A 116,285-nucleotide genomic window follows, 5' to 3' on the forward strand; every position below is an offset into this window, starting at 1 on the left:
CATTTAGATGATGAAATGATGGATTATATGAACATGTGAATATATATATATATATATAGGATAAGACATAAAAGTAAGATATAAGTAATGTGACAAGAAATGTGAAATAGTATGAAAAGTGAATATGAGCTACATTATATGTGAAAGTGATTTACGTGTTTATACGTATATGTGATTCAACTTATGTGACATAATCTACGTGCTATGTGAAAATGAACTACGTGTTTATGTGAAAATGTGAAATGTCATAAATGATGATGCCCATGTTATGTGTCATGAGAGCTAGGGTATAGTTGGCATGCTAAGATTCGAGGGTCTACACGGTCCTTCGGGACATATATGTATTCTTTGGAACATGTGTGAGGTCTTTTGAGACACATATTTGATCCTTGGCATATGTATATGATTTTTAAGGAATGATATGTGGTCTTTAGGGACAATCTTATATGGCACTTCAGTGCATTTCTACGCGGCACTACGGTGCAATTCTACGTGGCACTTCAGTGCATTTATACGAGTTGTGGTGACAGTATTAGTGCACAACCTCTATAGACTCATATATCTATAGTTCTCACATGTGTACATGGGCTAATAAGAAAAACAACAAATATATTACATGTGATTTGTATGTTTTTGTGATCTGAATGGTATTATATGATTTATATGATGATATGTGGATTGTATGATTAAATGAGGCAAATGTTGGTTAAAATGCTAGGTATAAGAGGATATGTATTAAGTGATATAAACGATAATAATATTGATAATGAAATAAGGCTAATGATGGAAATGATGAGTGATGAATATATGTGTGTATATGTTTTTATATGTAATGATATATATTGCATATGTGTTATAGGGATTTGTTACATGAATAAGGGTATGAGTGATAGTAGTAATTGTTCATGCATGATTACAAGCTATAGTTATATTTTATGTTCATTGCCTCACTAAGTCATCGACTAAGTGTGTGATTATTTCACACGTAGGTTACCGAAGTGAGAAGATTAAAGAGCAATGTGGAGCAAGACATGTCAGTTCTCCTTATCAAAGGTCAGATCAGAAGAAAGGTGAATAATATGTATTTTAATACATAAAGTTCTAGTTGGAATGTATTCAAAATAATATATTGTATAAGCTCTGAATAGTTCGATAAAGGTTTTGAATAAGTTATATGTAATAATAAATTTTAATTACTCAATATTTTATACAAGTAAAGATTTTTGAAAAGTCAATGTGACACTTCGGACTCGGATTCGGGTCAGATACGGGTTGGGGTGTTACTTCTATTGCCGTTGATGGAGCTCGATTCACCAAATAACAGACGGTATTGACTGCTTCTGCCCAGAATGATTTTTCTAGGCCTGCATCCCTCAACATTGCTCTTGTTCTTTCTAACAAGGTTTTGTCATCCGCTCTGTCACTCCATTTTGTTGAGGAGTGTTTGCCACTGTGAACTGTCTTTTGATACATTCTTTCCTGCAAAAGTTATCAAATTCTTCACTTGTGTATTCTCCTCCATTATCTGTTCTGAAACACTTGATCTTATTTCCAAAATCAAGTTCCACTCGTGCTTTGAAGTTTTTGAAAGTTGAAAACACGTCTGACTTCTTCTTAATAGGGTACACCCAACATCTCCTGGAGTAGTGATCAATAAATGAGACAAAATATTTTGCTCTGCCTAAGGATGTAACTAGTGCTTGCCATACGTCAGAGTGAACCAATTCTAGAACACTTTTGCCTCTAGAATTTGATGTGTTGAATTTCAACCGGTGTTGCTTACTTGTTATGCAATGCTCACACAAAGTAATTGATACCTTTGTTAAGCATGAAAGTAGTTTTTTCTCCACAAGGACTTTCATTCCTTGTTCTGGCATGTGTCCAAGTTTCTGATGCCATAGAATTGTAGAATTTGAACTACATGAGGCAACAAAGGCTTCTGCTTCTAGCAAAGTCTCTCCCTTCAGCATGTACAAGTTTGCAGCTATCTTTTCGCCTTTTAGCACCACAAGCGCTCCACAGAACACATTCATGATTCATTTCCGTGTTTCAATCTTGCTTGCATTATTATCCAACAATCCGTAGGATAATAAATTTTTCTTCAGGCCTTTCACGTGTCGCACATCTCGAACAACTTTAATTGTTCCATCATAAATATTTAATTTGATGGTTCTCACGCCAACGATCTCTAAGGCATGATCATTGCAACTATACATAGATCCTCCTGAAACAGGTTTATAATGATGGAACCATTCTCTTCTCGAGGTCATGTGATATGTTTCTCCCGAATCAATGAGCCATATATCTGCAAATGTTTTTCTGCCTTCCACGGTGGTTGACACTTCACAACATAGAGCGTCTCCATCATCTGAAGTGTTTTGCGGTATTGCCTTGTGGATTGAAGTTTTTATTTAGACTCCAACAATCCTTCTTTAAGTGACCATTCTTTCCACAGTTGTAACACTTTAAATTCTTTTTGCTTATTGACTTCGATCTACCATGTGTGTGACTGCTACTTTGGTCACATTTTGTTGATCTCCCTCTCATCGTTGTCAACTCTTCTGCTTGTTGTAGATTTACTTGTCTGTCTTCCTTGTTCTTGCGCCAATTTTCTTCTTGTAGAACATCAGCTGCAACGTCATCGAAGACTAGACTGGTGACATTACTGTTTGTCAAGTTGATGATGAGTTGATCATACGAATCATGTAGACTTTGAAGTAGAAGTTCAGCCAGTTCTTGTTCTCCTATTGTACATCTTAAGGATGTAAGCTAGGAAAATAAAGTGTTTAGTGTATTTAAGTGCACCGTTAATGAAGTAGATTATGGCATACGGAGAGTGTACAATTTCCTCTTAAGGAAAATTTTATTGTGCAACGATGTGGCCTCGTACAATTTGGTGAGATGATCTCATATCTCCTTAGCTGTCTTCTTTTCCTCGATGCTTGACAATACTTCATCTGCTAATGCTAGATGAAAGTTTTCCATATTATTCTCGTCCATCTTGATCCATTTGTTGTCATCTGTGAAATCTATTGGCCTTTCACTGATAGACTGTTAGACAACCGTCTTTCCTCAGGATAGCTTTCATCTTCAATTTCCACAATGAGAAATTTCTCCTATTGAATTTTTCAATATCAAATTCCGTTGTCATAACTTCTATTACGGATAGCTTCCTCTATTTCACTATCGTGAATAGTTCTCTGGAACCTTCAAAGAATGGGTAATACCTTCTTACTTTCTTATGTTGGAGGATCCACCTTTTGGTGGCAACCACAAAGACAATAAGTAGATATTACACACTCTAATCTGGCTCGGATACCAATTGTTGCGGAAGACGGCTATCGGATAGAGCAAAATCGCAACTGATAATTTGAGAAAATAAAGATAAAGAAGACACAAAATATATGTGGAAAACCTTAAATAATATAGGGTAAAAACCAAGGGCAACGGTAGAAGAATTTCACTATGAGAAAATATGAATTACAACCTCTCTCGATCTACTAAGGAGAAAACAACTCTCAAGAAACTCTCTAAATTCTTTAGTATTGGGAGAAAACTAGAATGATTTGGGATGGTTTTGAAGTTAAATGGGCCAGGATATTTATAGTTGAAGCTTAAGGATTAATCTTATAAATACCCTAAAGTATAATGACTAAATTGTGATTTTACTATTTTTTTCAACCACTTAACTGCAACTTTTGACCATTGTTGTAGTCCCCTAAATTTTTCGGTGCATAGTCAACATTTACTTCCTTCCGATAAAGCTTTTGCGAATTCCTCCGAAGAAGTAAGCCATATAGATGTGGAACTAGAGCTTTCGAAATTTAGATTGCCGATGACTTCTTGGGTGACCGGACCTGTTCGGTGTCCTATGCATCTCATCTTGGAGTTTAACTCGATATGTTGGACCGTCATCATTGATGTCAATGTGGCTGTGTAATTCGAACCTATTATGAACACCAAGAACACCCATAAAAGAACCACGGATCTCGACAAGTTACTTGATAATTTCTCCCCTGCATTTGCATTCAGAACAGATAATCAATTTTCCTTTTTGGGAGAGTAACATGGAAGTTTGAGAATGCTTACAGTGAGCAAAAACGAGGATGGAGAAGGAGAAGCTAAACATCCTTTCGATCTGTCCGTTCGATTGCGGGGTTTGTTCAGCGAAGGAAGGGCGTTCTATCAGCCAAATAACTGAAGCTGTTAAGACATAAACTCCGACAATCGTAAGCCAAAGTCCTCCTGTAAGTGGTTTTAAGAAAATCCACAAGTTTCTGCTATCCTTCGGAGTTTTCTGAATAACCATCCCCACCCCCATGTCCGTGTATGGCAAGGCAAAATTCACATACAAAGATCTGTTTGCTGTAATCGTTATGTCCCCAACAACAGCATCATACTTCTGTTTTGTTTTGTTTATCCAACCTGTAATAAAAAAAGATACCACAAATCAATAAACGCAAGTTTGCATAAACGAACCAGTTAACATTTAAGAACCATACCTGGAGATATACTTCGTAGACAAGATTATCGTAAGCCTCACCAATGTTCGAGTTGTTATATTCGAAGGGTACAAAATCATAGGGCATTGGGTACTTCAAACCGTCCATTGCAGCTCTGAAACATCTATGCAGAAACCAGAGACAATCGTGGCATTAGTCTGAAGATCACGGTCCACTTTCAGCAATTGTGTGAACCCATTCGTTACCGGAACGCCAATCCTTAGGATCTTACTGCTCATTTGCATCGTTCGACCTTTGGGAATGGTTGAAGTCCCACCAGGCCAGATTATCGTTTCGAGGTCGCCATTGGTCGAACTTGAAAACAGATCCCTTCCATGAGTGGAACCGTGTAACTTCATTGTTATGTCACCTGCAGATGTCCAAAAGCCAACTCTTCTTTCCCTTTCACCCATCACAATAACTATTTCAAAAGTGCTCGAGCTTAACTTTCCATGAATAAAGTCGTCAAAATTCTTCATCATCACTTGCATATCAAACTCCTTATTACAGAACTCTTTTAATTCTCTAATTTTATAAGACCTGAAACCAATGAATCCTGGCCTCGATGCAAAGACCGATGAATCGTTCATTTGCAAGTGGTTCATGGTCTTGGAAGTCACGATCCATGCATGCCCTTGGCCGATCATCCCCAACCTTTTCGCTTGTTCGAAAAGTCGAGATGCTAAGACGTGGGATACATGCACGACAAATACCCAAGTTTCCATTGCTTGGAGCCTGTGAAGTTCTTCGATGATACTATCATCTTCAGATGAAGCAGACACTGCGATTTTGTACGCAATCTGAAACTGTCTCTTCAAAGAAATCACTCCAATTGTCATTATGTTCGTAGATGAGGACAACATCTTACCTTTCATGTGATTCTATGAAAGCAGCAATTGCTTTCCCTTCTGCAGATTGAAGTCGTGAAATAGAGATTACTGGGACTTTGGTGTGATCTCCAAATTCAGCCAAATATTTTGCTTCCAATTTAGAATTTTGCGGAAGGAGTATGACCCCCGACTTTGTCATTTTCCAAGAGCTTGAAAGCTGGATTTTAGTAATATACAGTATAAAGGTTAAATTTTGATTCAAATTTTTTAACGTATTAGGTATACATTAAGGGTCTGCTTGGAACGGGAAAAACATTTTACGGAAAATGTTTTCCCCGTTTTCGGGTGTTTGGTTCGCTGCAAACTCAAGGTCAATGTAAAATGTTTTCCAGTCAATGGAAAACTAAGGCTTAAACACGGTATTTCAACTTACCGTTTAGAAAAGGGTAAGTTGAAATCCAAATTTCTTGCAGTCCTTGCTCCACACAGAGAACACCATGAATTCTTTCTCCCGTCCTTTGCTCCACACCGACGACTGTTTGGAATCCTTCTCACAGGCGAGGCGGGCGGTCGTATTCTCAGGTATGTCTCGTTTCTTCTTCTCCCTTTTCTTTTTCCTTCCCTAATTTTCCATTTTTTTTTAGTTTACTTCTCTCTCGCCTCTGCATTTTCTGGTACTTCCTCTCTATTACTCTGCTATTGATTCCTACTGCTATCCATTAAATCTGCTTGTATTGGACAATATTACAATTGTGTTTTCTGTCGATTAGCTTTTGATTAATTGCTTCTTGGCTTCTGATCTGAATAATGATTTAAATGCAACATGTTGTCTTTAATGGGTTATTAGATATTTAGGTAATTCGTGGAATTATGTTTGATTGTTTATGCGCTGTATAATCTTATTTATTTTGTACTTGGTTTTGTCGGAAAGTCATGGTTACGGAGGCAAATTTGGGGTTTAGGTAAGGGTTTTGTTTTGACTGTAAAGAATCTGTTTGTGGAATGGGTTAAATTGATTTTCCTTGTTAAAAACTTGACTTTCTTAGTTCTTTTGGATTGAGTTGAATTGATTTTCCTTGTTAAAAACTTGATTCCATTTCTTTCTCTTGGTTCTATGTCATTTTATGTTCCAATTTGATCAGATCCAAACGCAATGTTTCATGAATCTATGGTAAAGAATGTGTTAAGGTCGACTTCTGTCGGCTTTGTGCTAGTCCTTTGCTTCCCTACATGAATGTAACCAAGTTAAATTATTTCCTTGTAATATGACAGTATTAACAGGAGTTGTCTCACTTGTCAGGCTCTTAACACCTCCAGGTACTCCCCTTTTTCCTTCCTTGGAGATGGACTCACAAAAGACTGTAGTGAGTCAGATTGGCACTCCTAACACTCGTTCGACTGCCTTGAAATCCAGAGTAACTAATTTTTTCCTTAACGCTATAATATGGATTGCACACATTTTGAGAAGTTTGGATTATTCTAGTACATGATACAACAATTTATCTGGAAATTTGAAGTTACTTGATTTCCTTTTTTATCTTGTTCTAAATAAAACTTAGCCATGTCTTAACTCTTAGCCCTGTTCTAAATAACTGAAAGGCGCATTTTTGTACCTACATCAATAGTTCACAAGGAACCATCAAGGATAAATGCCTGATATATTGGTAGTTCAGAGCTTAGCATCAATAATGGCAATTGTTTATACGGGAGTGAAGTAGAAGATGATGTCGGCTGTGAGAAAGTTGGTCGATCCCCACCAATGTTCATGCCAGATGATAGTGCGTTCAACCATGAGATATGACCATACGTTTTAAGTTCTCCAAGATTTTAACATTTGGTGGAGAGAAATTTATTTCCAGGAATAACCGAGTATCAAAATCATTGTTCTACTATGAATGTAAAGCTAATTAGATTTGTTTACTGTTCAGCTTATAAAATTAATTTGTATTATTACGGTTGGCAATTATTGTTGTTTTAATGTGATAAACCCTTTAATTATATATTTTGACACTATTATTATTACAATGTTATGTATTATTGTTGTTTTTAATTTGGTATAGTAATTAAACAATTCTTAGGATTTATAAACTTTTATAATATATTTTTAATCAATTATTAATATTATCTAAAATACATATTTTTATAAAATATAATTATATATAAAAAAACAACCTTTAAAAATAATAAATAATAAAACATATCCAATATGTACACCTTCTTTATTAAAAACAGATTCTGAAAACTGTTTTCAGAAAAATTAACCAAACAATATAAAATATTTTACAATGTACTATCCAAACACTGAAAAATATTTTCTGAAAAATGATTTACATTTCTGTAAAACATTTTCCAGATTTCATTTTCCGAAAAATGTTTTCAATGAAACAAATAGACCCTAAATTACAAAGTAGGTCAACGGACAAAAGTTCAACCAATCAGATTTCAATATTAGATATTAGGGTAAACTACCCATTAGTCATCAAATTATTATGATTTTTCTATTTCCATTATCAAACCTTTTTGTTTTTGAAAATCATCACTAATGTTATGTGTTTTTGGTCATCAGTCATTAAGTTTCCGCTAAAACTTAACGAAGATGGTGGTGTGACAAGCGTAATAATAATTTTAATCCTTAAAACTTATACATTCTATCAATTTGATCATAATTTAAAATATATCAATAAATTTAACTCTCAATATTTAAAAATCCTTTCAATTTGATCCTTCTCATATTTCTCTATATTCTCTAAACTCATATTTAGATAGAAACCATCACTAACCACCATGTTGACCACTGTTAATAGTTATCACTAACGATCGTTAAATCCAAAAAATTTCAAATCACCTTCTATTACCTTTTGAATGTGAATTCGACCTCCGTTTTATTGGATAATACTCTAAACTTCATAAATTTAACTTAGAACTCATCAATTTCTTATTCTTTGATATTAAAATACAACTTTAAGATGGACGTGAAATCTCAATTGTGGCTCCTCATTGGTACATCGAAGACTTCCACCTAGGGATGGGCATGAGACATGAACCCGACAGATTCCACCCGATCAGGTCGGATTTTTTTAAAAAAAAATCGGGTTCGGGTCGGGTTCGGGTTTAGGGTAAAAATATCCGACTCGAAAGAATATATAATTTTACTTTAAATATTTAGGAATAATTACAATAATACCCCTCTCTCTATATATTTTTTCCAATTAAGTCATTGTTTTTATTGAATAATTTTTTTTTTATTTCGGGTCGGGTCGGATTTTTAAGTTATATATCGGGTCAGGTTCGGGTCGGGTGAACATTTATTTTGGTCGGGTCGGGTGGACCAAAATCCCGACCTATGTCCATCCCTACTTCCGCCATTAGAAATTGTGAAATGACTCTAAACCCTCTAAACTTGGGGTATGCCGACAGTGAAGTCCACTCTAGGCTCAGGTTGCACCACCCGGGGTGTGACCCATTCAAAAATCATGTCATTATTACGTTTAGTTTTTAATAATAGATAATCAAAATAGAAAATAGCATTAGTGATGATTTTGTAAAAAAAACAAGTTTAGTTACCGAAGTTTAATAGCTTGGCGACCGAGAGAGTAGTTTACCCTAATCTTAACAGGGATACGTATACTTAGATAATGTGGAGCAACAGCCTGCCCTTGATCTTTGCCGGGAAATTTCGTCTGCAATAATTAGTCTAACTTGGTAAAAGGGACTACTAACGCCAACCATTTGAAGATGGAATATTTATATACACAATAAATACAATATATAGTTGAGAGAAAAAATCGATATAAATCCAATAATTAGAATATGAGATTTCAACTTGAAGATGTAAACTCTCAAATTTTGGAAGATATTAATAAAAAAAAATTATTTTTATTTATCCAATAATCTTGAAAGATGTAAAATAAAAAATAATCCTATTACATATAAGTGGAACCTTAATTAGGGGCGGATGTATACGGCTATTTAGGGAGAAATCATACACATATTATTTTAGAAAAAATATATATTAGATATAAGTGGATTCTAACCTTAATCCGGGATGGATATATGAGGCTCTCTAAGGAGCAATTGACACCCATTATTTTGGAAAAAAAATCGTTAAATTTAGTTTAATTTGTTAATAGAAATAAAAAAATTGCAAACTCAAATTTATTTAGAATAGAGTATTTAAATTTTAAACTCTTATTTTTAATTTCTAAATCTGTCACTAACCTTAATAATAATAATAATAATAGTTTTATAAATAATAATAAAAAATTAATTTGACTAAATCATTCATATATGTAAGCCTTACGAGTTGACTTGACAAAATCCAAGTATAAACATTTTAAAATCACTGAGCATATCATTGACTAACTAAAAGTGAGATGGTTGGAGGCAAAGAGAGGTTAAATACCAGCGGATAAAACATGGAAAGGGTCCCCTTTGGAGTCTCTGGTGTGGAGAAGTATCCTCATTTGAGTTGAGCTACGTAACCCGGAAATCGCCATCGAAATGCAGCTGTGGATGATCTTCCCCTCCCTCGATCCCATATCGACGATTAACCCGACATCAACCGCCTGTCTAATAACACCATCTTCGCCACTTAGTTCACCCAGGAGACTAAAGTAGATAGCAAATAAGAGCAACACTTGGTTCTCCATCTTCATGATTCAATATCTGTTGCTTTTGTACTTGGTACGTTCACTGATTTGATTTCAACATGTAATGCAATATATATATACATAACATGTTATATATATATATATAGGCAATGTAAAAGTAAAAGGTTGACTTTGTAAATCTGACCAACCGCCTACGGATTGCTTCATCTTTGTCTTACGTGCGTAAGAGTGGAACTTTTACGAAGGGCTTAATCTCCCTTACCACGATGTTTCGTTTATTGTCTTCCTATCTAGAACCAATGACTTGCCCATCAAGTAAACAACAAACTCGTCTCCCCTTTCTGTCCCTCTTTATACTTCACCCATTTGTGAATCTAGAAATATTTTTTAGAATGACTACGTATGTATTAATAACAAAAACCTTTGTATGAAGTAAATATAAATAAAATTTTAAAATGAACATAAAAAAAATAAATAATTAACATAAAAATTTAAATTTAAAATAAATACGTACCTATCCTAAAAAGACACGTACATCCGCCACTACTTCACTCGGATTTGACTTTCATCTTGTACATTTTTTTAGGGGGATTAAACCAACAAATCTTTTTGGATTCATGCATACATAACATATCAAAGTATTAAAGAGATAAATTGCTATTTATAATTAAAGTTCAATTTAGTTCTAATTAATTATTTTAATCCCAATTTAGTGGGATATAAAATCTAAAAACGTTGTTTAAATTTGAGAAGATTCTAAATTGTCTATTTTTTTTTATTTTTTTATTAATTAATATAATTTCTCCGCATTTTTATTTTTATTTTGGCTTGATTAACGGGAAGGTTTCATTTATCCTTGAATCAAGTGTTTGCAAGTGCCGAGAGACCTTCCTCTTTTGGTTTAGAAAGTAGTTAGTGATAACTTAAGATTTGTTCCCAACGGTAGGTCCAAAGTACATAGATTTACATTAAGAAATCACTCGAAGTTTTTTTTTTTTTTTGAAGTGAAATCACTCGAAGTTAAACGCATAGATACGATCTACTTAACGAAGTACGGAAGGTCGAGGACATAGAGAAGGAAGTAAGCCCAAATGACACCCGATATTCCTCCAAAGAAGAATCCTCCGGTGAACTTAGCCCATCCCTCCGCCGTTTGCAACTGGTCCGGCTCCTTCTTCCTCCCAGTCAGGGTTAGGCTCGGGGCTGTCGAAGGATCTCCTTCGTTGAACGATGCAACGCCATACATCGTCAAGCAAATGCTGAGGATTACGACCAGGCCGGCAGCTGCCAATGACCCGGCTTGACCTGCAACAGCTGTGTTCCTTAGAGGACCCGCTTTAACAAACGGACCCACTAGGAGGAAGCCGTGGGCTAGACCCACCTCCACGCCTCTCAGAAGTGGGTTCACTGCCGTCCTGTATGCCGGAAGGTTTGAGAGGTACCAAGCGATCAAAGGGCTTGATGTGATCGGAGTTTCAAGACTTCCGATGAAAGGGTCACCGTTGATGGGTTGAATCACTTGATACGTTGGCTGCAAAATGGAAGGAAAATATATGGTTTAAAAAATGTAATAGGTTGTAACTAAAAAAATTATAAGTATTTTTAGGCAAAAATTAAAATTATTATATTTTTTTATAATAAAATATATAAATTGTATAACTATTATATTACAACATAAAAAATTATTATTAAAAATTTCATATAATATTTTTAATTATAATCGAAATTATTATTAATTATATAAATTTTAAATTAAAACTTATACTAATATAATATTTTAATTGAAATTATTATTAATTATTAAATTTTTAAAATAAATAAGATGCAGAATATAACTATGGAAGTCTTACCGAGTGATGGGGAGCTTTTACTTACTTTATCAGATTGAATAGCTTTGACAGTGAAGCGGGTCTTGGCGGGTGAGGCTCTGAATGGAGCTCCGGAAATAACCTTGGGGACTGCAAGTGCTCTCGTAACAGATGACGTAAAGCTGCTCCTCAGCTGACTCGCCATCGGAGAACAAATGGTAGCCATATAGGTTCAGTTTGGTTAATCAAATTTTGAAGAAAAAAAAACAGAGGGACTTAAGAAGAAAAAGTTGAAATATGTAGAGACAGGCGGTAAGAGAAGATGGGGGGCAAAGAGTATCAATATCTGCTAAATTTGTGGCCAAGGAAGAAGATGTGTTTACTTTGCATGTTTTTTATTGGTGGAGAGAATGTCAGAATCTTATCTCTTATCCATCCATCTATAGCACCCCCAAATATTGCTTTCATGTCACATAATCCAAGCATCTTGATGTTTTATATAACGTTAGTGTTACAATTATATATTTCAAATTATGTTTAATTAATTGAATTCATCAATGATTAAAAAAATGTTATTCGCTCTAAGATTTTAAATTTGAATAATTATATTTACACGATGTTTGTTGTTAATATTAAGAAAAATAATAAACATATACTATTTTTAGTATTACGCCAGACTATTAAAAACTATTATGATATAATTTGTTTTAAAAAAATAATATATATATATATATATATATATATAAAGTAATAAAATGAGAGTGTCATTCAAATATGTTAAATTATCGTATAAAACTATACTTCAGAGTCAGATATTGATTAAAAATAAAAAATTAATTTGATATAAATATAAATACTAAAAATTTGAAAGTTTGATATAAATGAATTAACTTTCAAGTCTTATATGCTCGCAACCCTTTTATAATCTCTCTTTTGAATAAATCATGTGTATTCGATCTATTAATCGATTAATCCAAATCGGGTACTGCAGAGGAGAGAGCGACTCTCCCAACCCATTTTACTTCATTTGCAAACGTCATGATTTGAACCGCTAGACCAGCTGGTTGTTGGTCTTATAATATCTTTTTAGTGTAATAAATTCTCCTCTTTTATCAATTAGTTTTAATATAAACTTTAATGTCATACTTCGTTTCTTTTTATTTTGTGATAGTTTATGTTTATCGTTATCATTGTATACTATAATAATTAGTTTATCATGCAACAGTTTTGAGATATAAAACCAATGAACATCTTTGCTCTTAATTTGGAGACGATGCTAACTAACCTTGGATGCAAAAGTTCATGCTCGTAGCTAATGTATTTATTTGGACAGATTTCTTTGGTTATTAATTTTACCATTTGTTTTAAACTTTCCATATCCATCCTTAATAAACATGTCTTCACTCCTCGGTACTCAATCTGATATTACTGCTTATAACACAAATTTAAAGAGAACTACTTAAACATTTCAGTGGCAAAACAGAAAATGCCCTAAAGAATTCAGGGGACATACATATAAAACAGACTGCATATATTAGAGGATTAAAATATCTTCGTCTACACCAGATTAAAATTAAAAACTTTTTTTTTCATTTTTTTTGTTCTTTTTAAAATACTAAATCCATTCATACACTGCACCGGAAAGGTTAAGGCTAACAGCTAAAGTGAGAGGATTGTAGTTACCCTTTTGACATGTGCGGAAATTAGTGAAGATACGGAGCCTGATACTGGTACCCATTTCCGAAGTAGTTCACATGGTTGGGGGAGAAGTTGTAGGTGGCAGAACCAAGAGGAGAGTGGCTGGGTTGTCAGCAGGTACAGGGTAAACATAGGGTCTGTCATACACGTACTGCACGTGCCTATCAGTAACTCTAGGATAGAATGTTTTGCCAACAGCTACGTTAGTGACTCGGGCACCATTGGCACGAGGCCTCTTGGGTTGAGGCTTAGCAGCTTCAGTTGCCCTCTCCTTGTCTTCCTTGGCCTTCTCTAACGGGAGAACCCGCTTCTGAAGTGGATCAAAGGGTATTGCTCCTCAAGATTATGCTCCTCAATGCACTTGATCACCGCCTTGAGAGTGGTCAACTCTCTCAATAACTTCAGTCTGATAATGCAGAAGACAGTATTTCATTCATTTACAAAAATGCAGCAGAAAAAGAATTGAAAAGAAAAGGCTCAAGAACATCAATATTGGCAAAGTATACTCTTATATTCACGTAGCAAGAACAAACCGACACATGCAAATAGATTTAAGCAAAATAGAGTCATTTTGCAGAAGTCGGTTGAAGTAGGAACTAACTAGCCAAACCATACTTAATGGTCAGGCAAGACTCAAGGATGTTAGAATGGCTAACTGGCCAGAAAGCTGATCCAATCTGCTTCAGACGAGGTCTTGTTGGCAGAAACAAAAATAACTGTTTCCTCTCAAACACTCAGTTAATGGTCAACCAAAATATATTCAGCCAATATTAGGCAAACCAATCACCTAGAAGAAGTGGAATAAAGAACATACCTGAGCAGTGAGAGAGGCATTTCCAGGCTTGACTTGTGAAGAAGCTTTTTTTGCCTCCTTCAAGTAGGATTTCAGCAAAGGTACAGGTGAAAACTGCTCTGTGAGCTCAAATGCAAAAGCCAGGTTAACTGCATCAATATGTCTTCCACTATTCACCAGAACTTCAATTATACCTGACATTTTCCCAGATAAGCCAAGGGATCGACAGAGATCAGCTGCTTGTCGACTACGAGAGACCATAGGTATCAGCCTCGAAAGTTGTTCTTCATTGAAGTCAGAAGCAATACCAAAAGTAGAAGTTGCAGAAAAGCATGAGCTTCCAATGAGTTACCACTGCTAGCATCCATGTCAAGAGAATCCAACTTTGGTTTCCATTCCTCGGCAATTAATTTTGCTTTGTCCTTAATATCCTCTGAGATTAGAGCAGAAATGGAAACCATGCCCAGATTAGATAGCAAGAAGCTATGACATTCCATCAACATGATACAGGTTCGTCTAAGTCCTAGTAGATTTGAATCTTTTTTTCCATCTACATGTGGCACTTCTGACAGGTAAAATCCTTCCAAAGATTCCAGGACCAAGCGGGTTGGGCTTGCTGAAGCTTTCAACGCCCAAGGAATTTCCTCCTTCAGGGCAGCAAGGTTCTTACGGTTATCTGAAATAAACTTCAGCAGTCCTTCAGAGTCCATCTCTTCACATAGTTTTAGTAATTGGGGATAAGATCTCACCTTGAAATTTCCATTTTCAAAAGAACTTTTGACATCCTCCGAGATATTTTTAGTAGCTACCGAATCAGGTGGTTTCTCCACAGATGAGAGTTCAACACTGTCTAAATTACAGTTAATATCAGCAGGCTGCTGAGATGATGATTTCATGTGCTTCTCTAGAGCATTAGTAATGGCAAAAACATAAGCATCTCTCTTTTCTTGTAGCGTCACCAATGTAGCTTGTTCGTTGGCTACTACACCAGCTTCACGCTTCTGCAACATTTCACGAGCTTTCCTTGTTTTTTTCTCAAACTCCTTCTCTTGGTCTTCCAACTCATGGAAGCGTCTCTTCAAGGACTTCTCAAGACCACTGAAATGTTCCTCAAGTTCTTTCCATCTTAGATTAAGTGTTAAAGCTCGCTGACTTTCAAGTTCAGCAAATGCTTTCTGAAGCTGTCGTATCTTAGAAGCTGTTGAGTCTATGAGTATCACAACTGACTGTGTATCTTCCATGGAATAAAAACTGAAAGAGGACATCAGTAGGGATCAGATCCCCTAGTGTGGTACAAGAGAAAAGATGTATAATCAAACCGATTTTCTAAAGAACACAATCCTTCTTCAAACCAAAAGGAAAAGATGAACAGAAAATATAAAATAAGAAACTGAATTACATGGAAGATAAAGTTCAGCACAACTATTAACACAATCTCTTTCAGAGATGTCAAATTTGCCTGTGTACACAATAACAAGTTACTAATCAAATACAGCAATACCAACAGATGAAATTGAAGTAAAAACTAAAAAGCAACAAAGTTGAGGCCTTACATAGTTATATCCATAAAAACGGTAAAATACCACAACTTGAACGCATGTATATCAAGAAAATGTCAAAAGCTATAATTATAATCCAGTTTAAAAACCATATATAGATAGCATAGCAGTCAACGAAAAGATGTCACCAAGCATCTGTCCAAGAAAATACTCGTATACAACATCGCATATTTTTCTGTCTAGAATCAGAAAACAAGTCATGAATACATATTCTTCTAAGTTAACTATGAACTAACCCCACTAAATGACTAAAATGACTGATGATTGCACCAAGCGCACCAGCAGCCATCGAACTAGCTGTTGCATTTGAAGTAAGATGAATATTCACAACAAGAATATTTACCAACAATTCAACAACAATAATTGGTGGAAATTGAAAATCAATAAGATAACTTCAGAAGACATGGTGAAACACTAATTCGCTGCAGGAATTAACCAAATAAAAACACAAAATTTGGAAGTTCAAAACGAAGGATCTTGAAAGCATAAAAAGAAAAAAAAAACTAAAGGAATTTGAAGAGAAAAAAAATAAGAAAAAGAGAGTCGATCCGGAGAGAAGAGTGAAAAGGAAAGGTCAGGACAGGTAAAGAGATGTAGAAAAGAAATTACCTGACTGATTCCAAGCGAATGAAGTTACAGAGTGACCTAATTTGATGGAAATTGGAATTATCAGTCCATTTCTGAAGTGGATGTGTGGCTGCTAATCTTCAATCCCTAGAGAGGAATGCCAAGGTATATTAGGTGCTGCTGTTAGCCTGTTAGTTCGTGCAACTTCATATCATTTCCTTTTTCTTTTTAAAAGGAGCAGTCTGAATTGTGTCTGCATTTCGAAGTAAGCTGTAAAGTAAATGGGTGTCAGTGAAAATGAGGCGTGCTCTTGAAGTTGTGCCACGTTTGATTCAGACAACGATATTCACCCTTGTTTCTTACACCTAATTTAACTGCATCTTGTCGGAATATATTCAACGTGCTCCGCTTGGCCCAATAAAAATTACTCTCATTAATTTCATCACATGTTCTCAAGCTATACCCTAATTTTAAATTGATCCTTATATTTTTTAATATTCTAATTTCATCCATTAACTATGACTCTCATTCTAAATTAGTCCTTAAACTTTTAAATATTCTAATTGACCCTTTTCTAAATTAATCCTAAAACTTTTGAATTTTCTAATTTCATCCCCAAATTCATCCACATATTTAATTAGTTTCAACCATAGTTTAACCTAAATTTTATTTCTTTCAAACATATAATAGTATATTTTGGATAACAATTTTATTAACAAGGGATGTGATTTGTATATACATATAGTTCGGAATGAAATTGGAATGTTAAAAAAGTTTGAGGACTAATTTAGAATGAAGGTCATAGTTCGAGGATGAACTTGAAATGTTCAAAAGTTTAAGGACTAATTTAGAATGATAGTCATAATTTAAGGATGCAATTGGAACATTTAAAAGTTTAGGGAGCAATTTAAAATAATGGTCATACTTTGAGGAGATATGAATGCAATTAACTCTTTTAATTATAACGGAGTTTAAATTTTAAAATAGGGTAAACTATAGTAACGGTCACTAAAGTTTAGGTAGGTTTCTTCTTTTATCACTTTTAGTTTCAAAATGTTATACAAAGATCATTATTAGTATCGATTTTGACAAGACAGTCACTCATTCGTTAACCTCTGTTACCCATATCTTACGAAAAGCTAATTTGGCATGCTTGGACAGTTAAGATGGCACCATTTGACCATGCTTGACTGACCCTTTGATTCAAACAAAAATTTTAACCTTCGAAAAATCCTTAATTTGATAACGACACCGTTCTACTTTTATGGCATACAATATGTATCGGCTCAAATTCAAATCGACAACTGCATTCAATACAGCGGAGATGCTGATGAAAATATCAGATATTTCCAAACGACGATGATGAGTAGACCTGGTAATGATGTTACTGTAAAAGAAACATTACCCATGTTCCGAATTTCCCTATGTAGATAACTATGGAAAACGATGGTGGAAGAAGCATATATATTAGGACTCCCTTTTAACCTTTTTAATTTTACTGAACCATGTAAATTAGTTCATTAGTTTCATACTAATATAAATAAATCCTTCCGCCCTAATATAAATAAAGTACTTCGAAAATGAGCTTCAATCGAACAAAGATCGAATCGTTCACTTTTATTCCGGTTTAGAAGAAACTAAAGATACTATAAGTGCAAGGAGGTAACAATCAGTCAACAACAACATCGCTCAAGAATCAAGATGTCATAAATAAAGGTATTCTCCACTCATTGTTTCAACCTCAAACATATATATCTAATAAAAACAAAAAATCAAATGCATTCAAAGTACAAACCATAAAAAGTCCTGAATTCCACAACAAATACAGCCATCAACCTGCCATAAAGAATAGAGGACGATATTTACTAGTTTGGGGTCATTAATGAATCAAAAAAGTGAATTGAAGAAAAAGATTCCAAACGAACCAAAAAATGTATATACTCTACCCCGTCCAACCAGCAAAATGAATTAAACTAACTTGGGAACCAAAAAATGTATATTCTTCCCAGTCTATAAGCTAAAGAGTAAGTTTTTCACTTTTTCATTATTCCTACCAATTTGGAGAGTCCATACAAGATAAAACCTTTTCGTTTTTAGTATACAAGGAAGCTTGTTGAGTTGTGAGCTACACAGACAGAGTACATAATCGCCTATACTATGAAAACTGTGAAGTATCAACATGATAGGGGTCAATCAACAAGTGGATGTACATATGTATATAATCGCCGAATGCCATACAAATTTTTAAGTATAAACACAATAGAGGTCGATGCAATAAATGGAAGTACATTATGTATATAATACCCGAAGACCCAAAAAATTTACGCATAAACACACGATCGATTAAGATTTAAGACAAGTTTAACATTCTTGCATCTAATCTTATATCAAGTAATTAGAAATTTCCTTTACAGTGAGCTTCTCTAGAACAAATGATTAGTATTTCAAAGGCGAACAAGCAAAATCATGAAATTCTACAGCATTTTTGCTAAATTTTCTGTTCTTTATATTCCAAATGCATACCAAAAATGTAACATTTAAAAACTTAAATCATGCAAAATTAATATTCTGAAGCGAAACATCAAATTTGACTAGTTAATCGATTATAAAATTAAAATCCATAGAATGTAAAGTTTCTATTTAAAATATAAAATTAGAAGTACCTGAGGTGGATTTGGATTCTTCGTAGGGACCGAATTCCAGATTCGAAACCCTAGTTTCTAAAGCATCAAATTTCTGCTTCATCTGCAAAATTTTCAAAACAAACAAATAAACTAAAAACCAAATAATACTAAATCAATTAAAGAAAGCTTTTGGAGAGAATCCAAATTTCAGAGACCGAAAAAAAGTGCTAGTACATCAGATTTAAGGGCGTAACGGTCGGTCCATAGGTCTCTATAGATGAATTGAGAGATTGAAGCCGCTGTGACCGAAAACCCCAATGTGAACCATAGCAACCGACTTCGAATCATTTTTCCTTGTTTCTTCTTGACCCAGAGAAAACAGCCAGAATCGCGTATCGAGAGGAAGAAGATTGAAATTTCCAAATAAGAGAGAGAGAGAGAGTGAGAGAGGAAGAAGATGAAGGTTTCGTTTTCTTAACTTGTTTTTGGGCTCAATTTTAGCCCAAATTTGGTTCTTGGTAATTTGGTTCTTAACTTTCACAAATTTTAAATTGTTATATATTATAAATATTTTCTATTTATAATTTATATCGTAAAATAATTATTTTGATAAATATTGAAGATTAATTTTGATATTATGTAAAAATTATTCAAATATCAACAGAAGTGATCAATTGATAAAATTCATATCAGAGAATTCAATAATAAGACAAATAAACAGGAAATTACATGACAATTTGTGAAATAAACCATTATTAATATCTTTGAGAACTAAAATATCAGCACTTGGACTGACTGTGGTGGTGACCGGACCCAAATTTAATCTTGCAGCAGAAGCAATTAACAGAGGATTTGTCTTTCCTCATAAAATAATAAACTATGCCCAACACCAGAATAGCTATTGATATTCCCACCACGATCCAAATAAAAGTCGTCCTAGAACTGTCGCCGCCTCCGCCTCCACCACTGCTACCCCCACCGTTCTTAGCAAACCATGAGTTTGGATCGCCTCCGTCGGGATATGGAGTCGACATAATCAATTGTGAAGGATAAAAATATTGCAGAAAGAAAAGGAAGAAAAGGGGAATAGAGTGCTTATTCCGATGGCAGTCAATGGTGGTGGTTTTATAAGGGACACCATCGCCAGCAATGGACGCGTTAGTTGGATTATTGCAGTAAGACAAAGTATTAAAAATTGACTAATTGAGATTTGTTAATAATATCGGTGGTTGAGTGAGTAATTAAAATTCATTAAGAAACGACTTCAAGGAAAGCGAGGTTGATACGTCATTGCCAAAATGACATGAGAATATTAATTTAGAATTTAAGGCATAACTAATTTAAATTAATGTCTTAGTTATAAGGTTGGAAATTTGGTAAAGAAAAATGGGTAGTTGGTAGTCGTAAATTTTGAAACATCACACCAAGAGAAAGAGACGAGAGTAGAAGGTGGAGAAAAAGACTCGTTTGGAATTTCTTCGGGTGATTCCGAAAAGGCCAAAACTAAATTCCATATTTTATATACTTAAATTCCCATTTATTTCTATATTATTATACTGTTATTTGAAAAAAAATAATCTTCATCGATGACATTTTAATTATGAAGAAATATTAATCTAAACATTGATCTTTTAACTTTTTTAATTAAATATTTAATTATTTAAATGATATAATCAAATCATCTCTCTTTTAGAGAAGTTAACGTGATAATTAAAAATAATCATATATTTACTATTCATTACTTAAATATTCTATTTAATTTAGTTTAATTGTTTTTTTTTTCTGAACTATATTAAATATGATATGGTGACATGTGTCATTAAGTAGTTAAATGACTTGACTTTAGTTTAATCTTCTAATTCTATTAAAAATATTAATTTTCTAATTGAATTGATATAAATTCTTTTTAAACTGCCATCCATTAAAATACAAGAATAAAAAATTGATATTATCCCTAAAAATCTTTCATTTTTTATTTATCTTCACATCAAATATGGGCTAAATCTACAAGATAATGTGCTGGAATTATTTATTTCACGAGATAACGTTCTCCCAAGATTAATAGCTGAAGTATGGCGAATTGTACAGTGTTGGCCGTAGGTCGCCATGCCTTCCGGGCGACCTACGACATGGCTGCTTCCGACGAGGGAATGAGCATGGGACATGCACAACCCAACCCATAGGTCGCCATGCACTCCCAGCGACCAAGGAGGTTGCCATGCACGCCTGGCGATCAAACTTTTAACCCTCTGCACGCTCTGCATGTCATAGCTGGGAGATTCCCGACGACCAAGCTTTAACTCTCTGCTCCCTCATGCATGCGTTGCATCCATAGAGCGCGACGTGAAGAAATATCACATGGCCATGCAAGGAGACAAGGTCGTCGGGCGTGCATGGCGACCTCCTTGGCCGCTCGGAGTGCATGGCGACCTAGGAGGTCGCTGGGAGTGAATGGCGACCTATGGGTTGGGTTGTGCATGGGACGTCTGAAGCTGTCACGTCGTAGGTCGCCCGGAAGGCATGGCGACCTACGGCCAACACTGTGCAATTCGCCCTACTTCAGCAATTAATTTTGGGAGAACGTTATCACGTGAAAAAAATAATTCCAACACATTATCTCGTAGATTTAACCTCAAAATATGTTTTTAGTAAAGACGATTATTTTATAGAATATTGTTTATTGTTTTCTCTCAAATTATAATATAAGTTAAAACTTAATTTTGGCATATAATTTTATGCAATTTTAAAATTAAATGCATTTATCTTTATTTCTAATGATATATTCTAATGACATACAATTTATTTATTATGCATAAAATTATACATAATACATTAAAAATATTTAAATATTAAACTTATTCAAACAACACCAATAATAATATTCATAATGAATTATTTGTATTCATTTATTTATTAAGTACAGAGGTATTAATTTTTAATATAAATATTGAAATTCAAAATCTCTAGTATAATGAACATTATTATCACTCAACCAATTAATGAATCTCTATGATTCGTATTTGTTCGTTATGCATATAAAATAGTTCGAGTGTGGGATGTTAAGCTTGATTAAATAAATAACTTGACATATACAGTGGTTGTAGGAACTCTTGAAGTTGCAGAAAATTTCCAGATTCATACTTAACATTGAGTGGTCGTCTTCATAAATCCAAGAATGAAAGCCTAAATCCTTAACCAAGTATGGTCCCCTCCATGACATTATAAATCCATGCTATCAAGATGAATGTTTAAGTACCTTCACCGTCTCAACCACAGCTGAAAAGTCCAGGTCTCCCAGTCCCATGCTTCTAGCCTTCTTGAAAGCCTACACCATGTAAAAAATATAAGATAACAACACAACATATTTAGCACGGCAAAGCACAAGAAAGAATGAACGAACGGAGACCTCATTGGCAGCGGCAGCTACCGGCATTTGTAGTGCATTTTCATCCCCAAGGGCAAGAGCCAACCTCATGTCTTTCTGCTGATGTTTCAAAGGAAATGCAGGGGAGTAGTTGTTCTGGAGGATGGCCGGTCCTTTTCCTTTGAACATCGGATTAGCAATGGCACCCAAGTCCTGCCAGAAAGTAGGTTAGTCAAACTCCAAGTTGCCACAATTTGACAGAATATTGATCAGTTGCAATCTTACCAGCACATCAAGAAGGTCATGTGGGTTCAGTCCGCTTCGATCGGCCAGTATGAGTCCCTCCGAAAATGCATTCATCATACTGCAGAGGAAAAAGAACTATGATGAATGCATTCATCGTTGCAAAAGTTGTTCTCCCTTTTCCTTTTAAAGGTTTACCAACCATGCAAAACTGACAATTCCAACATATTCATCAAAGTTACTCGGACTTGAGTGTAACTTTGAAGGGTCACATCCCCAAACTCTACGTTCGAATATGCATAGGACATCGAGAAGAACCACCATTACCTGCCCATGATCATGTTGACAACAAGTTTCATTTTGGCTCCATTTCCAACTTGTCCCAAGAAGAAAGACTTCTTTCCCAAGATATCAAAAGCTGGAACTGCTGCATCATACAATGCCTACATACCCGTGTGAAGATAAATTTGCATGCTATAGGTATATTAGCAATAATGATGAAGAAAATGGATGTTCTTCAACTCTTTATCTCCCGTACTTCTTTCACTATAGATACGAAAGAACAGTTAATAACTAGAACATTTAACCTTAAAATGTTAGTCGATAGAAGCTCTAGCTGGATGTTGCAAGGAAAAGGATGAGTTTTATCACACAATGAATATAAATGAATATGTAAGGGTATATGTCCCACATGGATATGTTCAATTTTTTCGAAGTTTTTCCATGTATTTTGAGAGTTTATATAGATAGAGCCATATCCATCATCCATGTCCGAATATGTTCTGAATATGAGTGTCAGATAAGGATACTTCAAGAAAAATGAACAGCTGGAGAAACAGACTACAAAATTCACACAGGTGTCTGTTTCCAGAAAATGAGGTTGATTGCTTGATTCTAGAACACAAAATGAGAAAAAGGAAAACTTATACAACACTCATATTCAAATACCCGTGTCAGAATATGTGTCAAACACGGATACAAAAATTTACTTCACCAATTTACCTTCTCTCCGGCAGCAAGAATCACCAGTTGACCAGTTTCTGCAGGCTGTTTGCTACCAGAAACAGGGGCTTCAAGGAATTGGCCACCCTTTGATGTGATCGCCTATGGATATCCCACAGAAGCGAGAAATGAGTAGGTTCATTAATTAAAAGGTAAATCAGTAAATATGAGAATATCAAAGAGTAAATCATATGTGTTTCATTATAATCCTCCAGCAAGGAGCTTTAAAAACATTGTTTTCTAAAATCTCTTTGGACTTCTATCATGAAAGCAAAACAGTAACATAATAACATGGCACCATTTCAATAATAAACAAATCTCTTTGCATGCAGCATGCAACAAAATGAACTTTTTGGGGGTAAAAACACAGTTTTAAACTTAGAACTTGAAGAATAGAATACTTATGTTACTCGGACTTGTAGTGTCGAGTTTTTCTATGTATTGAATGATCTTTCGAAGGCCATATCTCTGTACTCATGTCCGAATATTCGTGAAACACAGGTGTCAAACATACAGACACAAAAAAGATTGAATGAACAAGGCATTGTTTGACTGTCATAGCCATATCTCAACAGAAGATAAATTTACTTTCTTTGCAACATCAACAAAACACCAAGAATCAAGACTATCAAGTACAAAAGAGTATATATAATAACCTCACTAATTTTGCAAGAAGTCTCTGGATCGACTGTTGACATGTCAATGTAACCTTTGCCGCTGCAAATTTGCTCAAGAACTCCATCTTTATCAGAGAAAACCTAAGCAATCACCAAAATACATATTTTGTTGTTACGACAGTTTATTGAGACTCAAAATGTACGAACATGCCTACACCAAAATTTGTATGTACCGAAAGAGCTGCAGCAGGATCAGACAGCATGGCAATGGTGATCTTACACTTCTTAACCACTTCTGCCGGGGTTTGTCCAACTGAGGCACCATGAGCCACCAGTTCATCACACTGCAATTGCCACAAATTTTGACAGTGAAAAGAAAGCACAACCAACCATTTTAAAGTTTTGATTTTTTTTAAGTCAGATTTAATCAATCTCCTTGATAATTCTTTAATTAGATACAGAAAGAATATTTCAAGACAATACATAAAACTAAAAACAAACACCAACCCATCAATCAGATCTCAAAAATGAAAACAATTTGCAACTGATTGATAATAATATTTCCAAAAATAAGTAAGCTCCGGGAAAAGAAGAATTGGTTGAGTGTAATGGAAAGTACCTTAGAAAGAGTTCTGTTCCAAACAGTGACTTTGAATCCATTCTTCAGCAAATTCATCGACATGGCCTTTCCCATTATTCCCAGTCCCAAAAACCCAACCTCCATCTTCTTCTTCTTCTTCTTTCGTTCACTTATGAACTTTTTTTCTCTCTTTACAAGTTCATCTAGCACATCTTACCAGACTCCATTTATAAATAGAAAAAAATTTCCTATTGTAATTTAATAGGTTATTGAAATATGCCAAACTTGGTTATCAAGCTCTACAATGTTTAGCAAGTAAAGTAGTCGTGTAGGTTGTGAATATCTTTAATTGTGGTTAATGGACGGATAATTGCGTTCCACGTAAGCCACAAAAGCAGGGGTGATCGTGCTCCACTATTCTCGGAATCCTCGGAGGACATGTTACTCTGTGGTATGTGATCGAGATAAACTGGAGTCGTGAACCAATCATCGTTTACCACGTAGTTGGTGATGCAAAAATGATTATACGCAAAAAAAAAAAACAAGGGTTCAGACTGTCATTGATAACTATAACCGTTGGATGCAAAAATGGCCCACCCTTCAATGCCTTTTCCAGGCTTCTCTTGAGGTCTTCAGAGCTTTGAATCTGTTTTAGTTAATAGTAAATGGGTTTAAACGAAAATTTAATTCTTTTTATTTCGACTTAAATACATCATTTCCTCCTAAATTATATCATTTTTATCGAGTTGACTTTAAAATATATTTAGAGATGTTTTACTCTTTAGAGTATAAATCATTGTCTCATTTATCCTAAATTATTAACTTCGTCAAAAATACTTAGATAAATTACATATTTAGTCACTCTATTATTTATGCAGGTCTGTTTGAGTTATCTAATTTTTTCTTCAAAATAATCACTAGACTTAAGTCTTTGTTACGTTTTGATCACCCAATTTGATTCAATTTATTTTTAAAATTTTTAATTTATAAGAATTCATTTATATTATATTTTTTACTCGACACATAAATTTATTTTTCAATAATAAGTAATATTATACAGTGAGTAATAAATAATATATTAAGTTATATATAATGCAAATAATATGTAACTTAAATAATAAATTGACAACAACAAAAACAAAAAGTTGAAACCAAACCAAAATTTAAGCAAAAAAACAGCTATTAAAATTGCATCCAAAGTCCAAAGAAATCCATCCCAAACAAGCTGGAATGGAGACTTTTGCAAGTGCTTTTCCCATTGCAAGATCTAGGTTTTTAAACAACTAAAATAAAAGAGAAAATATTTTAAAAAAAGAAACAACTAAACCAATAAAAATAAAAATACCTCCAAAAGAATAAATTTTTTAAAAAAGCTTAAAGACGTCGATCGATTGCGATGTAGACAATGCAAGCGATAGTGAAGGTCGAGGAAATATGAAGAATGTCGAGAAAGAAATAAGAGTAAAAAGATGAATTTGATTTTGTTTGGTTTCATAAAAACACTTGAAAAATATGTAAATTTTAAAATTTTAAAATATAATTAATATATTTTTATTTCAAAATCAAATCTCATAACTTTTAAAAAAATTGATTTTTTCTATTTTATACTCGTAATTTTTTATAGTGTTGTTGATGATATATGTGAGAACGGCAAAAAAAAATAGTTTAGGTGCATGAGATTAGAAGGTTGCTACCCCGATCCCTGTCGAGTAAGTTTACTAAAGCACAACATTTTTTTTACCGAAAGTGGCACGACTAACCATTTTTTTGATGTGATTTTTTTTATCATTTCGCCAAAAGTTGCTAAATTTGGTGAATGATTAGTGTTTCTTCGTACGTTGTGTAACTCTCGTTTATGATATTTTAAATAATTAATTAATATTTTATTTAATAGAAATTAATTACATACAACTTAATATGTTGTTTATTATTTATCTTATAATATTATTTATATTAAATTTATGTGTCGAGTAAAAAATATAATATAAATGAATTCTTATACATTAAAATTTTAAAAAGTAAATTGAATCAAATTGGGTGACCAAACGTAACAAAAATTTAAGTTTAGTAATGATTTTGGAGGAAAATAAGTTGGGTAACTCAAACAGAACCACATCAATATGGAGTGACTAAATATGTAATATACATGCGTGTTTTCTGACGGAGTTAACTGTTTGGGGCAAATGAGGTAAAGATTTATACTTTAGGAGGCAAAACGTCTCAAAAAAATACTTTAATAAGGGGTAACTCGATAAAAACGGTATAGTTTAGGGGGTAATGGTGTGTTTAAGCCTTTTCTTTTTATGGTATTTTACAGGAGGTGAATGAATATCGGCAGGTTAAGGATATTACAGAAAATCTCGTTTTCTTCTGGAGTTTAGCTCTAATTTTCATTTTTTTCTCATTGAGTGCAATTTCTATGGTGATAAAATGTCTATAACCAGAGATTATTTAGCTCCCATTGACATTTCAATCATGGTTATAGCTGGTACAAATGGATTGCAGTTTGATGCTGTCATGAAATCTTGAAGCTAATTATTCTTGGTGGTACTGGTTATGATTCCCAGTTTAGTACTTTCATGTATAGCTGTGATTGTCCATGATGATTGTGTTGCATTTGATTTCAATTTGTGGACGACTGCCAAAATGTTTATTGATGCCTAAATATTCCCGTTTTGTCACATGAATGTTCATTGCTTTCTTGTGTTGTTGGGGAGCTAAGATGATTGTTGCCGGCGGAACCGAGTTTCCAAACGCTGTTTCGGCTTTGAAGAAGGTTCACAATCGCTTCTATAGCATTCAAACAGGCTATCTGCTTCTGCAAGTGTTTTTGAGATAGCACGAGTGGAGTCTTTCTGATATTTGGTGTTTCAGGCCGTGCCTGTAGTTGATGATAATGTAGTAAGGGTTCTTGCCAGACTACAAGCTATTTCTTCGAATTCGAAAGACAAACTTACTGTCAAGAACTTCTGGTGAGCTTTTATTAGCGTCTGCAACACATCTTGTTTCAATTCTTTTACAATTACTCTGTGTCTGGGAGTAAGGATGGTGAAATTGTTCTCTCTTGTTACTGGAAACTAGCAGCTCAACTTGTCGGTCCTTCGCGACCAGGGGATTTCAGCCAGTCTCTGATGGAACTAGGTGCAACTTTATGCACCCCATTGAACCCAAACTGCACTTCATGTCCTGTTTCAAGCCAATGTCGAGCATTACGTAATTTCCGAAATGATGAGTCAGCTATGGTGACAGATTATCCCATGAAGGTTGTAAAGGCCAAACAAAGAAACGATTTTTTCTACTGTTTGTGTCGTGGAGCTATCTGCAAGCCAAGATGGATCACAACAAAGCAAACCCGACAGCAGACTCCTTCTCGTCAAGCGGCCATATGAGGGTTTACTTGCTGGTCTTGGGGAGTTCCCTTGTGTTACATTGGATGAAGAAGCTGAGTTATCCATGAAGAGAAAAGTAATTGATCAACTATTGAAGAAGTCATTTAGACTTGAATGCAGGTATGTTCCATGGTTAAAAAATTTAAACACAACGGATCATCCAGCAATTCCATCCGATTGAGAAAAAAAGGCCAAAGTGTTCATGAACCAAGCCATACACGGATTCAAACATTGAACCGTTTCACCATGGAAGATATGGACAACCTTTGTTCATATGATAATATTATCTTCTATGTTTTATTATTGTGATTATTATTAAATGTTATGCATTTTGCTAGATAATTTGATAAATTACCTATTTCGGTAAAGCAAAAAAATTGTTTTCCCAGAGTGAGCTAAAAATAGTTAACTGGTATAATTACAACGGAAAACTCAATTTAAGGAAGTAGATCTAACGGGAACAGACCTCTTTGTCACAGTCATTGTAGCTCAAATTTCCTTTTCGTTTTGTTCATCTTATTACATTCCTTAGCTACATATATAAAGCCAAACCTGCGTTTGGTTCTCTACAAAATATTTGCAAATATATATTTAACCATTAAGAGAAATAAAGAAACAAAAAAGGAAGGAGTTTCTGCTTTGTTCTCACCCGGCGTTTTCTGTGGCGCCAAAAGGATTCAAGATCCGATCTTTTTCAATTTGAACCAAACTTCAAATTTCCCAGATCTTTCTCAGGTTCTTCCTTCAACATTCTCTTCTTATTTTTTAAGCCTTTTTCTTAAATGGGTTTCTGGATTTAGATCGAATCTGCAAATCTCAATCTGTTTTTATGATTTTGTACCATTATGGAAGAAAAAAAGAGTTTTTATTTATGTTGTCTTGCATTTTGGTATTGGATTTGAAGTTGGTGCAATGCAGTTCTTTTGTACATATGCATCTGGGTTTTCTTCTTCTGGATTTTTGTTATTTGTTTGAAACTGAATGATGAAAATCTTTTTTTTTTTGTAGATTCCTTTTGATATTGAATGTTTCAGTTTAGGTAGCTGAGATTAAAGCCATAATCTTCAAGATCTGCCATTATCATGGCTTTCTCACAAAGGAAGATGCCTGGATTCTTTTGGAATTTTCTAGTAGTGATTCTGTTTGCTCATTCTTGTCGTGGGTTTTACCTGCCTGGGAGTTACATGCACACGTATTCGACTAAGGATGCTATATATGCCAAAGTTAATTCCTTGACTTCCATTGAAACCGAGCTTCCTTTTAGTTATTACTCTCTCCCTTACTGTAAACCTATGGGCGGTATAAAGAAAAGCGCCGAGAATATTGGTGAACTTCTCATGGGAGATCAGATTGATAACTCCCCTTATCGGTTTCGAATGAATGTGAACGAGTCTCTCTACCTCTGCACTACCAGCCCCTTGAACGAGCATGAAGTTAAGCTTTTGAAACGAAGGACTCGTGATTTGTATCAAGTGAATATGATTCTAGACAATTTGCCGGTGATGAGGATTGCGAAACAAAACGGGGTTAACATTCAGTGGACTGGGTTCCCAATCGGGTACTCTCCTCCGAATAGCAACGATGATTACATCATCAATCATCTCAAGTTCAAAGTCTTGGTTCATGAGTATGAGGGGAGTGGTGTTCAGATAATTGGAACTGGGGAAGGAGGGATGGGTTTGATTTCTGAAGCTGATAACACAAAAGTTTCTGGTTTTGAGATAGTTGGTTTCGAGGTGGTGCCGTGCAGTGTTAAATATGATCCGGAAGTCATGACTAAACTCCACATGTATGACAATATCTCCTCCGTGAATTGTCCCATGGAGTTGGACAAGTTGCAGATAATACGAGAACAAGAGAGGATCACTTTTACTTATGAGGTTGAATTTGTGAAGAGCAATATTAGATGGCCGTCTCGTTGGGATGCTTATTTGAGGATGGAAGGTTCCCGTGTGCACTGGTTCTCGATTCTAAATTCTCTGATGGTGATCACTTTCCTAGCTGGTATTGTGTTTGTCATTTTCTTGAGGACTGTGAGGAGGGATTTGACAAGGTACGAGGAACTGGACAAAGAAGCTCAAGCACAAATGAACGAGGAGCTTTCCGGATGGAAGCTTGTTGTAGGCGATGTTTTCAGAGAACCAAATCATTCGAAGCTTCTGTGCGTGATGATTGGTGACGGAGTTCAGATTACAGGAATGGCCCTCGTCACTATAGTTTTTGCAGCTTTGGGGTTCATGTCGCCGGCTTCACGAGGAATGCTACTAACCGGGATGATCGTTCTCTATCTTTTCTTGGGTATTGCTGCAGGGTATGTTGCTGTTCGCCTCTGGAGAACCCTCAAGGGAACGACAGCAGGATGGAAGTCGCTCTCCTGGTCAGTCGCATGCTTCTTCTCCGGAATCGTCTTTGTTATCCTTACAGCATTGAATTTCATTCTATGGGGCAACAAAAGTACCAGTGCAATTCCCATTTCCCTGTATTTTGTACTATTGTCCCTCTGGTTCTGCATCTCCGTGCCTCTCACTCTCGTAGGAGGATACTTAGGTACTAGAGCTGAAGATATTCAATACCCTGTACGAACAAACCAGATTCCTCGTGAGATTCCTGCACGCAAATATCCGTCATGGCTTCTCGTTCTGGGTGCCGGGACCCTTCCGTTCGGAACCTTGTTCATTGAACTCTTCTTCATCCTTTCTAGCATCTGGCTTGGCAGGTTTTATTACGTGTTTGGCTTCTTGCTTATAGTCCTCCTTCTACTGATCATCGTTTGTGCCGAAGTATCATTGGTTCTTACGTACATGCATCTCTGCGTCGAGGACTGGCGATGGTGGTGGAACGCTTTCTTTGCCTCCGGTTCAGTTGCCCTCTACGTGTTCCTGTACTCCATCAACTACCTGGTATTTGACCTACAGAGTTTGAGTGGTCCGGTATCGGCCATTCTTTATCTCGGTTACTCCATGATCATGGTGGTTGCAGTCATGTTGTCTACAGGTACCATTGGCTTCATAACATCATTCTATTTCGTTCATTATCTTTTCTCGTCCGTCAAGATTGATTGATTAAAACATCCATTCGCTTCATCTTTGGAAAGCTTTTGGCATGTATAAGAGGATCACTTCTTCGTTCATAATCTTAATGAGATCGAAAGCTTCATTCTCTTTAGGGTTGGATGCTATTTTGTCCTTTTAAGTTGTATTTAGAATAAAATTAAGAAAATATGTTGAGAAACAGTTGGGCATTTGTTCAAACAAGACATTTGATTTTTTTTTATATAATTTATACTATTTTTATTCTGAATATTTTAATTTATATTTTTTTACTTCAAAATTAAATAAACTCTTTAATTTTATTAAAAAAATTAAGCCTTTCAATTTTTGGTTGTAATAACAGTAGTCAATTTTATAAAATTGATGAATTCATTCTTACCCACTGTCGTAGCTCACAGGAAAGGAACTTCTTCAATTTGTTTGGACTTATCAGTTGTTTAGATACTTGCTTTTTGGGGGTGCAATTAGGTACTCAATTTTTATTTTTTTTACGAAATTAAGCATTTAATATATTTTAAATTATAACTTTTAAATCTGTATTATTCATTTAACTAAATGGCATCAAAATTATAACTATAAATCAATGAATTGAACATGTGTAATTAAAAAATATTAAATACTTAATTGTGCAAAATAGATTAGGTACCTAATCATACCATTAAAGAAAATTTAGATATCTAATTGTATTTTGAAATTGGGTTTGATATAGTAACAAAACTCAACATTATTTGTTGGAGTCTACTTAAAATGTTTTAATTTATGAAGGTCAACAATAAATTATGTACCTTTGAAGGATTAAGAGACAATTTACCCTTGTTTCAACTTCAAAACTTTTTTTAAAAATATTAATATTTATCATGAAACTTGGCCTCATTAGTGTCCGTCTGATTTTAGAAAATATTTTTTGTTTTTGTTTTATGTTTTTATTTTTAGAAAATAATTTTTATTTTCATTTTTTTTGAAAATTGATGACCATATCTAGTTAATATAAATGAAAAATTAAATTCAAAAATAAAAATAGTGAAAATATATTTGATATCTAATTTTTTAAAAATATAGATGAACAAATAATTATTGAATAATTAAATTAAAATATAACTATTAAAAATTTTATTATATAAATTTAACATGTAAATTATGTAAATATAAAACAATAAAGTTGATAAGGAATTACATAATACAAAAATTATTTTAGTTTATAATAAAATATAATATTAGTCCATATTGGGCATCAATAAAATTTAAAAATTACACAAAAACAAATTGTTACAAGCAAGAGTACACAAAAGTATCATTAAAATTATATGTATTGGTATTTGAAGGCCTCAAACTTTGGGGGACTAGTATAGTCATTGAACTTTTTTGCACTCAATGTGATCCTTAAATTGAGAAAAAAAAAATCAATATAATCCTTTGACCAACAGAATCAAACATTGACTGTCATGACGCTTACATGGTGATCTACAATATTGATCTGACAATATAAGATGAACGGCGATATGATAGACGAACTTAATTATTTTTTTAGCAAATTTCGATGGCCTAATTGATTTTTTAGAAAGTTTGAGAACTTGTTTAATTTAAAAAAAACAATTATTTAAATTAAAAATATATAAAATATAAAAATTATTAAGATATTCAATACATTAAATATAAAAATATTACAAAATTAAATTATTAAAAAATCAATATAAGAATCACATTGAAAAGTTATAAAATGTTCCAACTATAGGGTGTTATTTTTTCGTCACTCGACCATTAAAAGTTACAAAATGGTCAGTTGACTATTCATTAGGTACCAAACTCGTCTTTTTCATTAAAAAAATTAAAGGCAATCTAAGTTGGATGTTAATCTATTGACTAAGATATGGTAAAACATGATCTCATAATCTCAAACGACTATAATATCTCAATCAGTACGTTAACGTCAAACTCATATGATTGTTAATTTTTTAACAAAAAAATGACGAGTTTGGAACGTAAATAATAGTCAGGTGACAATTTTGTAACTTTTAATAGTCGAAGAACTCAACAAAGTAGTATCTTATAATTAGGGACCATTTGTATACTTTACCAAAATTTTTAATCAAATAATAAATAAATGTGAATTGACAAAGAATATATATACATGTAATTAGTCTTGTATTTACTTTTTAAAAATTATATATAATTTTTGGTATTGAACTTTACATTTATGTGTAATGTGAAATATAAAAAAGTCAGTTTGGCTTATAAAATATATGCTGTTTTTTATTTTTAATAAAATTAAAATTAAAATATTTAATTTTATTAAAAATAAAGAACATTTAAAAAAACATGTTTGATTGTAAAATTAAAAAATAGTTTCTAAAAAAATGAAAAATATAAAAACATAAAAAAATATGTTTTCGATATTTTCATTAAAGTTATTTGGATAAAGTACACAAATAGTTCTCGACTATATGATGTTGGTTTGTTGAATTTCCTAGTTATTAAAAATTATAAAATGATCCCTTAATTATAGTGCATTACTTTGTTGAGTCTGTCGACTATTAAAAGTTACAAAATTATCACCTGACTATTCCTTATGTTCCAAACTAATCTTTTTTCTATTAAAAAATTAACGGTCGTCTGAGTTAGACGTTAACATGCTAATTGAGATATAATAGTCGTTTGAGATTATGAGATCATGTTTTATCATATATCAGTTAGCAAATTAACGTCCAACTCAGACTGCCATCAAATTTTCAACAAAAATGACGTTGAAACATATGAATAATCAGGTGACTATTTTATAACTTTAATAATCAAGAGTCTCAATAAAAAAAACTTTATAGTCAAAAAATTATTTTGTAATTTTAATAATCGAGAGAAGTTGTGTCCTATAACCACGATAATATATGAGTACTTTACCTGTAGGGGGTGTTTGGTTCAAGGATTGTGGGAATCCCACATTCCCATGTTTGGTTGGCCGGGAATCTCATTCCCGATAATATTTTATTACCAATAGTAGATTTTTTGGGGTATATTACCGGGAATGTCATTACCTCCCTTCCCTTAGGTATTATAACATTACCGACGTTTTGGATTAAAATGTCCTTAAATTATTATTTTTTTTCAAAAATATCATTTTTTTATCATTGAATAATAAAAACTCTACGAAGGTTAAATTACAAATTTATCATTAAATTATTTTAGATTTACAAAAAAAAGTCTATAATTAAAATTTTATATAAAGTTCAGGGGTTAAAAAAATTTACTCTTTCATTAAACATTTTTTATATTTTTAATTTTATAAAAAATATTATATAAATATTATGAATTTAATTTTTTAAAGAAAATATATAAATATTTTATAATTTATAATATTATACAAATATATAATAAGGACAATTTGATCAAATATACATTCTAATAATATTTTATTCCTTTAACCAAACACGGTAATCTTACATTCCTGCTAAATCAACCAAACATAAAATATAACATTCTCAGTAATCCTATTCCCGGGTAATCTTTTATTCCCACTAATAATCTTACATTTCGTGAATCAAACGCAATATTAAATTAAATATACAACTAGCCTTTAAAATCCATTCCAAAGTTTAAATACCCATTTTCATTGACACGTCACTGCTACAATCTTTCCGAAGAAGCTGTTTCTCTCCCCTGTGATTTGATTCGATGCTCCTCCAATGCCAGACCCAAAGCCCTCTCTTGTCTCTTGCATTCTGACCATGAAATCAAACAAGGTAATTCTTTAAACCCTAAACTTAGCCAATTTCTTACTACTCGAGCCATGGCTCGGTTTGTGTTATCTCCTCTCTGCTCCTACATCACTCTTATATATTTGATTTTCTATTTTCTTGTTACTCTCTCTCTCTCTCTCTCTCTCTCTCTCTCTATATATATATATAGATAACCATAGTGATAACCACAAATTTCGTAGAACGACCTTTGGTTGTTTCTCGAGGAAATTGAAAATTCGTGGAAAATATTAGAACTTCCTATGAGATTGAATCCGATTTTACCTATCGTCAAAGTGTAAGATGCGAAACATGGTTTATCTCGATTAATGTCAATCTAATATGACTTTTTTATGCTAATTCGTTATAATCAACTTTTGGCATAGGAGGAAGCTAATGGAGAACACCGTGTAGATGGAAAGAATCATGGAGCATCTGGGGGTGCTGGTTCCAGTCAAATAAATGATAATCATAATAATAGTAATGGTGATGCTGATGTTGATGATATGTGTAATGGAAATGTTAATGGTGATGTCCATGCAGATATCGATGACACAGCGGATAGTGATGAGGAGGAGATGGTGGATAGATGTGCAAGAGGTAACAATGCCGGAGACTGCATTGTTGTTGATTGGTTAGAAGGAGAGTATTGTTTTGAATGCAATAGCACAAGTGGCCAGATTTTGGTCTGCCGCGAAAGTGGCTGCCCAGTTGCTTTCCATGAGGCGTGCTTGACCTGGACACCCAAATTTGATGAAATGAGTAAATTCTACTGCCCTTATTGTTTGTACAAGCAAGAAGTGGCCAGGCTCAAAGAATTGAGACAGAAAGTTATGTTGGCAGAGAAGGAATCATCCAACTTTATATGTTTAAGAAGGGATGGTGGAAATGAAGAGGGGGAAGGTGAAATGGTGAGCTTTAAAAGAGCAAGTGCATCAACAATGGCAAGGGAAGTGAGTTTTGGTGGTGATTTTGGAAATGGGCTAAATAATAATGGTAAAGAGACCATATATCATAATCAGGATGCAACACAGGGTTTATCAACAATGACACAGAAAGTGAGTTCTGGTGATTGTGGAAATGGGTTAAATGACGATGATAAAGTGACCACTCCTCATAATCAAGATGAAATACAGGGTGTTGAGTTGATAAGCAAAGAAAAATCTTATGAGGGAAACATCTCTACAACTCATGGGTCTGACAAAGTTGGGAATGGAGAAAGGATGCACGAGGATATAGAAAATCCCAATAGTGAAGATAATGAAACTGATGAGGGAGAGCCAGTGCTCCCAAATGCAGTAGGAACTACCTTCCACAGGTGTCAAAAGGATGACAAACAAACAGCTAACAAGGCATCATCATTTCAACCAAGTTCCAGTGCAAATAATATGGATTTGAACCATGAGGGAAACAATGAAACAGCAAAAACCTCTGCAAAGTGGCAAAAATCAACCAAGCGGTCGTAAGTTTATTAATGTTTTTCATTTTGTTGAAGGAAGGTAGCATTCATAAAAAAAGCCCATCTTGGGCATGGGATGAATCATGGTTTAGGGTCTTGGTTTTTGGTTAACTACTAGGCTCTAAAATTACCTTATCTTTTCATCTAAATTGCAGCTTGATGCCCTGTACTGAAAAGCGTAGGAGACTACACTGGACAGCTGAAGAGGAAGATATGCTGAAGGTTTGAAATTATGGATGGTTTCATCCTTTTTTCTATTTATGCATTTGCTAACATGTATTAACTTTGGATAGGTTCAACTTGATTTTTGCTACTTACCTGTTTCCTTTATTCTTCTTTACGTTTGAAACATAACTTTCATCGGTTAACAGTTAACTAGCATTCCTGTTTTCGTTTCTGTACATGTGTATGTTATATATTTTTCTACAAGTCCGAGCATCCTTTGCTATCTTACTAGAAGGATGTCAATCCTCAATTCATTATCCTTATAAAGTTCCCATTAAATTAAGAATGTTTAAGTTGTCAGCTTCCAACACACATAAGCTCATGTATAGTTTTCTTAGTAACGATTATACTAAGAAAATGGTTTCTACTCCCCATGCACTATTCTTTATGTCTCTTGCTTTCACTGGTATATGCCCAGGAAAGGTGGCCTCGACTCTTGGTTCTTTTGCTAGTTTGAACATTGCGGTAGTGTTTAGGCATGCATGTTTCTCAACTACACTGATTGGATTGATTATTTTGCTGGAATTGAAGTATTAATATTCTCGACTGCAGGAGTTAATGCAGGAATATTCAACTAAAGCAAACAAAAACATCCCCTGGAGGAAAATTTTGGAACATGGTCGATCTGTTTTCCACTCAACTCGTCTCCCGGTTGACCTTAAGGATAAATGGAAGAATATTGTGTCTAAAGAGATCTCTAAAAGGTAACGAGGGTCCTGATTAAAACTGGAAGTGTAAGGTAATGGTTTTTTGTCGTTAATGTTCAACTGCCATGCTGGAATTCTCTCATACAAGTTAGGGGGCTCAATGCCCTTTTTGTTGTAAATATGTCTTACAAAGTAGGTAAGGCGTTCAATGTGTTCCTGTTATTAATATGACCAGTTTAAGTTGGTGTTGTGCAATATATCTGGGTGTGTTTAAATTATTCTACAAACTAGATAATGGGGTTTCTTTTTTGCCTTGGCGTATGTTCAGATTGGTATCTTTTTTTTCTTTTTGTTGTGGTGGGTTATTATTTTTATACGAGTGATTATTTCAACTAAACCTCATTTTGATGTGAAACCAAATCTCCAAGAAAAAGTCCAGTCAGCAAAGCTTCAAGTGGAGTTATTAAAAAAAAGACCCATTGGATATGTACATGGTTCATGTCAAAAATGTCTCCATTTATTATTGAAGTGACTTTTTCAATTTAATGCTTTTTATTCATAATCTTGGAACTTGAAGTCGTAATTTTATTTTAGAGATTTAATATTTTATCTTAGTAGACGAATTGATAAATGATTAGTTTTACACGTTTTAAATAAATTAATCATTTACACGATAAGTAACATATAATTCATTTATATTTTTACTTTTTATTAAAAAAAACAATTAAATATGTGTTATGGGATGCATGGAAAAGACTAGGTTGAAAATAGAAATGAATGGGAAGAAGCATTGATCGTGGCTAGACTTTTTGACCTGTCAAAACGCTGAATGTAAGAGCGACTATTTCAAGTTCACATGAAGTAGAGGAAAAAGTAAGATTGTGGTGCTTCCTATAAATGGATGAAAAACAGAACATCATATCATAGGAGGCAAAGACAATGACGAGGAGGAGGAGCAGCGGCTGCGCCACATTTGATTTCTTATTACTTTGTCTTACGTTTTGGTGCCTATATCTATCACCCGCATATGCAACAATCCCTCAGTTTACATGGTTCAATTCTCTTCTTCTTCTATTCTTTTTTCTATAATTGTATCCCTTTTAATTCTTCTTAAATTGTTAAACTTCTAGTTAGGTTCTTTCATTAAATTAATATTATTCGTTTATGCGTTCAATATCAATTCAGATACACATATTAACCATATTTTAAAAGCATAGATGTATCACACATATAATTTAGATATGATTGCATTTATGATAAAAAATTTAATATTAAATTTAAATTATTTTATATAAATACATTTAAAATTTAATCAATTTATTTTAATATGTTCTAGATTATATTTGAGTTAGACTAAAGTCTTTCTTCACTAATTTAAATTCAGGCTTTCAAAAAAGAATAACACTTCATTTTTCATTGAGATTGATTTCATATAATATTAATACTTTATAATTTTAATTAAAATGATTGTATGAATGATAATTAAAATAATTTTAAAATTTGAATTATATGATTAACTTTTTTTAGTAATTTTATTTCATATTCCCCCCGTACTGCAGAAAATCTACAACATCGAAGTAGGGTCCGTCGAGGTCCGCTGAAGAATGATCCGCGAGCCAATCCCTCTCCGCAACAAAACAGACCGCCGCATCAAAGGGGTCCGCCTCCAAAACCGAACTAAGCCACCGCGACCACCAGAAAATAACCGAAATTTGAATATGAGATAGTGAAAGCTACTTTCGGCATCAAAAGAAAATATGCAGTTTACAAGTGTTTGTCATTAGCTACTAATTTATATGTTTAATGTAGCAATAAACCAAATATTTGCATTTGAGTTTCTGTTCTTTGAAAAATAAATAAAATCTAAGAGGGATTGTAATTCTTTCACTAATACTATCAGATTAAATATTTTATATAATATTTACTTTTTTAATCAATTATTATCATGTTATTTCAAATTTCAAATTTCAAATCCGTTTAAATAAACGGACGGGACTTATTAGAAAAGTATCATGGGACATTAATTTTTATTAATTTAAAAAATAAAATAACTCCATTTTTTAAAATATCAATATTTATTAAAATATAGATTTTTTTTCAAACAGCATAAATGAATTTTCTAAAAATCTCATTTTTTTTCTAATTTGGAGTTTTCTTTTGCATTGTCTTCCTTTCTTTTCGAATTATATATACTAGAATGGAAACCCCAGCTACTTATGGGAATTTTATTTTTAAAAAATCATTTAATTAATTAATAACACAAATTATGTTTAAATTAAATTTTATTAAATGGTATTAATATTTTATCTTTAAAATGTATTAATATTGTGTGTTAAAATGATATTACTCAACCAACTAATTGATCTCAATCTAATAATATTTTTTATATTAAAGTATTTTTTTTAAGAAAAGGAAAACCCTATGGCCTATATATATTATAAATTAAGACCTCATTTTAATAAATTATATGGAGCTCTTAAATTTTTGCTCACTCATATTTTCTTAGGTCATGAGTTTTATATTTGTTAGGAACATTTCCCTCTTTTTTTTAGAGTCCTCTTTTCACTTTTCCTCTATATAGGATTAGAATTAGATTTAAGATTTAGAAAAATTCTACAACGTTCGTCGAGCGTGGATAAGCACCGATAACAATGATCACTATTAAATTAATTTATAAAATGTTAAATTATAAAGTACTAAACATATAATTATAAATTAGATTAAAATCTAAATATAATTTAATTAAAATAAAATATTTAAAAGACATTAGTTTTTAGGGTAAACTATATCATTGACCACCTAACTATTTACCCCTTTTACTTTAACCATTGATTTTTCAATTTTGTCAATTGGGTCACCTAACTATTTAAATCTTGTCAATCAAGTCACTTGCCATTAAATATTAACGGAGAAGATGATGCGACGGTTAATAAAATTTGTATAATTGCACATTTAGTCTTCATTACTTACACATTCTATTAATTTGGTTCTAACTTTTATTTAAGTCAATAAATTTAATCCTCAATCCGATGGTGACATGTGTCACTGTGTGATTGAATTTTTTAAATAATTTTTATTTAATAATTTTTCTATAAAATAAAATGAATCAATAAATATTGTCGGTGGGGTTTGAACCCAAGATGTGAGTAGAAGAAGCAAACACCCCCAATCACTGGGTTACACCATTCAAATGACAAACTTATCATGGCATAATAAAGACAATTAAAAGAAGGGAAAATGACCAAATAAGAACTTCAACATGGAATAATTGAATAATATGATAATATGATTTATATACACAAATATTATAATTGATTAATATGTGAATGTATTTTATTCATAATTTTAAATCATTCTAATAAAAAATAAAAATAATTTTTAACATATTATAATTGAAATATAACGAAGAGCTTCGTTGACTTAGAATTTTCCTGATAGTCGAGGGCTTATCGTAGTAAGCATTTTAACTTATGCATTGACTTGTTTATATCCCGGTTAGATTAAGAATTTTATATTTTATTATTTATTCATTATGTATTTTAAGAAATTTTTAGGGAAAACTTGATTTTATTGAATTAGTCTATTTTAATATAGAGTTATTAAATAATATTAGAATTTAATCAATGTTATAATATTTTAAAATATAAGATATGATACATTCAAATTCAATAAAATTAGAATAAGAAGACAAATTATTAATTTAAAATATGTAAAATGATACATTTCAATTCTAACATATTAAATTCACTTTTATTTTAATTTTTGCATTAAATGTGATTTAAAATATAAATAAAACATATTCATTTATTAATCAATTATAATATTTGCTTATATATATATATATATATATATATATATTATATTATATTTTCATACTATTCATTTCTTTCTTGTTTGAGTTCATTTATCACCATTAACTATATTATAAATTATATAGATTATTTTTTGTACACTAAACAAATTTAGTAGTCCAACCTAGTGGTTACGATGCTCAGTTTTAACGGTAGGTAGCTTGATTGACAATATTTAAATAGTTGGGTAACCCAATTGACAAAGTTAAAAAAATCGGTGGTTAAAGTAATAGGGGTAAATAGTTAGGATGTCAATGGTATAGTTTACCCTAAAAACTAGTGTTTTATAAATATTGTATTTTTAATTAAATTACATCTAAATTTTTAACTAATTTATAATTATACATTTAGTCATTTATAATTGAGAAAATAACTTCAGTGACCGAAAATGCCTTATAATATATAATTTTAACCAACTTTTTTTGGATTTGTGAAAATAACCAACAAATTCGCAACGCGAACTCCAATTTCGCAACACAGTTTCCAAATTCGCAAAGCGATTCTCCAAATTCGCAACGCTAATTACCAATATAGGTAAACACAACTATTCGCAACTCAGTTTTCAAATTCGCAACGCTAATTACCGATATAGGTAAACACAACTATTCACAACTCAGTTTTCAAATTCGAAACTTAGTTTTCAAATTCGTAACGCGATTCTCCAAATTCGCAACGCGAAATTCATTTTTGCAACGCTAATTACCGATATAGGTAAACACAACTATTTGAAACTCAGTTTTCAAAATCGCAAAACGAATTTCATTTTCGCAACGAGATTTTTTATTAATCAAAATTCTACTTGTGACCACCATATTGAACTAAAAAAATCTTCTAATCATATTGAACTAATTGTGATTAGTTACTCACTTTTAAATTTGACAAAGATCAAATTATTATTTACTCACGATATTTTCTTTAAGAGGTAAAATTTTACATTTCGCAACACGAATTTGTCGAATTCGCAACTCAGTTTTCAAATTGTCGAATTCGGATTTTTTACCGGATTTTTTCCACCGAGTTTACCTATATCAGCAATTTAGTTGCAAAATTGGCTAATTCGTGTTGCGAATTTGAAAACTGAGTTGCGAATAGTTGTGTTTACTTATATCGGTAATTCGCGTTGCGAATTTGAAAACTGAGTGGCGAATAGTTGTGTTTACCTATATTGATAATTAGCGTTACGAATTTCGAGAATCGCGTTGCGAATTTGGAGAATCGCGTTGCGAATTTGGAGAATCGCGTTGCGAATTTGGAAACTGTGTTGCGAAATTGGAGTTCGTGTTGCGAATTTGTTGGTTATTTTCGCAAATCCAAAAAATGTTGGTTAAAATCGTATATTATAAGACATTTTCGGTCACTGAAGTTATTTTCTCTTTATAATTTAACATTTTATAAATTAATTTAATGACGCTCGTTAATTATCTTTAACGGTACTCATCAGCGCACGTCTAGCGTGGGCATCATCCTAAGATTTAATATATATATATATATATATATATATATATATTCAAATATCAAATTGAGGTAAAAAATTTAAATACTGATTTAAAAATATTAATTTCAAATGTTAATTTATATAATAAATCTTTTATATGCATACATTGAATGTTCAAAAATATTGTTAAATACAAAACAATGCATCAAAACCAAATGACGCAAAAATGCTGCTACAAACAAAATATTTTTAAATACAAAACAATGCATCAAAATAACGTCCAAATTAAGCAGCAGCTCGCCTCACCCTTGAAACACCTGCAGCCGCAGCCGCAGCTGTATATACATTCGTTTTGAGAGACTCAACCCACAAAAATTTAGGTAACTTAGAGCTACTAAGCATATTTCACATCATATCCATTGAAGTTCATTTTGTTCTTTCTACAACATTGGATGATCTTCGTATGGTCTACCAGACAACTATACTATTATTTTGAAGAAACTTTGCAAATGGATAATGTGCTTGTTCATTTTCAGTATATCTATCCTAATACTAACCACATCTATTAATTTTCACAATTTTGATCTGCTTATTGTACTGTTTCTTTACTTCAGCCTTGAAAATCTTGAAAGTTTTTGATGTTTCGCTCTTGTGATGAAGCATGTAGAGATACATATATCCTAAGAAATCGTCTATAAAAGTGATGTAGTATTTATGACCTTGTTTATCCATATCTATCAATAAATATCAGAGTGGATGATTTCTAATATGTTCAAACTCCTTTTATTTCTCTTCTTTTAACTTATTAGTTTAGTTACTCTTGATGCAATCTATACAAGTATCGAAATTATAAAAGTCTAACGTAACGAGAACCTCATCATTTACTAATCTCTTTATTCTTTCAATAGCATATGTGTCTCAGTCTCCAGTGTTACAAGGTAGAAAAATCTTCATTTATATCATAGCATTTGGTACAAATATGAATGTGTCTAACAATATAAGTGACATTATTTCATAACTTTAAAGAGTAATAACCATCAAATAAAATCTCATTTCCAACAAGTTCAGACTTATAAAACAAACTAAATGTGTTGTTTGAAAAATTAAAACAATACTCCAAGGGTACAAGTATTGAAATAGAAATTAAATTTTTAGAAAAACTGAGTATCAAGATCAATCCATCATGTGTTATAATTATCGTCAATCATATTTGACTCGAAATAAATAAGTGAGATTAATTTACTTTTATTCTCAAGTTAACTCTTAAATTTGACATAGTCCTTTTTTCAGGTGTCCATTCTTTTTACAAAAGGAACACTTCGGCTCTTTCTTAATGTCAGTTTGGGATTACATTTTAACCTTTCCTTTTTGTTTGGCTTAGACTGATCTCTTTCATTGAGTAATTATCAATGCATTCTCACCTATCTTCAATATGACTGTAGCTTATTCCTAATTCAAAAGTTCATCAGTAGACCACTTATCTCTATTTGTGTTATAAAAGATCTTAAATGACTTATATTGAGGTAGAAATGTTCAATATAAAGTACACTAGGAAAAATTCAGACATCTCAACTTCGAGTGTTATCAGTCAAACTGTTAAATCTTGTATCTTATTAATGTGATCGCGTACATCTTTCACGATAATGAGCCTCATCGATGTGAACCTCATGATTAGGATGTTAACTTACGACTTTTGAGAAGTTTTGAATTGTTTTTTTAATAGACACTTATAGTTCTTGTATATTATCATAGTGCTCAATTGAACCACAAACATAAACAGAAACCTTACTCTTAATGAACATGATATTAAGGCGATTAGATCGCTCCCATTATTATAGAGAGCAAGATCAACTTGAGTGATAGTTTGGAGATGTGATATTACTGTCTTTAAATATATCAAACTATGATAAAAACATTGTCGAACACTTTAAAATAATTATATGAAAAACTAAAATAGTTAAAAGATCTTCTAAACACTCATAAACTTCTAAATTGAATAAAATTCTCTCTTTATATGTGAAATTATTTTGAATGATTTTGGTATTTAAAAACTATGTGCATGATAGATATTTATACTGCTTTTTTCCCATAAAACCACCGAAATCATAGAACATGGGGTAGGGCAAATGTGGAAGTTACTCCCACTTATCACCGAAACCATCGGAATCTAGATTGTTAGGCATTAGGATTAATTAAGTTTATTTAATAGTAATTGATACTAGATTATTTGAATATTATATTAAACTACCTATCCAGTAAGTCCAAGTCGTAATAGAAAACATTGCACTTTTTCAAAATATTTTATTATTTAATTTCTCTCTCTTTGCACTTTTTATCAGCTCATGCCATCGCATTTCCCATATGCACCTACCGATTTCTATCTCTTCACTTCCATAAACAAAACTCTCAGAAGAAAGAAAAAAAATATGGAGAAGCTCATTTTTTTTACTCTCAATAAATTTTCCTGTTCAGTAGTCAAGGTTGTCCTCTCCTTTTGTTTCTTCTTCTTTCCTGCGGTAAATTTCTTGTTCTCCTGTTATTTTACTTATTAATTTGATTTTCCTTTCCGGGTTTGTTTTGTTTTGTTTTTTTCTTTGACTCTTGGTTTGTTTGTGTGACCTCTGTTTTTTTTGTTTGATTATGGAGTTGAGTTATTTGGCTTAAATTTGTAGATATTTTTCTTTGATTTATGATAAATTTTGTACCATTTTTGGATATTTTGATTCCTTTATTAACATTTTTTAAAAAATAGAATCGATGTTGCTTAGAATTATATTATTGGAGTGGTTAATCCCCTTTTCTTGTTCTTTCTACTAAAAGGAAAAAGAGTTTTTCCCCTTTTTTTATTTTATAATTTTGACTGTTTTAAATTCACCCTAAAGTTGGATGAACTACTTTTTAGTTTTCATCCTAAACTCATGATGATGTGAACTCTTTCATCATTATTGAATTTGATTCTGTGTACATCATTATATCATCGAGTTTGAAGTAAACTAAGCTACCCCATATTGGCAGTTGTTCCAATTTTCTTAATGTTTAGCTTGAAAATGAACTTAATTCTCTTGTAAGTTGTAACATTAATCTCTTTCCCCCCTTCTATACGACAGCTATTGAAGTGCAAGTAGTGGAGAAGGGGATCATCTGTGAAGCTGCTTGTCTTAGTTTGATATATTGTTTGCATATAAGATTGTGAATCGGGGAGAAAAGTTTTAGCTTCTTTTCAGCAGTAGTGCGATTGGAAACATGAGTTATGCTTGTGATTTCTGCGGAGATCAAAGGCCAGTAGTATATTGCCGGTCTGATGCTGCCTGCTTATGTTTGTCCTGTGATAGAAATGTCCATTCTGCTAATGCACTGTCCAAACGCCATTCTAGAATATTGTTATGTGAAAGATGCAATTCGCAACCTGCTTTTGTTAGATGCGCAGAGGAAATGGTTTCACTCTGTCAGAACTGCGATTGGATGGGACACGGCACCTTTACCTTGAACTCAACACATGAGAGACAAGCGATTAATTGTTACTCTGGTTGCCCATCATCCGCTGAACTTTCTTCCATTTGGCCATTTTTTCAGCAATCTCCTTCAGCAGGTCAATCTACCTGTGGACAAGAATTAGGTCTAATGAGCATCGATGAGAACATGGAGAGTACTTCCTGGGACCCTACAGAGAACAACATTAGCCAGGATAATACTGGCGTGGCAGTAGTTAATGAAACCTGCAGTACAGATAGGGGAAGTGGCTTGGGTGGGACTTCTTCAATCCCTGAACTCAAATCTGCACGACGTCTGAATCAGACATCTGGATCAAAAGATGCATCATCGTCCAAGGTAAATGGTGAATTTGGAATATATATCATTAAAAAATCTGGACAAACTGTTCTTGAGGTACATTCAGGCCTATGTTACATTAAAAAATCTAGACAAATTACATTTGCAAATGTACTCGTCCGTATTCCCATGACGTTTGATGCTATAAAACACTTTTTTTTATAAGAATGCTATAAAACACTTTAACAGTAAGAGTTCAGGGATAACTGTTCGTTATGGCCAGAAAACGAGCTTTAAGTTAAAGTAGCAAGTAACAACTTTCTTTTCAGATTAGTTCCTTCTGCAGAAGATCTATATGCCAATTTTTGTCCCTTGTTTTTCGTGATTGCTTTTTATGGTGGAAACTGAAGGCACTTCCAAAATATCTTTCTAGTTTCTACTTGAACTTACTTGAGGTTTTGCCTAAAAGTAAAAGATGATTATATTTCAGTAAACCGCCAGTATACCATAATCTTGTATTTATTGGTCTCTTTAGATATTTCCATTTCTTGACCCAAAACAACTAACTTTAAGGTTAATATTCAATAGCGAAGTATTCAGTTAGGCCTTGAATGTACTTCTCAAAAAAAATGTTAGGCCTGTCCTTAATTATAATGTAGAGGTACTTTATTACTTTATTTTTATTTTTGCCATGGTTTCAAAAATTTTGAACCCAATCTCTCCTATTTTGCTTACATTTTTTGCTTTCTGGATTATATATTTATTTTCAATTGAGAGAGAAAAGGGGCGTGTGAAGGTGGTAGACATGATAAAGGGGATGGTTGAGATTATTGATGATAGATATTAAAATTTCAATTTGATCATATATGAAGAGTTATTAGAATAACCTACCGTTATTAGTAATTCTAAAGAGCTTTAGCATTTCGTGCTTAAAGTTCACTTATTGAGATTCCTGCAGGATTCCTTTAATTATTAGCAGAGATAATATGTTCCTTTTTGGAACCTTTGCTAATTTTTTACTTTATTAATCTGCAGTCATGTTGCCCTCCCACAAAGTATCCTGGACTTTCTGAGGATGATCTCTACGATGACTTCAACATGGGCGAAGTTGATCTGAATCTTGAAAGGTATGAAGAACTCTTTGGGATGACTCTCAATCATTCGGAACAACTTCTCGAGAATGGTGGAATTGCTAGCTTATTTGGGACAAAGGACATGCCTGCTGCTGATTCAAACTGTCAGGCGGCGGCGGCTGGTGCTAAGGTTCTCTCATCTCTTTTGGTCTTGCTGTGTGGCATCTGTATTATATTTTTTCTGATGATAGTATAGCCATTCTTCTAAATGCTATTCTTTTTCTGATGTTTTTAAATAGTATTCCTATTTATGCATTATCAGTTTTTGTTGGTTGCTAATACTGTTAATAATCTTGATTTACATTCGTGATTAATGTACCAAAATAAAGTTTACTGTCCTTTCCTTCCATGTGTTGGGTCTTCATTCTGTATGATGAGCAGCAAATGTTCTTATGGTTGGTCCTGAATATTCTTGTCCAGGGCTCATCTGTTGGACTGGTCAGTGCTATCCAGCCAGCATGCAGCAACGCGGCGTCTGGTGATTCCATGATGAGTAATAAAACTGATTCAATTCTGTATTTTACCGCAAGGCATGCCCATCCAACATTTTCTGGCCAAACCGGAGAGAGCACTGCAGGAGATTACCAAGATTGTGGGGCTTCCACTATGCTTCCCATGGGAGATCCTCCTTGGTGTCCTCCATGTGCTGAGAGTTTCAACCCATCAGCAACTAGAAGTGATGCTGTCTTGCGTTACAAGGAAAAGAAAAAGACGCGAATGTAAATATATGCAAATAACCTCTATAGTTGCATAATTCCATCATTCAAAGGAATGTATGTTTAACTTCATACTTACTGCATGATAGGTTTGTGAAGCGAGTGAGATATGAGTCTCGCAAAGCAAGGGCTGATGTGAGAAAGCGTGTGAAGGGACGGTTTGTAAAAACTGGCGATGCCTATGATTATGATCCATTGAGCCCAACAAGAAGCTTTTGAGAGTACAATCTTTTAACCATGCTTACCCCCCAAAAAATGATGTTAGTTGGAAAGAAGTGGTTATATTCTTACCCCAAAATGTTGAAATTGATGCTCGTACTTTCATTTTGAACTATTGACAGGCTCCAGGTTTGTTTCACCAGAAGTTGGATGCTAAAAATGCCATGAATAAACTACCAAGGCCTGGTTCTCAGCTACGTTAGAATATTGATGGATGCTGGGCATCATTCGGCAAGAATCAGCTCGGATCATGTTTTCTCCTGCAGGTTCTACCTGCCATATTACGTTGGAGCAATTTCACCTGCTCAAGTTCATATTATAGTATGGAAAAGAGAATACTGTGTTTATTATGTTGTCAATTATATAACTTCACCTGCTCAAGTCAAAAGAATGGAGCTGTAATTTTGTTCCTTTTTTTCTTTTCTTTTTTGTCTATTGACATATGTATGTATGTGCAGTGGAGAGAGTTTTTTTGGCTGGCAGTGAACAGTTGTTAGGTGAGACCAGAGGCACACAGTTGTAATATTCTCTCTCTTGTGGTTGACGTGTACAGCACAGGATTAATCATACATGCACTTGTGATGAGATTGTGTGTACCTTTATACTAATCGAAAAAGAGATTTACACGTTATATATTCTATGTTTCATCTCTGTGGAGTTGCAGTTAGACACATTTGGCAGTGCATTAGAAAATGACGAGGCAGTGTTTGTCTTGTGAACGGTGAAGTTAAGATATGCTTAGGGATGGACCGAGAAGTTGTTTCCTATAAAAATTTTAAATTATTATATATTGTAAATATTTTATTTATATTTTTTATTAATAATTTATTTTCGATCTATGGAATTTAATAAGTTTATTTTCTCTTAAAATTTTAAAAGTTAATCTCTTTTAACGTAAAATTTTGTATTCGTCCCCTCTATATACCTAATGCCAAAGGTGGTTGTCTCATTTTGATTGAGGGCTCCATCAAAGCTTTTCAATTTGATTGAGTTATGGATGTAATCCCCAGACTGATGCGGATAACTCGATTCGATTTAGGTTGTCACATTAGGGTCATCGGAGCGACTCACTGTAAAAATAGCAGAAAATTTAAAACTTTTTATCAAAACATGTAAACTTATAAAATCATGTCACTATTTAAAAATAAAACAGATTTCCAGACTCGTATATAAAACAAAATACAATTACATGCCCCCTAATCACATGTACCATTCTCTGAAATCAACGCCGGAAGAACTCCCATACTGATGACGATAGTTGCACTGGTACAATTCTTTTAACCTGCAATGTTGAGTAATATAGTGAGCTTCGGAAAGCTCAGTAATACAGAACTACCAGATGATGCTGATGAACGTGCAGATACAGATAAATATTTATATATCCTTATTGTTTCCGAAAATTTACAGACTTTTATGCTGAGCAGAGATCCTACTGATATTTCAAGTGGTAACGGACAATGAGCTTTCAGTTCAGAGAAATATTTCGGATAACTGAGTTCAGGAGATCAGAATAGGTTATCTAGTGTATTCCCAAAAACCATGTAACTTTTCAGATCTTTTTAAAACATATATATATATATACCCCCATCCATCACGTACAAAATGTGTAGGTTCCCCAGAACCATACAACCCCGTCACATCTAGTAAGGCCCTAAGCACACAGCCGATGAGCCGACAAGTAAGGCCCTGAGCACAAAGCCGAGGAGCCTCCAAGTATTCTTCCTCCAATAATACCCCCAAATAAAACATGTTCCGTCCCTAAACGGATATATCAAAAATCAAAGCATAATTCATATAAAATATCACATCAAAATTTAGGTCAAGTATTAGATTAGAATCCAAGTCAAGTATCAGATCAGAATACACGTCAGATATCATATCAGAATTAATGTCAAGTATCAGATCAGAATTCAAGTCGAAAATCATATAAAATATTCATGTGAGTAGGGAACACACCAGAATTTACAGATATTATTCAAAGATATTGGATAATCTTAACAGGTAGAGGAACACAGATCTTCAGTATACCGATAGAATATCGGAATTCAGAATCAATATTGGAAGAGTTCAATAACTGACGAAATCATCAGTTATTCAGAATATGACTTGAGCCGGTAAGGAAGAAATGAAGATTCAGGACATTTACAGTATATGTCGATTAATCGGATTTTCTAACAACTCCAGATGAATAGTTCCCAGAACTAATGCTTGTCAACTGGTCAATTCATTATCCTTTCAGGGTATTTACTTTTTAATACCAAAAATTCTTATCCATAGATCATCTTCGGAATCATCGCTGAATAGATCTTAAAGAAACTAACAGATATACCAATGCTCTTAATTTCGTTTCCACACTTCCACGATATCATGAAATGTTGTCGTGCTTGATTTTGTAGTTCATGACCCATAAGAACATTACATCATGTATGTTCATTAACGTTTTCAGACTCATCCAAATCACTAATTTAATCCATAGTCATTGAGGTTACTTATTTCACTTAGCAGTCAAGTCTATTTCAGATACTTCGGGGTTTTTCAAGGTAATTAAGACGTTTATGAATTTCGGATACATATTGTACTTCCGTTCAATTCAATTTGATCTTCGTGGTTGATTTATCTAACAAATATCAAATTCTTACTGTTGAATGCGATCTAGAGTTGAGCTGAATACTTCCAAAATTATCATCGAGCCAAACTTGAGAATACAAACACGCATTCAAGCGACATCTATGTCGTTCAGGTACTGATATAACACTGGCATTAGTTGCTTGGCTTAATATGTGATCTGTAACTTTTAAGAGCAATACCACATCCATGTTTATTTGGATTCCTTAATTAATCCAAGACATTTCCTTAGTATAGGCCATAAGGGTATTTTGGTTATTTTGGTGTTCAGATTATTCCAATCATTACAGAGCTCAAGGATATCTAATCATTCCTGAGCTTGGTGATATTCTTGAGTCATTTCCATTACAGGGGTATTTTGATCATTGTACAGATTTAGTGTAATTTAATCATTTCCTTCCGTCTGATCTTACTATTAAATTCAATCTTATCATTTATTTCAGTCATTTCGAATAATTCTGACAACAGAACAGCCCCGACAAATTGTTCTGCAGGTATTTACTCATAACTCAGATATTTCCGGGTCAAGTGCCTTCTCAGATTTTACAAACGGTATATCATGAAATTTTTCTGCACTAAATCAGGATCTTAATAATCAAATCCGTACTTAATCGAGTTAAGTATGAATCCTCTAACTATTTTCTCATTCAGGGTTAACTCAGACTATTCTACCTCTTAAGGGTATTTTTGTAATTTCTTAACCAGATAATTTCGATATTAGCTCTTAACGAAAATAATTATAATTTAGAGATCCTATGATTAATTATTTTCCCGAACATTCTCTGATCTTGAAATTATTCCTTAACAAACTTCTAGTATCTTGCACAAACCCTTTTTAACGATAAAACCCAGTTATCCAAATTTTCTAAACAAAACTATCATTTCTTATGCACATATGTAATTATATAAGATCAATATGTCCTTTCAGAGTTATTAACCAACTTCCAGGGATAATTTTTGACATCCTACAACATAAGGGTATTTTCGTAATTTTACCCTACCGAAGTATTCTCATAATTTCTCATTCAAGTACCTTTAACATTTAACATTTGATGATATAAAATATAAGTTACAAATCCAGGGTTGATTTCTTTATCACCAATCACAAACTTGTAAATTTAATTCTAACAATTCCTTAATCTCTTATAATAGTCATCTGAGCCATATTCAGTTACCTACTTGCTACCGTATTCGTATAAAATGTAGATCTTCATTAATTACACATATGAGACCAAACATTTCCATTCATGCATTTACCAATACCAACATGTTCTATAAAGCATAAGAGGTAGTAAAGTATTACCTCGATTTCCGTGCAATATTGATCGACCATAAAATTCCATTCGAACGCCCTCAATCTTGAAATAATCTTCCAATATTTCCTCGGATTCATACCAACAGAAATTACATAAAAAACGGAGCTTAATTATGAAAAACAGATCGAATCGGATGATAAATAAGTGAAAAACAGCTTACCGGGTTAGAATTTGGCGAAACGGACTTCGGATCCTGATTCAAGACTTCGAAAGCATAAAATATGACTTTTCAAAAATTTGGAATTTTCGGTCAAAATCAAAGTCAACGGGTTTAACTGACAATTTTGAGGCCTTCGGGTCCGAATTTCGAAAACGGACTGCGGAATTGGATTTGGATCGTTGAAAAATGTCAGGATAGGTATACTCGGTCAAAGTCAAAGGTCGTTTAATGCCCGGTCAAAGTTTTGGTCAACAATGGTCAACGGGTCAGGTCGGGTCAACGTGTCGGGTAAATGGGTCGGGTCACATCGGGTTATAATCGGTCAAACAGGTCAAAACAGGAGCAAAACTAGTCAAACCAGTCATTTTTTTCCTTCTCCACGCGCAGTGACGGCGCATGGGGCCCCTTTCCGGCTGCCTAAAAATCACGAAAAAATTCTTAAAAATTATTTTGAGCGATTCCGAGATACTTACAAAGCTCGGTTCACAATTTTGAACGACAGAGAGCTCGATTTCAACAAATCAAAAACTTTGACCGCTTCATCTCCTCACACGCCACCGTCGACGGAGACCAATGATGACATCGGTAGACTCGGAACGATGCAAGGAACACGATGGTGCGGGAGGTGTCGTAAACAGATCATCGGATCGTCGTGAATCGATGAAAAACCAACTAAAATCGGGTTATTACCGATGATACTTCCGACTAAAATTAATGACAAACGGTTATGATTCATGACGAAAGGTTTAAGGGGTTTTGTTCCTCGCTCGACAATGAACACGATGGTGGTTTCGGCTCGTCGATCGGAGGTCGGATGGAGAATAGATCGGAGTTGAAAGTTGTTGATCGGGAAAGGAATTTTGAGTGTATTTCTGCAGAAATACACGGGGAAATGGGGGTTTCTATTAACTCCTAAAGAAAAATAGTAAAATCATGAGTTTAGCCACTGAATTTCCTGTACTTCTTAAAACGATATGCCAACTTTGAAATTTTATAATTTAATCCACTGTTTCTTTCAAAATACAAATTAAATCCACCACTTTATAATTTCTTAAATTTAACCCCGAAATTGGGGTGTTGCAATTCTCCCCTCCTTAAAAGAATTTCGTCCTCGAAATTCATTCATGTCACATAATTGTAGAAATAAAACTTCCATCATTTCTTTCATATCTTTCATGTAGCTCTTATAGAAATACATATCCTCCACTAATCCTTAACCAGTTGAGTATACATTCTTAGTAGAACTCTCTCTCATTTAATAAAAGAATTTGAACGAAAATTCACTTGAGTAATTAATTCAGTATTGGTCATGAGAATAGGCTCATAGAGCAGTAGCATATCTCAAATTCATTTTCGGAGTCGAGTCAGAAATATTTTTTCCCCAGATAAATAACTCTCATATGGCTCGTGAGGTACTTCACAACATTTAGATAGATGTTATTGGTATTCCTTTTTGTACAAGTATAGCCTTAACGGATAGAAACTTCGGTTTACTCGTTACAGATAGGGACTCAGCCCTAAAGTTTCGGCTCAGAGAGGTACGATTGTAGTCTAGGGTCATGTATTGATCAGACATATTTTGACATTCGACAAGCCAGTCTAACTTGAAAATTTTGATTCAAACCATAGCTCTGATACCACTAAATGTAACCCCCAGACCGATACGGATAACCCGATCCGATCTGGGTTGTCACATTAGGGCCACCAGAGCGACCCACTGTAAAAATAGAGGAAAATTTAAAACTTTTTATCAGAACATGTAAACTTATAAAATTATTTGTCACTATTTAAAAATAAAACAGATTTTCAGACTCGTATATAAAATAAAATACAATTACATGCCCCCTAATCACATGTATCATTCTCTGAAATTAACGCCGGAATAACTCCCATACTGATGACGATAGTTGCACTGGTACAATTCTTTTAACCTGCCATGTTGAGTAATAGAGTGAGCTTCGGAAAGCTCAGTAATACAGAACTACCAGATGATGCTGATGAACATGCAGATATAGATAAATATTTATATATCCTTATTGTTTCCGAATATTTACAGACTTTTATGCTGAGCAGAGATCCTACTGATATTTCAGGTGGTAACAGACAATGAGCTTTCAGTTCAGAGAAATATTTCGGATGACTGAGTTCAGGAGATCAGAATAGGTTATCTAGTGTGTTCCCAAAAACCATGTAACTTTTCAGATCTTTTTAAAACATATATATATATATATATATATATATATATATACCCCCATCCGCCACGTACAAAATGTGTAGGTTCCCCAGAACCATACAACCCCGTCACGTCTAGTAAGGCCCTGAGCACACAGCCGATGAGCCGACAAGTAAGGCCCTGAGCACAAAGCCGAGGAGCCTCCAGGTATTCATCCTTCAATAATACCCCCAAATAAAACATGTTCGTCCGTAAACGGATATATCAAAAATCAAAGCATAATTCATGTCAAATATCATATCAAAATTTAGGTCAAGTATTAGATTAGAATCCAAGTCAAGTATCATATCAGAATACATGTCAGATATCATATCAAAATCCATGTCAAGTATCAGATCAGAATTCAAGTCGAAAATCATATAAAATATTCATGTGAGTAGGGAACACACCAGAATTTACATATATTATTCAAAGATATTGGATAATCTTAACAGGTAGAGGAACACATATCTTCAGTATACCGATAGAACATCGGAATTCAGAATCACTATTGGAAGAGTTCAATAACTAACGAAATCATCAGTTATTCAGAATATGACTTGAGCCGGTAAGGAAGAAATGAAGATTCAGGATATTTACAGTCTATGTCGATTAATCGGATTTTCTAACAACTCCAGATGAATAGTTCCCAGAACTAATGCTTGTCAACTAATCAATTCATTATCCTTTTAGGGTATTTACTTTTTAATACAAAAAAATTCTTATTCATAGATCATTTTCGGAATCATCGCTGAATAGATCTTAAAGAAACTAACAGATATACCAATGTTCTTAATTTTATTTCCACGCTTCCACGATATCATGAAATGCTGTCGTGCTTGATTTGTAGTTCATGACCCATAAGAATATTACATCATGTATGTTCATTAACGTTTTCAGACTCATCCAAATCACTTATTTAATCCATAGTCATTGAGGTTACTTATTTCACTTAGCAGTCAAGTCCATTTCAGATACTTCGGGGTTTTTTTAAGGTAATTCAGACGTTTCTGAATTTCGGATACATATTGTACTTCCGTTCAATTCAATTTGGTCTTCGTGGTTGATTTGTCTAACAAATATCAAATTCTTACTGTTGAATGCGGTCTAGAGTTTAGCTGAGCTGAATACTTCTAAAATTATCATCGAGCAAAACTTGATAATACAAACACGCATTCAAGTGACATCTATGTCGTTCAGGTACTGATATAACACTAGCATTAGTTGCTCGGCTTAATATGTGATCTGTAACTTTTAAGAGCAGTACCACATCCATGTTTATTTGGATTCCTTAATTAATCCAAGACATTTCCTTAGTATAGGCTATAAGGGTATTTTGGTCATTTTGGTGTTCAGTTTATTCCAATCATTACAGAGCTCAAGGATATCTAATCATTCCTGAGCTTGGTAATATTATTGAGTCATTTCCATTACAAGGGTATTTTGATAATTATACAGATTCAGTGTAATTTAATCACTTCCTTCCGTCCGATCTTACTATTAAATTCAATCTTATCATTTATTTCAGTCCTTTCGAACAATTCTGACAACAGAACAACCCCGACAAATTGTTCTGTAGGTATTTACTCATAACTCGGATATTTCCGAGTCAAGTGCCTTCTCAGATTTTACAAACGGAATATCAGGAAATTTTCTTGCACTAAATCAGGATCTTAATAATCAAATCCATACTTAATTGAGTTAAGTATGAATCCTCTAAGTATTTTCTCATTCAGGGTTAACTCATAATATTTTACCTCTTAAGGGCATTTTCGTAATTTCTTAACCAGATAATTTCGATATTAGCTTTTAACGAAAATAATTATAATTTAGAGATCCTATGATTAATTGCTTTCCCGAACATTCTCTGATCTTGAAATTATTCTTTAACAAACTTCTAATATATTGCACAAACCCTTTTTAGTGATAAAAACCAGTTATCCAAATTTTCTAAACAAAACTATCATTTCTTATGCATATCTGTAATTATATCAGATCAATATGTCCTTTCAGAGTTATTAACCAACTTCCAGGGATAATTTTTGACATCTTACAACATAAGGGTATTTTCGTAATTTTACCCTACCAAAATATTCTCATAATTTCTCATCCAAGTACCTTTAACATTTAACCTTTGATGATATAAAATATAAGTTATAAATCCAGGGTTGATTTCTTTATCACTAATCACAAACTTGTAAATTTAATTCTAACAATTCCTCAATCTCTTATAATAATCATCTGAGCCATATTCAGTTACCTATTTGCTACTGTATTCGTATAAAATGTAGATCTTCATTAATTGCACATATGAGACCAAACATTTCCATTCATGCATTTACCAATACAAACATGTTCTATAAAGCATAAAGGGGTAGTAAAGTATTACCTCGATTTTCGTGCAATACTGATCGACCATAAAATTCCATTCGAACGCCCTCGATCTTGAAATCATCTTCCAATATTTCCTTGGATTCATACAAACAGAAATTACATAAAAAAACGGAGCTTAATTATGAAAAACGGATCGAATTGGATGATAAATCAGTGAAAAACAGCTTATCGGGTTAGAATTTGGCAAAACGGACTTCGTATTCTGATTCAAGACTTCGAAAGCATAAAATATGACTTTTCAAAAATTTGGAATTTTCGGTCAAAATCAAAGTCAACGGGTTTGACTGGTAATTTCGAGGCATTCGGGTCCGAATTTCAAAAAACGGATTGCGGAATCGGATTTGGAACATCGAAAAATGTCAGGATAGGTATACTCGGTCAAAGTCAAAGGTCGTTTAATGCCCGGTCAAAGTTTTGGTCAACAGTGGTCAATGCCGGTCAACGGTCAACGGGTCGGGTCGGGTTATAATCGGTTAAACCGGTCAAAATAGGAGCAAAGCCTATCAAACCGGTCATTTTTTTCTTCCCCACGCGCAGTGGAGGTGCGTGGGGGCACGTGGGGCCCCTTCCGGCTGCCTAAAAATCACGGAAAAATTCTTAAAAATTATTTTGAGCGATTCCGAGATACTTACAAAGCTCGGTTCACAATTTTGAACGGCGGAGAGCTCGATTTCAACAAATCGAAAACTTTGACCGCTTCACCTCCTCACGCGCTACCGTTGACGGAGACCAAGGATGACACCGGCAGACTCGGAACGATGCAAGGAACACGATGGTGCGGGAGGTGTCGTAAACGGATCATCGGATCGTCGTGAATCGATGAAAAACCAACTGAAATTGGGTTATTACCGACGATACTTCCGACTAAAATTAACGACGAACGGCGACGATTCATGACGAAAGGTTTGAGGGGTTTTCTTCCTCGCTCGACAACGAACATGATAGTGGTTTCAGCTCGTCAATCGGAGGTCGGACGGCGAATAGATTAGAGTTGAAAGTTGTTGATCGGGAAAGAAATTATGAGTGTATTTTTAAAGAAATACACTGGGAAATGAGGTTTATATTAACTCCTAAAGAAAAATAGTGAGTTTATTCACTGAATTTCTTACACTTCTTAAAATGGTCTGTCAACTTTGAAATTTTACAATTTAATTCATTATTTCTTTTAAAATACCTATTAAATCTACCACTTTATAATTTCTTAAATTTAACCCTTAAATTGGGGTGTTACAGTTATGGCATTTGTCTAAAACAGGACGAAGTTGGGATGTTGATTGCTTTGAAAGATGGAACCTGTTGGAAAGTGAAGCTGCTAACTTTGAAAGATATTCTTTATACATCAAAACAATTTTAACTCTCAAATCAAACTAAATAATATATTTACATAAGCCAACTCACTTTCAACAATGTATTTGTATTTTCTGCTTCACAAGTTAAGATTTGATTTGCTTGAATTTGTTTGTTTTTTCTATTAAAGGATTCAATTTTTTAAGTTCAGTCGTTCCATTAAAGGTATATTCGTACTAATATATATCATATAAAAAATTAAATTTATAATAATATAATGTAAATATTAAAATATGTGTTAAAGTGTTCGTATGTAAAAGAATAATTTTTTATATAATTATATATTTTAGCATTATTTTATTTATTTATTAATGTATTCTTTTTAAAAAAAATAATTTGACATACATTAGATTTTATTTTATTATACTAATTACACGGGTAAAAGAAAATAATTTATATAAATATATATTCATAAAATTTAATTTATTGAATGTTTTTTATTAGTAATAATAATTAATTTATTGAATAAATAAAAATATAATTTTTTTACAATCTCGAAAAAGAAAAGCTTACAAATTCTAAATTAAAGAATTATATTAACCAACCATTTCTACAAAAATTGTCAAAAAGCACAAACTAATTGCAATAAAAAAAGGATCACGTGAGGAAAAATTTAGAAATTCAACCAAAATTTAAAAAAATAAACAAATATCATTTTTTATAACGAAGATAAACACCATTAACACTAACATAAAAATAAAATAATGATGATTCATAGATAAAATGACTTTATCACAATATAGATGTGATGTAGTTTCTTATAAAAAAAATGACGTGATTGAGATAGTTATGAACACATATTAATACGAGAGAACCAACTTTAAGGTTAACAACAAATATAGATCAACAAGATAACTAAATAAACAAAAGACAACAATGAATTAAGCCCTAAAAAAGAATTGTTATAAAAGAAAACAAAAACTATATACTATATTCATAAGAAAATAAAAAATATATAAATAAAATAATAAAACTCAAATATATAAATACAAAAACTAGAAAGCTAAAAAAGAAAAAAATTAGATAAATATGACATAATATTAAATGATATAATGGGAATAGTAGTTTGAGTTAAAGACGGACAATGTCGCCTTTTAGAGCAAACAATGTAAAAAAAAAAAACTCTTAATTAAAAGAAATCCTAATTCAATGAATAATTATAAATGAAGTAATGAAAGACTTGTAAGTAAATTCATCTATTATACGTTATATTAACAAATATTAATTCTTAGTTATAATAAAATGAAAAATTCTCATAAAAATAATTATCTTTTAATATATTTTTAATTAAATTAATATAAATTTAACTTATAATTTTAAAATAATATAAATTATTAATATTAGAATGGATGGGACAAAAAATTATGTACAAATGGACAAGCCAGTTGTTAAATATATATTTTGGGAATTGTTGAACATACATGTCTAGATCTACAACAGCTCGGAACCGAATCTAATTTACTAATTTAAAAATGGAGCTTTGTAGGCTTAAAGGCACCAAATGACTAAACTGAAGTAAAAGACAGATTGACGATATAAAGTAACCACCATAAATATGCCGCAAAACCCGGAATCCTAACCACAGTTAAGCTGTGGGTGTTTGCTATATAAGCCGAAAAAGGATCCCTCATCAGCCATTGCCAAAAAACTTAAATTTTTCTATTATGTTAAGAACCCAGTTTTCTTTTCTCTATGCTTCATCCATACCATTGAAAGAAAAGTTAAAGTTTAGCTCTTGGGACATTTACTGATCATTTTTGTGCAAGTTTCTTTGTGTAATGAAGCCAGTGATGGATAGTAATTTAACTTTGTGGGTTTCTTTTTGTATTGTGGATGAATATGCTAGATCTTGGTAGTGGAAGAAAAGCTTAACCCATCTTCCTTATCAATGTTTGTACTAATTATTTATTCTTAAGTCATTTAAAAAATATGGAACCTCAGGACCATCCTGGTTCTTTTTGCAGGTTACCTGGGTCATCACTTGTTGTTTGAAGGTGCCCCCCCTCTCTGCTTTTAGGGTAATTTCCAAAATCATTTGTAGTGATCTTCCACCTCTTTTAAGTTTGGTTCTTGTATCTTCATTTGAGTTGTGGAATCAATGATTTAATGATTTTCCTTTTTGGTTTGAATAATTTGATGACTTTTGCATTGATTGCCATCTTTGTATGGTGTTCTAATGTTTGTTTATATGTTTTCCAGGTCATATATGTTAACAAAAGAGCGCCATCATTTCCATCCCTTCTTGATTAGTTCCTTGGCTATTGATTAACCTTGAATAACTCGAATTGCACGTCTCCTTTTCTATTTTGCATAAAAAAAATTCTAGCTTGATACAAAAAATGGGTCTCTCAAGTCTCCCAACTCCATCAGAAGGAGTGCTATGTATACTCTTGGTGAACACAGCTTTATCCATATCTATAGTTAAAGGCATAATCCGTTCGATCCTTCACATTGTCGGTATCCATCTCTCGTCGTCATCCTCCTCCTCAGATTCTGCTGAAAATCTGTCGGAACCTTTTGAGTTCCACCTCAATACTCCTGATAGTTACATTGAGGAGTTTCGGAGTAAGACCCCGGCGATACAGTTTGATGCTGTGTATAGCTGCAAGCGGCCACAGCATGACTGTTTGGTTTGCCTGACTCAGTTCGAGCCGAAATCGGAGATCAACCACTTGTCTTGTGGCCATCTCTTTCACAAGGCGTGCTTGGAAAAGTGGTTGAATTATTGGAATGTTACATGCCCTAAATGCAGGAATCCTCTGCTGCCTGAAGGTGAGGCTTCCTGCTTTTGGTGAGAAGGATATTACTAGACATGCAGAGTTAAGGTAACATCTGTGTACAGCATGTTTAGTATACATGCAGTATATAAATTACTGCTATCATCGTAGGTTTCGAGTTAAGCAAGTGTTAATTGTTACTCGCGAGTTTACCTTGATGTGGTGATATGAAGTGTTGCTGAATCGATGCCCTATATTGTCAGGGTTTCTGATGTTACATGCAGTCTCTATAGTTCATGGAGATTTTGTTCTCTTTATTACAGCCTTGTTCATGGAGATTGAGAAGGTTATCCAACGTCATGTCTGCAACAATAACAGCCATACAAATACTGCACGCTTCTCTGCTTGTACTACAAAATATGAACTCTGATTTTGTCTCTATATTATCAAAACATCTGTTCCCAACTCTCATGAGCACCACCTGCGGGTTTGGCATTAACTCGATTTTAATTTTCATGACAGACATTTGAAGCAGATTCATGTCGAGTAACATCAAGGTGGTGTCGAGTTTTTGACCTGAGTTTTTACAAAGCTGCATCCATAAACCACACCAGAGAGGTTAACTTGAAGACATCACCATCGAAATGAATGTTTCCATGTGGCCCCTGTTCTTTGATGATCATTCATGTATTTTCTTGACATTTTCTTATGACCTAAAAGCCCTTACAATGGACTAAATCTACTTATTAAGGCAAAACAGTAGTACCCGGATCAATAAAAATGCAAGAATCAGTAAAAATATTAACGCTCCGGATCAGGGTTCATAGATCATCAAACTCAAAATGCAGCGAGTGATTAGTGAACTTGCCTTTTTGAAGATGAAGCTAAATCAGAAGAGAAAATCAATGAAAATTTACAATTATTATGGCTAATAATATTATATCAGAATAAAATTAATTGGTACAAAGCATAATTAGACAAAAAATTATATTGTTTTGATCAATTATGTTAGGTTCAAATGCACTTACACACCTACTAATTTCTGATTTAAAGGCCCAAGATTTCTGCATTGTATACAAAAAATTAACATGATACATGAAGTTGTAGCATTGTATTGTAGTATTCTCATTGCACACAAACCACCGAAGAGTAAGTTCATCCATAAGGAAAGAATGATAACATAGTTAAAAAAAAGCTAAAAATAAGGATTTACAACTACTAATTACTTTTACAGGATAATAAGTTAACTGACGTTGATTCAAGGTTCAAGGGCATGGCTAAAATGAAGTAGCAAATCTTACAAATTTACCGACAAAGCATCTTGCTTCAATAAATAACATGCCATCTGGAATTCCTTATGGATTTGTTCTGAAACTGCGGCCCTCGTTTGACTGTGAGTCTGCCTTAGAGGGGATATTGTATCCCTGGAGAAGATCGCGGATCTTGGAATAGGCCAACATCTGTGAAGGATCGCCTCCAATACTGCTCTGTGATGCACGTGAGCTCTCCTGCAGCTTTATCTTTTCAAACAAATACTTCTTCTCAGCCTCTGCCTCGCTCAAGCGAAGTTTGAGGTAACTGCTAGTATACTCTTCTTCTGATTTATCAGACTTGGCAAGTGCAATACTCTGAAGCCTCTCAGCCTCTTGTTTTGCTTCATTGGCCTTGAGCTGGAACATATCAGCCTCTGCGTGTTTAAGCCTTACAATTTTCTCCAGCTCTTCTATCTGCAACTTCTTTTTCTCCCTCTCCAGCTTCAGTTCTGCCACTTCTTTGGCTTTGTCCTTGAGCTCCCGCTCACAAGCATCAAGGGCCATGCGAGCTTTCTTGAACATCCTCAACTTCTCATCAGCCACCATTTCCATCTTCCTTATGGCCTCTTGCACTACATCCGCAATTTGATTGCATGCCTCTTGGGGTGCTACCAACCCACCACCTTCCCCATTTTCCAGGCTTGTTGAAGATTCCATATCAAGCTCTATAGAGAGGTATAACAATGAATTTTTAGAGGAAAAAAATTTGACAAGGGCAAGCAGAATTTCAGCAAGAATAGCACATATCAAATTTGCAGAACACTTACATGGACCAGAAAATTAATTGAAACCAAGTCGACAGAAAGCCAGATGGAAAAAAACACAGCATGCACTGTATAGAAACCATTATAAATCATTCATTTCAAATAACTTTCACAATCTAGTTCTAGCTGCCATCAGGCTCTGATCAAATCCTAGTTAGGACTGGTTTCTTTTGTTTTGGACCTTAAATCATGCTCACCATTGGCAATGCAGGGTTACCATACGGTTGATGAAGAAATGATTATGGCAACTAAGCGGGGCTTCCCTACTTTTGGAATTAAGTGTGAAAAATAATTCTCATGTTCATTAAATTCCATTGAAAGAAAAAAATGCATAACTGAGCATAGAACTTTCATTCCCACACATTTTTCACCGATAACTTGCAAGATAAAATAATTAGCACATGTTTTACCTTGGAAAAATATTAATATTGATCTGCAAGCTGTCGACCCTGCTAGTCCACCTCTCATTTTTTCTATAAGATCCTCACACTTTGAAAAGAGTTTCTTCCCTCTGGGGTCATCACTTCCACGAAAAATCCTACAAACAAAATCAAGTTCTCTCATGAGAGCCTCCCTATCCCAGGCTGGAGCACAATGTTGGAAGACATCTTTAACCCAACCCAACAGCTCAGATGTTCCATTGCAAGCTCGGCAGCGGAAAACCATTTCAGTAGGATCAGCTCCACTCTTAGCATAAGGACCCATACAAATTTGACCATCACGAATGGCACAATCTGTATGAGTCCAATGGGAACAAAAATCGCAACCAATCCAGCGGCAGGTATTTACTTCAAAATCAAACTTGTTACAGATAACACACATACAAAGATTGCAAAATCCATTCCTGTTGGCACATATTTCACAGGCGCAATCATCTGCGGGTAGCTGGTTTTGGCATGCAATATTTCTGCATCTTTTGTACACAAAAACCTCAATGAGAGAGGTTTGGGATAGACTGATGTTTGGATGCAAGAATGCCTGAATTCCCATATTTATTGCAACAAGGATCTCAAGTTGTGCCCGGTGTGCTCTAATCAATGTTTTTGCTGTTAAATCAGATCTGCTTTGAACAAACTTCTGAAGAATCAAAAATTCCTCTCGCCTTTCTGAACCACCATTACCTTCTAGAATAGTCTTGAGTTGATTCTTTAGCTCATCTAGAAACACATCAGGTAGGTGATGCATCTTTTCAGAGATAACATCGACTCTTTCTCTTGCAATGTCTCGAAGAGTTATCTTATCAGCACTAGAAACATGGAGAGTAACAGACTGCTTGGTGCCATCATTTTCAGTTTTCACATTTACCATCTTCTTTGCTGTGGCAGCATCAGCAGTAAGAGTCTCTCGAGAGGTAGCACTCTCAGTAGGAGACTCGTGGATATTATCTGAGTTAAATCTGGGCTCTTGGGCATTAGGAAATAGGTGAGGATCTGAGGAGACCAAGGACAATGAAGTCTGTAAGCTCCCTGGTTGTTGTTGTTGACGTGGGGGCAACACCCTCGACATATGCTGGTGGTTAATATTAGAACCAGATGATGTTCCCATCAATGAAGTCCCAGTTTCTCTGCAAATAAAAGCAACTCTAATGCATCATCACTCATGATCCAGCACAACTAAACTTGAGCTTCTTTATAAAATAAAAAAAATGTTCCTCGTTGATTTTTGCTATTTTCCTTTTTACCCCTTCAAGAGTTGCTTTAAAAATAAAACAAACAAGTCAAAACAAATAAACAATGTCTTATTTGTTCAAAATGAAGACTTGATTAACAATTTAAAAAGTGATTCTATTCCAAAAGAATTGCTCCATGTAAAACTAAGATCATACATTTCAGCAGAAAAGACCACATAAAAACATTTCTCTGTACTATGGGTAAGGGATTCTCTGGTGTCAATCAATATCGATATCCAAGCACTGCCTTTACAAACCTACCCAAAATTTGTTCCTTCAAACAAAAATCTTCTGATCTCGTACCATCAATCATACTATACAGATGGTCAAAACCCTAATCTGAGTCAACCCCCAGCTAGAAAACAACAATTCGAAATTCAATCAACAAAGAAAGCCTTAAATTATTGAGAAGCCTGAAAGTACGACCACCAACCATCTTATTTCGTGAATCAAACAAGGAAGAGAAATCAAAACTAGAAACTCGTGAAAGAAAACCCTGTAACTTAAAAGAGTGCAAATGAAGAAAAGATAATACCTTTAACAGAGACCGGAGGAAAGGTCCGACCGGAAAAGAGCGGAGGAGAGATCAGATTGACCAAAGTCAAGAGTGCTGCTGGAGGAAATGGTGGGGAATTTGTATTTATGTACTTCTTTGATTCAAAGGGTTATATGATTGCTTCCTTATCTTGTAACGCTGCTCACGTTGAATCCTGGATGCCTACTTTCAACGAACGACAAAGTCAAATTAAAAATAAAATAAGTGTAAACTACCTCATATACAATTGAACTTTAAGTCTAGTATTGTTTATACCATTAAATTTTTAATTTTTAAAGTTATAATATTAAACTTTGGTTTTACCTTTAATTGTGTCATTGGGCGTTAAATTTGAATAGTAAGATGACATAGATGGATCTTTTCAACACTATGATGTTAATAAAATGACATCGTTTTGAAAATAATTATTTTTTTCGTTTTAAGCACTGAATTTTATGAGTGTATCAATTTTGTCATTAAATTTTTAATTGATTTTATTTTTTGAAATTGTATCGTCGTCAACAGTCAATCAATCCCGTCACCAATCATATTTTGTGACAAGGTCAGTACCAAAAGGTTTGTATTTCACTCATCTTTCTTCTCTTAACATTAATTTTTCACGAAGTTCACTCAAAATCAACAACAAAAAAGCTATTTAAAATTTCGACGTGCTAGTATCTAATATCTTCTGATGATCATCTGATGAATCTAGTTTTGAAGTATGTTGTTTGTCTTCTCAATATGATACTTCTCGCTATTCGAATTTTCGATCAAATACCCAAAATCCCTCAAATCTAAGAAAGTAATTAAACCCCTAAAAAATATAAAATAAGAAGCACACACACTAACATCGATATGATAAGACGAAGCTTCTTAAAGAAACCATATATCTTGAGCCCATCCTAGTGATAAACCACCACACGAACCACGCACATTAACATCGATTCCATGTGGAACATTTTCTTCTCACATTTGCCATTTTAACATCAAATAGTTTTATTTTAAAGATAATCAAAAATTTGGGGACGACTTCCCTCAATTTATTTCTGAAATATTTAATAATCTGCAACTGTTTCAGATCACAGGCATCCCACTTTAAGATTTTCATCAAGCCTAATTGGCTTGTTGAGCAAGGTCTGCTGATGAAATAGTATTGTCGTCATTCAATAGATTGTTTTTATTGTTTTCGATTTCCGTCATAATAAGTAGACTTGAAAAGATAAAAAAATGAAAATATGATAAAACGTGTTACGAGAATAGAGAAAACGTGTTACACGAGTAGAGAATTATAAATTTTTTTTAATAAATTTGATGTTGTGTTTCGTAATTTTCTATGTTCGATTTTAATCTTTAAATTTTGCATTCATCCATAAATGTTATATATGCTCTAAGACATATATTCAAGAAACAAACATTGGCAAACATACAAAAGCGGAGGGGAAGGTCAGCGCTTCCTTCACAAACAAAACCAATACTTGATTCTTTTAATACCACAAAAGTATCCATGGAACAGTGTTATAGTCAGTTCCAATGTACAAAACAATAAGCAGACCAACAAGGCAAACATTAAATATTGCCGGCATCCGATTCTGTGCTTACGTTATCTTTTCATATATGCTTTACGATGCAGCCGCATGAAGCAACTTTACAAGCAGCAAAAACCCACAAAACTATGCTACTAAAGTACAAGAAAGCTCGACATTATAGTACAACCAAACATCATGTAAAAGAGAACATCCCCCATAAAAGAACCTGCAGTTTAATTCCCAGTGATTATATCGATTTCTCTTCTTTGAATATATTTGCACATTTCTGATGGTTTAGCTACTTTGTAAATTATGATTTTGCTGCCAAATTTAACATCCACTCTTGCCTATATACATTTTATACTATGGGGTTTTGAAGATGTACGTACCAGCAATGTATCAGTAAATATATAGTTCTATTACTATTTCATTTCTTAATTACAGACCAAAGGAAACAAAGAGAGTAGGTTAAGGATCGGATTTCGAATCTTAAAATTTACAGTCTTTTTTCCACATCTCGGGGCTACAGATGAAGAGAAGTATCAACGTCACAAGTCTCAAACTTGTTTGATGTGCTTGAAGTTTCATGAGGCCATAAGCTTGTTGATGATGCCGGGATTGCCATTGCTCTGAAATCGGTTCGCCTACCGTGCGAGCTTAGTCCAAGAGAGAGTGATGAATCCTGATGGGGTTGTTGCCTATATGGTAAATTCTCCGCCGCCGACCTGTTAGGCTCGAATCGCATGTCGGATTCGGATAACAGTTTCAGAAGCTCTTTCCCCTCTCTCTTTTCCCTATTCTTCTGCAGCTGTCTAAACCTTTCTTGCAAAAGAGCAATGGAGGAACTAACGACTGTAGGATCACCACCTTGTCTACCCATTACAGGAAATTAGATATGAAAAGAAGGAGAAGAAGAAGAAAGAGAAGCCTTTTTGTTATATGACAAACTGGTTGATGATTAGATGTATTTATGGGGGATGGTCATTTACTGTTAAACACATTAATGTATGGATTTGTTGTTGGGTTTTTCCAAATGGTATTAGGTGAGAATCGGATGTTGTGAAGCCAAATCCAAGAAGATGAGTTAATGAGGAGGTATAGTTCAAAGAGTTTGTTTAATGGAGGAGAAGTGTGAGATATAAGATTCCAAATGAATTTGGGAAGTAGTATTTGGAAGGATGCTTGGTGAGGGAATAAATGGCTAGGTCATGCAGCTATGTTTTTAAAAGAAACCAATTATATTCACTGCCACGTTTCCTTGCATATTGGTGTATTTTTATCATGAGGAAAAAGACAGCATATCAGAAGGAATAATTTTCAGAGGTAGATGTGATAGCAAATACAGCTGCAGTCAGCAGATGGTTCAATCAAACACCTCAGCCCATTATCATTGCTCAGAAGGTGGTCGGTTTTGATGGATCAGCTCTATTTAAATTTCACTTGATTCGAACATTATTAGGTACATCAGCAACCAACTTGCAGCCATCTCACCCCTAAATAACTGCTGTACACATGGCCTTGCTGATATATATATATATATTATCGATACTATTATTCTTATGTACCTTTTGCTTTGCCCCAAAATGGATATGAAGTGAGGCTCTCAGATAGAATCAGGTTTGATGGTAATCTTCATCCAACCTTTTACTTGATATAGTAAGTTAAGAAATGATGAGTGATGCATGATTTTATGTTAGGATATGAACTTATAGGTACATGTTTTAATAAGTAAGCTGGATTGTATTGTGTTGGTTGTATTCGCGGTCAATGTTAACAGTTATAAAATCAACATAAAACAAATATATTATGAAAAAACTTGTATTCTTAAAAGAGTTCTTGAAGGAATAACTATCAGCAACACCTTGATCACACTTAGACTTGAAATGTTCAGTATTTTCCCCCTGCTTTTTGCTCTAAACAATAAGAAAAACTAAATATACGTACATAAAAGCAAATTTTGCATCAGGGTTCCAGCTTCAGGGAAACAACACGAGACTGTCTGTTGCGCTTTGCAACCTTGAGAAAGACTAATGAAAGGCACGAAGGCACCCACCACGGCCTACGAACTTTTTGCTCTCCTTTTAGACAAGCCACTGAAGAATGCAATTTAAATATGTCAATAACCAAGAAGCATAGAAAATTCTAAGAACGAGTCCCTCTTCTTGTTTGAGCAGACAACAAAAGGATAATAGCTAAGAGCTAATGAAGAATGAAAGCAAGAAAAAAAAGGTTTTCTTGGGAAGCAAATGAATATCATTAAACCATTTGAAAGACGTGGCATGATATACAGTATAGTCAACCTCTCTCGTGTAAACAGGCATCAGAAGATCTAAAACAATTCATATGCAAAAGGCACTGCTGCAACATAACTTGGATACCAGAATTTATTTGACGAGAGTGGGTAAAATATTCATGATTCAATGAAATGGCTTGATGCTCATGCAGCAGAGAAAATATCCCATGTTTTAAACTGCAGAAGAATTGAAGGCATGCTAACAGAACTATGTCTCTTACCACATGAACAATTAGAATAATATTGGGGTGGGGGGGACCTTAAAGATTGAAATAACTTCCAAATTTTGAGAGGCAAAATTTACATATACCTTTTATTCGTCTGAGTTCCTTGCATAGCATGATGAAGTCTCCCCACTTCATATGGCATCGCCTTATAAACCGAAGAATCTGTTCAGTTGTAAACATAGACATGCCTTCCAAGTATTCCCCATTAACACCATTTTCTTTGAAAATTTGGCGATAAGTACCAAGATTTATCTCTTCCAACCACATCCCAACATCCTGCCAGAATAAAAGCATCATGGTACAAGAGCATGTTATTCAAAATGTTTCGATGTCAAACATTAAAAAAAGAACATAATACAAAATCTTCCCCAATGTCTCCGAGATTTTTTGGCTAGATAACATCAAAACTTGGAAAGACATTTGCAGCGTATTTTATTTACCTTGTTACTCAAATTTCTATGTTCCTTTTACAGATCAGTTAGTACTCACAATGGTGGGTCAGATAGCACGATCAATTTCAACGATCTAAAATGAATGGTAATGAAGATGAAGAGAAAAGTTGTGTTTTATTGTTTTCTCCATGTTTATCCTCAAAGTTGCACAACAACAATGAATAACCATCTGATGCACCCCACTGGTATTTACTGTCATCTTCTCAAATAAGTCTTCCAGCATCGTAGACTAAAAAAGTGGCAACTCCGAGTTCCCGACCTTACTAAAAAATCTGCAGGCAGGAAAAGAACTTTTCCTCTTCTTTTTTCTTTCTCTCTTTCATTTCTTCTTTACACTCATTTAATTGAAAACTTGTAGAAAACTGAGGGTACTTTATTAGAAATCCCAAAACAACAAATGCCCGGTTAAGAAGAAAATTGTTATACCGATTCTGCAGGCATCAACACCAGAGACAGAATTTACTTGTAATTATGTTGGATAGTCACAGATATATGAAATTTCAGTCATCCACTAAATCAGCCTCGTGTTGACCTACACGAAGAACTTTTTAATGAGAAAGTTCATCATTGCAGACGAAATGATGAGTGAAGAAAGTTAATCAAATGATTAAGAAGCATAACCAATCTCTGACTTTGCATCTTAACCATTAGAACAACAAAATTTCCATTCTTACTCCTTTATATCCTTCATACCAAGAGCCTAGATTTCTATATACCAAAATGACAACAAAGAAACACTTGATCAAAGGCATGATTTTGATTTGATCATGAGGAAAGGGCAATAAAAGCTGATCACCTTCTTAGGCAATCCAATACCCAATAATCAAAACAGGAAACAATTGTGATAACCATAAACCACCCTTCGTTTCTGACATGATACTTTTTAACAATTTGATCAATGTTGAGTGAAGAAATGTCAGTCAAAATTTCCCATTCCAGTATCAGAACAAAACTATCATACCCAAAAGAACTCAAGATCTGAACTTCACAGCAAAAGAGATATAAATAAGACCAAAAAGAAAATTAAGAGAGAGAGAGAGAGAGAAATACCTCAACGGTCCAAATGAAGAAATCGAGTGGCTCAGGCGGGTGTTCTTTGCTCATCTTTTTCTATTATCTCGACCCAGTTTACCTAGTATATTTACCACCAATTTCTCATCAAAATTTACCGCCAATACAAATGAAAATCAAATTAAAACCCAAAAAAAAACGAGGAGAAGAAAAAGTAACTGGAGAAGAACTGGTTTTGAGGTTAGACTGACAGTTGTTGAGATCCCAACTCTCTCTCCTTTTCTTTCTTATTTAATTTTTCTCGGGAAGCAAACACTATACAATTAAAGAATAAAAAGAACAAAAAAAAGTACCTTTGTGTGCGAGAGAGAGAATTTTTAGAGTTGGATTTTCCTTTTTCCTACATTTGAGATTGAAATTATTTGAGAGAGAGAAAGATACATGAAATGTTGTCCTAATAATAATTAGAGATAATTAAAAAGAATCTCAGTCTAATGAATCAAAAAAATGGTGACATTTAATCATTTTCTGACTTATCCTAAATATTTTGATTAAATTTTATGTTTGTTTTTTCAATTATTTATAAATAAAATGTTTTAATTTTAACAAAAGTGAAACAAAATGTTGTGGGCCATTCCATTCCACTCCATCCTAGTCTAGATTAGGAAAGAAGATTATGATGTAATCAGTAGGGCCCACTAACCCCCAAGATAAAAGAGGTGGATGGTGCTGATGACATCCCAAAAGTCAAACACAGATTTATAAGTCAACGGAAACCGATTCGAAAATGTTCGGGTTCCGGATACGGGTGGTCCACGGTTTATTTTGTGAATTTGAATCAAATCATAATGGTGATGCTTAAATAAATTACTAAATATGGTGAAGTTTTAATTTCCAAACATTTTTATATTTGATTTTCGGATATTTTTATTTTTAAAAAATAGAGATTAATATAATTCTTTTAATTAAATAAATAAAATTTTAAAAAAATTAATCGCGAATAAACTTTATTTGAGTGTTGAATCAAATGCGATTGTTATAGTCTATTGATGGATCATTCCAATTATGTTCTTGATTTTGAAGTCGATTGTTTTCATTTGAGTTTAGTACCAGTAAAAATTAAATAATAAAAGGGAAAAAAAGAACTTTAAAAAAGGAGGTCGGAGATGTTGCATATAAGGAAATTGTAACCTTCGCCGATGAAACCGAGAATTTTGATGAAATCGATGATCATCATAATGATATCATATAATAGGATCATGTTGGTAGATTAATAATAGTTCCTGAATCATAATAAGACTCCTTGAATGCATTTGAAACCAAAACTCTTGCTGCCGTAACTAACCATACTCGGTTCCAATTCATCAGCTGGAACGAGCAAGAGAGTGTTCTTTTCTTCCAGGATTGTAAAAACTGTTCCTCTGCAATATTACATCCTCAAAAACCATCAGGAGTTAATGTTTTGCATTGGCCGAAAACAGTAACCATGCCATGTGTGAAATGTTTGTACAGTCGATCTAAATGTTGTGAAAGAATGGTAAATCAAATTCCAGACTAATCAGCTTTGGCTTCTGATGCACCATGAAGAAGTTCATCTGGAGTTGCAGCCGGGTCTAAATCCCAACATCGATCTGGCAAATCACCGGATTCTCCTTCAAGTAACCAAGCTGGAACCTGGTGTGAAAACCGAAACATCTCTTTCCTCGGGATCCATCTAACGGCATCCTTGTCTGTGTTTCTCTGATACACAGTCTTGAAACCAATCAATTTGACGAGGGGAGTAACCCAAACTCCAACTTCTTCATTGTAATCCTCGAGCACCTCAACCATCTCATATTGGTGCCTCACATCGGTAGTAGTTGACCTGTTCCAATCAGGTGACCAATTCCGATAAACAGCCCAAACATCTCCTCTTTTCGGGAATATGCGAATGCAGCCTCCCCTTCCAGCCCTTTGTCCTCTCAGAAGATGAGAGAAAATGTTAACTTGATCTATTATGTCAGAATTCCATGCCCTGAAGTGTCCACAAGATTTAGTAAACCCAGAATCCACCCAATTCACTGACCCGAATTCATTGTCAGTTTTGGAGTTCAGGTAACTGATGAGAATCTTAAATGGTTTTTTGGAGATAACCTGCCGAATCAAACAATACAAACGAGGCATACCATCATCTTCATCATAAAGGGCCCATATTTGCTTTGGTTTGAAGCATTCCTCCGATCTATATTTGTCAAAATCATGGAAGTCGGAGTCAGGGACTGTAATTGAGACTGATGCACCTTTATTTGATGCTGATTGATCAGCAGAAACAGCTAAATTTGTCCTCTTGAGAACCTTCCCAGCTGCTAGTGATTGACCATCTTCATTAGCTCCTGATTTACCTACTGAAGCTGCAGCAGCTGCCTCCGAAGCCAACTTAATATTTTCCAGTTTCCTCCGGATTTCAGTCCTCGCCTTCTCAATTAACAATTTTCGAGCATCAAATGCCGGAGTCAATATGCATCGCCTATTTGGGGGTTCACTGGAGTTGAAAAGCTTTGGATCAGGCTCTTTCCCATATGCATTTGCTAATCCTGCTTCTGGAGATTCTAATCCTTTGTCTTCAAATCCATTTCTATATCCAGAATCAATAATAACCTTCCTCTTCTTTTCAATGTTACCGGGCTTGGATCCTAAAGATTCATTATAACCATTAAAAAAAATTTGCGTTGACTGAGCGGCAAAGCTTTTTGAGGCTTTTCCATTGGCACCAGATTTCACCTTCGACCCTGCTACTCTAGCCTCTCCATTGCTCTGATAAATGGCATCAGTGGAAATGGCTGATACTCCATTATGACTCACAACCCCGGTAGAAGTTCCAGAGAACGAGCTCCATTGAAATGACATGTTAGGAACATACTCATACCCATGCCCAGAATGATAACCTGAAACCCCATTTCCACTGAAAAAAGTAGCATTTGTTGGGACATACATGACCCCATTTCCATGATTCCCATATCCATTACTTGGCACATATGACCAAGGACAATACGGGAAAGAACCGTTCACAGGGGCTGATCCAGTTTCAACAGCAATGAACGTACCACGGCAGTTCTTACATGAAAGTCTCTTGTTCACATATTTCCGAAGATATTCATACTGAACTTTACATGATGTGCATACAGTCCAGAAAGTATCAAGTCTACTTTGTGAGGTAGCATTAACACATGTTACCCCAGAAGCATATGTTGAAGTTTGAACCACTCCCGAAGCCATCTGTTTGTTTCTCTTGATATCATGTGAATTTTTCTTGATTCTATTCGACAGCAAAGTCCAAGCCTCGGATACAAGTTTGAATGCCCCATCAGCTCCCACACATTTATTCTTATCAGGATGGAGTAACACAGCTAACTTTCTGTACTGTTTCTTCACTGCCTCTCTGTCTGCTGAAGGCTTCAACCCAAGAATTGAATAATAATCGGTTTCACCCATACATTTAGCCTCAGAGGCAACATACACTTCGAATGTGGATACCATCTGCGATATACCTTCCAATTCAGGATACAGTGATTTAGCCTTTAAGGCATAGGTCTTAGCACCTTCAAAGTCTCTTTCACAAAATCGCTTCTCAGCGGTCTCTTTCGCTTTAAGGGCTTCCTCTTTGTTGGCGTCCATTCAGAAAATTTAGGCAAACTTCAAAACCAAACTCTCGAAATTAATGTTGTCATATGTCTCCCAACATGCTTAACCTTAAAAAAGACTGAATTGACATATTCAACCATTTCATCTTTTCTGCATATGTTCAACAGGACAACTATTAGATATTTCCCAAAATCAAGCATCGTTTCCCCGAGTAAAACACTAATTCATCAAATCATGAAACTTTCAAACATCCTTAATTAACCCTAAATACTTATCTGTGGATTCAGGGCAACTCTTTCAGCTCTATTTGCATTCGGAGAAACCACATAGAGGCGAGAGAAAGATGAAATTTTAAGCTAAATCTATTAAAATTAACCACATACAAACATTATGGAGCGTTATTGGGTAGTAACTTATCTTAGAACCAAAAACAATGTAAACCTTGGAGGTTAATTTCCTTTCTTTTCCCGTCAATTCCACAATTAAAAGAAACCCATTCGAACCAAAAAAAAAAAAGAGTTAAATTTGCAGAACTCGAAAACCCAGATCACAGTAATTTCAAAGCTAAATGACAAAAAATCAAACGGATCCAAGATCAGCAGGTCAAATAATAACTACTAAATAGTCAAGGATTTCTACAAATTTAAAGTGTTTACAAGTAAACATTTCCACATAAACGATACTTGGGAATAAAAATGAACTCACCTATATTTGAGAAGTGAAGCAAGACACAGATCGCCACGTGCCTTTTACAGCTTGCAAAAATCAAGATTATGAGCTAATTTTTGAATCTCTGTACCGATAAAACGGGAAACAAAAAATCAGAAATCTTTTTTCTATATTTGTGTTGTAGGGGAGCTCACTTAACTAAGCGAAGGGAACAAATGAGGGATTCAAGTAATTGAAATCGGCGGCGAGGAATAGGGATTCCGTCGATCGCCGATTAGTAAAATGGGATGGGATAGAATTAATATTATTATTAATAAAATAAAAATGATAATTTTCATGAAAAGTAAACGATGTTAATAGTATTTAATGGTGTGTGCTATTACAGTCTGTATTTATTATTTATGTTTATTTTTAATATAAAATTATACTTTTTATCAAAGAAAAAAAGACATAACTAATTATTGTAATATTAGCAATAATGGAAATTACTATTTATTTTATCTACATTTTCACACAAAAGTAACGATAATATTTTTTAAAAAAAAGAAAAAGGATGTAATTAAAGTGCTATACTAATTATGATATAGATTATTAGTGGTAATAGGAAATTACAATTTATTTTATATACATTTTCATATGAAAATAAATTATATATTTCATTAAAAGAAATTAATATAATTAAGGTGTGTGGTAATGATGAAATGGTTGGTGTTTGGTAGGTAGAAATTGTACAATTTTGCAATATGAAATAGTTTTCTTTTTTCAGATATATGTTTGTTTATTTAAAGTAATAAATAATTCCATTGCAAGGGGCGAAAGGTAAACTCATTTCTTTTGTAAAGCAAAATAATATTCCTTTGTCTCATACGTAGCTTGCTATCATTTCAATTTTTATTTTTATTTTTTTCATTATGAATAAGGCATAACCGTATAAGTGGAAAAAAAGAGTTATAATTGTCATCGTGTGATAATGTTTGATGGAATTGTGTGATTTAAATTTTATTTCATCTGGTTTAAAGAATTTGTAATGTAATTTTTTTATCAAGATGGAGATTGTACGAACCTATTGAATCCATATAAAACTATACTTCAACAGTTGGACGTTGGTTAAGAGTAGGAAACTCAGTTTGAACAGATTTTTTTAATGTAAATTTCATTCATATTCAAATGTTTATCTTTATAAATGGATATTAAAGATTATACGTGAGTTGATCAACCCCTAAATGGTGTATAGTCGCAATCCTCTTATAATCTATTTTATGATAAGATAACCAGAACAATAAGATGTATCTCAGTTCCAAGACTTGTAATATGTGTCAACATTGTATCTTTAGTGCACAACTCGAGTGATCCAAGCACAGCAATACAACAAAATGTTTTCCTTTGTTCTGTGGTAATTCACTATGTTATTTTTTCTTTCCTTCACAACACATCAGTATTGCATAACAGGGTTAATCCTCATAGATCAATATGCACAACATTTTGTACCTGTAGTAGTTGACCGCTATAGAGAAGACTACCAGATACTTCTCTCTTCAATGCTTAGCCTCTTGAAAAGTCCACGTTGATGATCAATAAACTGCAAATATATGTCCCTTAACTCCTTAGCTTTATTGTATTCCTCTGTCCCATAACAAACAACCTTCAATTCACTGTTAAAACCAGCACCACTTCTGTTGGGTAATTTGTTCTGTAAAGTGTAAAAGCTTGGAAGTGTTAAAAGAAATTGAGATCTAAATGCTGGCAAGATTCGGGTTTAATGGGGCAATCATGACCACCTTTGAACCTATTCTCATTAAATTAGAATTAATTCACTTGCACAGGATTGACCCCAAAAACAATGTCATCTGTATGGGACTTACCGGAGATTCAAGCATCAAAGCCCAGTGAACGTTCATTAATTTTTTTTTCGGTGGCCACCCATGGCCTGCAGGCAGTAAAATGAAAGGATGTTCTCAGAGCAAATCTTAAGGTATGAAATTGTAATGGTACAAAGGCAACACAACCATGCATATGTCATCACTTACCTCCCATTCAAGGATACAATGAAATGATCGGGATTCTGCAAAAAAACAAACAACCGTTCAAGATCTTTCTGGCAATCCAACATGATGATACCATTGGTGTATGGCTCCCACGGCAGACTTGGGAAAATGTACTCGTGCTGCAATCCAACATGATGAATTTATGCTTTGATTATGAGTAATTATATTATACGAAAATTTAATTTAAAGTTAATTTAAGATGAATTTTAATTTTAAATATTATCTTATTTAATTTTAAAAGTTATACAATTTGTAATATTTTTAGCTGGCAAAAATGCCAGAATAATGCATGTGGGGAATATTTTTTCCCCAACTAATGCCCTTTGCCTATTATTTCCCCAAATGGGGTGAAATATACAGTGCTTAATGTGGTTCTTTGGAAAGCTCGGCGTCTTTAGGGTTAATTTTCCATGATTGCTTTCTCGGCGTCTTTAGGGTTATGAAACTATGGGAATGCTCGGCGTCTTCAAGCAATTTGCCTGTGGGATATCTCGGCGTCTTCTGCATGCTACAAGGAATGCCAAGGTGGATCTCTCGGCGTCTTCACCTGTCGTCTGATGGGAATGCTCGTGCATGCATTCTGGGGCTGAACGTCTTCATCTCTGCATGCATGCAGAGTTGATTTAACAGTTGAATATAATAATAGGAGTGCTCGGCGTCTTTAGTTAATAGGGTTACAGGGGCGTTTGATTTCCCGGCGTCTTAAGCTATACATGGAGAATATTTGGTTGCAGGTGGTCGTGATATCTCGGCGTCTTCTTCTTCCGAGATTCGTTCTGCATGCGCCTGTCTTCTTTGTGTCCGAAGCGTGAGATTCGTCTGAAACGTGAGATTCGTCTGAAGCAAGTTGGTTTACTCGAAGTCTTCAATTACTTGTTATAAAAGAGGGGTGGGTATTGTATTTCATTGCATGCAGTTTGTTGTAACTTACAGAAGCAAGTGAGGGATTTTTTTTTTGCATTAGATTCAATTGAAGCTGCTGCTTGAAGTGATATTGGAGATTTTTGTTGGTTCGGTAATTTTTCGAGCTTTGGTTTAACGTCGTTCAAAAACACGTAAGTTCTTTCTCGTTTCCCATGCGAACTCTGTTTTTTTCGTGTTGAAAGAATGCTCATATATGTTAGGAGAATGATACATTTAAATTTTGTTCACGAGACCATAGTAATGTAATTTAGAGTACTAATGATAATTTAAAATTAGAAAATGTAAGTTTGATGATTAGGTATACAGAAAATTTAAGTTTGAGTATTATTGTTAATTTAAATTTTCGTGTAATTTTTAGTTGTATTTTTATATAATAATTATTAGAATTTTTATTTTGATTTAGTGGGAAAAAAATTCCCATTATGTAATCCTGATATTTTTACCGTAATAATAATGTATTTAAGTATTATTTTTATAAAACAATTGTTAACATAATTTATATTTATTATTTATAGTTTTGTAAATAATTAATTTTCATTACATTATTAATGTAATTTATTCTGAATATCTATATTTTTACGTGTAGAGAAATGAGCAACAAATTTTTCACGATTGTCCATTACAATGGACATATGATGGAAAATGAGGTCGGAGTTATTTTTCAGTCTGAAACACCTATAAATATGATGTTTAAAAGGGACATCACATTTGCAGAGATCAAGGAGAGGATAGAAAGAAAAATACGTGCTAAAGTTGATGGTTTGAGGTACAGATTTATGGTATGTCCCAATCCGGTCAGGTATGCTGCAGTACCACTTGAAGAAGACGATGATATTATAACTATGGTTGAATTACATGACTCAACAAATATTCCAATTATTGAGTTATTTGTTGAGTTGTGTAATATATCTAATGTGCCTGGGTCATCAATAAATGCGGTTGAAACTTCATCTCAAATGGGTTTCGAGAGTCATTTCGATAACCCAACATATAGGTCGATGAACAGCTTTGTGGCGATGTTGGAAAGCGCAAATGAAGTTGGTGGAACATCTGGAGCCGCAGAGTATGATGCTGAAAACCGCTGGGAAGAAATACTTGAAGATTCCAGTGAAGATGAAGAAACTGAGGAACCTCTTTTGGCTGAGGATGATGCCATGTTCCATGGTGATGAAGCTGATATCAATATTGATGAATATTCGACATCGTATGAACCTACCCCTCACATGCAGGAGATTGATTATGAAGCAATGAGGGCACCTGAATTCCCGGAGATGCCACATTTAACTTCAGGCTATATTAATTTTATATATACCTCAACTTTGCATTTGATGTCAATCTTAAACCTAAACTCTTTCACGTTGTTGTGCGCCAACCCCGTTCTTTCTATTTTATGCCTCCATCTGTATACCAATCAAAATAAAATTTTGTAATTATTTTTCATTTACAAAATATTTTTTATTTAATTAAAGATAAAATATTTTAAATCAATAAAATTACCTTCCGGCAAGAGGAAAGTCAACTGCAGTTCGGCTAATCGGTGTTAACCATGGAATTCTGTACCACGCCCACGATTGTAATAACATCGTGCATCCGCCGATTTCAGTCGTGTACGCATCATTAACAATTAATGATGCCTTGCACATCTCGCGATACAAGAATGCCAATATTGCTGATCCCCAACTATATTGACGGGTCATAAAGAAGTTCTCCAAAAACGGAAGATATTGTATATGGACAAGATTACTAGATTTATCTGGCATCAAGATTCCGCCGATCAAACGTAATATATATGCTCGAGTTGCATATATAATGTCTCGCTCACTACATTGTGGATCGAGCTTAAACTCATTTGCCAACCAGGATAATCTCAGCCGTGACCCTTTTGCTACATCTTTGTCTGGTACCTTCCCAAGGTAACGCTCACATATTGCAAACATGTCAAGATCTGTATTTCCAACCACTGCCATTCCATTTGTAGGAACCCCTAGTTGTAAAGCCACATCCTCCAAAGTGATCGTACATTCACCACATGGAAGATGAAAAGTATGAGTTTCTGGTCTCCACCTTTCAATTAATGCACTTATCAAACCGGGGATCAACCGAAATTCTCTTACAAAAGCAACATCATAAAAACCCACTGTTTTCAAATTATCAACAATACGTTGATCTGGCATCTCACAGTTGATAAGTCGAGGACGAAGGACTCGTTGTTCGTCATCCTGCAATTTAGTAGTCATTGTAATTAGAATTAATACACCGTTCTCAAATAAAAAAAATAAGTCAATCATATTACCAGTTCTCCCAAATTACTCGAAATGTGTCGACCATCTAGCCTCAAAAGAACATTTTCTTCGGCCATGTTTCAACAAATCTAGACAAAAAAAATTAAATATTACACTCAATTATTACATTGTTTTATTCAAATAATCAATTGCATGTTATCTACTTTAATAAAAAATAAACATCAAATATAAAATGATCCCTAATTACTATTTGCTTCTCAACATTTTCAAACTTTGCAATTTAATCACTAAATTTATAAATTCTTTCAAATTTAACCAATTAAGCATATTAATACTAAATTCAAGCATAGTATACCAACTTTTTATAATTTACTCTAATTTCTTAAATTCCTCAAATTTTGCAAAACGATCCCTAATTACTATTTGGTTCTCAACATTTTCAAAGTTAGCAATTTAATCCATAAATTTTAAATTCTTTCTAATTTAACCAATTAAGCATACTAATACTAAATTCCAGCATAGTATAGCAACTTTTAATAATTTACTCTTATTCCTTAAATTCCTTAAATTTTACAAAATGGTCCCTAAAACTTTACAATGTTCCAAAATGGTCCCAACCTTATTTCAAATTATGTAACAACATATAAATTATTATTTCAGAGTGTAACAACATATAATCACAAAATTAATAAACTTATGAAACTAAAATTATGAGATCAATATGAAACCATAAACCTTTAAAATAAGAATCAAATGAGATATAGGGCTTGAGTTTAAATTACCTCAGGCTATGCTTTGTGATCAATCTCCCTCTCAAGCTCTCACTGCTGATCAATCTCCCTCTCAAGCTCTCACTGCTTCTGTAATTGTGAATTGCCTCAGCCTCAGCCCGAGCATCTCTTATAAACACATTCGTAACTCATCCATATTTATTTGTTAAGAAGACGCCGAGCTATCCAGCTTTCCATGCAAAGACGCCGAGAAATCCTTACCTAAATGTAAAGAAGACGCCGAGAAATCCATCAGTTGCATGCCCCCCACATGCAGACGTGCAGGACCCCCACATGCAGATGTGCAGCCTTGCAGGACCCAGGACCCGTGATTTCTCCTTGCAGAACCCGTGCTCTCTCCTTGCAGAACCCGTGATTCTCACGTCCAGTCCCATGCACAGCACTGAAGACGCCGAGAGTTCCTATGAAGAATCCAACTGAAGACGCCGAGAGATCATGCACAGCTCCCACGCTTCCACATCTGCTGAAGACGCCGGGATATCCAAGTTGAAGACGACGACAGCCTAAAGACGCCGAGCTTTCCAAAGAACCACATTAAGCACTGTATATTTCACCCCATTTGGGGAAATAATAGGCAAAGGGCATTAGTTGGGGAAAAAATATTCCCCACATGCATTATTCTGGCATTTTTGCCATTTTTAGCTACGACCGAAAAATTTACATTGTGATTAATTTATAATTTACAACTGAAAATTATAAAATTTATAATAATATTAGTTAAAAATAATATAAAAATATAATATTTTTAATTTCCACCTAAAATACTATATTATCCAACCTAAAAAATTATACTCTCAATAAAATTTTCCAATTACATCTGATTTATGTTATTTTTTAATTTTATATTAATAAATTGTATTTTAAACTTTCCGATCGTGGGTTACACAAATAGTGCGCACCTCACCCCGTAGGCCGTACGTAAACGTAAACCATTGGTGCTCACCCTCCAACCCTATCCATCACAACCGGAATGAATGCTTCACCAGGTCCGGCCTATGCACCCAACCTGACAATTCCAGATCAAGCAAAACACCCCTTATTTTGTCGTTTAACTCTCCCCTTCACTGCTGCATAATTAATTTATGAGAAAATCGTCTCAGTGACCAAAAATGCCTTATAATATACGATTTTAACCAATTTTTTTTGGATTTGCCAAAATGACCAACAAAATCGCAACGCGAAATAAAAATCGTAACGCGATCGCCAGAATCGCAAATCAGTTTCCAAAATCGCAACGTGATTCTTGACAATCGCAATGCGATTTTCATATTCGCATTGCGATTTTCCATAATCGCAACGCGAATATAAAAATCGCAACGCGAACACATAAATCGCAACGCGTATCCGTAAATCGCAACGTGTATCCGTAAATCGCAACGCGTATCCGTAAATCGCAATGCGTATCTGTATATCGCAACGCGTATCCGTAAATCGCAACGATAATCCGTAAATCGCAACGAGAATCTGTAAATCGCAACGATAATCCGTAAATCGCAACGAGAATCTGTAAATCACAACACTGAAATTTTGGGTATATAACTACGCAACAGCAGCAAATCATAAACTAAATCCCTAAATCGCAACTCATTCCATCTCCATCTATCACTCTCTCCGGCGACATCCGTTCCTATATCCAACGACATCCTTCCCAATCCGGCAACAGGTTTTAGTTTCGCAGCTCGTCTGTTTAGTAAATTAATTTACAACCATGAAATCATCTAATGTTGATCATGTTTGGATAGATTTGTGTTTTGGAGGGTCATGGGATAATGTTCATGGTGTTTTACAATATATGCCTTTACCCATGAATCTTCAACTAAAATTGTCTTTACAAAAGTTAACTTATGAAACTATAATGCTACGTGTTTCAAATAAATTGAATTTAGAGCCCCTAAGTGGATTTAGGCTATCTTATCAGAGAAATGGTAAAGTTTATTTGTTAACCGACAATGAAGATGTTGAACGATTCATTGCTTACATTAGTGTTTCACAAGATGATGTTACATTGTATGTTGTTGAACCTAGAAGTAGTATTGTTGGGTCAGTAGCGGGTAGTAATCAACTAAGTTTTTCTCAAAACCCACAACCCTTCTCTAATCCAAATCCCAATCAACTTTCAGCACCAAATTCCGGTTTTTGTATTGACCAGTTAGACGATGATGAGCCAACAGAAAAAATTGTGAGTACTAGTCAGTATTCGAAATTTGGTCTTGGTCAATATCCGGACTTTGATATTGGTCAATACACGGATTTTGATGATGTTTCAGAAGAAGAAACAGACCTTGCGTGTAATGATTTTGATATTGGTCAATACCCGAATTTTGATGATGAAACAGCCGTTGCCGAAGAATGTATTGTTGATGATAATGAGGAGGAAGTTACGACTGTGAATGAACATGTTGAACATCCATTCTGTAATTCATATAATCCTGAAGAAGAAAAAGAAGAAGAAAAAGTCCCCGAAGAAAAGAAAATGCCACGGGCGTATAACTGGAATATGCCAGAATTACTTCAGATACCGGAAGAAGAGTTGGTAAAGAAAGCAGTTGATTGTTACACAAAAGTTATTCGTATCAAGAAAGATGATTGTTTTGATACAAAGGAAGACTTGAAGATAGCTTTGTATACGAAATGTGTGGAAGATGGCTATCAACTAAAAGTTAACAAATCAAGCAAAGATCGTTTCGAAACAAGGTGTATGATTGACAAAAACTGTACGTGGCGTATGATTGCAAAGAGAATAAAAGATTGCGAAATGTTTCAAGTTAGGACTTTTATTGATAAACATACATGTTCAAGAACCCAAGTTTTTCCTCACCATAGACAGGCAAACAAAAAAGGTGTTGGGTGGTTTTCTGGCTGAGTTAATGTTTTTGAATGGCAGGGTATATCGGGGACATGAAATTATGACTGACATGAATGCTCGGTTCAAGATTAGTATATCATATTCTCAAGCTTGGAGAGCCAAATGTTATGCCTTGGAATTGTTGAGGGGGTCGCCAGAAGCATCGTTTGCCCAACTGCCGGCTTATTGTCACAATTTAAAGCTGAAAAACCCTGGGTCGGTAACTCATATCAAAACAGATAGAGATGGACGCTTTGAGTTGCTGTTTATCGCCATTGGTGCTACGGTTAGTAAATCAATATAATTTTGTTGACTCATTTTTGTTAGTTACATGCATTTCACATTTAAATGATTATATTTCTTGTGTATATTATTTTGTAGATTCGTTCGTTTATTACTTGCATGCGCCCAGTTATTATAGTTGACGGAGCACATTTGAAAGGTCGATACCTTGGTGTAAACTTATTAGCAGTAGCCATGGATGCTAACAATGGGATATTGCCAATAGCTTACGGGGTTGGCAAATCTGAAACCTCTGATTCATGGACATGGTTTATGGGGCATCTTAGGGATTGCATAGGTCCTATTAGCAATCTGACAATCATATCCGATAGGGCAAACTCAATTGACAACGCTGTTAGAAGGTGTTTCCCAGATGCTTTTCATGGACTTTGTGGTGTTCATTTGTATAGAAATCTAAAATCAAGGTCTGCTGGTATAAAAAAGCACAAATGGACATACTGGAAGGCTGTAAAAGCTTATCGGGAAGTGGATTTCAATAAGCATATAAATTGTTTAAGACGTGTTTTACCTCAGTGTGCTCAAACACTAGAAGATGTCGGGTTTGAAAGATGGTCAAGAGTACATCAACTTGGAGCAAGATATGGTTTCATGACGTCTAATAGTGCAGAATCAATCAACGCTCTAAGTCGTCATTCCCGGAAATTACCCATTACTATGTTAATGGAGTTTTTTCGAGCCTCTATTCAACAGTGGTACTACAAGAAAAGAAACCATGCAGGTATTATTTCTTTGAATTCGTAACTTATCATATTTATATATTTTACTAAGTATTGTTTATTTAAATTTACAGGAACATTGGAACATCGTGTTATACCATGGACTTAAAAAAAGATAACGAAACGTGTTGTGAAGTCAACGTCATGGAGAGTTGAACCATGTTCAAACACTTTGTTTCAAGTACTGGATAATAACTTAAATGGGCTAGTCGATCTAAATGCAAAGACGTGTAGTTGTATGAAATGGCAAACATCTGGTTATCCGTGTGGCCATGTTATAAAAGTTGCTCTTCATTTAAACCAAGATGATTCAAGCGCATACGCTATGGATTGCTACACTACAGAAGTTTATCGACAGACTTATGCCGAGATTGTCTACCCTATTCCACATCCTTCTGAGTGGGACATACCAGATGACTTACAAACAGTTTTGCCACCAGCCATGGACAGAAGGCTACCTGGCCGACCAAAAAGTCACGATCGTATACCGTCTAAGGGTGAAGAGAAGAAGAGATCGACATGTAGTCGGTGCAAGGAAAGTGGTCATCCAAGGTTGACATGTGGATCACCAGTGCCATCAAAATCATCTTTTCCTCTACCAAAATATGGATCCTCATCAAAATCCAAAGCTCATATGGTGTCAAGCAAAAGGCAATCATCTTTAAAATCCCAATCACAATTGGCTTCACCTTTTGGGATTGTTAACTTAGGTGATTTTTAAATGCAAACGTTGTATTATGTGGATTTTATATGTGAACTTTTAACATTTTCAGTTGAATTAATGACTCAGGCCAACCATTTTGACTTAACCAACTCTTGTTATTCAGTTGTTATCACTTATTAGGCATGCATTTGACTATCGCAACACGGATATTACAATCGCAACGAGAGAATCGCAATACGAAATGAAAATCCCAACAAGAAAATCGCAATGCGGAAATGAAAATCGCAATGCGAAATGAAAATCGCAATGCGAAATGAAAATCGCAACGAGAGAATCGCAATGCGGAAATGAAAATCGCAATGCGAAATGAAAATCGCAACGAGAGAATCGCAATGCGAAATGAAAATCGCAACGAGAGAATCGCAATGCGGAAATGAAAATCGCAATGCGAAATGAAAATCGCATTGCGATTCTCTCGTTGCGATTTTCATTTCCGCATTGCGATTTTCATTTCGCATTGCGATTCTCTCGTTGCGATTTTCATTTCGCATTGCGATTTTCATTTCAACATAATGCAGATTGAAATCAACAAAATCAACCATTACATTTCAATCAATTAAACAAGCACAAATAAGAATTATGTTCGCATCAATTACACAAATCAACTTTTACAAATCATCTTTTACAAATCAATTAAACAATCAAAAAATAAGCAATAATTCTTATTTCCAATCATCTACTATTGAATCAACTTTTACAAATCAATTAAACAATCAAAAAACAATCAATTAAACTATTGAATCAACTTTTGCAGCCATACATCATTTTCACGCAGTTCTCTTCTGAGATTAACCTGCAGAAACCAAACATTTGCTCAAACAACACTTTCTACACATTTAAAACCTACAAACAGCAAATTATTCTATTCTAGGTACTTAACCAAACATTTTCAAACCAAAAGTCTATAAACTTACCAATTGTTTATGGATATTTTTATAACGCGGATGCAGGTAGGCAGCGTCTCGTATATATCGATTTAGCCATATAATGCCGAAACCACAAGCCTACTGCAGCTCTATCTCTATCGGTGGGAGGTAGATACTTGGTGCTTCCCGTCGTCAAACGCTCCAACGCCAAGCATACGAGAGGACCACAATCTCCTCTGGCTCCTCCCGTTTGTTGTGGCTCGGTCTCGTCTCTAATAACTGTAATATTGAGCTTCTTTGGCTTCTTGTTTCCAGAACGAGTCCAATAATTGATCGCATCCAAGAATTTAGCCAAATGAGAGCTCCATCCCTTAATAATCTCTCTTAAATCAGCCAATGATATGTAATTTATCATGCTGTCATACACTATTGTCTTAAGGGATGGGAGCTGAAGCTCGACGAGAATCCAATGTTTACGTTCCAAAACAGGGATAAACACCTGCAATCATAAGTAATAATTCATTCATTTGCGCACTTATTTCATAAAACCTTTAAACTCAATCTAAAATAAATACTAACCTTATCGACCTCCCACCATGCAGGATAAAGTTTAGCTTGTCCATTGCCCAAATCAAATGATTCATCTCGTGCATTCTTCAAGTGAACGGCGTTAAAAGACGTCGGCATAATTGTATATCGTATATTTTTATTTTTCTTAAGTTTTCTTATTATTAGAAGACGTGTCACCCACGCATCGATATGCTGTTTTACAAAAAAAGACATATATTAGTGACTTACATAAATTAAAAAAAAAAATTAATCAAATTGAAATATAAGAAAAATATAAGACTTATCCCCCATCGAACTAGCCATTGTCTTCGACCCCTAATAATACGCCCCACCAAGACCGATCAAGCAACAAATAGATATCATCGGTGAGCTTGCATATGTCAGTGAAACACCCCTGGCTCCGCTCATGTAGATAAAAATCAACTGCGGTCTTAGCCCAAAGGGTGTTATCCAGAATTGTGTCCGGTAGTTGTTTCCTCTCCTCTTCAGATACCGGTATGGTACTGGCCGGTAACTCATACGAGAGCCAACTTGAATCTATCATGTCCGGCACGTCAGAGGGTTTCTCAAGAAGCCTACATATGACGCCATGTGAATCGGGCTCTTGAATGGTGGGAGTGACCTCTTCAATGATGACAGTGGCCTCTTGAACGGTGGGAGGGGACTCTCGAGGAATGATAGGGGGGGCCTCTTCAACGATAGGAGTGGACTCTTGAGGGATGACAGGCGAGTCGGGCTTCTTCTTGCGGTGTCTTCGCACTATTGGGGTGTACGGAGACTTAATAGCACGTGCACGCTGTCTGATGCGTGAACTCCGTCGTGCAAGCATAACCCGACGTAAAGCATCCACTCTATCGGGCCGCTAAATAATTAAATACAAAAATCAGTAAATAAACAGACATGATATTTAAACAGTGAAAACAAAGACAAATATGTTTCAAACTTGCATTGTATTCACCCAAGTCATTATTCTATCATAGTTCACAAAATGCATCAGATAACAAAGAAAAATATGTTTCAAAAACTAATACCCTAAAGTTAGTATTTGTCTTTGTTTTGTCTATTGGTTGAAGTAATGCAATCCATTCAAGTTTCAATTTGCAGAAGAAGAAATAGTTTACTTTCGCAACACGAAACTTAAAATCGCAACGCGAAATGAGAATCGCAACGAGAAACCAAAATCGCAACGCGAAACCAAAATCACAACGCGAAATGAAAATCGCAACGACAGAATCGCAATGCGAAACCAAAATCGTAACGAGAGAATCGCAACGCGAAATGAAAATCGCAATGCGATTTTGGTTTCGCGTTGCGATTTTGTCGTTGCGATTTTGGTTTCGCGTTGCGATTCTGTCGTTGCGATTTTCATTTCGCGTTGCGATTCTCTCGTTGCGATTTTAAGTTTCGTGTTGCGAAAGTAAACTATTTCTTCTTCTACAAATTGAAACTTGAATGGATTGCATTACTTCAACCAATAGACAAAACAAAGACAAATATTGACTTCAGGGTATTAGTTTAGCAGAATTGGCAGCAACCGAACAAATTTACTTTCAACCAAAAGACAAAACAAAGACAAATACTATTTCACAGTGTTAAAGAATACACAATTTAGCAGAATTGGCAGCAACCGAACAAATTTACTTTCAACCAAAAGACAAAACAAAGACAAATACTATTTCACAGTGTTAAAGAATACACAGTTTAGCAGAATTGGCAGCAACCGAACAAATTTACTTTCAACCAAAAGACAAAACAAAGACAAATACTATTTCACAGTGTTAAAGAATACACAGTTTAGCAGAATTGGCAGCAACCGAATAAATTTACTAAGCAATCTAAGTGAAATGGCTAATCTAAGTGAAATTACGAGTAAATTTATCATTAAGTTAAATATGGAAAATCTTAAACTTACCTCGTTGCGTAGAGTATGAACCTCATTCTGCAACGATACTATCATCTCACGTAGAGGCAACCTCACCACGTAAAGTTGACACCTCCACACGCCATGCACCATCGTTATCGCGTAGAGTACCGATCTCCTCACGCAAGGCATTGACCTCATCACGTAACTCCCTTGACTCATCCCGTGGAGGTGGAGGTGGAGAACAGGGAGATAGGAGTCGTGGCATCTTTGCCGGTCGCCTATCATGAGGTGATGGTGGAGAAGAGGCTCGATGATGTGACGGGATAGGTGATGGCTCTCGTTCTAGATGTGTATAGTCGGGTCGATCGGGTGATGGCTCTAGGTGAGGTGATGGCTCTCGAATTGGAGGAAGTGGATGCTGCTCATCATCCGTGCCATCAAAAAAACTCTGACTAGCTTGCCACCAATCATTGGCAAGCTCTTCCTCCGTGGGTGTCAGTCTTTGTAATGGAATGTTGGCCTCCTAACAATATAAAAACTCAAACAAAGTTAAACGTCTACTATTAATAACTTGTTTATATATTATATGAAAGTATTTGTGTTAACTTACATTATTTATTGTCGCATATGGTATTAAGTCTTCCCAATCCAACAGATTTTTCCTCTTCCAAGAAATAGCCCTGGGAATATCATTTGACGTTTTTATTGCATATGTACGCATGCTGGGGAAAGCCTCGAATATCCAAATCTACAAACAATATAATAACAAAATTAGTAATTGTTAAATAATTAATTATAATTTTAGAAACATTATATAGAAATTCTTACCTTAAAGGCCCAAACAAAGCCTGACAAAGTGTATTTCGACCCATCGCCACGCAAACTTTTGCGGTCATCAAAGGCAGTAGACAACTTAGTCCAGGTAGCTTTCCATATATACGAACCCCATGGAAACAGATTCCATGCATTCAGGTCCTCTACCAATATTATTAGCTCCCGAGGAATAGGTTGTCTGGCCTCTCTGCCTAAAAAGCCGGCATACACAAGTAGTAGAAGGCATACTCGGACAACATCGACGTCATCCATCCGAGTGAAACCAGCTTTCTTATTAAACAATTTCTTCAGGTCGTCGACGTGTAGGTTCGGCTTCTCCATTGACTCATCCGGAAAAACCCGGGATAACCATGATGGGCGGGCGATATGACGAGTGTACCGGCCTATATCATCGTGTCCGAATCGTAGACCAGTGATTAAGCAGAACTCCTTCCGCCCAAAACAAGTATACGCTGGTGGAAAATGAAACCATATCTCTTCCTCACCACGTTGTATACTGTCGGGTAGATTTGATGTCATGGTCTGAAGCCACAAATGGGTCAAATTAGCATCTCCACCCGGATGCTGTACTCTCAGCCATGGCCTGAAGCAGGTTTCCTCAAACAATTGTCTTTGTGCAGGTGAAAGCTTCGAAGCAATTGTAGTGGCTAGGCTGACTTTATTCCTTAATGTCAATGAAGCCGAAAAAAATTTCTACAAAAACAATAAACATACCAAGTTAGATATACCAAAAACTACACTGTGAAGATATACCAAAAACAATAAACATAAAAAGTAGTAGTTTATTCTTGAAACTAAAATTTGCAACACTGTTTTGTCTTTTGGTTGAAATGAAAATCGCAACGAGAGAATGACTGTCGCAACGAGAGAAATGAAAATCGCAACGAGAGAATCGCAACGCGAAATGAAAATCGCAACGAGAGAATCGCAACGCGAAATGAAAATCGCAATGCGATTTTGGTTTCGCGTTGCGATTCTCTCGTTGCGATTTTCATTTCGCGTTGCGATTCTCTCGTTGCGATTTTCATTTTTCTCGTTGCAGATAGTCATTTTCACGTTGCGATTTTCATTTATCTCGTTGCGACTTTTCTGCAAATTGAAACTTGAATGGATTGCATTACTTCAACCAAAAGACAGAACAAAGACAAAGACAAATACTAACTTGAAAATCGCAACGAGAGAATAGCAACACGAAATGAAAATCGCAACGAGAGAATCGTAACGCGAAATGAAATCTAAGTGAAATGGTTAATCTATTATTGAAATGACCAGTAAACTTATCATCAGTTTCAATATGAAAAACCTACAATAATGCAAAAAATTCAAAATAAAAATAATTAAAAAAACTAACCATCGGAGGTTGATTTTCCATTTCTGAATATTGTGAGGGATTTTTGACCGTGAATGGTTGTGAGGGATTTCGCCGGAGATGGGGACGGAAATCTTCGGAGATGGGGACGGATTTCGCCGTAGAGAGTGAGAGATGGAGATGGGACTGAGTTGTGATTTTAGGTTTTAGGTTATGAGTTGCGATTACGGGATTTTGTCTTAATATTCGTTTTTGTAATTTGAAAATAAAATACGCGTAGCGATTATAATGGCGCTTTAAAAATCGCATTGCGATTTACGGATACGCGTTGCGATATACGGATACGCATTGCGATTTACGGATACGCGTTGCGATTTACGGATACACGTTGCGATTTACGGATACGCGTTGCGATTTATGTGTTCGCGTTGCGATTTTCATATTCGCGTTGCGATTATGGAAAATCGCAATGCGAATATGAAAATCGCATTGCGATTGTCAAGAATCGCGTTGCGATTTTAGAAACTGATTTGCGATTTTGGGGATCGCGTTGCGATTTTTATTTCGTGTTGCGATTTTGTTGGTCATTTTGGCAAATCCAAAAAAAATTAATTAAAATCGTATATTATAAGGCATTTTTGATCACAGGCGATTTTCTCTTAATTTATTTGGCAAAACAAAGATAGACAGAATGGGACCCTCCACTATCCCTTCCCAGTGTTAAGAATGCCATTTTTTAAGGAATTAATTAATTAACTGTGTGAAAAATGTATCCAACTTTTTATACATGTGAATTGAGGCGGTTCTGAGCATTTTCTAACCTTGTTGAGGATGGACATCTCAATTTTTATTTATTTTAATGATAATATTTATCTTAAAATTTTATTTATATTTAATCAATTCAAATATTTTATATTATTAATAAATTTGTATCAACTCTCAATACTATTTTTAGATCCGTCACTAAACTTCTATATTTTAAGTTTAATCTTTAAATTCGACATGAAATTAACTTGTGTGACCATGAGAAACTAAACGTATTTCATGCATTTGAAATAATCACAAACGCATAATGTATTGAGTAAATATTGGTCAGTATTTGTTCACGTGGTTAAATGATACTATTTCAGTCAGCTTATCGTGTCACATAAGTCTTATTATTAAATTAATGATTATTAACTGTCAAGTATCAATTTAGCATCAAATAATAATATTAATAATAGTTTCATTACTTTTAAATCTTCACTCAAAAAATAAATTTACTTATACTTTTAATGAATGTTTATGTAGTTTACCCAAAAAAATTAAAATTGTACATAAACTTTAATTAATATATAATATGATACATAAACTTTGATTTTATATAATTATATACGTTAAATTCTTATTATATTATTTTTTACAAGCTCTTAACATTATTTTTAATATCATTTTACTTTTGCATATTATATATAGAAGTAATTATATTTGTCAATCATATGTACCAAAAAAAATATTTGTCAATCATAAAAATAAATAGATATGCTTATTTTTTAAAAGAGAAATGTGCATGGTTGAACTTTAAGATTTATTTTTTTTATATTTTTTATGAAAGTTCATGTAAAACTTTAAGATTTATTTTTTTTTATTTTTTAAAATAACTATAATTTTTTAAAAGGAGAGTTGGCGATTTTTAATGGAAGTAGTTATTTATTTGTCAAAATAAATAATATGTTACAATGTAAATATAGATATTTTTAGATAAGTTTAATTTTTTATAAAAAAATTATATGAAAAAAATGTAAAAGACAAAATAACATTCTAAGGCCATTATTGTTTTATAGGAGTTATTTTACAAATCACATTATCTAAGATAAAATTAAAATAAAATAAATAAAAATATTAAGTTGAAAATGTGAAAAAGTATAAACTATTTATTCAAAAATAAATAATATGTATGATATATGTCTCTTCACAAGCACAAATTGGTCGTACAACAACGACCACGTATATTTATAAGCATATCTTCAATTAATGAATGAATATATATTTAGAAGATCATTTTTAAATATAAATAGTGTGAGATTAAAAAAACATAGCAAAATTTATTACTTTGTATTATCAACTATAATTTTAAAATTAGACCAAATTCGTATCGATATATTAATCAAAAGATAATTTTAAATATTAAAACCTCAATTTTTTAGAAGGAGGTGATTATTTTTCCTCACCAACCGATCAACCAATCAATCATCATATAAGACAAAGACACAATCAATTGAAAACTTATTTATTAAGGTACAACTAATTGAATATACATTTATCTTACGAGATTGAAAAATATTATTTTTAAAATTATTATGTTTATACATAATTTTAAAATAAATAAAAATGTAAGTATTAAAACGAAATAAAATTAATAGTTTGAATACTAGACGTGGAGCATTCCACTCTTATTCCCCAACTTAGCGCATTGTGAAACTAGAGCTTACTGTTTATATAAAATAATGTAGTACAACTTAACAGCGGGGCAGATTTCCTTTAGACAAACTCTGATTTAAAGACAAATCTGCCCCTTTTTTTTAATCTCAACACACAGTAAAGCTTACACAGTAGCCACAACACCTTTCACCAACTTTTATGATTTCAGTGGTACATCTTTTGGAGTTCATCTTTGAACCTTGTCTTGAGCTGTTCCCTCTTAATTTTGAGTGCAGCTGTGACCAACCCTGACTCAGGTGTCCATGCTTCTGCCATCAGATTAATCTTTGCTGGCACTTCGAATTTGTTCAGCTTTACATCCTTTGCCACCTGCACTCTCCCCGGTTAGTAATCAATCACCCAGGATGGATCGAGAGGGTGTTGAAAATAGATCGCACGCTCTAAAATTTTCAAAATTTATTAAATTTTAGTTATATTTATGTATTTTTATTGATTATCTAATTCTACGCTTCTAAAAAATTCGTACCTCTATACCCTTTCTCCTACTACCTCTTCCTATTCATTAAATTGCAAGTATCTGCATCCGAAACGCATAAAGACTGACCTTTGAAAGAGATTTTTGGACCTCAGTAACAGTTTCAGCTTTGTCACACAGTTCTGGGAAATCTTTGTACTCTATACCAGCTTCTTTGGCCCACTTCTCAAGAACCTCCTGTGATGGAACAATCAAAGCCACACAATAGCTGTGAAAGGGGTCTGCATGTACCATCAAATTGTCGACAAAATGGCTCGACAACAGTGCTGCCTCAACCTGCAACCAGCAAAAAATGAGCATCCGGTCCAGTATCCACAGATAAGTAATGGGATCGTTTTATTATCACCTTTCCGAGGGATATATACTCTCCATGTTGAAGTTTAACAATATCCTTTTTCCTGTCAATAATCTCAAGGCATCCATCAGTATGAAATTGTCCAATATCTCCCGTGTAAAACCAGCGCATACCCCTCTCATCAACCTGCAGGTGCAAGCAAACAGTTGTTTGTATTAGTTGATACTTACAGGCTATCAGACCTAGTTGCTTATTACTTGCCCCGTACAGATACAAAGCACGAACTCCACCTTGTAAACTTCTGCAGTTTTCTCAGGATTGTTGAAATAGCCAGAAGTTACACTGTATCCCCCAATAACGATCTCTCCACGAGGCATCGGTTTGTCGGACGTTGTATACCCACCTTCTGCCCAGTTAACAAGCTGAAAAAGCAACCCAATTCTAAAAATTTTGCACTGTGAACCTTGAATAAACACCAGCATGAGCATCAAGTAAAATGTAAAATATCAGACGATAATGAAGTGCTTCCATCTTTTCATTTCATTTCACTAAAAAATACTCCCAAGGATCCAAGTGCATAAACCACAAGCTGAAATGTGCTGGCAGCAATAAACACTTGTATAACCTTTCTTCAGAAAACAAAGAAAGATGTCTGGGAAACTCGATTCGCTTATGTTATTTGGCATACCTTAATGTAACAAGAAGGAACCGGTGGCCCAACTCGGCCCACACTTGTGTCGTCCCACTCGGTAAAAGCAGTTCCAGCACATGTTTCTGTCAAGCCATATCCTTGACATACGGGAGCCCTAGCGAAGAAAATAAGACATGGCAATCGAATTTTACTGAGAAACTGAAGTTCCATGTTCATGATTGATTACATTCACCACTTCATAATAAGAACTTGACATACTCTTAACTGAAAGTAAACTTCTCCAGCCATCTGATTATTCAATGCAAATTATTCTCTGAAACTTAATTAGCTTAACTTGCAAACAAAAAAATGCTACAACTGGAAGGGCAATTCCTCCAAAAATATTGCTACCGAGAGTCACTCTTACTGGCACAGGTTTAAAATGATATGCGGTGAATACAAGCACAGTGAAATAGTTGATATAATGATAGTTGTATGGATATATCTAAGCAACAGAACGAACACTTCCAGATTGTCTCACAACACTGGCTGGAAAGCAGACACTGGTACCCATTAATATTTGGCATCAGCACCAAACAAATGAGAGAAACTAAATTTTCGTCAAACTATATGGGTATCTAAGAAAAGAATAATTACCCCATGCAAATGTTGATGAAGTGTTGGGAATTTCCAGATAAAGGTGCCCCACCAGACAGCATGATTCGGATGCGACCTCCAAGTGCAGAACGTACTTTTTCAAAAACGATAACATCCCAAAACCATTTCTCAAGTCCCCAAGCACCAAACCAGCTTCCTTCTATAGCTTGCAGTCGCCGTTTATAAGCAAAATAAAAAAGTTTCTTTGCTAATCCTCCCATATCGTCAATCTACATAAAATATGATCAATTAGTAAAAGGGCAGTTCATTGTTATACCATATGTGAGACTCAACATGGCACGAGTGCCTGCTCCCCATGTACAAGAGAACAATGAGCAAGGCATATCTAAGGGAAAAGGAAGGGTCTTCACTTAATAAATAGTATAACTATAAACTATGGATCGGCCCTTCAATTTTTAACTTGGCCCTCTTTATAAAATTTGTATACACTTTATTGAATATTTTTACATATGCAATATCAATTATAATATTTGAATTCTATTTTTTTCATAAAAGAAACGTATACATCATTTTTAAATTTAATAGCATTATTATGATCAAATCTGCTATTTCGATATGCAAGTTATATTGTTATTTTGAGCACTACATATATAATATGACACCTAAATACAACTTCTGTCATTGCCCCTACAAGAGAGTCAAACCAGTATGCACCTTTTTCAGAACGCCATCCCGAACACGATCTAAAATAGCAGGAACAGCTGCCATGAGAGTGGGTTTCAATACAGAAGCATCTCCCTTGGTCCCTTTCATGATTTTACTAGAAGCATCTGTTAGTGTCAAAGGTGAACCATAGCCAATTGCACAACCTGCACTCAGCATCACCGACTGGAGAACACAGAACCATAAGAATAATCTTGATGCCATTGGTAGACAAGAAAAACTGGATATGAACCTACCTCAGCTGCCAGTTCCAGAACATGAGCTAAGGGCAAATATGCCAAATATACATCATTTCTTCCCAGTCCTTGGATAATAGTCATAACTGCTGCAGCAAGGGCTACAATGTTCCCATGAGTTATCATGACTCCCTAACTCATTAAAGAGTAAATCATGTTAGCCTGTACAAATAACGACCGGGGCACATGCAGTTACTCAGTTGCATAGGATGATTTATTAGGTGAATGTAATTTCCAAGTCATAATTCAAATAATGGTAATGCAGGCATGTAAATTACATTTTAAAATTTTGAATTTAACTTAGAGCAGAGCTGTGCTCATTTTATTCCTCTTCATTTTCAAGTAAGCCACATAAAGGTATACAAACCCTATATATATTGTCTTTCAGCATGCAATCTATACGGGTAAATCCACTGGTTCTGACCATTCCACCAAGGCCAATCAGCAAATTTGCTAGCATTGTGCGAGATGGATCACTAAGCTTGCACATATGAACAACATGAAAAATAAGGAACTAAATTTAGGCACCGAACCTTTGACAGACCCGTACTGCCACTTGTATACATTATAACTGCTACACCATCCTTGGAGGGTAGACAAGGAGCAACAGGTGCTCTTTCTCCACGTGATTCAATTTCATTAAAAGAAGAAACATTCCAACCACTCGTGCTTCCAAACAAATCAGAAATATTCACATTCTCATCATCTTCGAAGTAAATGATATTTGTAACCGTTTTCAGTCTTGTGCGTATTGCAGCCAACGTTTTTAGCTGCTTGGATTCACAGATCAAGGTTGATACCTGGGTCTGTCATAATTTTAAAACATTGAATGAGGACAACAAGCATTGCAAAAAGAAAGAGAAGTGAGGAAGATGAAAATATTGTAACCATATAATCACATTGTATATTCAATAAACCATTTTTGTGTGAATTCACCTCATTCAGAGAATGGATCAAGGCATCTTCACCTAGTGAAGCATAAACAGTGACAACTGTTACATTCTGCCTAAGGCATCCCTGTAAGTCAAAAAAGAAATATGGCACTGCATCAAAAAATTTAATTGGAAAAAAAGTGTTAAATCAGGGATCATGGCAATACCTGAAAGGCAATTTGCCACTCTGCTCGAGTTTCAGAAAAAATCGCAACATGAGTATCAACATTATGACCAAAATTAACAAGCCCGGATGCAAAATGGCAAGCACGTTTATAAACCTGTCCATAGGTTTGCCATTCATAATCCCCTAGGTGTACCTTCTCGAATTTCCTTTCATCACTGGAAGCAACAAAGTCCTTCTTAATTACTTTTCTTGTTCCCAGACATGGATTTCGTGAGTACTTTTCACAACATTGCTCGAAAAGTGCAGCTATTGTAGTGGCCCCTTCCCAAGGAAACTGAACCAACTCAGGATTTCGAGCATTGCGCACAGTATAACCTGCTTCACCACCCACTTTAACTGGAACTCCTCTTTTTTTCCCCTTTTTCTTGCCCATTAGAATGGAGGAAAACAATACGGGTACGATCACACCAACAACAGCAGCACCGACAACCCCATACGTTCCATATTTTTTTGTAAAAGATGACAAATAATCATTGAAATCTACTTTTTTCCTCAGGGGTTTGGTGAGTGTTGTTGTGTCAGTATTCTTCATTCTGAATGTTTTACTGAAAGCCTATGTAATATTCCCTTACAATAATGAACTAACCTACATACAAAAAAAAGGTTAACAACTTGATCAACATTCAATTACTACTGAATCAAGTTTTGTAAACAGAAGTTCTTCCCAAAATAAAAGGCCTTTCAAAATTTAACTATTCATGACTATATTAAAGGTATAATGGTCTTGACAGTCCCCTATAGACCTGAGTAACTTATTACAGTTTTAAAACCCATTTTTACTTTCTTTATTTTACCTCTTTCTATATAAATTGACCATGGCTAAAAAAAGAATTGAAAGGAGATATATTAGAGAAAATGAAAAGCCATGATGTATAGAAGAATTGAACTTCCTTTAAACTTTTTGCAGTAAGAAATGGGTTAATTTCCCGGTTCCACTATAGCTTCATTCCTGAATGTATTGACTCTCATGCATGAATTGAAACAATAAGAATACAAACTGGTTCACACAACCCAGATACAAAAGAGCAAATCATGATAATTAATGGTGAAGGACAGGGCCTTCCACCCTATGCACCTTAAATATTTTTGTCAAATTTGATTTGGTCCCCTCAAATTTTTTAATTAAGCCTTCAATTATTTTTAAAATCTCTATTAATTTCTCTGATTTTTTTTTTGAAAATCTTTATTACAGCCCTCAAAGTTTTTGAATAGATTTTATTAAGCCCTTACTTTCTTTCAAGATTTTTGAAAATTTCCATTAATATAAACTAAGCAAAACGTAAATAGAATTTGTTTCAATACAGTATATCCTTATTTCATTCCGGTGAATCAAATACACCATGAATATATAGTTGACCCTCTCAAAACTTAATTCCAAGATCAACTGTTGTTCATCAATAAGTCAAATTTCATAAATCCAAAATACACAAGGCCAGTCATAGACTCATAGGAAGAGTCTCGATCGAATTCCTTGATAAAGCCAAAAACCCCAGAAAAAGAAGCAAACCTGCTTTCTGTCTATATAGAAACAGAAGTTTCTAATAGAGAATTAAGATAATGAAACCTTGATCAAACCACAGCTTGTTATTATTGAAGCAAATCAAAACCCAGATTCAGGAATCATCAAAAGAATCAAAGCAAAGGAAAAACCGTCACCTTTACATTCTTTCTAATAGCAAACTTAACCAACCCAAAAAAAAATAACTGTAGAAAATAAAAGTAACCACAAAAGGAGGAGGAGGATGAGCTGATTAAGCTGCTTCAGATTTACCTTCAACGCTGCTTTAGACTAGGAGAGAAGGTGTAAGAAGGCTGATTCAGGTATCGTATAAATGAGAAGCTGGAGTGTATAAATATACTTGAGTATTAAAATAAAGAAAGACAAGGTCCTAAGGATGAAGATAAAGTTAACTTTCCAAAAATGGTACTAAAATATGAAGAAAATGACGGGCTTAAATGCTCCTTGAAGTGGGCACCATCGCACCAGGGCTCCGTTGAAGGGCAGCTTTGGTAGGGAAAAATTAACAAACCTTGGAAGGAAGTACACATCGGGCAGAGTTATTACGATATATGTACAATTTTGCAAGGAATCAAGTGTCGGTTGATAACACGTGGCGTAAGCGGTGACGTCTCTTAATAGCAACGTTGGTTTTTCTCCGATAAATAATAAACGATTATCCTATACCTTTCCTAATCGTTAGAACCTCCCCATACTCTATTTAATTTTAGGGTAGTTTATGTATTTAGTAACTCCATTATTACTTTAGTTTTATTTTGGTCATTTCGACTTAAAGTCGTGTTTAGATTCTATTTTAAAATATGTCGTTAAAAAATAACGGTGATATTAATGTATTAAAATAAGATAAATGTTACATTATCATGAAAAAAATAAAAATTATTACGTGAGTAATTTTATTTATTTTTGATGACGCATAACCAAAATATAACATTAAATATAATTTTAAAAATATAACGTATGGACCTTAAGGAATATCAACAAATTATTTATCATTGAGATCACTAGGGTTCATGCCTATTTATACTCCTCATATTTATGATGCTCGAATTCAATACCTCAAATAAGATCAACAATTCATTTATTATCGAGATCACTGAAGTTCGTGCCCATTTTTTTAGTTGAGTTCAGTGGAAGGAGCCCAATTTACCGAAATTCGGTCTAACCGGTTTGTAGTCCAAAAGCAATTTTGGACAGTTTATTGGTCAAACGGTTTGTAACTGCTTATTGAACTAGTTGCCCAACCAATTTGATCAACCGTTCCGATCCAGTCCAATAACAATGGACTAAACATTAAAAAACCAAAAAGAAAATAAAAAATCTAAAATTTATTATATTCCGTCGATTGATTAAAAATTCTCAATTTACTTTTTTTTAGATTGTAAATTTAATACCTATTAGAAGTAAAAAAAAAAATCTCCCCCAAATAGAAATTATTCATAACAAAGATTATCACACCCTAACACAGTTACAGATTTTATTTTTCATGCAGCACAGTCAACTTATTTGTAAGATTAATAAGTCTTTCGAAGAACTAATGCAGCTACTATGTCCGGAGGTTCCAAAAAAAAATTTCTCGCTGATTTTTTACGAGCTAATAACGTTAAGAGATTTAGCATTTTATGTTTCTCTCAATTAATGGCGGATGCATTAAGCCTCATAGGGGTTAAGTGCATCTCCATTATTTTAAAAATGTAGTTAAATTTAACTTAATGTATTAAGAAAAAAATTATAATTTTTGCATACACATTATTTTTAAGAAAAGAAAATTAAAATTTTGGACCTAATTTTTAAATTTCTGAATCTACCACTGCTTTCAACTTATGTGATGTAAACACACTGCATCTTATTTATCTCTTGTTTTTTAAAAAGGGTAACATACATAAATAGTCTATTGACTACAAGGTGTTGCTTTATTAAGTCTCAAATTATTTGAAGTTATAAAATGATTCTCTGACTATGGAATGTTATTTTGTTGAGTACTCAAACTATTAAAAGTTACAAAATGATCATCTGACTATTCATATGTTCCAAACTTATCATTTCCCGTTAACAAATTTACGGTCATCTGAGCTGGATGTTAACATGTTGTCTGACATGTAAAATAATCTAATCATAAAACTGTTTGAATTGTATTTTATGGATCTACTTTTCGTTTACATTATATCGTCGAACCAGTGCTTGAAATATTATGTTGTCGAGCCAATACTTGAAAACTACGATGGTGTCAGTAGACATCATTAAAATATGATTTTATCATATTTCAATCAACAGGTTAACGTCCAGGTCATACAGATGTTAAATTTTTAAATGAAAGAATATGTTTGGAACATGTGAATATTTGGTTGATCATTTTATAACTTTTAATAATCAATAGATTCAATAAAGCAATGTCATATGACAGGGACCATTTATATACTTTACCCTTTTAAAAAAGAATTGATTTAGTCTTGTTTCCCATAAAGAGCAACTTCGGGCGAGGATTTTGCGTGCTAAATATAGAGCAATTGATTTGGTGCAGCAATCGGTTCTCAGAAATGGTTGCTCTCGGTTATGGAAGGGTGTTAGTATCGTATGGGAAGAGGTTCGAAAAGGCTTGGTTTGGGCATTGGGTGATGGTGCAACAGTTGATTTTTGGGGCGAAACGCGGTTGGAAAATCTAGGACCGTTACGTGCTCTGCGTATCAATCCGGGAGAAGATGAGGAGGAGCCTGCGTTGTTTAATTCAATGGTGGACACCTATGGCAAGTGGAAATGGGAGAAGTTTAGGGACAAGCTGCCTCTCTCACTTCTCATGCATTTGGCGGCTGTGACGCCACCGTTAGCTTTGGGTATTCCAGACACGCCGGGTTGGAGATGTGATAAGCATCGTTTCACAGTGAAGAGTGGTATGGTCAACGGACGGGTGAGTGTCCTCGTGATAACAGGCCTTTGTGGAATGTCATTACTCGTCATCGGGGATTGCCCCGTGTGAAGGCATTACTATGGCTCTTGTGCAAGGGTCGTCTAATAATACGACTACTGCATAGAGAATGGAACTTATCCTTCAGATTTGTGCCTCCAGAGTGTAACAAGGCAGCGGATAGTATGGCTAAATTGGCTTGGAGCTTACCCTTCGAATTCCAGCTGCTCCAGACTCCTCCCTCGGCGGTGATTGAATTTCTAAATGGTGATGGTTTATTGCAACAGACTCGGAATGGTGATAGCTAGGGGTTTTTTCGTAGCTTTCGTATCACACTCTTTTATTCAATAATAATAATAATAATATAACTCGATTTAAACTTTTAAAATTTAAATTTGTTATAAATAATTTAAAATTTAAAAAAAAAATATAATTTTTGGAATCAAATTAAATTTTACTGTTTCTAATAAAATTTTAAATTTAGATAAATTAATTAAAACCGTTTAGTTTTCTTCACATTATCTCCCTAATTTAAAATATGATAATAAATTCAATGTTAGTCATAAAAAGGCTTAATGTTCCTATAAATTACAAATAAAATATATTAACTTTGATGACGTGTTTAATAATAAATGATAAAAAGGGGCACACAATGATTGCTAAATCACTCAAGCATAGACTAATCTTGAACGTGTGTTTAACTAATCATCTCGTATTAGTTTTACAAAGCAAGATTAAGTACCATTAAACAAATAATTCAGTAAATTTTAATATTTTATCTGTTTTAAAACCAGATTTTCAAGCTATAACAAAATAAATATCAAGGCTACAATTTTACAAATGAATAATGTTACAAATATATAAATTTAAATATATTATTATCAACTCTGGAAAAAATCACTTACAACATTATCTATAATTATTTCGCCCAAATCAACTCCCTTCGACTAAATGAAAGAGCTCATCTTATTCATGATTAGGAAATTATACCCACGGACGCTATATGATTATCATATTTATAAGTCTTAGATTATGCTTTTTTTTATTAACACTTGTCCTTTACACACTTAACATATTAACAAGAAGTCAAGTCTTCTCTTTCGAAAGTTTTAATTGGAAAATAAACATTTCAATCATATTTAAACATAAGTGTGGGAGGCCTACGATGATTTAACTATTAGTTTTTCTTCTCAAGACGTTTGTATAAAAGACCTACATTAATCATATTTTTTTAGACACTTAAAATTTCGTCAAATAATCTTACACATCTTCTATTTTCCTATGGATATATCTGTGTAAACTATTATTAACCTTCGTCACTAAATTTTATATCAATAACATTATTAAATCTAGTTACACCAATTCAACATTCAAAAATGAATTTTAGAAATTGTAAAAACCCCCAACCCGTACCCGATCCGGATACGAGTCTGAGGTGTCATATTGACATTTCAAACCATTTACTTACAAAATAACAGAATATTTGAACTTATATTAAGAAAATACGATAATATATTGTTGAATTATGTTCGTTATAACAAATTTAAGGAAAGAAATGTTTTTATAAATAGTATTATACGGTATGAATAATATTGTGAACAGTAATGAACAGTACCATGAACAATACCGAATGCTAAAAATTTTCCATAATGCTACATGGGTATCGATACCCTGCTACAGTGTACCGATACTCTTGCTACAGTAATTTCGTCCACTTGTGTAAAAACTCATAAAATTTAAACTTTCATCACTATACATTTACCATTTACATAAATACGTTTAAAACATTCCAAAACTCGATCAGAGCATATCGTATTCAAATCTTTATTTACATGCCAACCAATATTAGTATTACAAAATACATACTATTCAATTCTTTTCTGATCTGATCTTTGGAAAGGAGAAACTGACTTGTCTTGCTTAATTTTTATCATTTTTCCTCTTCTCGGAACCTACGCGTGAAACAATCACACGCTAAGTCGTTGACTTAGTGAGGCATATAAAACATATAATAAAATCATAGAATATTTCACATAACAGAATGCATACATGCATACATACCATCATTATCTACATCAATATCGTTATCATGATCTCTATCATTATTATTAACCCATTTAAAACATGTTATCGTACACTTAACCTTTGTAACATGTCATCTTGTACTTACCAATTGTAACATGTCATCTTGTACTTACCAATTGTAACATGTCATCTTGTACTTACCAATTGTAACATATCATATAATACATTTAATATAACAAAGCATATACGTCACTTACAGTGTATTTATACTATCTCTTTCAAAAGCTCATATACTAGCCCATTTATACTTTTGATATCTTTTGTATACCCGTGTACATTATTGATAACTCAAGTTATATGAGTACTTTGAAGTTGTAAACACATATGCTATCACTACAGCTCATATAATAATATGTCCATATGTCCCGAAGAACATAGGTAACTTGTCCATATGTCCCAAAGAACATAGGTAATCTATCCATATGTCCCGAAGAACATAGGTAATCTGTAACATATATAATCATGCATTTAACACATAATAACATCTCACATCATGTAAGATGAAAGTCAATTTATTCCTTTTATTTGCCCATGTACACTTGTGAGAACTAAAGATATGTGAGTGCATTGAGGTTGTGCACAATTATGCTGTCACCACAGCTCGTATAAATGTCCCGAAGGACCAGTCCATATGTCCCAAAGAACCTAGGTAATCAGTCCATATGTCCCGAAGAACATAGGTAAACAGTCTATATGTCCCGAAGAACATAGGTAAACAATCCATATGTCCCGAAGAACATAGGTAACCCTTGACTATTGGCATGCCAACTATACCACTAGCTCTCATATCACATAACATGGACATTATCATTTATAACAATTTACATATTCATATAGACACATAGTTTACTTACACGTAGAACATTTTCATATGATTCACATTCACATGTTTCTATTCTTCTGTCACATACCACATGTATGTGTAAACATCTATCTCATTTCATATAACATATATCATATATTCAGGAAATTGTGTAGATCATGTCTCATAGTTTTTATTATTTCACATATACATCACATAGTCACATTACTTATATCATTTCACATGTAGTCACATGGTATGAAATCTCATAGTTCATTGTCATATATTGCATATCACATAGGTTCATCTCACATAACATGTAATCAGATACTTATTATCTCATAGCTCATGTTACATTTTCATATAGTCACATGACTTATCTCACATTGGTCATGTCTCATAGCATATATCATATGTGCATATAATCATATACATCATATCATATCATATAGCTTATGTTTTATTCACTTATGTTTACACAAATCATGTAACATATATAATAACATATAACACATATAAAAATATGCATGTACTCATATACATATAATACTCATCTCAATAACATGATTGTATTCATGGGTTCTTGCAATCGAATATTGGAAATAAACTAATCGCAAGTCTTATTTCCCTAAAACACCATATATACATAATAACATGCACTCACCTTGACACTTTATATATATCCAAATCCACTTATATGATTTATCTCTTTGGATTAATCCTAACTTTGCAGTCATTTCAGAACTTGCTTGTGCTCAATATCTATATAAACATGATTTCCAAGACAATTATTAGAAGCCTAAACCTTACTGTATTCTGTTATTTTTCGTTCAAGGGGGTATCAGTATATATACATAAGGTACCGATACACTATGCCCAAAACAGGCTTTTTCACCCCGAAAAATCATCAACTCTTCACTGAATTTCATCATACAAAGCTCCTTTCATACCACCAAACTTAACTATAACCATCTTAATTAACTTCTATCATTTCAACATCTTATTATCTCCCATATCTCATCCAAATTCTTAAAACCAAAAATCTTACTAAATTTTCCATGTAATACAAACTTTGATTTAACACTTATAACTTCTTATTCATACCTATGACAAGTCAATTTTAGTTTTCAATTCCACTTATCAACTCTTTTCCAGAAATTTATTTAAAAACCCATTCCCTTTAATCTCTTATAACTTCTTTATCTTTTGATTATAAGACAACTTAAGCTTTCTTTAAGCTTAAGTATCACCTAAGGATCATAACTGTAACACCCTCAACTCGTACCCGACCCTGATATGAGTCCAAGGTGTCACATTGACTTTTCAAAATTTGACTATTGACGAAAAATCAAGGAAATTTAAAACTTTCATTAAAATAACATTGTTACTTTACACAAGTTAACCAAAACAAGACAAAACTGATCAGAGCATTTGTAACAGACACTTTTCTTACATGCCAACCATATGCACGACAAAAGACATACTTTATCTGTTACTTCTGATCTGGTCTTCTAGCAGTGATGTTGTTCTTGCAACCCTATTTCCACTCTTCCTGATTCTTGGTACCTACGTGTAAATCACTTACACGCTAAGTTATAGACTTAGTGAGACATATAAATATAACAATAATGCATTCAGTATGAATATGAACATATAATCTATCCATTCAATCTTGTCGTATACAATTCAATGTAAACAATAATAATATGATAACATATAACTATAACACTGTAATTACCTTTTATAACCTTTTATAGGCCCATGTACATTTTTGAGAACTCAAGGTATTCGAGTACATTGAGGTTGTGCACTATGCTGTCACCACAGCTCGTATGAGTCCCACTAGGGGCTATGAAATTTATCCCGAATGACCTATGTACTGTATTTGTCCCGAAGGACCACTCTTTAATAACCATATACATATTCTAGTGGATCAAATCTGTCTCTAAAAGACACTGTAAATGTTCCAAAGGATACATATATGTCCCGAAGGACGACGTAGAACCCTCGACTCTTGGCATGCCAACTATACCTATAGCTCTCATATCGTATACCATGGGCATTATTCTTATGTTTCATGTGTTCGTGTCATTTCTCTTGTGATCACATAGTTCATATCACTTATCATATCACATGTGCATTTGGGTCTTTTCACATATATCATTTATCAAAGCATATGAACATATATACTTTATGCATGTATCATAATAATTATCATGTATGCATATTCATAACTATTGTGCTATAAAAATCAACATATGAATTAGACTTATCACAAGTCTTATTCCATTGTACCATACTTCTAATATGTACTCACCTTAGCCTTGCTTAACTCGATTCTAATCCTTCAATTGTTCCTGTTGAACTATGTTTTGATATAACAATTTAAGATAAAATGTTTTTGGACTTGAATTGAATTTGCAAAATGTTTTTGGATTTGAATTGAATTTATTCAAAGTTTTCAAAAGGTTTCAAAAATAATTCAAAGTCCATTAAATTCGGATTTGAACAAAAATGCTAAAGGGTGTCAAAGTGCATCCATGCATCCATGCATCCCTGCAGTGCATCCATGCATCCCTGCAATGCATCCATGCATCTGCACTAATGCATCGATGCATCATGCAATGTATCCATGCATCCAAACATCGAATGCAATTAGTGCATCGATGCATCTTGCTATGCATCGATGCATCCTTGCCATGCATCGATGCATCATGCCATGCATCCATGCATCAAGGCTGCAACGGCTAGTAATGGCTAGTTTATTTGAATTTAATGAAGGGGTATCGATGCACCTTGATCATCCATCGATGCATCATGTTATGGGCAACCTTTTTGAGTATAAAAATCATCCCCAAACGACTCCAAAACATCCCCAACAACTATATACAACATCAAAACATTCCAAGCTATAAATACAAGTTGATGACACTTGAAGAAGTAAAAGAACAACTATCCAATCAATCAAACACAAGATAAGAGTTTTTCATTCTTATTTCATCATTCTCTTGTAAATATTTTGTTCTTGTGAGCTCAATCTTGTAAACACCTACCTTAGAGAGGTTTTCTTGTTTACATCTTTTATCCTTTTGTAAAGGGGAAAGGTTCTAGATTATCCCGTGTAAAAGCTAGGGAAAGGTTCTAGTTTAGCCCGGAAAAACTAGGGAGTTGTAAGGTTATCTCTTTGTCCTCAAAAGAAAGAACAAATTAGTGAATTTGTTGGAAAATCCTTGGTGAGGAGCTAAGGTAGTGGATGTAGACTTTGGTTGAGAAAGTCGAACAACTCTAAATCGCTGTGCAATTTTCTATCTTTCAATCTCCTTACTCCCTAAACACAAAACCGTTCCGACCCCTCTTTGCAAACCTTTCCGGTTGTCTATTCGAGCGTCCGAAAATCCTAACAATTGGCATCAGAGCCTAACTCGTTAAGAAGGTTTAACCACCTTGAGACGATCCTCGAAGAAGCTCTACCAATTTCTGACGCAACCGACAAAGAAATGACTTTTTCCTCTGGTGCTTATTATCTTGAAGAATATCCTATTATGGATTCACAACCGGTCAACAAGCCACCCTTCTTTCATGGAGCAAATTATGCACATTGAAAGAATAAGATGATGTATTTTATTCAATCCTACAATCTAGGAGCTTGGAACTCAATCATGGACGGTTACTCCTCTCCACCCGGCAAGTACAACGATTGGAGTAGAGAAGAGCAGAAAAATTTCCAGCTTAATTCTAAGGCTATACATATTCTATTATATTCTTTAGGGCCAAATAAATATGGAAGAATATCATCTTGTTCTAGTGCCAAAGAAATTTGGGATAAGCTCCAAGTCACTCATGAAGGAACCAACGAAGTGAGGGAATCAAAGAAAAGTCTTCTCAACCATAGCTACGAGAACTTCAAGATGAAACCCAATGAAGACATCAAAGCTATGACGGATAGATTTTCCATGATTGTCAACGATCTCAAGGGATATGGAGAAGTAATCCCTAATGAGAAGCTTGTGAGGAAGGTGATCTACTCTCTTCCAAAGGAGTGGCAATCAAAGAAGACGACTATTATCGAAGCTAAAAACCTAGAGTCTCTCACCCTCGAAAAGCTAATTGGCTCCCTTCTCACTCATGAGATGATGGTAAAGGAAGATGAAGAAAGGGAAGATAAGAAAGAGGTAGGCATTACCTTCAAATCCACCAATGAAAACTATCAAGAATCAAGTGATGAGGTGGATGAAGAAGATGATGAACAAGAAGAAGAGATGGTCAAGCTCTTGAAGGAACTCAAGAGATTCATGATTTCCAAGGAAGTGAAACATGAATCAACCAAGAAGAAGAGTCCTCCGGTTTGCTTCAACTGTCAAAGAAAAGGGCATGTCAAATATGAATGTCCTCTTCTAAAGAAAAAGGGGAAGAAGGCATTTGTTGAATTGGAGTGATGAAGATGATTCCAATGATGAAGATGAAGTAGTCAACCTATGCCTCATGGCCACTCATGAAGAAGTTGAAGTATCTTCTAACTCAAATGAATTTAATTCATTTACTTTTGATGAGTTACAAGATGCTTATAATAGGTTGTATTTGGGATTTGAGACCATGAATTCCAAATATACGAAATTAATTTCAAAACTAAAAATTAAAGATAATTTGATTTTGAAAGCAAAAGTTGATTTTGAAAATCAAAATGAAATTTTGAAAAATGATTTAGAACTTTCAAAAATCAAAATAAATGATTTAGAAAAGAAAAATTTTGAGTTAGAAGTTAAGCTTGAAGGCTTAACAAAAGAAAAAGAATTAATTTCTAAAAACAACCTATTATGTTTAAATATGGCAAAATGCTCACATTGCCATTTTCATGGTCATTTGGAACATACTTGTCCTTTGAGGAAAGGAAAACGTTTTAAAATTAGACAAGTATGGGTTCCGAAAGGAACAAGGGGCATTGAAACTAACGTTCAAGGATCCAAAGCAATTTGGATACCAAAATCGAAATAAATGTCTCTTGTAGGTGTGTTGGAGCAATGGTGATAAAAATGATGATATTCAAGATGCTCTAGCCACACTTGAAAAAGGAATGGGTAACCTCTAAGCTTAATGCTTTTAATTTTGGTTATATGGTTGCTCATTTGATTTTAAGCATGCATGAGTTTTTATATTGAATGATTATGTTTTGTTTTAATCTCATGTATGTTAAAAAGGTTTTATGATGAACATTTTAAAGTTTTAATGATTTTTCATAATTTTTAGTTCATCATAATGAATTTTGGTCAAAATTGGTTTTAATGCAAATGATATCTCTCTAACAATTGATATCAAATTTTAAAGGCTTTGATTTTATAAATTTTAATTTTTGGCCTAAATTTGAATGTTTATGCATGTGGTCTAAATGAAAATGATATCTCTCTAGCAATTGATATCAAAATTTTCAAAATGCATAACATTTTTGGAAAACTTTATGCAAATGCACTTAATTTTAACAATTGGTATTAATATCAAATTTCAACAATTGGTATTGCATAAAGTATTTAAGACTTGGATATATTGAATTTCATGTGCCTCTAACATGTTTGTTATTCTTTGTAGAAATTCAATATTTTGTTTAAGTGTCAAGAACTTAAAAGCTTAATTTTGTTTGGAATGCTATTATTAAGGGGGTGCTTTAATTTTTCAAATGATTTTTAAATATCAATTTTATCACTTATTCTCCAATGTTATTTTAGAACTTCAAAGATTGAATTATTTTTTATATAACAAAAAGGGGGAGAAGTTTGGTTTGAAAAATTCAATTTCTTAATGAAAAAGGGGGAGCTTAACATTTTCATATATTTTCGAACAATTAGTATCTTTTTCATTAAACATTTTATTAAGGGGGAGTTTTGCCAAAAACAATTTTTCAAATGTTTTGTTATATCAAAAAGGGGGAGATTGTTGAACTATGTTTTGATATAACAATTTAAGGCAAAATGTTTTTGGACTTGAATTGAATTTGCAAAATGTTTTTGGATTTGAATTGAATTTATTCAAAGTTTTCAAAAGGTTTCAAAAATAATTCAAAGTCCATTAAATTCGGATTTGAACAAAAATGCTAAAGGGTGTCAAAGTGCATCCATGCATCCATGCATCCCTGCAGTGCATCCATGCATCCCTGCAATGCATCCATGCATCTGCACTAATGCATCGATGCATCATGCAATGCATTCATGCATCCAAAAATCGAATGCAATTAGTGCATCGATGCATCTTGCTATGCATCGATGCATCCTTGCCATGCATCCATGCATCCTGCCATGCATCCATGCATCAAGGCTGCAACGGCTAGTAACAGCTAGTTTATTTGAATTTAATGAAGGGGTATCGATGCACCTTGATCATGCATCGATGCATCATGTTATGGGCAGCCTTTTTGAGTAGAAAAATCATCCCCAAACGACTCCAAAACATCCCCAACGGCTATATACAACATCAAACACATTCCAAGCTATAAATACAAGCTGAGGACACTTGAAGAAGTAAGAGAACAACTATCCAAGCAATCAAACACAAGAGAAGAGTTTTTCATTCTTATTTCATCATTCTCTTGTAAATATTTTGTTCTTGTGAGCTCAATCTTGTAAACACCTACCTTAGAGACGTTTTCTTGTTTACATCTTTTATCCTTTTGTAAAGGGGAAATGTTCTAGCTTATCCCGTGTAAAAGCTAGGGAAAGGTTCTAGTTTAGCCCGGAAAAACTAGGGAGTTGTAAGGTTATCTCTTTGTCCTCAAAAGAAAGAACAAATTAGTGAATTTGTTGGAAAATCCTTGGTGAGGAGTTAAGGTAGTGGATGTAGACTTTGGTTGAGAAAGTCGAACCACTCTAAATCGCTGTGCAATTTTCTATCTTTCAATCTCCTTACTCCCTAAACACAAAACCGTTCTGACCCCTCTTTGCAAACCTTTCCGGTTGTCTATTCGAGCGTCCGAAAATCCTAACAGTTCCGGAACGAGATCACGTTCTAAATCTATATATTAATACATTGATACATATCAATATACTAATTGATATATTCTAAACTATCATTCCTTAGGCTAATAAGAAAGCTATTTTTATCTTTTAATGAAGGCATGCATTGATGCACTACACCTTGCATCGATGCATCCCTTGACATGTGCATCGATGCACTATCCATGCATCGGTGCATAAATCCTATTCGATGTTTGTATTTTAAGCATGTTCATCGATGCGCTCCTTATGCATCAATGCACTGATTGTATTCGATGTTCATTTATTTGAGAGTGCATCGATGCACATTGAAGATGCATCGATGCACACAACCCATAATTTATATTTTAAGCACGAATTCACTCTCGTTCAGCTTAATTCTTCATCTTTCACCTCCTTTAATATTCCTAACTTTCATATACATACTTAAACTCACTTCTACTCTATAATCACTTCTTTAAACTCAAAATTCTATCTTCCATATGAAATCCAAGAATCATACTAAATTTTCTACTTGTTCTAAATTCAATTCCATCACTTCATATTCCTTAATTAAGTGGATGACAAGTCAAATTTGTCTTCCAATATGAGTAATGAACTCTATTCCAAGATTTCATTCAAGAACTCAAAATCTTTAATCTTTCATATATCTTTCATCTTATTGTTTAAGAACAAATTAAACTTTCCTTAAGCTTAATTATCATCTAGTTATCATAACCCAACCTTTAAATCAACAAATAATCAAGAATTCACAAACTTAACTTTGAGCTTGGAGATACGGGAGGAAGAAGAAGAAGAAGAGAGTTTCCCAGATAACTCTTTCTTTTCCCCCACGTGATTTATTCTTATAAAAGGGGAAAAATATCTTTCTTATCAAATGACCAATTTGCCCTTTAATTCATTCAATAATTACCAGACAACCTTTAACTATATTTCCAATAAGTCATTAAACTATTAAACTATTTTACTTTTATTACTAAATTTCAAAAATTATCATTTTAGTCACTGACTCGGATTTCGGGATGTTACAATAACCCAACCTTTAATTTAACAAATAATCAACTAATTAAGAAACTCACCTTTGCTTGGGGTGCTTAACGTTGGAGAAGAAGAAAGGAAGAAAAAGAAGATGAGAGAATTATGTAGAAACTCATTTCTAAAAAAAATAGATTCCACGTGTGTTTCCCTTATCTTATAAGGGAAATAAAAATCTTTCATGTCGAATGACCATTTTACCCTTTAATTCCTTTAATAATTACTAACAACTTTCAGGAAATATTTTCACATATCTCATTGAACTATTCAACTATTCAACTTTAATCACCAAATTCTAAAATTTTATAATTTGGTCACTAACCCGATATTAAGGATATTACAGAAATTATCAGTTCTTCGTTAGTTAAACGTTACTGTGTTGAGTTAATCTATCGATGAAATAATCAAGAGGGGGTGAATTGGCAATAAAAATTTAGGTGGAAGCTTTTGCAGAAAGTTGAAAAATATTTGCACAGAGATTTAGAGTGGTTCGACTTCTCAACCAAGTCTACGTCCACTATTTTAGCTATCTACACTAAGGATTTTCCAACAAATTCACTAATTTGTTCTTTCTTTTGAGGACAAAAAGTAACCTTACAACTCCCTAGAGAATTATACCCCAAATTCTTGAGAACACTCTCTCCCAAAGAGAAGATTACAAATTCGCAAACTTACAGAAAAACCTAACAAGGTAGATTGTTTGCACAATTCTATAACAAAGAAAGAACGCTCAAGAATGAATACAATTGAGCACAAATGGTGTTCTTGAAAGCAAAATGAATATTGAATGGAAATGGGCTTGAAAATGCTCAAACAATAAGTTTAAGGCTTTCTCTTTGATTCTCTAGCTTCTATTCTTAATTATTATTGATCAATGGCTCATGAGCTTGTTTAAATACAATTTGGATCACTCCTAAATGTTGGGGATCATTAGTGAAGTCAATAGAGCTGTTGAGGTATGTTTCCCATTTAAAAAATCTGTTGGGAGCGTAGATGTATCAATACACTATCAAGGTGTATCGATACACTCAGTGTAAAATTCAAATATTTTGACTGTTATTTGACCTAGTGTATCGGTACACTAATTACATTCAATGTTTCTCGGATCTATGAGTGTATCGGTACATCGACTATGTATCGGTACACTAAATACATTCGATGTATGGGGTGTCAACCTTTCCTTTTGAAAAACCTTGCATTAGCTTAGAAAATTCTTGGCAAAGAGTATCATTAGTAGAACCAAATATTATATCATCAACATAAATTTGAACTACTAATAAATCTTTACCTTTTCGCTTTAAAAATAATGTAGTGTCAACTTTTCCTTTTGAAAAACCTTTTTCTATTAAAAATTTGACAATCTTTCATACCAAGCTCTAAGAGTTTGTTTTAAACCATATAAAGCTTTTGTCAATTTAAAAACATGATTTGGAAAGTTTGAATCTTCAAAACCAGGAGGTTGTTCCACATACACTTATTCTTTTATAAAACCATTTAAAAATGCACTTTTAACATCCATTTGATATAATTATTTTCATTGAAATATGCAAATGCTAATAACATTCTTATTCCTTCCATCATAGCTAAGGGATCGTATGTCTCTTCAAAATCTATTCTTTTTTCTTGAGTATACCCTTGAGCAACAAGTCTAGCCTTGTTCCTCACTATATTACCACTTTCATCAAGCTTATTCCTAAATACTCATTTAGTACCTACAGTAGATTTATTACTAGACCTTTCAACTAATGTCCATACTTTACTTCTCTCAAATTTATTTAACTCTTCTTGCATAGCCATAATCCAATTTTCATCTTCTAATGCTTCTTGGATATTTTTAGGTTCTATGCATGAGATAAATGCAACATAATTACATATATTTCTAAGAGAAGATCGAGTTATTACCCCTTTAGATGGATCACCCATAATTTCACCATCCTTGACATAGTTGTATTCTCTTGGGTAAGAGACTTCCCTTTCTTCAATGGTTGGATTCTCGAGAACATCGTGAGTTTCCTCATCTTTCACTTCTTCCTTTGATGATGGTTCTCCAACGTCATGTGCGTTTACAATACCTACGTCATCATCAACACAATAATCCTTCATCGGAAGGGATTATCATCGAAAACAACATGTATAGACTCTTCTACCACTAATGTTCTTTTATTAAATACTCGATAAGCTTTAAAATTTAAGGAATAACCCAGAAAAATTCCTTCATCACTTTTAGCATCAAATTTGCCAAGGTTGTCTTTACCGTTGTTTAAAACAAAACATTTTCATCCAAAAGGATGAAAATAACTAAAGTTAGGCTTTTTATTTTTGAAAATTTCATATGGAGTTTTCTTCAAAATTGGCCTAATCATTACTCGATTAATAAAATAACAAGCAGTATTTGTGGATTCAGCCCAAAAATATTTTGGCAAATTGTTTTCACAAAGCATGGTTCTAGCCATTTCTTCTAAAGTTTGATTTTTCCTCTCAACAACTCCATTTTGTTGAGGGGTTCTAGGTGCTGAAAAATTATGGCTAATACCATTAGTATTACAAAACTCAGTAAATCCATGATTTTCAAATTCAGTACCATGATCACCCCTAACACCAGAAATGGAGTAACATTTTTCATTTTGGATTACTTTTGAAAATGTGATGAAATTTTCTAATGCTTCATCTTTAGTACTTAATAATAGAACCCAAGTATATCTAAAATAGTCATATACCAAAACAAATGCATATTGTTTTCCACCCAAGCTAGTAGTCCTATTTGGCCCAAAAAGATATATATGGATCAATTGTAATATTCTACTAGTTGATACATCATTAATGGATTTAAAGGAGGTTCTTTTGTGTTTTCTTTTAGCACATGCATCACAGATTTTATCATTATCAAATTTTAGCTTTGGCAATCCTCTAACTATATTTCCTTGAATTTATCTTTGTAAAACGCTCATGCTAGTATGTCCTAGTCTCCTATGCCATAACCAACTATCATGTTCATCATTAGCAACTAGGCACAAGTTAGTCATATTTATAGAATCTAAATGCACCATGTAAATGTTTCCTATTCTATGACCAAAAAGCATAATCCAATTAA

The 116,285-nt window shown here is 34.0% G+C and overlaps 11 protein-coding genes and 3 pseudogenes across 19 annotated transcripts; 5 read left to right on the plus strand and 9 right to left on the minus strand.

Annotated features, from left to right (window-relative positions):
* Positions 1-3,738: 3,738 nt before the first annotated feature.
* LOC120161114 (glutamate receptor 1.2-like) lies at positions 3,739-9,981 on the minus strand. Its single transcript, XM_039171388.1, has 7 exons — positions 9,735-9,981; positions 6,926-6,945; positions 5,371-5,549; positions 4,604-5,312; positions 4,503-4,553; positions 4,090-4,402; positions 3,739-4,016 (listed from the first exon to the last, which is right to left on the minus strand). Exons 1-7 carry the CDS (start codon positions 9,979-9,981, stop codon positions 3,739-3,741), a joined length of 1,797 nt encoding a protein of 598 aa, XP_039027319.1.
* Positions 9,982-10,954: 973 nt separating this feature from the next.
* Positions 10,955-12,048, minus strand: LOC120161339 (photosystem I reaction center subunit XI, chloroplastic-like). Its single transcript, XM_039171615.1, has 2 exons — positions 11,818-12,048; positions 10,955-11,473 (listed from the first exon to the last, which is right to left on the minus strand). Exons 1-2 carry the CDS (start codon positions 11,974-11,976, stop codon positions 10,982-10,984), a joined length of 651 nt encoding a protein of 216 aa, XP_039027546.1. The 5' UTR covers positions 11,977-12,048; the 3' UTR covers positions 10,955-10,981.
* A 1,303-nt stretch (positions 12,049-13,351) lies between these two features.
* Positions 13,352-16,500, minus strand: LOC120161342 (annotated as a pseudogene).
* A 1,794-nt stretch (positions 16,501-18,294) lies between these two features.
* LOC120161025 lies at positions 18,295-19,441 on the minus strand (annotated as a pseudogene).
* Positions 19,442-22,043: 2,602 nt separating this feature from the next.
* Positions 22,044-25,066, minus strand: LOC120160998 (glyoxylate/succinic semialdehyde reductase 1-like). The gene is made up of 8 exons (XM_039171306.1): positions 24,837-25,066; positions 24,451-24,561; positions 24,257-24,358; positions 23,601-23,702; positions 22,926-23,041; positions 22,641-22,719; positions 22,398-22,568; positions 22,044-22,316 (listed from the first exon to the last, which is right to left on the minus strand). Exons 1-8 carry the CDS (start codon positions 24,939-24,941, stop codon positions 22,227-22,229), a joined length of 876 nt encoding a protein of 291 aa, XP_039027237.1. The 5' UTR covers positions 24,942-25,066; the 3' UTR covers positions 22,044-22,226.
* A 272-nt stretch (positions 25,067-25,338) lies between these two features.
* Positions 25,339-28,367, plus strand: LOC120161116 (annotated as a pseudogene).
* A 448-nt stretch (positions 28,368-28,815) lies between these two features.
* On the plus strand, positions 28,816-31,366 carry LOC120161176 (transmembrane 9 superfamily member 12-like). Its single transcript, XM_039171441.1, has 2 exons — positions 28,816-28,921; positions 29,195-31,366. Exon 2 carries the CDS (start codon positions 29,269-29,271, stop codon positions 31,246-31,248), a length of 1,980 nt encoding a protein of 659 aa, XP_039027372.1. The 5' UTR covers positions 28,816-28,921; positions 29,195-29,268; the 3' UTR covers positions 31,249-31,366.
* A 3,504-nt stretch (positions 31,367-34,870) lies between these two features.
* On the plus strand, positions 34,871-37,550 carry LOC120161263 (protein CHROMATIN REMODELING 4-like). The gene is made up of 5 exons (XM_039171529.1): positions 34,871-34,967; positions 35,348-35,919; positions 36,025-36,423; positions 36,576-36,642; positions 37,198-37,550. Exons 1-5 carry the CDS (start codon positions 34,911-34,913, stop codon positions 37,351-37,353), a joined length of 1,251 nt encoding a protein of 416 aa, XP_039027460.1. The 5' UTR covers positions 34,871-34,910; the 3' UTR covers positions 37,354-37,550.
* An 8,153-nt stretch (positions 37,551-45,703) lies between these two features.
* Positions 45,704-48,442, plus strand: LOC120161264 (zinc finger protein CONSTANS-LIKE 9-like). Its single transcript, XM_039171530.1, has 4 exons — positions 45,704-46,406; positions 47,382-47,609; positions 47,900-48,198; positions 48,285-48,442. Exons 1-4 carry the CDS (start codon positions 45,822-45,824, stop codon positions 48,412-48,414), a joined length of 1,242 nt encoding a protein of 413 aa, XP_039027461.1. The 5' UTR covers positions 45,704-45,821; the 3' UTR covers positions 48,415-48,442.
* Positions 48,443-60,314: 11,872 nt separating this feature from the next.
* LOC120161265 (probable E3 ubiquitin-protein ligase XERICO) lies at positions 60,315-61,995 on the plus strand. 7 transcript variants are annotated; one of them, XM_039171534.1, is made up of 4 exons: positions 60,315-60,358; positions 60,433-60,486; positions 60,668-61,240; positions 61,449-61,995. In XM_039171534.1, the coding sequence occupies exons 3-4, from the start codon at positions 60,808-60,810 to the stop codon at positions 61,613-61,615; spliced, it is 600 nt and encodes a 199-aa protein (XP_039027465.1). In that variant the 5' UTR covers positions 60,315-60,358; positions 60,433-60,486; positions 60,668-60,807; the 3' UTR covers positions 61,616-61,995. The 7 variants fall into 7 exon arrangements, with proteins under 7 accessions (XP_039027465.1, XP_039027466.1, XP_039027462.1 ...); XM_039171535.1 differs by lacking the exon at positions 60,315-60,358 and having other exon boundaries at positions 60,400-60,462; positions 61,449-61,592; positions 61,708-61,995; XM_039171531.1 differs by lacking the exon at positions 60,315-60,358 and having other exon boundaries at positions 60,400-60,462.
* Positions 61,996-62,392: 397 nt separating this feature from the next.
* On the minus strand, positions 62,393-65,607 carry LOC120161330 (OBERON-like protein). The gene is made up of 3 exons (XM_039171607.1): positions 65,467-65,607; positions 63,673-64,826; positions 62,393-63,163 (listed from the first exon to the last, which is right to left on the minus strand). The coding sequence occupies exons 2-3, from the start codon at positions 64,805-64,807 to the stop codon at positions 62,541-62,543; spliced, it is 1,758 nt and encodes a 585-aa protein (XP_039027538.1). The 5' UTR covers positions 64,808-64,826; positions 65,467-65,607; the 3' UTR covers positions 62,393-62,540.
* A 3,165-nt stretch (positions 65,608-68,772) lies between these two features.
* Positions 68,773-71,402, minus strand: LOC120161171. Of its 2 annotated transcripts, none has more exons than XM_039171437.1 (4): positions 71,329-71,402; positions 71,015-71,096; positions 69,596-69,788; positions 68,773-69,085 (listed from the first exon to the last, which is right to left on the minus strand). In XM_039171437.1, exons 2-4 carry the CDS (start codon positions 71,066-71,068, stop codon positions 68,955-68,957), a joined length of 378 nt encoding a protein of 125 aa, XP_039027368.1. In that variant the 5' UTR covers positions 71,069-71,096; positions 71,329-71,402; the 3' UTR covers positions 68,773-68,954. The 2 variants fall into 2 exon arrangements, with proteins under 2 accessions (XP_039027368.1, XP_039027367.1); XM_039171436.1 differs by having other exon boundaries at positions 71,015-71,118; positions 71,325-71,383.
* A 921-nt stretch (positions 71,403-72,323) lies between these two features.
* Positions 72,324-75,608, minus strand: LOC120161290. Its single transcript, XM_039171565.1, has 2 exons — positions 75,302-75,608; positions 72,324-74,746 (listed from the first exon to the last, which is right to left on the minus strand). The coding sequence occupies exon 2, from the start codon at positions 74,627-74,629 to the stop codon at positions 72,530-72,532; it is 2,100 nt and encodes a 699-aa protein (XP_039027496.1). The 5' UTR covers positions 74,630-74,746; positions 75,302-75,608; the 3' UTR covers positions 72,324-72,529.
* An 18,160-nt stretch (positions 75,609-93,768) lies between these two features.
* On the minus strand, positions 93,769-99,865 carry LOC120161006 (long chain acyl-CoA synthetase 8-like). Of its 2 annotated transcripts, none has more exons than XM_039171315.1 (12): positions 99,649-99,865; positions 97,858-98,458; positions 97,695-97,775; positions 97,292-97,564; positions 96,759-96,890; positions 96,514-96,687; positions 95,839-96,068; positions 95,239-95,356; positions 94,841-94,972; positions 94,602-94,736; positions 94,325-94,531; positions 93,769-94,089 (listed from the first exon to the last, which is right to left on the minus strand). In XM_039171315.1, the coding sequence occupies exons 2-12, from the start codon at positions 98,407-98,409 to the stop codon at positions 93,925-93,927; spliced, it is 2,199 nt and encodes a 732-aa protein (XP_039027246.1). In that variant the 5' UTR covers positions 98,410-98,458; positions 99,649-99,865; the 3' UTR covers positions 93,769-93,924. The 2 variants fall into 2 exon arrangements, with proteins under 2 accessions (XP_039027246.1, XP_039027245.1); XM_039171314.1 differs by having other exon boundaries at positions 97,858-98,463.
* Positions 99,866-116,285: the final 16,420 nt, after the last annotated feature.

Source organism: Hibiscus syriacus, unplaced genomic scaffold (genome assembly GCF_006381635.1).
Source record: "Hibiscus syriacus cultivar Baekdansim isolate YM2019G1 unplaced genomic scaffold, ASM638163v2 tig00111398_pilon, whole genome shotgun sequence".
Lineage (NCBI taxonomy): Eukaryota > Viridiplantae > Streptophyta > Magnoliopsida > Malvales > Malvaceae > Hibiscus > Hibiscus syriacus.

What these genes read in the sequence shown, in the direction of transcription:
- LOC120161114 (XM_039171388.1), bottom strand. Translation starts at nt 9,981, where the DNA reads ATGGAGAACCAAGTGTTGCTCTTATTTGCTATCTACTTTAGTCTCCTG. An exon ending in TTTCAGAGCTGCAATGGACG is followed by an intron (nt 4,554 to 4,603) that starts GTTTGAAGTACC and finishes GAATATAACAAC; the next exon opens with TCGAACATTGGTGAGGCTTA. An exon ending in CATCCTCGTTTTTGCTCACT is followed by an intron (nt 4,017 to 4,089) that starts GTAAGCATTCTC and finishes ATGCAAATGCAG; the next exon opens with GGGAGAAATTATCAAGTAAC.
- LOC120161339 (XM_039171615.1), bottom strand. Translation starts at nt 11,976, where the DNA reads ATGGCTACCATTTGTTCTCCGATGGCGAGTCAGCTGAGGAGCAGCTTT. An exon ending in AAGCTATTCAATCTGATAAA is followed by an intron (nt 11,474 to 11,817) that starts GTAAGTAAAAGC and finishes TCCATTTTGCAG; the next exon opens with CCAACGTATCAAGTGATTCA.
- LOC120160998 (XM_039171306.1), bottom strand. Translation starts at nt 24,941, where the DNA reads ATGGAGGTTGGGTTTTTGGGACTGGGAATAATGGGAAAGGCCATGTCG. An exon ending in GGAACAGAACTCTTTCTAAG is followed by an intron (nt 24,562 to 24,836) that starts GTACTTTCCATT and finishes TGGCAATTGCAG; the next exon opens with TGTGATGAACTGGTGGCTCA. An exon ending in ATCCTGCTGCAGCTCTTTCG is followed by an intron (nt 24,359 to 24,450) that starts GTACATACAAAT and finishes GTGATTGCTTAG; the next exon opens with GTTTTCTCTGATAAAGATGG.
- LOC120161176 (XM_039171441.1), top strand. Translation starts at nt 29,269, where the DNA reads ATGGCTTTCTCACAAAGGAAGATGCCTGGATTCTTTTGGAATTTTCTA.
- LOC120161263 (XM_039171529.1), top strand. Translation starts at nt 34,911, where the DNA reads ATGCCAGACCCAAAGCCCTCTCTTGTCTCTTGCATTCTGACCATGAAA. An exon ending in CAAAAATCAACCAAGCGGTC is followed by an intron (nt 36,424 to 36,575) that starts GTAAGTTTATTA and finishes TCTAAATTGCAG; the next exon opens with CTTGATGCCCTGTACTGAAA. An exon ending in AAGAGGAAGATATGCTGAAG is followed by an intron (nt 36,643 to 37,197) that starts GTTTGAAATTAT and finishes TCTCGACTGCAG; the next exon opens with GAGTTAATGCAGGAATATTC.
- LOC120161264 (XM_039171530.1), top strand. Translation starts at nt 45,822, where the DNA reads ATGAGTTATGCTTGTGATTTCTGCGGAGATCAAAGGCCAGTAGTATAT. An exon ending in CGGCGGCGGCTGGTGCTAAG is followed by an intron (nt 47,610 to 47,899) that starts GTTCTCTCATCT and finishes ATTCTTGTCCAG; the next exon opens with GGCTCATCTGTTGGACTGGT. An exon ending in GAAAAGAAAAAGACGCGAAT is followed by an intron (nt 48,199 to 48,284) that starts GTAAATATATGC and finishes ACTGCATGATAG; the next exon opens with GTTTGTGAAGCGAGTGAGAT.
- LOC120161265 (XM_039171534.1), top strand. Translation starts at nt 60,808, where the DNA reads ATGGGTCTCTCAAGTCTCCCAACTCCATCAGAAGGAGTGCTATGTATA. An exon ending in GAATCCTCTGCTGCCTGAAG is followed by an intron (nt 61,241 to 61,448) that starts GTGAGGCTTCCT and finishes CTATATTGTCAG; the next exon opens with GGTTTCTGATGTTACATGCA.
- LOC120161330 (XM_039171607.1), bottom strand. Translation starts at nt 64,807, where the DNA reads ATGGGAACATCATCTGGTTCTAATATTAACCACCAGCATATGTCGAGG. An exon ending in AATATTAATATTTTTCCAAG is followed by an intron (nt 63,164 to 63,672) that starts GTAAAACATGTG and finishes ACCTCTCTATAG; the next exon opens with AGCTTGATATGGAATCTTCA.
- LOC120161171 (XM_039171437.1), bottom strand. Translation starts at nt 71,068, where the DNA reads ATGAGCAAAGAACACCCGCCTGAGCCACTCGATTTCTTCATTTGGACC. An exon ending in TCTTCATTTGGACCGTTGAG is followed by an intron (nt 69,789 to 71,014) that starts GTATTTCTCTCT and finishes TTATTCTGGCAG; the next exon opens with GATGTTGGGATGTGGTTGGA. An exon ending in GGAACTCAGACGAATAAAAG is followed by an intron (nt 69,086 to 69,595) that starts GTATATGTAAAT and finishes TGCATTCTTCAG; the next exon opens with TGGCTTGTCTAAAAGGAGAG.
- LOC120161290 (XM_039171565.1), bottom strand. Translation starts at nt 74,629, where the DNA reads ATGGACGCCAACAAAGAGGAAGCCCTTAAAGCGAAAGAGACCGCTGAG.
- LOC120161006 (XM_039171315.1), bottom strand. Translation starts at nt 98,409, where the DNA reads ATGAAGAATACTGACACAACAACACTCACCAAACCCCTGAGGAAAAAA. An exon ending in TTCTGGAACTGGCAGCTGAG is followed by an intron (nt 96,688 to 96,758) that starts GTAGGTTCATAT and finishes TGTGTTCTCCAG; the next exon opens with TCGGTGATGCTGAGTGCAGG. An exon ending in TCCAAAAATCTCTTTCAAAG is followed by an intron (nt 94,090 to 94,324) that starts GTCAGTCTTTAT and finishes GGGAGAGTGCAG; the next exon opens with GTGGCAAAGGATGTAAAGCT.